Source organism: Oryctolagus cuniculus, chromosome 7, assembly GCF_964237555.1.
Source record: "Oryctolagus cuniculus chromosome 7, mOryCun1.1, whole genome shotgun sequence".
Taxonomy (NCBI): Eukaryota; Metazoa; Chordata; class Mammalia; order Lagomorpha; family Leporidae; genus Oryctolagus; species Oryctolagus cuniculus.
In genome coordinates, this window is record NC_091438.1 from 53780332 (window position 1) to 53921511 (window position 141180).

At 52.1% G+C, this 141180-nt stretch overlaps 1 protein-coding gene across 4 annotated transcripts; it reads left to right on the plus strand.

Annotated features, from left to right (window-relative positions):
- Window positions 1-23312: 23312 nt before the first annotated feature.
- On the plus strand, window positions 23313-117601 carry IGSF3 (immunoglobulin superfamily member 3). 4 transcript variants are annotated; one of them, XM_051856122.2, is made up of 12 exons: window positions 23345-23490; window positions 24124-24791; window positions 73991-74368; window positions 76189-76599; window positions 81490-81879; window positions 83135-83194; window positions 85988-86389; window positions 89754-90158; window positions 100945-101355; window positions 105023-105430; window positions 112245-112742; window positions 114611-117601. In XM_051856122.2, exons 2-12 carry the CDS (start codon window positions 24749-24751, stop codon window positions 114859-114861), a joined length of 3657 nt encoding a protein of 1218 aa, XP_051712082.2. In that variant the 5' UTR covers window positions 23345-23490; window positions 24124-24748; the 3' UTR covers window positions 114862-117601. The 4 variants fall into 4 exon arrangements, with proteins under 4 accessions (XP_051712086.2, XP_051712082.2, XP_069933916.1 ...); XM_051856125.2 differs by having other exon boundaries at window positions 23357-23490; window positions 83138-83194; XM_051856126.2 differs by lacking the exon at window positions 83135-83194 and having other exon boundaries at window positions 23313-23490.
- The last annotated feature ends 23579 nt before the right edge of the window (window positions 117602-141180 follow it).

Consider the following 141180-nt stretch of genomic DNA (forward strand, 5'->3'; position numbering starts at 1 on the left):
AATGCCTACCCTGGAACCCATATCTGTCACCCCAGCACTCTTCCCTCACAAGTGGTCCCTTTAAGGGAAGCACCTGCCTGTAGATTGACCCCGTGGCATACATGTAAGAGAGCACACCTTGTGATCAGGAGAGAGAGTAAGGGAACAGGTGGGTGAGCGTGCTCTGGGAGGGGCAGAGGTGATGGGCAGAGGAGAGCAGAGACAGGAGCAGAATGTACATGACCTAAAGGCACCAGGCTTCCTATGGCCGCGTGCATTTGCAATTGAGTGCTGTACTCAGGGTTGCTGTAGCCTCACCACCTTTCCCTTTTAAGCCACCCACACAGTTAAATATCATCTTAAAAATAGACCAGCCCACAAATTTTCATTAACCTCCCTGACACAAATATTGTCCAGATGGCAAAATAAATAAAAATCGATCTGCAGTTATGATGAGCCTCCCCAAAACAGTAGCTGGCCTCGGGCCCCTGGGGACTGGGGTTTGGGTAGCCTGCCTTTCGGATGAAGACGGGCGGTCCCTGCATCCAGCACAGCAGAGGTCGGCCCTCCCAGACACTGAGACACCTGGGTCTGTAAGCTCTTTTTTGTGAAACAAGGGGGTATGGCAGACGCTCGTCATCATAATAAAATAACAGCACCAGCTAATTTCCCGTGGCTTCACTCGCAGCAGGGAAGGGTATAATATTGCAAGCCGGCAGAAGCCAAGCAAGTGGTGATACAGTAGTTCTGTTTTACATTACATTAAATGTTACTATTTCTGAAGGGAATATCTGTGGAGCACTGGTGTAACCCATGGCAACCAGCTAATAAATTGTAACTTACACTGGCTCAGCTTATTGTAGGGGTGGAGAATAGTGAGGGAAAAAAAGATCAAGAATTTTTTTTTTAAAAAAAAAAGGCAAATGCTGGCAAAAATGTCACATTTTCCCCACCCGGACTGCCTCCCCTCATCCCCTCCCCCAACACACACACACACACAGACACAAACACCGGCTGCATCGGCAGAATTATTTAAGGTGAAGTGGGACAATTAGCAGTCAAGGTTTTGGAATTCTTGACCTATGCATTCATCTATGCCTCTCCTATGCTTGCACACTTTAAATGTTCCCCTGTTTGGGCCTTGCCCTCTCCAACAGTGACCCTGGGCATCATTTCACAGCCGCCCTGGAGGGTGACAGCGCTCAGCATCCAGCCCGCACACACCACGCGGAGCCACTTAGCGCACCTTCTTCCCTTCTGTCTGCAAATAGCTCCTGCCTAATTGCCCCTGTACTTCAAATCCACAGCAGGTCGGTGAGCCTTGCTCTTTGCTACACTGAGCCAACTCTCTGGCCTCAACCCCAATAGATTCCTTCCATCCATTAACTCCTGTTCCCGGAGCCATTCAGTCTTTTACACATTCAATCAGTGCCTCAAAACGTGGGCGTGGGGTCTGTATGTACAGGGAATTATTCATAGGGCAGTGTGTGGCCTGCAGCCAGTGAGCTCATTTGTTTGGGTTGATTAACTCTGCACACCCACTATCTTCTGTTCATCTTGATGCTGGAGTGCCCTGCCCCTCCCTCAGCCACCTGGGGAGAAGTGACAGGCACTCACAGCACAGGGCTGGGTGGCGCCCATTTCTGCTCTGCAGATAGGAGAGGAGAGTCAGGGAGAGCCCCCCAACGACTCTCAGACTGTAGGGGTGCTCCTGTTCTCTTCCTGTAGGTAACCAGCATAGTGAGGACTTGAAACCAAACATCCAGGTTAGGATCAAAAACCAGTTCAGGCACCTCACACGTGGAGCGTCTTTTGGCAAAATCGGTTCCCTTCTGGGAAATTAATTTCCTCATCCACGATGTGATGCCATTGACAGCATCCATTAAGATGCATTTGGCGGCAGGTAACAGCAAATCAACTCACAGTGCTTTTAAAAGAGGTGGCAGGGGCTGGTGCTGTGGCGCAGTGGGTTAATGGCCTGGCCTGAAGCGCAGGCATCCCCTATGGGCACTGGTTCTAGTCCCGGCTGCTCCTCTTCTGATCCAGCTCTCTGCTAAGGCCTGGGAAAGCAGTGGAAGATGGCCCAAGTCCTTGGGCCCCTGGACGTGCATAGGAAACCCGGAAGAAGCTCCTGACTCCTGGCTTTAGATCAGCACAGCTCTGGCTGGTGCGGCCAACTGGGGAGTGAACCAGCAGATGAAAGACCTCTCTCTCTCTTTGCCTCTCCTTCTCTCACTGTGTAACTCTGACTTTCAAATAATAAATCTTTAAAAAAAAAAAAAAGAGGTGGTAATGGATGGGGTGGTCTCACCCTCTGCTCCTCACGGTTGTCTTGTGGGTTGAAACCTTTCCTTACCAGCTCTCTACAGCAGAGCCTGCTTCTCCCCAGCATTGCTTGTTACATTGTTTCAGAAGAGCTGGCTCACTGGGCTCCTCCTCTACATCCGGCTCCTATCCCACTCACCCAGGCCCTCCATGCTTCTAGCCTGGTGGCTGCCATGTATTCAGGATGAATGGGCTGGTGAGTGAGTCCGTGAGTGATCCTAAGCAGTCTCACTTCTCAGACAATGAAAGGGAAATTGAGGGGAAACCAAAAGCTGCTATATGTGTGAAAATGCTCCATAAACTGTAAAATGCAAGGGAAGCATTAGTAAATGTTATGATTACTAATTATTGCAACCATGAATCTTCAAGCTATAGGAGCAGTGTCTTGGATGCTTCTGTGAGCTCCACAGACACTACATGGGTAGAGGGGCGAGACGATACAAGAAGGATGGTTTTCCTGGGAAAAGTAGATGACTTTTGCTTCCCATACCCACCAAAAGACTTGAAAGCCCACAGTGTTTCACTTTTTTTTTTTTTTTTTTTTTTTTTTTTGATAGGCAGAGTGGACAGTGAGAGAGAGAGACAGAGAGAAACAGAGAGAAAGGTCTTCCTTTGCCGTTGGTTCACCCTCCAATGGCCACCGCGGCCGGCGCGCTGCGGCCGGCGCACCGCACTGATCCGAAGGCAGGAGCCAGGTACTTATCCTGGTCTCCCATGGGGTGCAGGGCCCAAGTACTCGGGCCATACTCCACTGCACTCCCGGGCCACAGCAGAGAGCTGGCCTGGAAGAGGGGCAACTGGGACAGAATCCGGTGCCCCAACCGGGACTAGAACCCGGTGTGCCGGCAACGCAAGGCGGAGGATTAGCCTAGTGAGCCGCGGTGCCGGCCGACACAGTGTTTCAATGACTGGTGAAAGTCACAAGGATCTTTACAACCCAGAGATCTGACGGATAATCCCCCAACCAAATAATTTAACTCAGCCTCACCAGCTCAGGGAAAACCGAGGGTAGAGGCCTCCTTTCACAAGTGCAGTGGGGAGCACAAAGTATCACTTGTGTGGTATTTCTGCCTCAAATGTTTGGCTTGAATATAATATAGAGGAAGCAACCAGCAAACCCCAGGTCATGGGACATCCAACAAGACAACTAGTAATCTCTGTAATAATGCCTGGCGGGGAGGGGAGAGGGGGGAAAAGCGGGGGAAAGGAGTCAGAGAAGGAGGGAGAGAGGAAAGGAGGAAAGGAAGGTAGGGGTGAGCAGAGGGACTCTTCTAGGTTAAAAAAGACTAAGAAATTTAACAGCCAATTGCATAAAGTGAAGTTGATTGGATTCTGGATTATAAAAATGCTACAAAATACATTTTTTAAGATAGTGGGCAATATGTTGAAGGACACTATTGCATTAGTGTTAAATTTCTTAGGTGGGATGACATTTTAGGAGAGTGTCCTCATTCTAAGTAGTTACATAGTAAAATGTCTTGACTCCATAACTTTCTTTGAAGTGGTTTAGCAAAATATAATATACATATATATAAATACATACATACACACATATAAATGCTTGTATACAGACACACATGCACACACACAGAGAAAAAATAAACATTAAACTAAGGAGTCCTAGGACTGTACTTTATCTTCAGGTTTTCTGTAGTTGTGAATTTTTCACTATGAAAAGATTGTGGGGAAAGACTTCAGCAGAGAGCACAAAAGCCCATACTTGCACATTTGGACACAGTCCTGGCTAGATGTCTGTGTTGTGTCCATTTTTATTTGTCCATTCACTTCTACCTAGGCTGATCTGGGCCACCTAGGGCAGCGGTCAGAGCATCCTTCTTTCAGAAAGATTAACTGGACTCCTGCTGTGAGTTCCTCCTGTGCCTCCCTCCTCCCACTTCCCTTCCTCCTCCCCCTCCTCTCCCTCTCTCCTTCTCCAGCTCCCCCCCCTTGTCCCCCCCACCACTGATCTCAAAGGCCCCAGCTCTTAGATGACCATGGTCCCTGCCCTCCAGCCCTGCATATCCTACACAAGATGTCTTTGGAGGAGAAGCAAGAAGAGAAGGCGCTCTCCCCATCACCTACACACTGATCACACACACCTGGAGCCTGGACAGGAAACAACACTCAGATCAGCAGGTCCACCTTCGAAAGGCAGGATCTGGGGCAGGGTCCTGTCGGGGAAGGGCTCTGATTCATGGAAGCCTTGGTCTGGTCCTGGCTGATAAACTGCTGATCGAGCCAAGCCCAGGATGTTAGGCCATCTGGCCGTCTCAAGACAGGGCAGGCCCTTGCTGCGTCCAGTCCCTGGGTCCGGAAGTAGCCAGCACGCCCCACCAGCCTTTGGCAAGTGGCCCGCTGCCCCCTGCGGGGTCTGGTCCTGGCTGAGCTCCTCTCCAGGTTCACGGCCCTCTAAGAGATTGGCTGTTTTAGTAATTCAATCCTCTGCTACGCCCCTTGCTCCCCACATGGAGCCAGACTGCTCCAAAGCAGAACAGGGGCGGGGGCGGAGGTCCACAAAAATGCTTCAACTCTTCATGTCAGAAGAAAAATAATGACCATTTGGAGTGGGAGATTATATTCTTTAAACTGACACAGCCACAAAATAACAATTTTTCCTAACTCTTATGGGAGAAGGCTTGCCTATTCCCCCTCCCTCCAGGACATCATGCTTAGGGCTGCAGAAGGTCAGAGGTTCTGTCCCTGCAAGCCCGGCGTACCACAGAGTCTAAGCCCAGAAGTGAATGAGATCCCGGCGGCCCCAGGACTCCTGTCCGAGATCCTCTGCCCTGCTGTGGCACCTGCCCCAGCTTTTCTCTCCACAGAGGCCCTGGGGTTCATATCCTCACAAGTCTGCAGCACAAGGAGACAAGCAAGGACAATGTGATTTCTGCGCACAACTACATTACATATTTAATATTATTTTAATTTATTTGAGAGGCAGAGAGAGACAGAGACAGACAGAGATCTTCCATCCTCTGATTCACTCCCCAGAACATCCTGGGCTGGGCTAGGCCCAAGTGAGGAGACAGGAACCCAGCTCAGTTCTTCCACGTGGGTGGCAGGGACCCAACCACCGCAGCCATCACCTGCTGCCTCCCAGGGTGTCCATTAGCAGGAAACTGGAGCTGGGAGTGGATCCAGGCCATGAATCCAGGCACTCGGAGAAGACATGGTCACGCCAACCAGGCTCTTAATCACAAGGCTCAACACCCACTCCCACAAAGCTAAATTCATGCCAATTAAAGGATGGTTCTTCTTTTTTTTCTGAAATGAGGTCCTTCTTATTTCTTTCTCTTTTTCTTTTTTTGGTACCGTTGAATAAAATGTATAGGCAGCTACTGTTTTGGACTAAACTCCTGCACTCGGCCCCAGCAGACCAGGCTAAAAATAAAGATGGAGTCACTCATGCTAAAGTTCCACGTCACCAAAGCTAAGTTGCTGTCTGATCTTCCCAAAAGCAAGGGGAAAAAGAGAGAGAGAGAGAGAGAGAGAGAGAGAGAGTAGAATAGCCAAATTCCCTGCACAGGCTGGTTTCCGTTGGCATGATAAGGAATTCCCTCCGGGCTTTACAGGAATATAATATTGCAAGGACCACTCTACCCTTGGTCCTTGAGGTCTCCTTTCTTCAGCTCTTCTCTCTATAAAGCCAACCTCCTCTCTTCAGCACATCAGAGCACTTGTTCTATTTTTTGGAAGGAAGTGTTTCTGGACTCTAGGCTCAAAAATAAAACCAATTAAGATCTTTGGACTAAATCCATGGTAGCTCTGTCTTCTGACAGTACCAGAATGTCCTTTCTTCTGTCACATTGTGATAATGGCAGTTGATCTTTACTTCACTAAATGTAAATTTGATAACCTTGCGCTGGTCCTGGCCACCCCACCCCCAGTTCCATGAACAACTGGCTGCGCTATGAACCCCACAGCACTTCTGCTGTAACACTTGCTGCTGACTTGGTGGCTTCCCCTCTGCCTCTCTTGGACACCTTGTGGCAGGCAGGACTGCACCTCACTTCTTCACCTCTTCCCCTCTGGCACAGTGGCTGGCACATGGTAACTGCTCAATCAGTCTTTGAATAAAGAAATCTACTAATTCCCAGAAAAATCAAGTCAATGGATAGAATTCCTTCAGCTTTTTGGTTTTTTTCCTCGCTGTATTTTTACTAAATCTTTGGCACCTGCTACTGCTTGTCCACTGGCCAGTGCTAGCAAATGACAGAAAGAGTCAACAGGCAGCAAATGAATATTAATAGACCCAGGCATAGCCCACGGTGCTTAGTTTGACAGATTGTTTTTTTTTTTTTCCTATGGACAGGTGTTGGGGCTTATGGTTGTGATTTTCTATTGCATGTCAGTGTCTGTAAATTTAATTAAGTTTAACATTTTTAAGCAATTTAAACATAAAGGAGCTAAATATGTGATTCTGTGCTAATTCACAGGCTGGATTCTGGACTCACATCTACCGATACGTCATGGTGTTCCGAGACTGACAGCGGGAACTTCACTGGATAAAAACATTTGAGACTACAGGGTGGCAAAGCACTGTCCCAGTGCGAATTTGAGCTCTGGGGCAGATTTTAATTAGAATGAGAGCTCTCTGTGGTTATAAGAAGCAGAGCAAAGAGTCGGAGAGGTCTGGACAGGCAAATTCTCTGTCCTGTGGCTCCCCGTTGCCTGGACTGAGAATGCAATTCTTTCTTGTGTATTCTAGATGAGGCTTTAGGTGTGTCTGTGCAGACTGAGGCCATGGTGAATGACCAAAACAGTCAGTTATTATTGGGTAAGAAAGAAATGCCTCAGCATCCTTGCTTCAGATAAGACTTCCTGGGCTTAGTTCTGATCATGCCACTTTCCTATTAAAAAAAAAAAAATTCCAGAGGCCACCATTTCCAGCCTACAACAAACCCTGGTTGCTTGGCCTAGTATTTGGGGCCTTTACACTCCTGACCCACTGGAACTCTCCAGCATTGTGTCCACTATTCCCTTGCCCAGGGTGCACAGCCAGTCGAGCACTGGTCCGGCTTCTCCAGACCAGTGCATCTTCTTGCCTATCTTCTGCACCCTACCTCCCTGATTGAGACTCTCCCCATTTGCCCAAATGTTTGTTATTGCAATTTTTTTTTTGGCCTCCTAGATCTCCTTGAAGGCACATAACACATTTTGCTTTCTACAGTAGTACTTTCTATATTTTATTATCCCCAGTCCACAATACACACACACATACACACAAATATTTGTTACAGGATATTCATGGCAAGAGAGCTGCATTTATCTGTGTCTAAACATTGTGCCTGGCATGTGGTTCTCATTTGAATCTATGCTGCACTGAATTGGATTTGTGTCCTCAATAACGCCAAGCTGAATTCAGCATCTATTTTGCTAATATTCTGTGTATTGCAATTCTTCCAATTGCAAATCACAGATGAACCAACACAAAAGGGCAGAATCAACAGGGAAAATACATAACAATATCTCAAGCACTAAGAAGCCTGGAGGAAGGAAGGCACCACCCTGGCTCAGTGAAACCATGAAAGGTCTTCCTTCTCCAGCCTGTGACCAACCTACGTTCTGGCCTTGCTGGGGCTGCTGCAGACCCGGCTTCTGCCTGTAGGTACAACAATGGGGAGCAAAGGAAAGACAACAATTCCATGATTCCCCTGTAATCATAAAGGAAAATCTTTTCTGAGAAAAGATCTCTCTCACGTATTATTAGTCAGAATTGCAACACATGTTGTGTCTAAAATAATCACTGGCAAAGCAAAGTGAACTAACTTGACTGGCTCACACCAATCAAGATCAACAATCAAGATCTTGGTCAGAGAAAAGACTCAGATGCCCCAAAGCACATGACCACCGGACAACTGAACAAAACTGGGTTCTATGTTAAGAGGAAGTAAGACATGACTTGTTAAGCCATGACAGTGTCACCCCAAATCAATCCATATTCCAGGCTATCATCAAGCCACGCCCATCCTAACAAAAGTCTTCAGCTCAGAGCTTGGTACAGGTGAAGCCTTGCCTCCTGCAGGTAGATGAAAACAATGGATATTGTTGATGTCTAGATAAGAATTTCTATCTCCTTTCTCCTCCACCTCCCGGCACACCCTCACCCACCCTCCAGGGCAGCCTGTGACCTTGCTGACAAAACATATTCTTTTAACCACACCTACCACCGATTTACCCCCAGATTCTGCCTTTTCTCCTGCATTACATATGTTCTCTCCTTGCTCTCAGCTAAGGTCCACGCCTCCATGTGAACCAAAGTTTCCATTCTCATTCACCTACTCAAGGACTTCATCCAGCAAATCTCCTTTCAGCCTCTGAATCTCTTGATTTCCCTCTGTACCAGATCATTTGCATCCATGAACAACACCCTCCAACCCTTAAAAACGCTCAGCTGCACGTCCTTCCACTTCTATGGACCCGTTTCTCTGTTTTCCCCTACATCAGAATTCCTCAAAAGGGTTATCTATGGCTATGGCTCCAACTATTCTCCTCCCACTCTCTCTAATTCTTCATAAGTAGTTTCTACTCTTAACATTTTTATTTATTCTTTATTTATTTGAGGGAAAAAGAGACAGCGAGAGAGACCGAAAGGGAGTCAGAGAGGGCACTTCTGTCTACTACTCAGTCCCCAAATGCCTGCAATGGCTGGGGCTGGGCTAAGGTTGGAGCCCAGGAAGCTAGAACTTATCCATGACTCTCAGGGATCCAAGTACTAGAGCTATCACCAGTGCTTCCCAGGGTATGCATTAGCAAGAAGCTGGGGTCAGGAGCCAGAGCCAGAAAGCAAAACTAAATACTCTGATGTTAGACACAAGCATTGGAACCTCCAAGGGAAATACCCACTCTTGGTTTTCATTCTCATCACTGCACTAAAACTGCTTCTCTCAAGGTAACTAAACGCATTGATCGGCTAAATCCAATAGTCAATTCTCAGTCCCTACTTGATTAGTTAGCAGTATTCAACACAATCGATTCCGCCTTTGTCCCAGAAACACATTCTGAACGTGGTTTCTAGATCATCACACATGTCTGACTCTTCTATTGCACTGGTTGGTCCTTCTTCATTACATTTATGAGTTCTTCTTCCTTTCTAAATTATGGGTTCCATGGCTCATTCCTTGGACTTCTCTACCTATACTCACTTCCTGGGTGATGTTTCAGTCTCATGGTTTTAACCATGCTGAATGACTCCTAGTGTGTGTTTTCAGCCTGGACATCTTCCCTGGATTTTAGGCTCAGCCATCCACCTACTTGACACCCTCATTGGAATGTGCACATGGCATTTCAATGTTCATGCAATGGAACCATAATTGTGCATTGCTACATAACAACCTCTGAAGCTTAGTGGCAATTTGGGCTGGGCTCAGCTGGGTGGTTCTCCTAGTCCTACCTGGGTCACTTAGGCAATTGAATCCTCTGGGATTTTGCTGGGCCTGGATGTTGAAGGTGTCCTCACTTACATAGCTGACCTTAAGCTGAGGCAGTTGACCAGGACACCTTGGTTGCCTTCTGTATGGCTCTCTAGCAACATAACTTGGGTTTCTTCTAAGGTCAAGGCAGCATTGTAAGGGGGCAAGCCTCAGAGCATTCATATAAGCCCCAGTGTATGACTCATTGGAGGCCAATTAAAGTAATGATCTCTTTCAATTTCCAAAACAGAACTTCTCATAACATCTACCACCATTCCACCCCACTCCCAGCCCCGACATCGCTCCCCCTGTGGTCTTGATATCTCAGTAAGTGATCATTCCAGCCTTTCAGTTGCTCAGGTCAAAAACCTCAGACATCCTTGAACTCCTCTCCTGTTTTTACACTTCCCATTAAATCCATCAGCTCTTCCTAAACAGACAAATCCTGCATCCAACCCTTCTCACCATGGTCTTTTCTACCACCTGGTTAAGCCATCACCATCTCTTACCTGAACTATGGCACTGACATTTAACTGGCTTCCCTACTCCCATTCTTGCCCTCACAGGCTATTCTCAACACAGCAGCCTGAGCAGTCCTGCTGAAACAGCCATCAGCTTCCACCACTCCCCTTCTTAAAACTCCTCAAAGTTTTCCTGCAGGATTGCACTCCCTGCTGCCGCCCTCCCCTCCAGCACACACGCGCCATTCCCTCTCGGACCTCACTTCCCACTGTTCTGCTTACTGAGCTCCGGCCGCACCAGCCTCCTGAATGTTCCTGTTACACCTGGCACCCCCAGCTCAGGGCATTTGCAAATGCAGTCTCCTCTACTTAGAATACACTTCCTTCAAGACCCCCATGCTTCACTGCTTCACCTCCTTGAGATCGTCATTGGAACATCACACTTGCGAGGAGTCTATGACTGTTCTGTTTAAAATTGTAATCTGTCTTCCCTCAGCACATGTTCACCTCGTTCCTGGTTTTATTTTTCTCGCGGCCCTTTTCATCATCTGATGTGCTCTGTGTTTATTTATTTACTTGCCTATTGTGTGTCTCTCCTTCCTAGGATGTTAACTTCACGAGGATGGGATTTTCTCTTTGTCTCTTTTGTTCACTCAATTCCTGGAAGAGAGTGTGGCATGTAGTAGCTGTTTAATCAAATTTGTTAAATGACTGAATTTACCAAGCACTTACTATGGGCTACATTTCACCCAGTGTATTATCTCTGTATTCCTAGGCTAACCCTATGGGGAAAAGCACTACAGACAAAGCATATTCAGGTGAGGTTGGCTGATTAAAAACAAATGATCTGGGAACAGCTCTGTGGCATAGGGGGTTAAGTCATGACCTGCAGCACAGGCATCCCATATGGGTGCCAGTTCAAGTTCTGGCTGCTCCACTTCTGATTAGGCTCTCTGCTAATACACATGGAAAGCAGCGGAGGATGAACCAAGTGCTTGGGCCGCTGCAACCACAAGGGAGACTGGAAGAAGCTCCTGGCTCCTGGCTTCAGATCTCCCTAGCCCGGCTGTTGTGGCCATTTGGGGAGTGAACTATTGGATGGAAGATCTCACCCCCCTACCCCCATGTGTGTAACTCTGCCTTCTATGTAAATAAATACATTTTAAAAAGTGATCTGAGGTCACACAACCCTTGAAAGAGGAAGCACAGAACTGAAGCTCTTAGCTACCGAGCTAAAGAGTCGTTGGCTTTGCTAGTGTTCTCTTGTGCCCCAGAGGTAGTTCTGGGGCTCTATGGCCCTCTGGTCAGCATGTTTGTTTGGTGTGACCTTTGACCACCTTGCTGTGTCTCCTTTGCTCATCTAATCACCAGGTATGAGAGAGGAAAAGGAGAAAGGGATGGAGAAGGAAGAGGAGAAGCAGTTGGAAGACAGAGATGGAGGAGGTGGTAGAAGCCATGGGGTCAGGACCCATCCAGGACCAGCTGCCTCTGGTCTACAGTGGAGGAGAGGACCACACAGGGAGCATGTGAGGGAGGAGCACCCGGTGTGCTCCCTGAGGGCTCCCAGCTCATGGTGCTCCTTTCAAACCCTGGTGCTCTGTCTGTCCTGTTTCCCCTGCGTAAAGACTGCATCCCCAGGCTGAAGACAAGAACTCAATAGGCAGCTGCTGCTGAACTTTGGAACACTAACTCCACCCCAGCTCCACTCCCAGGTGGCTTTGCTCTTTCTCCTCCCCCACAGCTGGCCTCACTCAGATCTGGGGCTGACTCAGACACAGCTGTGAGCCACCCCACCACCCAGGCAGAAATGGCCCTGTGGAGCGTGAGGATGGAAGGGAGCCAAGAACCGCCTGACACCTGGTGGCCCGGACAGAGCTGGGAGAGTCTCTGCTGAGTTCCACAAATCGGCCACCATGGAAGGGGAGGCCACTTCCGTGCTGGGACTGATAAACATGTGTTTAAGGGAAAAACGGTTTTTAAACAGTCCAGGGCCAAGACTGACGGCTGGGGTTGATTGTGGAGAAAAGTAGCCACTCATGCATTTGGGTTATCATGTGATTGGTCACAAAGAGGGCTTTGTTCTGGAATTGGTCTCCCTGGGATCTGCCATGAGGTCCCTAACGTTGAAGTAGAAAAGCTTCAGTTACATTTCACAGACACACGTACTTAGTTTTAACTTTTCTCTTTATCCCTTTTCTTACCCTCTCCCCCCACCTCCTTTTTCTCTTTTTCCTTTTTCTCTCCTTCTCACCCTTCCACCCCACTTTCTCCTTTCTTTTCTCTCTTTTCTGTTCTCTCTAGCCCCCTTTTCCCTAAACGGAAAATCATAAGTGAGGGAAAATGAAGAGAGGGTCATGGAGTGCCATAGAAATTATAAGTGGGCCGGCGCCACGGCTCACTAAGCTAATCCTCCACCTAGTGGCACCAGCACACCGGGTTCTAGTCCCGGTCGGGTTGCCCCTCTTCCAGGCCAGCTCTCTGCTGTGGCCCGGGAGTGCAGTGGAGGATGGCCCAAGTGCTTGGGCCCTGCACCCCATGGGAGACCAGGAGAAGCACCTGGCTCCTGCCTTCGGATCAGCGCAGTGCGCCAGCCGCGGCGCACCAGCCGTGGCGGCCATTGGAGGGTGAACCAATGGCAAAAAGGAAGACCTTTCTCTCTGTCTCTCTCTCTCACTATCCACTGTGCCTGTCAAAAAAAAAAAAAAATTATAAGTGACCACAGAAGTCACATTCAACACCCATCCATGGCAATTTGTGCTATGAACTTAAGGCACCTGTGTGGGCTCCCAGTTGCTACCAGCACCCTCAAAGGCCTGCAGGAGCTGCTGCTCTGGGTAAGTCAGTCCATGCATTGGGCATGGGACCTGGGGGGTGCCAGGCAGATGGCCTTGCCTGGGGACTTTGTGGGTAGAACAAAGGAAGGGGATCAGTAACTGAGGTTCTTGGGTACAGGTAGAAGCAAAAACTTTGATCTCCTACTTTTTTGTTCAAATTATCCACCCAAAGCAGCTAAGGAGAGAGGCAGATATGGGGATAAATTCACCCCAAAGAAAGTTGATGAAATGCCTCCTCCCCTGGCTGTTACAGCCTCCCAGAGCCCACAGGAGGGAGGTCTGTTCATTCATAACCTCTCCTTCATTCATTCCACAAGGCTTTAGTTGACTGCCTACTCTATGCCAGGCACAGTGTGGGGAACACAAGGCACAATTATGTTAGGCAGCCTTGACCTCAAGAAACTCGCTAGGTGATACACACACACACACACACACACACACATTAGACAATAGCCTAGACTAGTGGGAGAACAGCAAGCAAGCGAGAGGTCTACACTCAACACAGAGCTTTCACAGAGGATTCATTCAGTTCCGGAAGGAGGGGTGGAAGGATGCTTCTTGGAGAAGCTTATGCCTGCTCTTCCTGCAAGGAGGCTGGGGCTGTGCCAAGGCAATGGGCAGGGGGAGCAAGTGCATCCAGCAGAATACCTAACACACACATGCAAAGAATAGCCAGGACACTGTAACTGCCTAAGACCAGACCCCAGAGGAATGGGAAATCGGAACAGGGTTGGGGGTCGGGAGTGGATATGGAGGTTAGGATATCCTTGTAACTCATTCTGAGGAGTGTGCCTGTTCTGTAAGCCATCGGCAGCTCCAGTTTAGAATGGTGTACACTTTAGAAGGACAAATGGACAGGGAGTGATTTGATCACCTGGGAGACCAGGTGGGAAGCCACGATGCAAGTCTAGAGACAAGTGAAGAAGGCCTGAGCCAGGGCAGAATCCTTGAAAACAGCGCGGAGCAGACAGCTTGGAAAGAAGCAAAGGAGGCAGCCCCAGCAGTCGCCTGGCATGCACAGGATGTGGACAGTGAGGGGTCCCGTGTTAACCCAAAGGCTCTGGCTCCTGTGTTGTACAGAAAGGGGCTCCATTCCCCAGGATAGGAAATTGAGGAGGGAAAATAGCTTAGAGGAAAGAACAAGCTGAGTTTGGGGCAGGTGCCGTGCAAGGCTCTGCGACTACCTGGTGGAACATTCAGAAGACAGGTGGCTCTACAGGCATGAAGCACGGGAGAAGGTCCTGGACTGAAAATGCCAACCAAGGAGCTGTCAGCTGACAGAGCGAATCAGAGACTGTGTCGGGTTAGGGAAGATTGGAGACACATAGCCAAGTACCCGGAGATGGGGAGCTTTCCACCTTCTCTCACCCTCGTGTCCGACCCAGTTCACAGTAAGAGTTTCAGTTCATCCTTGTCATCTGCTTAGCCTAAGCCTTCATCAGCTCTCATCTAGATCGCGCACCTGTCCACTAATCGGTCTGTTTGGTTTCAGTCTTGCTTCCTTACAGTCTCTTTGCTACACAAAGGCCAGACTGACTTTTTAAAAATAGAAAGTAAGTCATGCCACTTTACTGCCCCAAGGCATCCAAGGGTTTCTCTTGACACATAGAATAAGACCTGAATTCCCATAAGACCCCCAAGACCTGGCCTTTGCCACCCTTTCTAAACTCCCTTCCCCCTCTCCCTGGCAGCCACTCTGCTCCAACAAGCCCACCTCATTCCTGCCTCACGGCCTTGGCATTGCCTCTTAGCCTGGGATGTTCTTCCCCCAAATCCTCTTCTGGGTTTCTGCTAACATGTTGCAGTTTGAATTCTGTATTTCTTTGAAGACAGTAAACCCAATTGTTCTATTGGCTGTGTCAGATAATCCTAATATCTCAAAGTTTGGTGGGCCTGTTTCAGTTTTCTGGTGATCTCACTAATAGTGTCTAATTTTATGGTTCAATCTAACCGTATGTTGGAAATCTTATTTTGGAATCATTTGAGGCTCAGTGTGATAGATCATCCTTCTGAAAGCACCGCTGTTTGCTTCTGCCAGGTGCGTGGTGCTGCTCCTAGGCGGGAACCACTGTGACCCAAGTTCCAGCTCAAGGTCTGCTTTCCTATCCAGGTGACTTGAAGTCAGGCTGGCAAGTCTGAGTAGCAGCTGACTTTTTTCTGCGTCCCATTTATTTTGAAGATGTAGCTCTCTGGGCATCCCAGGTTCGAGTTCAGAGCCCCCACGATTTTTTCCTGGGCTTGGCTGTTTGTCCATCTGCCTTGTGAGGCCACAAAGCTCAGCCTCATTTTACAGTGATTTCTTCCACATCCACACATGGCCTAGGGGCAGCAGTAGCCTTGAGTGATGGTCTTCATCATCCTCTCGTTTTGCCCAGTACTTCCTCACCCCTCTAGTAACCATCCTTAGCATTATTTAAATGTTGTCCAAGGGTATAGGTTGACGTCACCGTGAACATTGGTTCAATGTCTTGGTCTGATTTACCCACAGCAGTCCTTCTTCCCCCAGATCTCCCATGGCTCTGCTCTTTTTTTTTTTTTTTTGACAGGCAGAGTGGACAGTGAGAGAGAGAGAGAGAGAGACAGAGAGAAAGGTCTTCCTTTGCTGTTGGTTCACCCTCCAATGGCCACACCGCACTGATCCGATGGCAGGAGCCAGGTGCTTCTCCTGGTCTCCCATGAGGGTGCAGGGCCCAAGCACTTGGGCCATCCTCCACTGCACTCCTTGGCCACAGCAGAGAGCTGGCCTGGAAGAGGGGCAACCGGGACAGAATCCGGCGCCCCGACCAGGACTAGAACCCGGTGTGCCGGCGCCGCAAGGCGGAGTATTAGCCTAGTGAGCTGCGGTGCCAGCCATGGCTCTGCTCTTCCTTCAGATCTCTGTGCAAATGTCATTCCTTCCGAGAAGACTTTCCCAAGCACCTCCCCCTAAACAACCACCTCCCCTGTGGGCTCTCTGCTTTGTTTCTCCCCATGGCTTCGTCACCAGCTGACACTTGATTGCATGTTTATTTCCTTACTTGTTTATTGTCTGCCTCCCCAACTAGAACCGATTTACTCATTCATCCCGCAAATATCTATGGAGCGCATGCTTTGCACTAGGCATTATTCTGCACATTGGACACCCTCTAGGGAAGCACACAGGCCAGGCTGCAGCCCATGGGGAGCTCAGACACTCCTGGGGAAGAAGACAATAAACAGAGAAAAACACACAGAATGCACTCCCTTGAGGACAGGGCTCTTCCCTGCTTTCTTTACCACCGCACAGCGTAAAATGGTACTTTACGTTCACTGGATATTTCTTCCCTTTCTTTTTAAGGGAGAAAATTCTTGTCCTACTGTTATTTTTCACTCTCGTTGACTGGCTGGCATTTGGACTATACGATTGGTTTACTGATTCTTAGCCTCTGACATATGTAGGATTTCGAGCATGTTAAGGGTTAAACACTCTTGCATGTCAGCCTGGAAATATAATCACCATTTATTACATCACTGTTATGGGAAAATATGTTCTGAGTTCCAAATCATTAACTTCCAAGTGAACTTTTAGAAACTGCCAGCCAGACTCATATATATTTGGTTGAGAACTGCCAATGCCTGCGCTCTGGGCAACAGGGCAGCCAGATCAGCGCGGCAGCCTTGGCCGTCAGTGGGTAACAGATGTCTCTGAGAGAGCACCCCACCCAGAAGGCTCTGTTCTGCTACAAGCTCATGGTTGTCTGCACCCTAGAATCTCAAGTCTATGGTGAAACACTTTTCTCTGTGCAAGGACAGATGCTGTGTGACCAAAGTAACATTTTTTTACCAGAGGGACCAAGCCAAGTTCTTAAGAGTCCTCCACTTGGGCTCCAGCATGGTTGAAAGTGGCAGTCAGCCTGGGCAGACGGCCGAGCTGCCCTGGGACATTGAGACAGAGAGAGAGAGAGAGAGAGACATTGGGGGGTCAGCCAATGTAACCCAGAGAAGTCACTCCAACGTGACATGTGCTGTGGCACTGAGCCCACCCACAGGCTTTGTTATTTCAATTCTTTAGCAAACAGAAGGATCCCATAGAGAGAAGAACACAGGCCATAAGCCAGAGCTGGTATAATAAGAATTGGTCCAAAGTTGTTGGCTTTAAAAAAAAAATAGAATTTACTGAGATTTTGGAAAAGAGCAACAAAGAACAATGAAATAATCATGGTTTGGGGCTGAAAAGGACCATAGACAGGACGACATTTGGAATGGAATATTGGTGGAAAAGATGAGCTCTTCTGGGGACAAGCTATGTGGCTGATTTGAGTTCTCGACTTTAGAAGTGGACTTGGAGCAAGGATAGGCTAGTGAATTTGTGAAGATCCTGTTTTAGCCCATGGTCTGTTTTCTGTTGCTATGACAGAAAACCTGAAGTTTTTTTAGCTCACAGTTCTGGAGGTCTAACAGCATGGTGCCAACATCTGCTTGGATTCTGGTGAGGGCCTTACACAGTGCCAACCCCCCGGCAGAAAAGTGGGAGAACAGCAGGTGCGTGTGGAAGAGCCTTCGTGCAAGAGACAGCAAGAAAATGAAGTGAGGATGCCAGACTGGCTTGATGATGGCTCACTGCTGGGAACAATGTTAATTCTCACGAGAGGCCAGGGCCCCCTCATCTACTTACCTCTTAAATTTCCCATCACCTCTCAACACCATTGCCATTGGCCACTAAATTCCAACACAGGGTTGGGAGGGACAAGGCACATCCAAACCCCAGCAGGTCCACGATAAACTCTTTTTTTTTTATTTAAAATTGTATTTATTTATTTGAGAGGTAGAGTTACAGACAGTGAGAGAGAGAGAGAGATGGAGAGAAAGGTCTTCCTTCCATTGTTTCATTCCACAAATGACTGCAATGGCCGGAGCTGCGCTGATCCAAAGCCAGGAGCCAGGAGCTTCTTCCTGGTCTCCCATGCAGGTGCAGGGGCCCAGGGACTTGGACCATCTTGTACTGCTTTCCCATGCCATAGCAGAGAGCTGGACTAGAAGAGGAGCAGCCAGGACTAGAAGAGGCGCCCACATGGGATGCCGGTGCCGCAGGTGGAGGGTCAACCTACTGTGCCACAGTGCCAGCCCCCATGATAAACTCTTGACCTAAGCAGCCTTTAAAAGTCATCGGAGTGCAGTCTCACACAGGTGCTCAGAAACAGAATCTGCTGGATGGGGTCTGGGAAGCTGCATTTCTCAGGAACTTCTGGAACGGTTCATGCACAGCCAGGATGGGACCTTCTAACTCATTACACAGAGAAACTTGGGTGTAGAGAGGTAAAAACATAGCCGGAGCAGTAGAGCCTGGACCGCATGCTAGAATTTCTGGCTCCTGGTCCCCTGCTCATGGGACTTTACTAGTACATAACTAGTAAAGAGAATGGCTGAAGAGTACTGAGAACCAAGTACCAGCATGCTGCTGGGTTCTTACCTTATATCCTTATGGCCTCCTTTTCAAGACGGGTGCTGTTGTTATCCTCTCCTTTGATCACCAGGAACCCAGTACTTGACCAGAGTTAGGCGTCAGTAAGTATAGGTCTGGGACCCAAACCCAGGCGGTCCTCTTCAGATCCATGGTCCTCTCTCAGCAGAGAAAATACGTGAGCACAGCTCCAGTATTCTGAGGAGGAAGCAGAGTATTAGTTGAATAGAATCTCCCCTGGTTATTCCCCTGGGATAAACCGGTTGTCCGATCTCCATTGGGGCTAGTCTAGAATTTTCTCTAATGCTAGATGGTGCATCTCAGGTTCCAAGCACAGCCCCTCCCAACACCCACCCCATGGGTAAAGCCTTTGGGGACCACCCCCTCGCCACCCTGTCTCAAGATATAATAGTCACCTCTTTTTTTCCCCCTAAAGACAGATGGTATCCTGTATAAGCTACTCCTGGTCTTCAGTTCTGGGGATCCTAGCCTGTGTTGGAGGGCAGTCACAGAGAAGGACACTGGCTCTCAGGAGAATTGGTGAGTGGCACACTTGTAGCTCTGACTTGGCTGTCCTGTGAGTCGTGGAGGCCTTGCTCTTATCACCTGGCATTTCTAAGTGCATTAAGAGCACCTGACATGGGTTGCTTGTGAACCCATAGGGTCTGCCTACCTTTAGACAAAATGCCTTGCCCTCGACCTTCTTCCAGTTGACAAAGCATTTGGCTGGCACCCTGGTTTTTTCCCCCTTTATACTATTTGTGGTTTTCACATTAGCCTTTGATTATAGCCAATATATGTATTGTCCCCACCCCAGTGCTTAATTTATTTTTATTTTTTAAAGAGTTATTATTCTTTAAAGATTTATTTATTTGTTTGAAAGTCAGAGTTACACAGAGAAGGAGAGGCAGGGAGAGAGAGAGAGGTCTTCCATCTGCTGGTTCACTCCTCAGATGGCCACAATGGTAGGAGCTGCATCGATCTGAAGCCAGGAGCCAGGAGCTTCCTCCAGGTCTCCCACGCAGGTGCAGGGGCCCAAAGACTTAGGCCATCTTCTACTGCTTTCCCAGGCCATAGCAGAGAGCTGGATCAGAAGTGGAGCAGCCAGGTCTCAAACCAGCGCCCATATGAGATGCCAGCACTGCAGGTGCGGTTTTACCTGCTATATCACAGTGCCGGCCCCTTAATTTATTTTTAAATGGTAGTTCCCAATAAACAAAATGAGCAAGCATTTCAAGAAAAATCAGGATTTCCAGGTTGTGTGGAGAAGTGGGAAACAGGGCAACGTTGGACCTTGGCTGTGGGTGGCATTGCCTTCCTGAGGGTGTGGGCGCGACAGCCTGGCTCCTGGGGGCTCTGAGAAATCCCTGGTGAAGAAGAGTGAGGAGTCCCCCCAGAATGTCCCAGACGTGCACCTGACTCCAGGCCTGTCCTGGAGGGGCTTCCAATGCAAACGTGAGCTGTGTGGGAGCTGGCTGCCAACGGTCCGCCCGGGGCCCCAGGCAAGTTTGCTGGGGAGCACTTGGCTGCCCTCCTCTCCTCCCATGCCTCTCCTTCTCATAAGTCTCTTTCCGGTTCAATTCTCTGCCTGCCGAGGAGCGCCTGGAGGGGCCCCACAGAGCCACTGTGTCATGGCTACTTCACCAGGTCGCATCCGTCTCTCTCCCCACCCAACGGTTGGCACCGTTCTCGGCTATCACAGATGTTCCCCACAAGTGGACATCTGCGCCGGAATCTGCTGAAACACAACTGGGTGGTGATGGAAGGCCAGGGCTGGAAAATGTTCTCGAGGATGCCCGGGGCCTGGGGGCGGGTTGAGGGGTAGGCTGAGAGAGAGAGTGAGCGAGCTGAGAAGCCAGAGCTGAGAGCAGGGGTTCAGGGACGGAGGCCCAGGCAGAGGCCACAGGAAGCGGGTGGTGTATTTGGAGGAGGGGTTGGGCATCGTGGTGGGGTCAGAGAGCTCCCATGCTGGCTGAAGTGATCCTGGGAGATTCCTTTAATCTCCTGTTCCACATTCAGTTCTTTGGAGAGTTTCATTGAGTCTCCTTTGTTTCAAAAATTTTTAAATTAATATATTTGAGAGGCACAACACACACACACACACATGCATACAGAGCAAGCTCCTATCCACCAATTCACTCTTCCAAGGCCCATACAACATCCAGGGTTGGGCCAGGACCCAAGCCAGGAAATCCAGGCCTCCAACCAGGCGGGGAGCCATTACTTGAGCCATCCCCGCCATTGCCCGGAGTGTGCACTGGCAGGAAACTGGAGTCGGGAGCCGCAGCAGGGCATCAACACAGGCACACTGAGGTTTAATCTTAACCACTAGACTAAATGCCTACTCCGAGTCTAGCTCCCATGTGCTTCCAGACTCCACTGACTTCTCACCACCTGCATCTTCAGGACCCTAGTCCAAGCCATATCATCTGACGCCTGCGAGAGCCTCCTGCTCTGTGCCCTCCTCCATTCTGACTCCAGATACTGTGCTCTGCTCTTCCCTGGCAGCTAGAGATACAAACTGCCCCCGGGCCTATGAAGACCCCACAGGACAGGACCCCCGCATTGTCTCCCATCGCATTCCTCCCTCTTTCTCTTCTATAATGCTTCAGACACATGAACTTGTTCTTTATCTTCGGAACATGGCTGGGGGCGGTACACATGCTGGCCTCTAATCGTGGAATGCTTTTCTTCTAGAACTCTCCAGGCCCCCTGTCCCCTGATAAGACACCTTCTGTGACTACGCTTCCAGGAACAGGATCTTCCCTCCACTGCCTCACACGGGCAAACATTTCCTCACCCCACACGTCTCTACTTGTTTTATTGACTGTGTTTCCCACTGGAAAATAAGTGCTCAATATACAAATGCAGGAGTTTGGCAGGCAAGAGCTGAGAGAGAGGGCAGGTGCAGTGGCGTAGTCCGTTTTGCTTCTGCGAAGCTCCTGGCTCCTGGGTTCAGATCAGCCCAGCTCTGGCCATTGTGGCCATTTGGGGAGTGAACCGGAGGATAGAAGACCTGCTTCTCTGTTTCTACCTCTCTGTCTGTAACTCTGCTTCTCAAAGAAATACATAAATCTTAAAAAAAAAAAAAAAAAAAAAAAAAGCTGAGAGATGCCAGAGTGCTGGTTATCTTGGGGGAAAGAGGTAATACAACACACAGAGGAGTTTTCCAACACAATAAGCACGTGATAAATATTCAGCTCGATTCCCTTGATGTATTTATAGTACAATTACTGTATGCAGATCAAATGCCAAGCATAGTTTGAGATAAATGACAATTAAACGGCAGACCCTGCCCCCTAGAAACTCATAGCCACAGGGAAAGGGAGAGGCCAAACCAAGAGCTACTTTGTGTCAGTCCTAGCATGATCTTCATTGCTCTGCACAAGGTGGGTTTTAAATATAAGCAATATGTATGCAAAATCAGTGAATTATAGGCATATTCCATACTAAATCCACTTGCCGTCAGCCCAATAAGGTGAAAATCACACACACCCATGGCTCCCTGCTGAGTTCTGAGCCCCCCTGAGCATCCCCCCCCCATGGCTTCTTGGGCACTGCCGCCCATCCACGCATCCAGTCTCCTCTGCATCCCGCCCCCAGTCGTTGGGGCTGGAACATTCTGCAGAGCTGCCTCCTGACACGGAGACCACCCACTCATTCCTCTCCCTCACTGTTGCTACCTTGGTGGTCCTGGTCACCGCCCTCTCCTGTCTGGCTTTTCGGCAGCGCCTGCCCCGGCCCCCCCCCCCCCCCTTACCCCCACCCTCACCAGCCTTCCACCCGCTGTCCATAGAGGTCTTTTTTCACACACCAGACAGACCACTCCAGGGCCCTGGGGTCGATTTATCCCCAGCTCACGGCTCCGCTTCTCTCTTGGATTTGGGTCCCACAGAGATTTCCGGGTCGTCTAGCCGTCTCCCCACTCTGGGCCTGCCAGGGAGCTGTCTCCAGGGCCCGTGACGTTATCACCTCCTCCGCCCCCTGCTCTGCCTCTGCGCCTTCAGATTCTACCCGCGTCTCCGTTTGAAACCCCTCAGCAGAACCTGGCCCGACCAAGTCCGCCCCTCCCCCACGACACAAGGCTGGGGCCAGGACAGTCTGCACTGCACGTCGCCCCTGTCGCACCGTGTCCCCCGCCTAGACTGCAGGCGCCTCGAGGGCAGGCCTGTCCTGTTGTGCTCTGGCCGCCTGGTGGCTGTGTTGGCCCTCTGTTCCGCACGTTCAGTGAATACTGAATGAATGAAAAAGCACTTGCTTGCATAGGACTGTCAGTCACGAAAGAACCGGAGCTGCGATTTCCTGAGTGCGGATGAGTAAGTGCCTTACGACGCTGTCACGCACGCCTCATACAACCCCATTAAGGAAGGCTGACTTTCCCTATATAACAGACGGGGAAACCGAGGCACGGGGCGGCTGAGGAGCTCGGCCCAGCGGCCACAGCCAGGAAACGCAGGAACCGGGGTTAGAACCCAGGCTGTTTCCAAACTCCAGACTCCATCCCAGAGCGCAGCGCCAAGCTGGGGCTCCACTCCGCGAGCAGACCCTAGTCTCCAGCAAAGGGCTTTGTTTTTGCTTCCCGGAGAGGGCACGCGCTCCCGCGCCGCCCGCCCTCTCCTCGGCTCGCGGCTCCAGGAAGGGCTTGGGAAGGGCCTGCGCATCTCGCCGGCAGCCAGGAGTCTGCGCGCGAGCCCCTGCTTAACTTCGCGCGCCGCCGCCGCCGGGTCTCCCGAGCCGGCCCAGCCCAGGTCCTCGGCGCCCCAGGCCGCCCGCGCGCCCCCGCTCGGCCCCGGGCCCCGGCCGCGCGGCTCGGGGGGCGGGGAGCGGGGGCCGGGGCGGGCCCGGGGGCGGGGCCGCGAGCCGAGGCCGCCGCCCTCGGCCCGCGCTCCGTCGCCCGGTGCTGCGGGCCTGGCTGGAGCCAGAGGGGCGGGGACTCGGGAGGGGCTGGAGCGCGGCTGCTGGTGCGGTTGCGGGCGGAGAGGAGGAAGCGGCGCGTCTCCCGAGGCGTGCACCGCACCGGCAGACCGACGGGCGCGCGGAAGGAGCGGGCCGGGGGCGAGGTCAGGCGTCGGCCGGGGGGCGCGGGCGGCGCTGGGGCGGGGGCGGCCGCGAGGGGGGCCTGGGCCCGGGGAGGGAGGCGTGGGGGACCGGCCGCGGCTGCTCGGGGTCGGGCCCCAGACCCCCTTCCCAGGCCGGTCGGGCACGAGGCGACCGCGCTCCGGCGGCGGAAAGCGGAGCCCTGGGCTCCCTTCTTCCCCGGCTCTTTTGCTTCCAATCAGCGTGAAATAAACACTCGGGAAGGTAAAACAATAGCGGGCCACCTGGGACGCTGCGCGCTCGGAGCTCCCACGGGCGGGGCGGGGGCCGGGGGTGGGACCGACAGCCGCGGCCGCCCCTCGGAGCGCCGTCCCGCTGTGCCCCCGCCGGGGGTGGGGCTGCCCGCGGCGCCGGGGCTTGGTAGGAGGCGACGGGTAATCCCAAGAGGGAAGCGTTTGGTCAAAGTATTTCAGGAACGATCGGGTTCCCCACGAAGGCTCTGCCCTGGATAGGCAAACTAAGGCGGAGGGCCAGGTAGCGATCTGCCCAAGGTCAGAACGCGGAGGCTACCTGTCCCAGCCCGGGAACGGGACCTAGGGGTCCGGCGCAGCTCGGTGGCGTCTGCCTTTGACAAATCTCTGCCGTGTTTGTTTCAGCAGTCTGCAGGCGTCGTGGGACCGCTGCCGGGCTGCCCCACGCCCGCCGGCCGGCTTCGTGCGTCTCGGGCAGGTGTCAGCTCCGTGGCCCACCACCATGGATGGAGACGGGCTGTTTGATGAAGAATCGCCAGCAGTGGATGCCAGCCAGGGTGCGTCGGCTGCCAGAGGTTTTGATCAAGCCTACCCTGCTCCTTTTGGGGAATCCGAATGAGGAAGATCGCAGGCACTGTCGCCCGCAAGCCAAGGACATTTCTGTATAATCAGTGGATGAAAGGATTTTCTCAGACTCTTTTATTTCCCCCTTTCTTGAGGATTCATCCAGCGCAATCTACAATTCCAGTGGAAACCGCAAGGCACACGATGTGGCAGAAGCCTGGAGCACCCTCAGAATTGTTCCGGACCCTTCTCTTGGCATAGGGGAGTTTTCCCACGTGCCACCACTGCTGCTCCCCACCCCCACCCCTCCTTCTAATCTGTTCCCTTTAATCCACTTGCGTGTTCCGAGTTAAGTTCAATTTCTAAAAACTGCCCTCCGGAGCTGTGAGTGGAGTGCAAGAAATGAGAGATTAGGTGCTGGGGGAAAGAGGAAGCGCCCGCGTCCGGGCTCCTGGCGGCTGCCGACATGAAGTGCTTCTTGCCCGTGCTGAGCTGTCTGGCTGTGCTGGGTAAGTGGCTCCGCTTATCTGGGCGATCGATGTGAAAGTTTAACCTGCTTTTGCTTCCTGTAATTCCTTGTGGTTCTTTCCCATCAGTGGGAGGCCTTGGGGACACCAGGAGGCGGCCGGTGGGTGTCACAGGTTGGAATACAGTGCCAGGAGGATGTGGGGGAATACTGCTGTCTTTAGAAGGGACCATTTGCCATCCTTGAAGTGCCTGCCCTGGGCCTTGGGGTGAGGTGCCCCATCTGCGCGCACATGCATCCACAGTTTAGGCACTCGGTGTGGCTTGTGGGCTGCTCCTTCCAGTATTAGAAACAGGATACCAAGGGTGTTCGCTCTTGCATTAATTCCGGTTTGGGAAGTGGCGCCCTCGATCTCCCTCTGTCTTGAGTCGGTCCAATGATCCTGATGACACTTTCATTGTGATGAGAAGTGGCAGTGAGTGGGGTGTGGCTGGAAGGATGCTTTGCCCTACCTTCTGTGGACTCTGGGCTGGTAACAGCATTTGAGGATGCCAGTCACATGTCTTACCAAGGAAGCACCACTCATACTTCTGCAAGGAAGCCGGGCTTGAGGAATTGAAACTGACTGGTAAGGCATGCATTAGGAATGGCTTTTGGGATCATCTGAGTGTTTACAGAGGGGAGAAAAAGCTGTGGCCCTAGAGATTCACCCGTCCCCCTTCCCAACACGGTCTGTTCCTCTCCTGCCCCTGAGCATGGCCTTAGGCATGGTTTCCTAAGAAGTGGCCAGCCTCTGGGATAAACTCTAGCCAGACCTCCCACAGGAGCACACGCCCTGCCCCCAGTGCTGCCCCACCCTCTGCCTCTGGTCTTTGCATTTCCAAATCTTGGAGTCTGGCACGTAGGGAGCTTATCTGTGATCTGTTGGCAGTGGAGAGGGCGCCCAGGCCCGAACCCTCACGGGAGGTCACTGGTGTATGCGAAGAGAATAGTGGACTTTGGAGTTAGAGGACGTGCATTGCAATCCTAGCGTCCGAATCACCATAAAACAGTGAAGGGCTGTTGTACCCTTAGAGGATAAAAGGTGTAAGGATATACGTGACTGCCTTGAGTCACGGCTGGAACTCAAGCTGGTTCTCAAACTTGGGTGCCTGCTGGCATCACTGGTGATGCTCAGGCCACAGCCCCAGACCCATGACACCAGGCTCCCTGGGGAGGGGATGGGACCCAGGCAGCAGTCTTTTAGCTCTCCCAGGTCATTGCACGGGTGAGTCTGAGGACTGGCGTGTGAGTTCCTGCCTGCCAGCCTCCACTGCCAACTCACGTGGAACCCCAGTCTACAGAGTGTCTCTGTGTCTCCTGGATGTTCAGGCAAAGTCAAGAAGGCAGGTAGCCCTCCATCTGCTAGTCCCTAACACTGGATCTGTGTGCGTGTTGTACTGTGCGTGTGTCATTCGCTTGGTGTCTGGGTTTAAATCAGCAATTAGTGATTCATGTGGATTGAATGGGACACAAACAAGGAAAGCCCTCAGGAGGTTTGGGCGTGGGGCGGGGGTGTGTAGCGAAGACTGGAAAGAGGCTTGAGTGCAAGGGTGGGGCCCAGAGGAGGCCCAGGAAGCACCAATGGGAAAGCAAGGCAATGTGACATTTGTGCCTTTTGTTTCTTCTGGCTGCTTAAGAAATGTAAGGCTGCCTGCTGGTCCCCCTGCTGTTTGCTCTCTCTGGGCTGCTCAGTGCCAGCACTGGACGGGCGCCGTCCTCCTCATCTTCCCTCCCCACTCTGCTTCCCATGTAAACAGATGCCAGGAGGAAAATGAGCAAGGTGGCCTTCAAGGGGGAATGGCGGTGGCTGGAGGCCAGGCGTGGGGCAGAGGGGCACGGTTCGGAACTGTGGGCACTGCATGCTTTGGAGTCCCTCCTCCTGGTGGAACCTCACAATGGCTGTTAGCACGGCCGGGGAGGGGGCCTTGCTGCTGTGTTCTTGCCCCCAGAGAAGCAGAAGGTGTTTGGGGAAGGAAGAAAACCCGTGCTGGGGTCTTGTTTCCTGCTTGCCGGCCGTCTGGTGTGGTCCGATGCACGCGTCAGCATTCTTACTGGGGCATGAGTTACTGTGGTGTGCAAATGTGAAACAGCAAAGAATCCCCTAGGTTGTAAGCCTGTGTGGGTCACACACCTGGAAAATAAATTGGCTTGCCAAAAGTTGGACAAGACTCTGCTCTGCACAGGAGGCAGCCTCTGGAGGTGGCGATTTGAGGAAGAAGATCTGGGACGGGGTCCATGGGAGGAAGTTCTGGGATACTTGGGAACTCCTTGACTATCATTAGACTTGGGTTTTTCTTGGCCAGTGTCTGGGATTTGGGTCAGGTCCCTCTTGTTCTGGCTGTTGGGATACTAATTTTGCCCTTGTCTTTATGCTACGGAAGCTACTGGGCTTGTCCTGTGGACCACTGTTTCCTTCTGTAGGAGTCCTGGGTGCCACACCCACTCAGCTGCCACCACAGCCCTTGTTCCAATGCCAAAGCCTCTGTGAGCCCACGTCTGGTTGAGCCATGAGAATAGAGAAGTCTCTGCTACTGAGAATGGGTGGCACCAGAGGGGCAGAAGAGGAGAGATGGACAGGAGGGACTGATGTGACTGTGGCATGAGTGTGCAACAGAGGGAATGGGGAGGGAGAGTGGGAAAGAGGTTGGGGAGCAGCCTGGGTGAGTGACAGTGACAGTGTTGGGGAGAGAGAATGGGGTTAAGTCTGCAACAACAGGAAAGGAATCACTGGGAGAGCTGATTGGAAGCCTGAGACACAGAAAGCACATTTCCATTTTGCATGGCCATGAAGAGTTTATACCCCCGACCAGTGCTGAAGTTGCGCATAAGGTGGACTGGATTTTAAAAGTGTGAACAGTGAGAAGTGTAGGTGATTGGGACCTCTCCGGATCATCGCGGCAGAGTCTGTAGACGGTCATGTTCATTGATGTTCTCCAAGTTCATTTGCGGAGTTTGGGGAGCCTCCGGTTCAAGGGGGACAGGGCTGAGGAAGTGATCACTTACTTCCCGGTTAGTTAGGGACAGCTTCTCAGGGGAGAGGCCAGAGGAAGCTTTTGAAAGAGATTGACAGGAACTTTGATGTAGTGATGGGCATGAGCTCAGAGGCGGGACTGGGGTGATCAAAGGCAGAAGAGCAGGAGGAAGTGGAGGAGAGGAGGGAGTGGTGTGGGGCAGGCGGGCAAAGGGATTTCAAGGGAAGGGACGAGGATGGTGATTTATGAATGAGGCAACACTGCCGTCCTGACACTTGTCCCAGAGATAGGGCTCTCTCCTTTCCTAGGACCTTGGCCAAGGGCTCTGAGGAAGCGCTAGGCAGGCTAGGGTGCCACTGAACTGTGAGGATCACTGAGCTAGCTACCTGTGGGCACCCAGAGTGCTCCTGCTGTGGCACTACGGCAAGACTCTTGCTATTATCTTAACAGTCGTCATACCAGCTCTGCTGGCTGCAGCCCTCACTAAGCCTAAGCAAGCCCTAGCTCATCCAGTCCTCAAAGCAGCCCTGCCAAATAGACTTCTCATGTGGTCACTGTGGAATAGATGGGGATGTTGAGGTCCCAGGAGTTGCCCTAGGGTAAATTACTGCCTAGGATGATACCGTGCTCCACAGGGCCTGGGACCCAGGCTCCTTCTGTCTCATTCCATGTCCAGGCCCTCCATTCCCAAGGTCATCTCAGGGTCCGAGACAGCTACTCCAGTCCCAGCCATCGGGAGGAAGATCTGCGAAAGGCAGGCCTCGGGCACCCATGGCCACTTCCTGGAAGTTATACCCACACCTGTGCTTTCAGCTCCATTGGCTAGGTCTAGGTCACGTGACCCTATGTAGCTGTAAGGGAGGCTGGGAAATATTAGCCTTACTCTGAGGATCTGTGTGCCCTGCTGGAAACTTGGGGTTCTGTTACTGCGAGGAAAGGAGAGAGCAAATTGGTGGGAGACAGCTGCTGGCTTGCCATAGTCCCAGAGCTAATAAGTGGCAGAGCAGGGTTTCAAAGCCAGAGTCGCTTGGTTCTGGGCCCTGTGTCCTTTCACTGCCCACTTCGGGAGTCTGAAACCCAGGCCCTGGCCTCTGGGAATCCTTGCTGGGAAGACCTGGGCTATGTGAGCCAAGAATTGTTGCCTAGGAAGCGTAAGTCAGCCTATAATTAAACACTACATGGTGTGGTTTTAGCAGTGAGTACTATAATGTTTATAGGGTGCTTGGGGCCTGTCACTGTATAAACACTTTCCTGAGCGTGCCCTTCTGAAGAAAGTGCAGAAGGATATCTCTGCTGTGGTTTGTGCTGTAGCCCCAGCACTCAGCCCTGTGCCAGGCGCCACCTAAGTAGCTGTTCAGTTAACTTCTGGATGAGTGAATGGTTTCACGAGGTAGTGGGTGCTGTGTCCTGGCCTCCTTGATCAGGGTGGGGAATTCAAGGCCCAGGGAGGTTGAATCATTTTGCTCAAGGAAAAGAACTGGAAGTTGGCAGAGCCTGAATTTGAATCTAAGTTTGTGTGATTGTAGAGCTGGCACCTTTACTTCACCAAACAGGGCTGCTTAACCTTTGGTTTTTTTTTTTTTTTTTTGTGCCATGGCTCCTTTTGCTGGCTGGAGAAGCCTTCTGGGCATAAGATTGAAAAATGCAGAGATAAAAATACATAGGCTAACAAAGAAAACCAATTCTATTGAAACATCGCCATCATCAAAATATTAAAACACAGATCTGTGGTCGAGCAATTTGCCTCTTTAACAACCTGTTAAATTAAATCACAGCCTCTGACTGCAGGTCTAGCAGTTATGCTACTTTTGGGGTAGTGACGAGGGTAAATGATATTTGGCGGTCCCTGCATCGACTGTGCCGTGATGGGAAGGTATGTGTGATGTCCATCGTGACAGATCCTAGGCACTAGGGAGTTGCTGTGTGGTCGTCTGCTTTGATAAGCAAAGGAATGATTACAGTTCACTTAGAGGCTAGTGGAAATTAAGATGTAATTTTTTTTTTCTCTATCCCAGCTCACATACCTCCTGAGTGCTGCGGACTCCTGCAGAGTTCAAAGTAACGTTCCATGCAGGTGGTGGTTGTTGGGGAAAGATACTGTGGAGAGGACCTGGGCTCAGCTTTCAGAATGGGCAGGATTTGCACCGGGAAGGGCATTCTGATAAGGCAGAGGCAGGGGAGTTAGCGGTCTCAATGGTGAGGGAGAGAGGCCTTAGAGACTGGCGAGGTGACTTTGGCAGTTTTAAGGACCAGTTCAGGTGGGAAGATGCAGGTTCGCAGAGAACTAGCCTCGATGACTAAGGGTTTAGGATGCGGGCTTAGACTGGATCCCAAGGACCCAGATCGCTTCCACTGGGCCCAGGACCAGAACCTAGAAGAAGTGGCTCCAGCCAGCTCCTGGCCTTGGTGCCTTGTGCGCCGTGAATTACGACTGCTTGATGAATGTTTTTAGGTTCATGTGAGAGTCCCTCATTGCCATGAGCAGACACCTGTTTGCTTGCTGCTTCAGAGTGAGCGTGGCTCTTCCTTGTAAAGGGTGGGTTTGTTAAGTGAAAGAAATGTAAGACACCTGTGTATGAATGCCCCCTGATTTTCAAAGCAATGAGTAGTTGCATCAAAATCAAGCTTGTCTTTGTGGAAGATCACATGGTGCCGAGTCCCCTCATCTAAGAACCCTTTATTACGTGGCTAAATCGTGGGCCACAGCGGCAGACACTTGGCAAAGACCCTGGCGATGGACCTCCCTTAACTGGAATCCGCTCCTAAGTGGGCTTTTGGTTTCAGTTTTTGAACGCCACCTTTGGAAGGGCAAAGAATGACAAACCGTAGTACAAGGATTTGTTCTGGAAATCGGCTTCCAAGCAGTCGTCCTGCTCGCCATGTCTTCCCCATCTGTAATTATAGCAGCAGAAAAGAATGATGAGCCCGGGGCAGTGCAAGATCCTAAATCAAAGATTAAATTATATGAACTCTACCCAGGCTGCAAAGTGGTCAGATGTGTTTTAAAATGCTCTCTAATAGGCTTTATGATAATGAGAGGTGAAGCAAAGCTTCTACCTAACCTTCGTTTAACCCTGTAGCAGAATGCACCGGGGTGCCCTGTTCCCCATCATCCAGGCCACTGTGGCTTTGCTGCGACACCGCCCTATCCTTCCCCTCCAGGTTGGAGAAGATGAGCTGAGGCCAGCAGTGGAACAAATGGCAAATCAATTTGCTGTGGCCCAGAAGACAGTGACCCAATGTGCTCTCTGAGGGTGAATGTCTGTTGGAGGGGTGGAGGCAAGGCGCGTTCTTGTCATCAGCTTCATGGAGAGGGAGGAGGAGGCTGCAGGAGCTGGGAGAAGTCAATCTGGAAAGGTTTTCTGGAAGAGGTGGAATTCTAGGCTTTTTTTTTTTAAAGTGGGAGCAGGGTGATGTTGTGCCAGAACTTTGGGGTGGAGGGGCCACTTTGAGAAGACCTCAGAAGGTGGAGAAGCCAAAAGTGGCTGTGGGTGGGGGTCCAAAAAAGGTGGATGGGGAAGAGGTAGAGCCCTTGGTTGGCATGAGGACTGGGGCCGGAGACAGGTGAGAGGTTCCAGGAAGCTGTGGGTGGGCCTCCTGGAGGGTCCCTACAAGGAGTGGCAGGATTGCATTGAGAGTGCCTGAAGGTGGGGGTTGGGAGGCGGAGCTGAAAGGTGGCCTCGTTCCAGACCAGAGCAAAGGGCTTGGGGCACTCATCCACTCTGTCAGAGGAGATGTTCTTGCCACAATGTATGTCCAGGAAAACAATGTCTTCTCATAGGGGCCCCACCCCATCAACTTTCAGGGCCCCAGGCCTCCCCTTTGTTAACACAACAGGGGCCAGCGCTGTGGTGGAACAGGTTAAGCCGGCATTTCCTACAGCAGAGCTGTTTCAAGTCCTGGCCACTCTGCTTCTGGTCCAGCTCCCTGCTAATGTGCCTGGGAAGGTAGCCCAAGTGCTTGGGCCTCTGCCACCCATGTGAGTGACCCAGATGGAGTTCCTGGCTCCCAACCTCAGCCTGGACCAGCCCCAGCCATTGCAACCACTTGGGGAGTGAACTGATGATGGAAGGTCTTGCTTTCTTTCTGTCTGTCTCTGTTGCTCTGCCTTTCAAGTAGATACATTTTAAAGAGAAAAAAAGAAAAAAATGATAATTACTTAAAAAAAAACCCAAAACAAAAAAGAAAATAGGATGCTGGTTGTGTATTGCTTCCCACGATGATTCTTTGATGTAGTGGAATTTACTGAGGCTTGCCATAAGTTGCTGTTCTTTTTGGGTGTTAATTCTCTTTTTGCCTGTGACACCCATTGTCCTCTATCGCACTGCCTCCCTTTTTATGGTGAGAGTACCATCTCCGCTCTGAGCCGGGCACTGGGCACCTGTGGCATCGCTGGTAATGGCTCTGTGGCATGAGGCAGGCTTCTGACTTCCACGTTTCAAGGACCCTTTTTATTAACTCCCTCTCCCCTAGGAGCCCCATATTTCGAAATCTGTTTTCCAGATAGACAGCATTTATTAAGGAGTAATTAATCTGCTTTCCCTAGATGATAGCCGGTGTGATTGTCACATTTCATGTAGTCCAGCTGTAAAGCAAAGAGCAGTGCGGTGCTGTGAGTGGCTGGTGACCAAAGCCTGCCTTTGCCTGGCTTGTTAGGTGCCCTCGCCCTGTGTCTCCACTGCTGGGTGTTTTTGGAATTTCTCAGGTAGCCATGTTCCCGATCCCAGCTGCTGATTTGGGTTTAGGGACCTTGGATAACCTAAGTGGTGTTTGCTCATTAATAGTTGTGTTGGTGACCTTGATTGACTTTGCTTGGAAGCACTTGAAGTAGCAAGAGGAAAAGAACATCTGGAGTTGAGCAGTCACCTTTCCCTGCAGGTCCAACCACACCTACCCTACCCTGGCCAGGCACAGTCTGCTTTTTTTTTTTAAAAAACTTCCCAGGAATAGAATTTTGCAACATCTTAGGAAATATTAATTTACACTGAAGATTTGATAAGTCATAATTTTTTAAAGACTTTTTTTTTTGTTTGAAAGGCAGAGATACAGAGATAGGAGAGACAACACAGAGAGAGAGAGAGACAGAGACAGAGAGATCTTTTCATCTCCTGATTCCTCCCCAAATGGCTGCAATGGCCTGGGCTAGGCCAGGCTGAAGCCAGGAGCCAGGAGCTTCTTCTGGGCCTCTCACATGGGTGCAGGGGTCCAGATATTTGGGCCATCTTCCTCTGGTTTCCCAGACACATTAGGAAGGAGCTGGATCAGAAGCGGAGCAGCCAGGTCTTGAACCAGCGCTCGTAAGGGATGCTGGCGTCACAGGCGGAGGCTTAACCTGCTATGCTACAGTACAGGCCCCTAAGTCATAATTTAAAACAGCAAAGAAAGTGCTTTGGGGCAGAGTGATACACAGAAGTAAGGGGATAGGGTACTGGCCTCAACTTCAGATGCTAGCTTCCGTTTGTTTGCTTTAGTTTTTGAGTTTCAATTCCTTCCTTCCTTCCTTCCTTCCTTCCTTCCTTCCTTCCTTCCTTCCTTCCTTCCTTCCTTCCTTCCTTCCTTCCTTCCTTCCTTCCTTCCTTCCTTCCTTCCTTCCTTCCTTCCTTCCTTCCTTCCTTCCTTCCTTCCTTCCTTCCTTCCTTCCTTCCTTCCTTCCTTCCTTCCTTCCTTCCTTCCTTCCTTCCTTCCTTCCTTCCTTCCTTCCTTCCTTCCTTCCTTCCTTCCTTCCTTCCTTCCTTCCTTCCTTCCTTCCTTCCTTCCTTCCTTCCTTCCTTCCTTCCTTCCTTCCTTCCTTCCTTCCTTCCTTCCTTCCTTCCTTCCTTCCTTCCTTCCTTCCTTCCTTCCTTCCTTCCTTCCGGCAGAGTAGACAGTGAGAGAGACAGACAGGGAGAAAGGTCTTCCTTTTGCCGTTGGTTCACCCTCCAATGGCCGCCGCGGCCAGCGCACTGCGCTGATCCGATGGCAGAAGCCAGGTGTTTCTCCTGGTCTCCCATGGGGTGCAGGGCCCAAGGACTTGGGCCATCCTCCACTGCACTCCCTGGCCACAGCAGAGAGCTGGCCTGGAAGAGGGGCAACCGGGACAGAATCCGGCGCCCCGACCGGGACTAGAACCCGGTGTGCCGGCGCCGCAAGGCGGAGGATTAGCCTAGTGAGCCGCGGCGCTGAGTTTCAATTTCTTGACCCAGGTAACAGTGAATGTAATTTTGTTGTAGGAAGTGCAGAAAGTAAATGTGACCCTTTCTTCCTCCCCTGCCTGTTACTGGATTTCATGCAGATTCTATACAGTTGGAGATACATCCTTTCACACTCTTCTCTATGAGCATACTCACACAAATATAGATTTTTTTTTCCTGACATAAATGGAGTCATACAGAGCATGTTGTTCAACGCCATGATTTTACAGGGGTGATTTACTTCACTATTTTTTCAGACTTAATTTCGTGGCCATATCAGAACTGATTTGGTTATTTTGTAGCTAGTTGAAGCTGTAATTTGTGAAGTCATCAGGGAGCAGTGAGACTCATTCAATAGCTATGTAACAGAATACTTTTGTCCTGCTGTATCAGGAGAGCAAGGGTCATAACAAAAACACTACTCAAATTTTAGCCTATTTAATGAGAATAATTCACTATTGTGAACGTTTTCTTTGAAAACCACATACATTGAACAAATTAGGCACATTCACGTTTGACTGACTGCCTATAATTTTGAAATTATGTTAAATTAAAATGAAGCCTTCATTAAAATGAAGACAGCCATAAATACTAGGGGAGGGGAGTTGTGTCTGATCACCCAAGTGTCCTTGTTTATTTATAGATTAGAACAAAATGAGATGTTTTCTTTCTTTTTTTTTTTTTTTTTTTTTTAAGATTTATTTATCTATTTGAAAGGCAGAGTTACAGAGAGAAAGGGAGAGAGATCTTTCTTCTACTGGTACACTCCCTAGATGACTGCAAAGGCTGGAACTGGGCCAGGCCAAAGTCAGGGGCCAGGAGCTTCCTTCGGGTGTTCCATTTGGGTGGCAGAGGCCCAAGCACTTGGGCCATCCTCCACGGCTTTCCCAGGCACATTAGCAGGGAGCTGGATTGGAAGTGGCGCAGCCAGGACTCAACCAGCAGGCCCTGGTGTTTTCAGTTCCCTACTGATTCCTCCTTCTGGAATGATCTGGACTGCAGCTCTAAGGTTGCTGGCGACCAGCTCAACATTTACGACTTTCACGCAGAGGAAGAGAACTTTTTTTTCCCTTTTAGCCTTGCAGAAGCTGTAGAAAGGTTATCATTTCAGAGTGTTGGGTTTCTTCTCACATGCACTTGTGTGACTTTCTTTAAAACCCCAGAGCAAAAGCAGGTTTCTGGCATGGTTCCCTTTGGGCCTGATTTTAAAATGGTTGCTCCTCTGGCAGGATGGGTGTTGGGTTCCCTTATCGCCTCTCCAGTCCTGCTCCTGAACCCAGAGTCTGACCTGCTGCTGCCCTCTCTGAGGCTGCCCGAGACCGCCCAAGGCTGCCCAAGGCTGCCTCAGTTCTCCTGGACTCAACTTACAATACTTTCCTGCAACGGCTTTTCATCAGTTCCTTCCACAAATATTTGAGTGCCTGCTGCAAGCACTCATTGTTCTGTTATCTCAAATGCCACAGAATTAAAAGCTGAAATCCTACGTTCTGAGGAGTCACCTGATACGTATTTCCAATCTTTAATAAACAGCACGGTTAATTAAAAACACTCTGATATCAGGGAACTCTTTTTTTATCCCTAAGGTAAGTCTTTTTTTTTTTTTTTTTTCTCCTCCTCCCCTATTATTCTTTAATGTCTTTTCTTCCTGTTTTGTTCTCAGCTCTTCCTCAGGAGCCAGACCCTGCTTTGGGAGCACTGATACAGGCCCCTTTAGGAATGAATAAGACGTTCTTGTGGGTGGGGTGAGGGTGGGGGTGGGTGGAGGGCAATCTTTTCCTCTTGAAAATAACCAAGTCCTGGATGCTGGAATGCGGAGGCTGTTGTCTGTCTGTGGGAATGGGGGGATTTCATGCTTAGCTCTGACTTTCTAGGAAGCCAGAACAAAAGAGAAGCAGAGAAGTGACATGCTTCTCATCAGACGTGCACAGCTCTCTCCTGAGGTCCCTGCGGGAGCCATGGGAGGGGAGGCTGTGGGGACCTGGCCCCAGGCCCTCACCTGAGCTGGGCCTGTTCACCAGCAGCCGCTGTGTCAGCCCAGCTCGTCCAGACTCGGGGTAACCCTAAGGAGGCACTCAGCTCTGCTTGTGTCAGAGGTCGCTGTTGACCTCCTGCAGGATAACTGGGGGCTTCTCTGGCCTGTGTGAGTCCCTAAGTCTGCAGGCCCTGGGGCGGAATTTGCCATGGCACCGAGCGGGCTGCTCCTGGGAATCCTTGCCAGCTGTGCTTCTGGGAGGCCTTTCTGGTTTTCCTCGTCCGTTTTGTTTGGCAGTGATGGTGTGTTGGCTTGAAGATGGCTGGTCTGTTGGGAATCCAGCCTCACACACGGACATGCCGGTTATTTTAGCAGAGGAGTGATTGTGCAGATAGATTGGTTCCGGGCTCACCGGAAAACTGGACGACCCTTGGTGCCACTGTTTAGAGTGGCGGATTCAGGATGCCTTCTGATGTCTCAGTACAAAAGGGAGCTTGCCGAGCAGTTTTGCAACTTGTCTTCTGCTATTTCACTACAAAAAAGGCAGCTCGGGCGGGGAGCACCTGCCTGGCTGGTTCCCCCCCTCTCGGTGGGAATAGGTGAGCGCCTCCAGCAGGGAGTCCTCCGAACAGGGAACTTGCAGAGGGGAGAAAGTAGATCAGGAGGTAATGCACCTCTGGATGTGGCTTTGTTCTGGAAGAATCTTCACAGATCCCAGGCCCAGCCCTGTGATTTTAAAGGTAAATTATTCTGCCAGGAGGAAAAGACTGTGGTGGCCTGGGCCTCAGGGGGAGGATTGGGGGGGAGGGGGACTGGAAATTGCCCCTGATGAGAAAGAGACTCCAGGACATGTGGTCGTCTTTGTTTTAATTAAAACATTACACAATACAAACATTTGCCTTCCCACTCTTACCCCACCGCGTGGAGGAGCTGTGATTTCCCTTATTTGGAGTCTGGGGAGAGCCAAGCCTCATTTGGGGATCAGGCCAGATGCATTCTCTGCCTTGGTGGAAAAGAAGGGAGTGTGCGCGCCTTGAGGGCTGCGGCGTGGTATTTATGGTGAGTTTGTGTGAACTGCACAGGATGAGCCTCCTCACCATCAGTTAATCAGCAGCCCCTGCCGTCCTGGGGCTGGTGCTGCACCCATCAGTAGTCTGACTCTTGTTTCCTTCTGCATATTTTGCCTTTTGCAAATGCATAGGCGTTCAGCTTTAATCAAGGCGGCTTTTACTCTGTGATCTGTAACGGGGATGACTGAAGTCATGTGGAGGATTTTAAGTAACTAATCTCTTAAGACATTCAGAGCATAATCTCCCCAGCCCCATGACCAGGCTGCCTGCATCTAAGAGATTTGCAAAGGAGGCTGGACAGGGACCTTGGCAACATTTGGAGGGACCTGGTGGCCTCCTTGCCGGCGACAGATTTTTGTTGGCTTTTGGCGTGGGGACAGGGCCTGCTGTTCCTTTGGCGTGTCAAGAGAGTTCAAGATGCTCCGTGAATGTGTCCACTGTGTTACTAAATCTCCATGCTGCTGTGCAGAGCACTGATGGGCCAGACACACAGGCAGAGTCTGTGCAAGCTCATTGATGTCTCTGCAGCGGCTGCCCAGGGCTGGCTGGCTGGCAGGCAGATGCTGCAGAACACAAGGGCATTTCAAAAAGTTCATGGCAAAGGGAATTAAAAGATAAGTTGATTCTGGTGCAAAAAATGTCAAAATCCATGCATTCAAGGGGTCTTTACAAAGTTCATGAAAAATACATATTATGAAAGAAATTATACATGGATTTCCATTTTTGACACCCAGATAAGCCTGTCCTTTGATTCCATTTTTCCATGAACTTTGTGAAGCATCCTCATGGATAATAGGCCTGCTGCTCAGTGGTATTCACTGACAGTTATTAAATCAGGTTAATCAAAAGATCAGGGGTTCTCGTGTGGTTTGCCCCGACTTTGAATGTGACTCCATCTGAGTGTTGTCTGTTGGACTACAGTTGAGCGGTAGAGTTGTAGGCAGTGAGAGGGAGAGACAGAGAGAGAGAGGTCTTCCATCCGCTGATTCACTCCCCAGATGGCCACAATGACTGGAGCTGAGCCGATCCGAAGCCAGGAGCCAGGAGCTTCTTCCAGGTCTCCCACATGGGTGCAGGGGCCCAAGCACTTGTGCCATCCTCTGCTCTTTTTTTTCCTTAAATATTTATTTTATTTACTTGAAAGACAGAGTTACAGAGAGAGGTCTTCCATCCACTGGTTCACTTCCCAGATGGCTGCAATGGCCAGAGCTGTGCCGATCTGAAGCCAGGAGCCAGGAGCTTCTTCCAGGTCTCCCACGTTTGCCATTTGGTTTCTATTTCCACCCTCCTCTCGACTTAGGTTCCTGCTAGCACAGTGTTCTGTGAAAGAATGTGGCGATTATTACTGTAAGTGCAGCCCTTGATACTGTCTCTTAATAGAATGAGAAAATTCTCAACAATGCAGACTAATGAGGAGGATTAGTTTAAATTAGTAAAATGTCTGAATTACCAAATATTTTTCCAGAATGTCACCGTTATTACTTCTGAGTAAACACTGTAACTCAAATGAGGCTAAGAGAGTGCCTGGTGAAGATCCTTGGGGGATCCTGCTTTCGGAGAGAAATAAGAATGATTTGCAATTAGCGTCCCAATTGTTTATGTAAATGCAGTTTCTGAAATACTAGATTGTGCTTGAGAAGCATTTGTTCTCTTAAGTATTCTAAATGGTCCCCTGAAACCCTCTCCCCACTGGGTGCCATAGTTTATATGCTGTATAAAGACCTGTTCTTGCTGAAGACCCAACGCACCTTGTCAGCAAAATCAGAAAGTCCGAATTAGGGAAGTCCTGATCCTTGCTTTTCAAGACTCTCAGATCTGTCTGCCCGATGCTTCTGCTGCACCTGCCTTTGAATGTTGTAACAGGTCGATAAATTCAACAGGTCTCTAATGTGTTTTTTCCTACGTGCTTGGCCATGTATGATAAGGAAGAGACACAGTCATCTTTGCTGGGCTGTGACCCGCGTGCTGGTATAGTAGGACGCCCACAAAGATGTCGTGTACAGGCTAGCAAAGCAGTCAAGGAGTAAACATGCAAATGTTTACAGGGTATATGGTTAATTACAGCTGTGAGGCTGGGCTCACGTGGCTTTCACAATCAGTGGTTTACTGCAGTAGACTGTAAGCTCCACCGGGACAGGGGTTGTGCCTCTGTGTTTGTCCAGCCTCTCCTTAGCTGTTGCCTGGCATCGAGTAAATATTAGGATAAACTATATGGCAGTGCCATTTTTGTTGGTCAAAACCAAATACCAGCAGTGCCCTATGGTTCATTCCTTTTTTTTTTTTTTTTTAAATTTATTTGACTTATTTAAGAGTTACAGAGAGAGGTAGAGACAGACAGGTCTTCCATCCGTTGGTTCACTCCCCAGATGGCCGCAATGGCCAGAGCTGTGCCGGTCCGAAGCCAGGAGCTAGGAGCCAGGAGCCAGGAGCCAGGAGCCAGGAGCCAGGAGCCAGGAGCTTCTTCTGGGTCTCCCACATGGATGCAGGGGCCCAAGGACTTGGGCCATCTTCTACTGCTTTCCCAGGCCATAGCAGAGAGCTGGATTGGAAGAGGAGTAGCCAGGACTCGAAGTGGTGTCCTTGAGGGATTCCGGTGCTTCAGGCCAGGCCTTTAACCCACTGCGCCACAGCGCCGGTCCCTGGTTCATTCTTCTAGTCATTCAGTCAATGTTGAGCGTTGGATGCATGTCATACTCAATGAGGTCTTGCGGTAGCCTGCACTTAACACACTTTTCTCTAGCGAAGGAAACGCCAGCTACGGTGTTTGAAACGGAAATGCAAAACTCCACAGGGCTAGAACTTGGGGACCTGTGATAGCGTCCCAGGGGCTGTGGCACTGGAGATGCTGTGTCCAGTAGATTTTGTATGTTCTTGGTACATTTCCCAGCCTCGGGTGGAGACAAGTGTCTTTGGGTGAGGAGTGCTGCCCAGGAGCCCAGAGAGCCTGGGAGAGTGGGCTGGGAAGCTGAGGTGGAAGGCAGGGACAAGAGCTGGTTGGCCTGCAGGGGAAGGCAGAGGCGCTGTAGGCACCCCTGTCTCAGCCCCAGTGAGGGGAGCACACACTCTCTGAGAGTCCCTGCGTTCCCATGTTTGGTTCTGTGATAGGCACTGATATCCCTCACCGTGAGCTTCCTGTGTGCTTGGGACTTCCGCCCGGTGGGCATCTCGGTGGAGCACATGCCCCAGTGGCGACAAGGGTTGCCTGAGGAGAAGGCCCAGGTGGCCCCTGCTGGGAGAAGCCCAGGACTCTGGCCTGCAAATCTGCTTCCTGTCTGTGCAACTGGGAGCTGGGCCCAGGCTAGGGCTTGGACCAGAGCTTCCCAAAGCTTCTCAACGATGGAGAACTTGCTTTGCATCCGGTTTCTATGCACAAATGTGCAATTGTGCCACCCTATTGTGATGCATGCTATTTCCTCTCCCCCACAGGATAATTTCTAGTTGAGCTCAATTTCACAGCTATTTGCTGGGTGTCCTTCTGTTCCAGCACAGGGTGGGGGTGGCGTGCGAGGGGAAAGGACGGGACCCTGCCCCTGCCGGTGGCAGACACAGTTGGTTGCCTCCACTGCAGCCGCTCTCTTCTCTTCCTGCTGGCAGAGCTCAGTTTGATTTGGATGCTACACTGCCCCTCACTGCGGACTCAAGGAAAAGTGGTCCTGCATCCAGCCCTAGGGTAAATGCTGATTGATCTAAGTCAGTCCGGGAAGCCCGTAGTGTAGACGTGGGCAGGAGACACATTTTTGGTCAATGCAATATTACAAGTCAGCTGGGGGATCCTGGGAGAGAGATCTTTCTTAAAACACAAGCGCTTGGGGCTGGCGCTGTGGCGTAGTGGGTAAAGCCGCTGCCTGTGGTGCTGGCATCCGATATAGGTGCCAGTTCGAGTCTCAGCTGCTCCACTTTTGATCTAGCTCTCTGCTATGGCCTGGGATAGCAGTAGAATATGGTCTAAGTCCTTGGGCCCCTGCACCCCCGTGGGAGACCTGGAAGAAGCTCCTGGCTCCTGGCTTTGGATCAGCACAGTTCCTGCATTTGCAGCCATTTGGGGAGTGAAACAGATGGAAGACTCTCTCTCTCTCTCTCTCTCTCTCTCTCTCTCTGCCTCCTTTCTGTAACTCTACCTTTCAAATAGTCAAAAAAATGAACAAAAACAAAAACAAAAAACAACAAAAAAAAAAACCATGCGCTCATGTACACACACACACACACACACACACACACACAGGCCAGCATTGTGGCACAGTGGGTTAAGCCATTGGCTGTGACACTGACATTCCCTATGAGTGCTGGTTCAAGACTCAGTGGCTCAGCTTCTGAGCCAGTTCCCTGCTAATGCACTTGGGAAATCAGTGGAGGATGACCCAAGTGCTTGGGCTCCTGCAACCATATGGGAGAATCAAATGGAGTTCCTGGCTCCTGATTTTGGTCTGGTCTAGCCCCAGCCATTGTGGCCATTTGGAGAGTGAACCAGCAGATGGAAGATCTCGATCTCTCTCTCTCCTCTGTCATTCTGTCTTTCAAATCAATCAATCAATCAATCTTAAGCACACAGAGAGAAGGAAAACTCCTGCTACTAGACTTGGAAATGGGCGGCTGTCTCGTCACCACGAGGAAAGCGAGTTTGTTGAGGTGAACAGGTGGGACAGGACAGGCTCCTTGATGACCGAGCCCCTGAAGGCTGAGCCTTCCAGTCACCCTACTTTTTTTGCCTTCCTGGTTGAAGGCAATTGAAATGACGTTTTCTGCTTGTCATTGAAGGCAGCCTGTACCAGACACTTGGTACAGTGTGAAATAGGTTTTTTTTTCCCCTATAAAAAACAGTACAATTCAGATCATCATAAAAAGCATACTGTTCAGAGCCAGTGCTCGGCCCTGTGCTAGGTAGGCTGGCAGAGATGCGTATGCTGGTGTTTGGAGTGGATTTTGATGCAGGGTGAGGATGTGGGTAAGAAGAGCGGAAAGGCATTGCAAGGAGGGGAGCGGCCCGTGTAGACCTGTGGAGTCGGAGAGCAGCCACATTCTGTACCCCTTTCCCCCGTGAGATTCTGTCCCCTCCCCCCCACGGGATTCTATTCCCCTCTCCCCGTGAGATTCTGTCCCCCCTCTCTGTGAGATTCTGTCTCCCCCCCGCACCGTGAGTGTCTGTCCCTTCCCCCCTACGGGATTCTATTCCCCCCTCCCCGTGAGATTCTGTCCCCCCTCTCTGTGAGATTCTGTCTCCCCCCCGCACCGTGAGTGTCTGTCCCTTCCCCCCCACGAGATAGATTCTGTCCCCACTGTAAGATTCTGTCCTTTCCCCTCTGCAAGATTCTGCCCCCCCCACCTGCCCTGTGAGAGTCTGTCCTCACTGATTCCACAATCAGATCCCAAAGCACCTCGGATCACAGAGTTAGAAACCAACCGGATTTACGCCCTGGAGCGGGGGAAGCAAGGGTGGGATTACGAACAAGAAGCTGTATACGAGGATGATTGGAAAGGGAGGACAGTGGCAGCCCAGGGAGCAGTGTAAGCCACGGGCGTGATCCTGTGGTGGGAGGTGAGGTTTGAGTCGAGTGCTGGTAGTGAAGATGGCAGAGCAGGATTATCAAGGAGTGAAATAACCGGTGGAAGAAGGGGGGAGACGTCGAGAAAGGGACAAGACTGGATGATGACTCCTAGGGTTTGAATGTCACTTGGAAAATGATGTAAATTGGAGATTGTTAGGAAGATACTGTTTGTTTTTGCCATTGGGGTTTTGAGATAATGATGGAAGAACTGAGGGAGGCCTTGAATTTGAGCATGTGCTCTGGACTTTGGGAATGAGAGGTCAGGGCTCTGGGCCAGCCCCCAGCGGTGACAGAGATGCTGGTGACTGCTGCTTGTGTAGGGTCCTGGTGGTGAGTGGCGTTCAGGTCAGTCTCCTTTTTCTCCTAACCTGGTGTGCCCAAGGCTGTGCAGGGATCGGAGGACTTTTCATGTCGCTTGTAGGACTCACGGTATGTTTAGGGAGTGGGTTTCCCTTCCGGCTGGGCTGCCTGGGGCCCTCCAGATTCCCGAGGGTGGGGACCCCTTGGCGAGCCATGGTGGTGAGGTGGCCGCCTGGCTGCTGTCTCCGTGGCCTTCCAGGCTGCCATGTGGCTTGCCGTGGAGAATGTCTTGGTGGCTGGTATCCTCTGTGAGTGTCTGTAAGCATGGAGCTTCAGGAAACTGCCCTGGGCCTCCAGATGGGACTCAGAATGAGGGCAGTGCCCATCTTTTTAGTCTTTCACACTCTCCAGAGGTTCAGAATGTGCCTTTCTCAGAGGCTCAGGAGTGTGGAGCCAGCAGGCCGAGTCTGTGCTCTTTGTTAGAGGCTGGTGCTCGTTCTGCCTGGCTGACTCACGATTTCCTTGAGGGCAAAGGGCCCCAGTGAGTGCTGGGAGGCATTGGCATCTGGTTTTCGTCAGGCCGCGAGTGAAAGTGCAGAGCTGGGTGTGCTCTTGCTTAGAACAAAGCAAGCCAGACTGTAAGGGAGAGGTGTTTGTGATGTGCCTCTGGCCTCTGCCGCTGGGAGTGGGATCCACCTGTCCCGCCTCTGCCACCTGGTATGGGACCCACCTGTCCTGATTCTCTTCCAGCTGAGCACCCAGGACAACACACTTCAGGCTGGGGGAGCTGGCACTGCCTGCCTGGGCTTTTCCTGTTGGAGTTTGAAAATGTAGACAGGGATGGCACTCTTGCCCCATCTAATGTCTTATTTTCCCTCCACTTCCAACAAAACCAGGGTATCCCAAGTGTTGGTCAGTGCCATTCCATTCATAGGCAGCTGCTCTTATTTCTCCCATTGTTCTCTAAGTTAAATCCCAGCTCAAGAGAATGACGCTGGAGCCTCCAGCGAGCCCAGCCTTTCATTGTCCATCTGTCTCTTCAGTTGCCCATCCATCCATCTGTCCAGCCAGCTCAGAGTCTATGAAGGTGTGTTAATTGAGCCTGCAGTATGATTTTGGGCAACTTACTTTTCTAGACTCCTGGTTCCTTATCTAGAAAATAATGGGAGATGCTCATTGGGATGATGGAGGAATTAAATGGTGTCATCCAAGGAAAGCACCTAACTCTCAACAACCAGTGTTGGTTGTCCTTATTGCTGCTAAGAGCCAGGTCAGCTGACTGGCCACAGGTTGTCTTGGACATGGTGTGGCTGCATGGAGATTGGATTCAGGCCACAGTACATGGGTGCTATCCATAAAGGCATGACCTTTGGACCATGTTGTTGCCTCCCTTGGGATATCTCGCTGTTCTTGTTTCAGTCTTGGTAAGGCCATTGTGACTGGGCTCCAGAAGTCTCCGAGTCACGAGCCGCATACTCTGGCCATTGAATGTCATGTCTTAGATCTTGAGAGTGTGGGCAGCTTCCAGCTGACTCTCAACTCCCCTTGTGTGGGCTTTACTGCCTGTCTCTCACCTACCCATCAGTTGCACCCCTCCCCCCTTTTTCTTTCTTGAGATTTATTTAGGGGCTGGTGCTGTGGCAAGGCCAAGCCTCTGCCTGCAGTGCCATCATCCCATATGGGTGCCAGTTCATGTCCCGGTTGCTCCGTTTTAGATCTAGCTCCATGCTAATGCACCTGGGAAAGCAGCAGAAGATGACCCAAGTGCTTGGGCCCCTGCACCCATGTGGGAGACCTGGAAGAAGCTTCTGCCTCCTGGTTTCGGAATGGCCCAGCTCTGGCCATTGTGGCCATTTGGGGAGTGAACCAGTGGAAGGAAGATCTCTCTTTCTCTGTCTCTCATTCTTTCTGTAACTCCACCTCTCAGATATTTAAATAAAAAATAAAAATTTAAAAAAAAAAGATTTATTTAGTTGAAAGAGTTACAGAGAGAAAGAGAGAGAGAGAGAGAGAGAAATCTTTCATTTGCTGGATCACCCCCCCCCCCTAGATAGCCACAATGACTGGGGCTGAGCCAGGCTGAAGCCAGGAGTGAGTTTCATCCCAGTCTCCCATGTGCGTGACAGGGTCTCCAGCACTTGGGCCATCTTCCACTCAGTTCCAAGGCAGGGAACTGGATTGGAAGTGGAGTAGCCAGGACACAAACTGGTGGCCACATGGGATGCTGGTGCTGCAGGATGCAGCTTAACCCACTGTGCTACACTGCCGGCCCCTAAGCTGCACCTGTTTTTGTCACCTGCCACCCTGTGAACTCTGAAGGCCCCTGCACACGTAGATGTTTTCATTTCACCCCTTTCTCAGCCTATCCACCTCCTGTTTCTGTCGGTCCTGCCATTCTCTGGTCATTCTCTCGGATTCCCTTTGTTTGGCTTTGTCCCTTGTACTTTCAGAGAGCAGTGCTGACATCACCAGGGCCCCGTGCGGTGTCTGAGGGAGATCCTGATTAGCCATTTGAGTGTAAGGTAATGGTAGCATATCTAATTAGAGGGATCCTGGGGCCAGTGAGTGATTGATCACTGGGTGGCCGGGCAGGGAGAGGGTCTGAGGAGGTGGCTGCACAGCCTGACTTCTGTCACTGCAGACACAGGCATTAACAAGCAGGAGCTCACTGGTCAGCTACCAAGCTGTCCTGGCGGTGGCAGTGGCTCAGGACCCCAGGGACCCAGCTGCCTTTGTTCACGCAGCTCAGCCCGCTGCCTTCCTCTGTATTTCACCCCTGACAACTCACTTGATTCTGCCTCTGGCAGTCTTGGTTTCCCATGAATACCCTTCAATGCCACCTGCTGCCCTGTTCCAGTTCTGCTTGAGAAAATTCTCCTCTTGGTTGTGAGCTACAACTGACACTGTCTTCGTTGTAAGTGTAATTTTTAAAGCAAAATTAGACACTCCAGGACTGGCACCGTGCACTTTCAGACCTTGTGAATTTCCTAGAAGCCTTGGCCCCATCGCTTGGAAGTCACTGTCTTCCTCCTAAAAATAACCATAGCAGCGTTTCGCCGGGATCTGAGCACAGGCGCTTTCTGTCTGTCCCAGCGCCTGTGGGAAGAGACAGAGCTGCTGTAACCTGCGATCCATGCCCAGGGCCCCAGGGGTCAAGCCGTGCTGGGAACACATCACAGTGTATCATAAAGGGGACTTTTGTCCCACTCCGGGTCAGCTCCGTGTCTGAGCCCACGTGTGCCGGATGCTGCCGCTGCCGCCGGGGAAGGCGCTTATGAGACGCCCTCATTAAGGTGGAAGCAGTGAGAGGCCTGGGGCCACAGCGGCTGGCCCTGAGCAGAATGGCCACGTCAGTGGCCGCCTCCCCCAGCCCCAGCTTTGTGCTGTCCCAGCCTCCTGCCATCTCCCTTCCCCTCCCCTGAGACAGCCACGTCCTTGGCTGGGCTGGGCTCTCCAGCCTCTTGTCTGAGTCCTCCGGCTAGTCCCCGGCCCTGCTGGTTTGAAGGTTTCCCACTCAGGAGGGGAAGCAGCAGGGGACATCTATGGACGCTCACGTGTACTCTGGCTCTGGGGGTTCACTTACATCCTCAGATTTCATCCATCACCAGCCAGACGAGTGTTAGGAGCTGAGGTCCGGCGAGATCATGGGATTTCTCCCAGTCACAGCGAGCACTGGCCCTTCTTTGAGCTCTAGATAAGGAGACGGAACCTAGTATTTGAAAATCCACTTTCTTGTGGTGTGATTTGCATATAAGGATGTTCACCAACTTCAAGTGTGCAGCTCTTTGAGTGTTGACCATTGTGAACAGTTATGCAGCATCAAATCTGGAACACTTTTGTCACCCCAGGTTTCCCTGTACCTCCTTGCTGCCTGCTCCTTCTGCCACCCCTGGGCCCCTGGCACTGGGGTAACCTAATGCCATCACCACGGTTTTACGCTGTCCGAGCATGTGATGCGTTGGGATCCTGTGGGGGTGGGGTTAGGAGTGGGAGACTTTTGAGTCTGGCTTTTCTCAACGCAGCTCTGGACTTCTGAGATTGAACCAAGTGCTGTGTGTGTGTGTCCAGTCGCTGCCTTTTTCGTGGGACTAAGTTCCCGTGGCGTGGCGACACCACACTTTGTCTTCCATTCATTCCCGGTGGACATTGGGGTTGCTTCCAGTTTGAGGCTATCAGGACTAAAGCAGCTGTGAGTGCCCAGGTCTCTGTGCGGATGTGGATTGTCCTTTCTGTTGGGTAAATGCCTGGGAGTGGGATTGCTGCGTTGTCTGGCTGCTGTGTATGATTTTGTTAAGAAGCTGCCAGACGGCCGGCGCCGCGGCTCACTAGGCTAATCCTCCACCTGAGGTGCCGGCACCCCGGGTTCTAGTCCCGGTCAGGGCGCCGGATTCTGTCCTGGTTGCCCCTCTTCCAGTCCAGCTCTCTGCTATGGCCCGGGAGTGCAGTGGAGGATGGCCCAGGTGCTTGGGCCCTGCACCCGCATGGAAGACCAGGAGAAGCACCTGGCTCCTGGCTTTGCATCAGCACAGAGTGCTGTAGCACAGAGTGCTGTAGCTGCCGTAGCAGCCATTGGAAGGTGAACCAATGGAAAAGGAAGACCTTTCTCTCTGTCTCTCTCTCTCACTGTCCACTCTGCCTGTCCAAAAAAAAAAAAAAAAAAAGCTGCCAGACTGTTGTCCAAAGTGGCTGCTCCATCTTGTTCCCCTCCCCCCAACCACGTAGAAAGGGGAACTGGCACTTGCACCTCAGTTGAGAGATTTCTGAATACCACAGAGCCACTGGCTGCTCAGGTGTGGCCGAGCCTGTCCTTTGAGGACGGGACATCCAGGAGTGTTTGGCTCTTGGGAGCCAGTGGGTGGTGGGGCTTCCTTGAGGAGGTCCCTTTGTCACCGGGGCTGCCTGCTCTGGTGGCTGCCCGCCACACGTCCTCCTCTGTCCGCTTTGCTCTCGGCCATCTCCGTGGCTCCCACTGAGACTCTCCGGTGGAATTCCCGCTGCTGGCAGCCCGTGCCACTGGCGCTCCTGGGTAGCCCGCTCATGGCTGCGGCTCTCCTAGGCTCTTCTCGTGCTGCTCCTGGTCCGAGCTGGAGATAGAGACGCCCTCTGCAGCTGAACCCAAGTGCGGAAGCCCCGGCTCCCGGGAGGGACGCCGTCTCAGCATCTGTGTGGTTGCCAGGCTGTGTGCGGGCGTGAGGGCCACTCGGGGCCATTGTGGTTTGAGGGTCCTGCATGGGTTTGGATCTTGCTGCTCAGCGTTGGCCCCTGCACTTTGCTGCCTTGCTTTCCAGGTAAGTCCCTGATGTTTTGAAAGAGCCCGTGGCAGAGGGTGCTACCAGGTTTCAGTTCTGCAGTGTCTGTGAAGTGCAGAGAAGGAATTGAGGACCAGTGAGTGCTTGGGTGCACTTTCGCCTTCGTCTGTGGCAGCATTGCCTGAGTGGGGACCACTGGTAATTAGGGCCCAGACGAAGGGGAGTGTGGGCCCCCTTTCCAAGGGCTGTTGTCATGGGGTAACTGAGCCCACAGTTTGTGCTGCCGCGTGCACTGGGCTGCAGCCTCACCGGATGGGTGTGCGTGTTTGGGCAGGGTTAGAGACGTGCTTTGTGAACCGGCAGAGGAGCGCCTGGCCTTGGCGTCTGGAGCTCTGGTTTCCTGTCCTTTCCCTGACTCCTGCTGGTTTGATGACCTTGGATGAATCACCTGACTTTTCTGGACTTGCGCTTCCTCACTGCAGAATAGAGACAGTGATCCCTTCTCACAGGGGTTGGTGAATCGGCCTCATGCCAAAGCGCATTTTGCACATGTGACAGTGTGACACCTGGCCGGGGCCACCTCCCTGGACGTGTGCTATGGCTGGGGAGGCACAGCTGACAGCCAGAAAGCCACCTGCTGTTCCCCTGCTTGTCCTGGCCATGGCTGTGTGGCATCCCCTGGAGGACCCCCTGTGGCTGGGAGCCACTGGTGCAGACTGGCATCTGGGCTCAGTGTCTCACTGTCCCGCTGACTCTCAGGCTATCAATGCACAAAGGATTCAGGCCAGGAGGGGCTGCTGGGGGAGTGAGCTGGGCCTCTCAAGGTCTTGCGATGAGAGTCCCGAGTGGGATTACTCAGAGACCCAGAGGCCCGAATGATGGAGAAGCTGGGATTCTGACACAGATCTGGGCGTTCAAAGAACTGCGCTTGCCAAGTTACTATCAGGAACTGGCGGTGTGACCTGGGGCAGGTTGACCTCGGTTTCCTGTTCTGTAAAGTGAGGGGGCAGGGACAGATCATCAACCCAGAGCAGTGGACAGACAGCTTTCCCGTTGCATTTTGTGATGGAGCTCACCACCCCCCGCTCCCTGCCACCTTCCACCCCAGCACCTGCCCTGTTCACACGGCACTTTTGGGAAGATCCAGCTCTGCAGCCTCTTTTGTTCCTCATGTTAAATCCCTGTGGTTGATGAGTAATTGCTCTAGGGGCAGAAGTGGGAGTGAGGACCACAAGGGAAGATGGGAGACAGACGGGTTCCCCATGGGCAGTGCCACGTGGAGGAACTTGAGGACGACTTTGCTGAGCAGTGTTCCTGATGGCTCACGGGCAGGTGGCCCTGCTGACCTCTGCCTCCGGAGCCCCAGGGCCCAGCATGGCGTGGTGACTGATAGCCCTGCAGTGGAACTGCTACTGTGGCTGCCACACCCCTGGGTCCAGGACACCAGCAGACTCCCAGGCTCCTGTTGCAAACCATTTACTTACAGTGTTGCATTTCCCCCTTTTCTGCCTTCTTATCCCATCGAGCATTGCAAAGGGTTATCAGCACATGAGTTGGATAAATATTGTTCCCAACTCCTCTGATTTCAGTCACAGCCGTAAGGAAGGAAGCTCTTTGCCTAGCCTCTTTTTCCTTTTCTTTTGTATCTCTTCTGTCAGCTCTACTACTCTCCATGTTCTTTTTTTTCTTTTTTAAAAATTTATTTATTTATTTGAAAGTTTGAGCTACAGAGAGAGGAACACACACACACACACACACACACAGATCTTTCATCTGCTGGTTCACTCCCCAAATGGCCACAGTGCCTAAGTCTGGGCCAGGCTGAAGCCAGGACCCAATAGCTTCTTTTAGGTCTCCCATGTGAGTGGCGGGGGCCCAGTAACCTGGTCCATCTTCCACTGCCTTTCCCTGGCCATTAGCGGGGAGCTGGATCCAAAGTGGAGCAGCTGGGACATGAACTGGCATCCATAGGGATGCTGGCATCACAGGCAGCAGCTTTACCTGCTATGCCACAGTGCCCCCCACACCCCTGAAAAATTTTTTTTGAGAAGTAGAGAGAAGGAGAGATATCATCCATCACCTAGGTTGCTCCCCATGTGCCCGCAATGTCCAAGGCTGGGCTGAGCTGAAGATCTCCCACGTGGGTGGCAGGAACCCAGTTAACCTGAGTCATCACCGCTGTATCCTAGGATCTCCATTAGCAGGAAGCGGGAGCTCCAGCCAGAAATCAAACCCTGGCACTGCGGTGTGGGACGTGAGTGTCTTAACGACCAGACCAGTTGCCTGCCCTGCTCTGCCACTCTGATTGGCTGCCTTCCACACTTCAGAGTGCTCTTCTTCATGGATCATTTTTTTTTGCTCTGCACATTTTGCTATTATTCCTTCTTTGAATTTCCTGTTATAAAATTTTTTCAATATATACTACAGTGGGGACAATAGTATGATGACGCTCCCCCCCTCCTCACCCCATTACGCAGTCCAACAGTGATGATTTTATCTTTGGCCCACTCGCTTTCCTACCCCTCCTGTATTATTTCCAAGACAATCCCAGGAACACTTAGTGTATTCCTATGTGTTCCTGAGAACGCATGCCTGTTAAGCTGCATTGATTATTACTTCATTTTCCTATTGAAAGTTAGTTTCCGGAATAACGAGGTGGTACTGTTTCTTCCCTGTCAAATTGGTGAAGTTGTCAAAGGCAGACATTACCAAGAGTTGATGAAGACAGGACGCAACAGAAATGCTTCAACACGGATCTTGGGAATATAAGTTGGCTCCTGATGTTGCAGAGTGATTGGGTATTGCCTAGTGTGATGGAAGATACCCTGCGTGAACATTTACAGGAATGGTTACCGTAGCAAAAAGTTGGAAACCACTTACAGGTTTATCAAGAGAAAAGTTGCAGTAAATTGCGCTGCAGATGCCAAATACTCAGACAATGGAATGTGATGTACAGAACTGAAATGAGTGCACCAGAGTGACACACGTCAACCTGGATTACTCTTGTCGAGGAGTAAAAGAGAAGTGCACACAGTGTGCTCTCATTTTAAACAGTTTTAAAACATACAGATACTCTCTGTATTACTAATGGCTATGTACATGTGCAGGAAAAATGTAGAAGTAGGTGTGAGTGATCAGTACTCCTATCAGTCATTTCTGGTGGGGGTGAGAGCATGGGGACTGGGTGAGACAGGGACTTGAGCAAAGCCTACAGCTTGCTTGCTTTCTTGAGAAAAAAGCAAGTGTGACAAAATGTTAAGATGTGACAAATCTTGAATGTGCATAGGTTTTTTTTTTTTGACAGGTAGAGTTATAGACAGTGAGAGAGAGAGAGAGACAGAGAGAAAGGTCTTCAATCCGTTGGTTCACTTCTCAAATGGCTGCTACGGCTGGCGCTGCACCGATCCGAAGCCAGGAACCAGGTGCCTCCTTTTGGTCTCCCATGGAGTGCAGGGCCCAAGCACTTGGGCCATCCTCCACTGCACTCCCGGGCCACAGCAGAGAGCTGGACTGGAAGAGGAGCAGCCGGGACTAGAACCTGGTGCCCATATGGGATGCTGGCGCCGCAGGCTGAGGATCAACGAAGTAAGCCACGGTGCGCCCCCCCACCCCCTTTTTTTTTAAAGATTTATTTATGTATTTGAAAGTGAGAGTTTCAGAGAGAGGGGGAGAGACAGAGATCTTCCATCTGCTGGTTCACTACCCAGATGATCACAACAGCCAGGGCTGAGCCAGGGCTGGACCAGGCCAAAGCTGGGAGCCAGGAGCTTCAATTGGACTCCTACATGGGTGCAGGGGCCCAAGCACTTGGGCTATCTTCTGCTGTTTTCCCAGGCATATTAGCAGGGTGCTGGATGGGAAGTGGAGCAGCCGGGACTTGAACTAGCACCCATGTGGGATGCAAGCACTGCAGGCGGTGGCTTTATCCACTATGCCACAGCATGAGCCTCATGTAGGTATTTTTTATGTATACTTTTCTGTATGTTTTAAGTGTTTCCTTATTCAAAAATCAAACTAAGAAATGGGTAATCATTCTTTATCTTCTGAAGAGCTTGAGGTAGCCACTGTTAACCAAGGCCAAGAAATCCAGCATTGTTTTTGTTTGTTTGTTTGTTTGTTTGTTTTTGACAGGCAGAGTGAACAGTGAGAGAGAGAGAGACAGAGAGAAAGGTCTTCCTTTTGCTGTTGGTTCACCCTCCAATGGCTGCCACGGCTGGTGCGCTGCGGCCAGTGCACCACACTGATGCAAAGGCAGGAGCCAGGTACTTATCCTGGTCTCCCATGGGGTGCAGGACCCAAGCACCTGGGCCATCCTCCACTGCCTTCCTGGGCCACAGCAGAGAGCTGGCTTGGAAGGGGGCAACCGGGAAAGAATCCGGCGCCCCGACCGGGACTAGAACCTGGTGTGCCGGTGCCGCTAGGCAGAGGATTAGCCTATTGAGCCGCAGCGCCGGCCTCCAGCATTGTTTTTTATCCAGTCCTAAGAAAATGCCTATTTTTCTTATCGCCAAATGACAATGGGTCATGGATCAGCCTGCTCTTAATGGATTCCTAGAGGCCCGGGACTCTAAGTGGCGTCCTGACACTTACATTAATAGCTGGAGAAAGCCAGGTAATGAAGCCCTAATGATTTGACGCAGCAAGCTTGGGCAAGAAGTGGTGGCCCTGCGCTTTCTTTTTCTCCTTTTGGGGAAGGTAAGGTCGGTGCACAGTGTGCAGGGAGAAGGCAGAGAGGGGTATGTTCCTGCTTGCCGCTGTGTGGGTGCAGCGTCCCTCCTGTCATCTGTGGTTGGTTAACACCTGTCTCCACACCTGTGGTTTGCACACGAATGAAAGGAGTGGTCGGGAGGAGACAAAGCTTGTGCTGAGCCAGGCGAGGAGCAGTAGAATTTAGACAATGACAAGGGGTGGCTGCAGAATTGAGAGCCCACAACCCCTCCCATCCATCCTTGTCTTAGCACCTTATCTGCCTGTGTCCCTCATTGTATTCCTGTCTCTCTACCGGTAACTTTTCCTGTGGGACAAAGCAGGTGGCGATGTTCAGGGTGCAGACCCTGAGCAGGTACCTCAGGCTCTCAGCGCCACACTCATCTGCAAGTGGATAAGAGAATGGTGCCCACTTGGTCCCGCTGCTGTGGGCTCAGATGTTGCCATGTGTATCAGGCACGCATGTCTGTGGAGGGGGTGCTGGTGAGACTTGGCTGGTGCTGGTATTGTGGTTCTCCCTGTTTCTTCCCTTCACCTCTCTCTCTCTCTCCTGTCCCCCCTTCCTCTTCTTCTTTCCTTCCTCCTGTTTTCAGCTCAGCAACTCAGAGCAGGTGGCATGCAGTGTAAGCAAAAATGTACAAGTGTGAGTGACCACTGGTGGACGTGGGGGACATGGCAGCAATTGCGCAGGCCACATGGGGGCTTTGGAGGACCTGGTGGCAGTCACGGTGATAAGCACCATGGGGCCAAAGTTGAGAAGCCTTGACTCCCAAGAGGATGCATGATGTGACTGGCAGAGGAGCCCCCAACCATTGTTCACCGGTGACAAACTGCTGTGAGGGACCTGCTGGCACTGGCTTACTGGATGGATTAGCAGAGGCGGAGAGCTGGAAGACTAGTTTTAAAATATGCCAGAGACCTTTGGGGTTGAAAAGCAGAGGGATTAGGCCAGTAGCAGTGGCAGTGAAACAGGAGAGAGTGGCGAGAGAGCAGCAAGCTCACCAGAGAAGGGACAGAGGAGGGAGTTGTCCCCGGGTGTGTTAGTCTGCTGGGGACCTCAGAAGTGAGGGTAGCAAGGGTCACCCACTTTGATTGTTCACCTTTAATATACATGGGGTGGCTTAAGGTTTGGCATCAAAATTGGCCTGTGGAATCCACCTGCCGTGGATGCCAGCCAGCAAGGACTGGGAGCTGGCGCACTCCCAGCAGGACAGGAGAAGTGCACCTGCATAGGCCAGGCAACACTGTGCCCAAGCATTGTCTTCAAAGTTCTCTGACTGCTCTGGGATGTTGCGGGATTCTGTCCTTGGCCTTTCTCTACCTTTTTTATTTTATTTTTTTAAAGCTGAATGTAATGAAGGCAGAGGTCATTCTCATCTGTCATTGAAAGTCATCTTTATGACTTTAAAGCAAGAAGGGACAGCAAGTGGATAGGTTGCAAGTAAGATCCAAACTGATCTTGATGAGATTGGCTGATGGCCTGGGTCCCGTTAGGACAGGGCAGGGATAAATACAAGGTTTGGAATCCAGCGGCACCAGCACAGGAGGGGGAGGCTGTGAGAAGTGTGGCGGCTTTTAGCTGGCAGGCATCAGCCGTGCGATGTGGCCACCAGGCAAAGCTGTCTTGTCTAGAATAGCCATGGAGATAGTGGTCTGCTTGCTATGTCCTGGTCAGACCAGTTTTGGGCAATACTCCCTGGGGCACAGAAACAAACTGCATCCTGTGTGAAGACACAAGGAAAGGAACTGAACACAGGGCGCAGGCTTCCCGAGTCTTGTTCCTGCGCAACTCTCTCTCATTTCTGTGCCTGCGTCAGCGACCTGCGCCGAGTATGTGACGTAAATAAGATCAATATGAAATTGGGCTTGTCCTGGGTCCAGGACCCGTGAGTCCAATTTCAGTTCAGAGTAAAGAAGTGCTTTCTAATAGTGCCACCCGCCTGGGCTGCCGTCAGCTCGTCTGCGGGGAGGTGTCTGCAGGTGCAGGAGAGACAAGCTTAGTGGCCCCAAGAATCCATCGTTTTCCGGATGGCCAGGACTTCTTGGTGGAGCACGGTAAGGGAGAGAGGGTAAAAATCTGTGATCAGTGAGCGTGGCCAGGAGCTAGTGGGTTTGTAAATGGACCTGCTGGCATCCTTACTCACCAGTGCGCCCCCATCCCAAACAATGCTTTCTATAATTTCTAGATAACATGCCCTAATTTGAAACAGCATCGAATAGGATTTAAGTTAATGGTGTGAATTGCAGTCCCATCTGCTCAGCTCCACGGCCCAGTAGATCTGGGGAGCCATTTGTCACAATTCGTTTTGAAGCCAGGAAGAAACATACTCCTGGCTGCTGTCCAGCACTTTTCGTGGAGGTGCCATCTCTGGAATGTGGAAGGCGCGGGCGGTGACGAAGCCCGGGTTGGACAGAAGGAGCGCCCTGTGCTGCGAGACAAAAGACAGGGCTTCCAGTCCCCCCTCCCTGGCTTGCTGGTGACCTTGGGTGAGGCCTGGGACCTTCAGGCCTCAGTGCCTGGTGTAGACGGAGCTTGGCAAAACTCAGCTCCTCCAAGTCAGGGGCTGGGCCAGTGACCATTCGCCTTCTCAACCGTTCATTCAGCGAATAATTTTGAGCTTCTTATTAGGTATCACACAGCATTCTAGGAGCTGGGGCTCCAGCAGAGCCAGGATTCTTTTTTAAGAGCTACGGTACAAGAATATCGTTTTCTATTTGATAATGTTATGGGCGAACAACACTTTTTTTTTTTTTTGAAGATTTATTTATTTATTTGAAAGAGTTACACAGGGAGAAGAAGAGACAGAGAGAGATCTTCCATCCTCTGGTTCACTCCCCAATTGGCCACAACAATTGGGGCTGGAATTCCATTGGGATCTCCCACATGGGTACAGGGGCATAAGCACTTGGGCCATCCTCCACTGCTTTCCCAGGCACATTAGCAGGGAGTTGGGTCAGAAGTGGAGCAGCCGGGACTTGAACCGGTGCCGACGTCACTGGTGGTGACTCTACCAGCTGTGCCACAGCACCAGCCTGAGTGCAGCAGTTCTTTCAGGCGTAAGGACCACACTCATCAAGGCTGTGCTGCATGGGCAGAGTCGTCACCAGCCCTCTTCTTGATGTGTTGAGTCCTAGAAGGGGAAAGAGAGAGGATTCAGCGGGACTGGAACCCAAACCATGGAGACTTGGGTAGCAGACAGGTGCTCATAGACACACCTCGGCTCACTGAAGGGAAGGCAGACATGGTGAGTCGGCGTGGTGGTGGGGCAAGGCACCTGTGAGCAGGAGCGTTGTTATCCTGGGAGAGGGGAGTCAGGGGAGGAGCTGGTTGAGTCATCGCACAAACATTTATTGGGCTCCTACTGTCTGAACTGCAGAGGGCCACACAAAGGCATGTGTGTGTTGGGGTGGGGGGAGTGGAGACAGTGCAGGCACACACACAGGAGAGAATGACTGCCCACCCAGGGTGCTGAGGAGGACTTCCCAGGCAGTATGACAAAGGACAGGCTGGCCTTGAAGTCTGGTGAGGCGTCTGCTGGGGAGGGCTTTGCTTGTCCCAGGGGTTGGCCTACCTATTGCAGGTGCAGGCCAGAGACCCTGGACCCAGCTGCTTATCTGACTCTTGGGATGCTGGGGGGCTGGAGACCCGAAAAAGATGATGACCCGAAAAAGACACCATCACGTTTGGGGATGAGACTTCTTTGTGCTTAAGCTGCCTCGAGTCTTTTCTGGAACATTGTGGGTGGGAAACAAAAAATAGTCCTTTCTGCTCTGTCGTGTGGGGAGTTGGCAGGGGCGAGGCGCTGGGAAGCAGCTGAGGCGGCCCCAGGTGCAAAGGCCTGGAGAAATGGACGAAGTGAGGCTGCAAGAGGGAGGCAGGGGACAGGGTCATGAGGTGCTGTGAGAACCAGGGACGAATCTGTGAGCGAGGGTGAGATGAAGAAATGGAGGAAGGAGAGGACCGAGGTTTGCTTTGGAGGAATAGGCCGGATGGCCTGACTGTGCCTTTATTTAAGCTAATATCTGAGATTGGAGACTCAAGGGCTTGGTCAGGCTCAGTGCCTTCAAAGCAGTGAGAAACAAGAATGTGGGGTGAGTTAGAGAGATGGGGCGCAGGCAGCTGGCAGCGCGCTGTTGAGAGACTAGCGCCGCGGTGAACTGAAGCTGCCTAACAAGTCAGCCCCGATCTGCATGGCTGAAAACAGAAGTCGTCTCGTTCTTGCTCGTGAATTCTGTAGGTGCAGAGATTCGGGGCTGGCTTGGTGGTCGTTCTGGCTCATGCAATCGCAGAGAGCATAGAGAGACACAAGGGGGTAGGACCCCAGGGAGCGCCAGTGCTGGGGACCTACACATCACCTCCTCACGTGGTCACTCCTGTGGGCCAGCTCGGGCTACTTCATGGTGCGGTGGCCTTTGAGCAATCGGCTGGCTCACCTGAGAGCTCAGGGCTCCAAGCCAGTCTCCCAGCAAGCCGGCAGCAGCCCTCTTGCCCTTTATGGCCTCACGGTCACAGAGTGTCACTTCTGCCAGAGCCACAGCACGCCCAGCACAAGAGGAGTGCCAGAGTCCTGGTAGGCACAGCGGGGGTGGGGCTAGACGGGTGGCTGTGGGTGGAGGAGAGTGGAGGGCACTGCCTCAGCCTGCGTGGGTCCCCTCTCCCCAAGAAATGGGCCGGAGGTGGGCAAGGAGGCTGCAGATGATGGAGGAGAGGCGTGCAGAGGTGGAGGAGGGAAGCCGGGAGGTGTTCCGGGCGTGATGCCAGGCCTGCTGTGGGTGCTCCGAGGCATATGTGAATGGGTGAGCTCAGGGCAGGGGCGGATTGGGCCAGGGACACCTGACTCTTGTTCTGCTCTTGTTTTTTCCACTCCCCAGCATTTCATTAGAAGAAACATACAATGGCCTGCTTTCATTGTCTTCCTGTTTAGTTTGGGTACAGCACGTATTTTCATTTGAATAGCGATTGCATGTATGTGTGTTTAATTGAAAAGGCCACCCAGGGGAGTAGACAGTGAAGTGACAGCAGCCGACAGTGGGTGCAGGTGCACCCGCAGACACTGCTCTCGCCCACCCCGCTGCGTCGATGCTGACGGTGCACTCTGGCAGGATGGATTTGCTCCTGCTCTTTTGACCCGTGGCTTCAGCCTCGGTGGCGTAGAACCCTTTCCATGTCCTGGTCAGTCCTCCCACCTTCACGAGAAGGCACAGCCTGCAGCTCCAGGGCTAACCTTGGCCCTGGATCCCGAGCAAGCCTTTCCTGAATCTGTAATTGTAAACCCTGTTTCTAATTCAAGCCAGATTCATTCCACAGTGCTTCTTGGTTCTTGCATTGTGTTATATTGTGCAATCTAAGTGTTCTCTTTAACCAAAGATCATGCTTCTGAACTTTTTATCACTAGCATGTACCTTTCCCTGGCATAGGGGAATGAATATAATATTCCCCCTGCTTTTTTTTTTTTTTTTTTTTTTTTTTTAAGATTTATTTACTTGAAAGGCAGAGTTGCAGAGAGAGAGGGAGAGACAGAGAGAGAGATCTTCCATCTGCTGGTTCGCTCTCCAAATGGCTGCAGTGGCTGGGGCTGAGCCAGGCTGAAGCCAGGAACCAGGAGCTTCTTCCATGTCTCCCACATGGGTGCAGGGGCCCAAGGACTTGGGCCATCCTCGGCTGCTTTCCCAGGCGCATTAGCAGGGAGCTGGATCAGAAGTGGAGCAGCTGGGACTTTACCGGTTCCCATTAGCGATGCTGGCACCACAGGCAGTGGTGTTGCCTGCTACGCCACAGCGGCGGCCCCTGTTTTCCCTCTTTTCTAAAAGATTTTTTGTGTGGAGGAAATGCAAAGATTATTCAAAGTCTCATCCAGCACCTCCAAAATCACCCCCAAACCAGAACCAACTCTGCTGTACTTTCTGGGGTGGATGGTGACCCGCCGAGACCCTGTCTCCTTGAAGCTGGAGGTGGGGAGCAGGAATGCCTAAACCCAGGCTACTCCCAGTGGGTGGAACGCGAGGCAGCAGTGCTTGCCCAGGCCCAGGGCTGATGCCTTCCTAGCTGGTGTTCAAAGGAACAGATTGCAGCTGAACTCCGTGTGGTACTCAGACATGGCTTGTACATCCCGGAGGCTGTGTCTCTGCAGCACGCGGCATCGATCAGAGGCGTTTGAAGCCATTTTTTTCGCTGTGAGTGTCCACAAAATTCACTACTTTGCAATGAGCCTGGCAGGGATGGCTGCAGCAAGGAGACTACCCACTCAGGTGCTAGTGTCTCTTACTTCTGAAGTTTTGTCTTTGCAAGTAAATCGGATGCTCGGTGAACACACTCATGTCGCCGTCCCTCGCCACCGGCACCGAGCACGCTTTCAAAGCCCCTTTCTGTCTGTTGCCTGCTTACTCCTTTTCTCTTTCTGGAGTTGGCGGTACGCAGTGGGCTGTACAGGTATGGCGAGTTAATCCTGCCGGACAAGGTCAGCTGCGAGTTAACGAGTACTGCAATCTCTCTTTTCCTCCCTGGAGCAGGGGTTTCCTTTCATGCCCTTCCTGAGTTTGGGGAGACAGAAATACACCGTCCTGCAAAAGGATGGCTGAGAACAATTACAAGCTAATCCCGCGGCGCCCACTGGCCGTTCCTTGCTTTCCTCCTTCCACCTTTGAGGGCCCCTCATTGCGTATGCTGTGCCCTGAGTTATTCCGCAGTTATCTTGAAAGTGGTCTCTGAGACGCCGCTGAAATCCTGGAGAGTGTGTCACCCTGGTGAGAGGCAGGCACGCCCCCGCCAGATGCGTATCTCATCTGTGGTACACAAAAGGCAGCTGATAACTGGATGGGGTGGGAGGCCTTTGGGGCTGCCCAAGCCTTTTCGAGGTTTGCTTGCTTTCTAAGTGTGTTCAGTGCGCAGCCCGAGCAGGGTGGTAACCTTCCCACCTGGTGTCAGGACCTGCTAGCTTGTTTTCTGATTCCGACCTCGTGTTGGTCCGGGCCCTTCCTCAGTAAACCCTGCACCCTCTTCCCTTTGCTGGTGGCACTGGGTAAGCTTAGAGTCTGTTACTTTCCAGGAATGGGCTCTGCTCTTGGTGACTTGTGCTGCATCTTGACCTTTGTGGTGAGTGAGGCTCATTGGGCATTATATGGGTCTGCAGCTGGTAGAGACGGAGGATTGAATGCCAGGTATTTTTGAGTGGCCTTGAATAATCCGTCTCCTGGCATCTTTCTCAGATCGATCGCTGGGTGATCCAGGTCAGTGCAGGCACCTCCCATCTGAATGCTTGCTGTGTGACTCTCAGTCTCTGTCCCTGCCTTCCCACCCCGCTGAGGTCCCCCCTCCCCCGATTCCTAGGGGAGCTGTCTAGGGAAATGTTTTTTTAGGATAGATTATCTGTCCAGTTATGACCTGATTAGCTTCTACCTGATGGTCGCCCAAGACCTGAGAATCATCCTGGACAGCTCTCTGACTTTGCCATGTGCTTGTGCCTCTTGATTGCATGGCTGTAACATCTGTCTTGCTAGAGAGCCGCCTCCATCCCCAAGGACCTGTTCCAATGGCAGCCCTCACCACCTGGATCACTGCAGGGTTTTCTGCCAGGGCCCCTTTCATGACATTCCTGCCAGAATTGTCTTCCCAAGACACACTCACACCCCATCAATGGCTCTGCACTGCCCAGGGGCTGAGCCCCTACTCTTTACATGGCACCTGAGCACCCCTGCATCTGGCCCCTGTCTACAGCCTCACCTTGGTCTTCTTTACCCCCGTGTGCACCTGCTACCCGTCAGTGTCTACGTTGAACACAGCAACACTCCTGTGGCGCTCCAGCCACCCCTGAGGCTCTGCATGTCCTCACCCTGCTTCCTGCTGAGGTCTTGTGCCCCGCCCACGGCAAGCAGAAGGGCTCACTCGTCATAACTAGAACCTGGCACAAGAGAGCTCTCTTCCGGGAAGCCTGACCTCACTCCCTGGCGGGAAGGGACCCCTTGTTCTGTGTCCTCTGTGTGGCACCACCATTGCACATCTACCTCCCCACCCCTGGGCTGTGAGAACAGGGGACTTGCAGCTCACCCGCCTAGCGCAGTGTCTAGCCAAGAACAGGCAGTGGATGTGTTTGTGGGATGAATGGAAAAGGAGCTTGGGGGTCAGAGACTGTGGACTGTGCGTCCCACTGTGCCATGTCTCTAAGCCTCAGGTTGCTCATCTCATCCAGGGCTGTGCACTTCTCTTGCTAGATGGTTGTGACGTTAGAGGAGATGCTGGCGGCAAAGCTAGTAGTATCGTGTAGGTTTGGATGGTTCCTGGCATCTAGCAGGTGTTCAGCCCTTATTTCCCTGTTCAGATGATAGCCAGGGAAAGCTACTTTAGGAGAGCGCATCTCCTGGTGTCTTTTGTTTGCTTCCTAAAAGGGCTTCCGAGTCTTGCCCCCTAATTAGGAGGGTGTGCCTGGAGAGCCTCTTAGAGCGCCTGGGCTGGGTTTGCCCCAGGAGGCAGAAGCTTTGAACCCAGCTGCTTTGTCAGACTAGGCAGCAGACGTTCAAAGCCCAGATCCTGAAATCCCTGTTCCTTCAGGGCCCTCGCTCTTGACGGGGATTTAGAAACGGCCCTGTGCTGCCTGTCACGTCCGTGGCCCTGCCTGAGTCAGCGGCAGCCTGCATGCTAATGCCTCAGCCTCTGCTTTCTCTGGATTCCTCAAACCGCCTGCCACTCAGGTGCCTTCCGTGTGTCTTTCCGAAGGGTGGCATTGGTCCAGGGGCGTGGTATCTGTCACTGCCCACTGAGGCATCCGCTTCCCAAGAGAGGTGCATCAGGGGGCTTGGAATGGATCCAATGTGGAACTGAAAGCTTAATAACAGCGGAAATATGAAGTGTTTAGGAGAGCAACTTAACAGCTTAGAAAACCGAGTGGACGAGGTCAAGCCTGTTCAGCCAGCCTCTGAGTAGCGAAGGATCCCGAAGGGAAGGTGGGGAAGGCGGTCGCCCCAGCCCTTCCTCGCCTGGCCCATGGGCTGCAGCCCACTGGGCCATCATTTGCTCCTCCCTATTTCACTCCCCCACCCGCTCTGCCTCAGGTCCAGCAGCCACCTCTCCTTGTCCCTGTTCACAACCTCAGAGTCACAGCATAGAAATATTCACCCCCTTTGGACCCGTTTTGTAGGTTCTGAGGCAGGCTGTCTGGGCGAAGCTTTTCCTTTTATTTTTTATTTTATTTTTTATTTTTTTTTTTGACAGGCAGAGTGGACAATGAGAGAGAGAGACAGAGAGAAAGGTCTTCCTTTGCTGTTGGTTCACCCTCCAATGGTCACCGCGGCCGGTGCACTGCGGCCGGCGCACCGCGCTGATCCGATGGCAGGAGCCAGGTACTTATCCTGGTCTCCCATGGGGTGCAGGGCCCAAGCACTTGGGCCATCCTCTACTGTACTCCCTGGCCACAGCAGAGAGCTGGCCCGGAAGAGGGGCAACCGGGACAGAATCCGGCGCACCGACTGGGACTAGAACCTGGTGTGCCGGTGCCACAAGGTGGAGGATTAACCTTGTGAGCTGCGGCGCCGGCCGCAAAGCTTTTCTGACCACTTGTCCTGAGTGCAGGCACTCCAGTGAGCGCACCACGGGCAGTGCAACTACCGTCCTCATCACCCAGCGCCCTTTAGGATTTTCGGACACATTAGCCAGTACTGTTCCCACGCACACGGAGAGCTCTGTGGGAGCCTGGAGGTGTTTTCTTTACAAAGATACTTCCAAATGCTTTTGTAGCCACTCCCCCCTTTTCCTTTGCACTTTCAGAATTTTAGGTGTTCACAAATATTTTTCTCTGTGATTTTTTTTAAGTTATTTTACTTGAAAGGCAGAGAGATAGATCTTCCAGCTGATGGTTCACTCTCCAAATGCCTGCAACTGCCAGGGCTGGGTCAGGCTGAAGCCAGGAACGCAAAACTCCATCTGGGTCTCCCACATGGGTGACAGGGACCCAAGCACGTGGACCATCTTCTGCTGCTCCCAGGGTACCCACTAGGAGGAAACAGGATCAGAAGCAGAGGAACTGGGACTCAAACCAAGTGCTCTGATTTGAGGTGCTGGCATCCCAAGCAGCAACTTAACTGCTGCACCAAATTCCCGTGCCTTCTTCGTGATTTTTAATGGCTGCATCAAATGTCACCACAGTTGGTTCCATGTAGATTCCTTACTGGTTTTGTGACCGCCCCACGATCTTCTCTGTCCTTTGGGAAGTCCCCTGTTCCCTACCCAAACACGGACCTACACATTGGTGTCGTGCTCCCCAGTTCTCTGGGTGCTGTGAATGGATCTCCACTTGCAGGGCTTTGCTTTGTGGATCTGTGATGCTGACTTTTGGGAATGAGCGGGGGCCCAGTGCTCACTTCCTGTTCACAGTCGTCATGCTGAAAGCATGCTCCTTGAATTCAGTTGGGAAATATGTAACCACAGACAAGGGCGAAGCACAAAGACGGAACCACCAACCACCAACAACGAAAGTCAAGCTGAGGGGAAAAGGAATGGCCATGCGTTAGCAGATGTGACAGGTGCGTGGGAAAATTCCCAGGAGCAGTGTCCATGCTTCCAGCTATTTGTTTTCAGCTGAGTGCAGGGATTCATGCTGCATGAGGGTGCTAGACATATTGCAGGGTGTCTGGCCACCCACGGTGGCTCCTGCAAGTCCCTGTTTCCCCCAGAGTCACTGTGTATTAGGTAATGCAATACAGATGCCCATCTGGCCCATTGCAGCTGGACCTGGCTGGGGTGAAATGCATATTACAAGCGCCCTCCCTTCCCAAGTCTTCAGTCCCGATGACATGGGTGAAAAAAAAAAAAGTTGCTCAGCCAATGGGATTGCTGTCTGGATCCTTTGCACTGGGAGCCGCAGGGGTGAGAGTAACAACAATAGGCATTTGTGAGCTGTGTGTTTGGAAGGCAGAAACTATGGCCACGTGAAGGAAGCGTGTCCCTGGACAGCTGCGGGAGCTGTGTGGAGGAGGGTGACGTCACCAGTTCTGGTCTTCAGAGACCTCGCTGTGTTGTGATGCGTCCCCCTGGCTGCCCTTCTACACTCTCCTGCTCGCCGCCGCGCATGCTGGTTGATGGGCTCTGCTTCCTGTGCTTATCCAGCCAGCACCTAACAGCACCTCCTACTGACTCAGCTCGGCAAGGGCGTCACAGCAGCGCCACCGGGAGGCGGGGAAGGCTCTGCCCTGGGGCGCCTCAGTGGCACTAGGAGAAGAAAGCTTTCTGGGGATGGTGGGAGTTGGAGGGGCCACCCTGTGAGTCGGAACCTGCCCTGAGGCTCCCCTGCAGACCCTGGGTCACAGCCCGTGTTCCTGGCAGCCCTTGCTTTCTCGCTTTGCTGTCCACGGCCTGGGTGTTGGGAGGTAGAATGCAGGGCCACTGTGTTGAGAGACACAGCAGACTCCTTGTGAGCTTCCTGTAGCTGTGGCCACCCCGTCATATCCAGGATAGTTCCAATGCCACGTGGGACACCCCTCGGGGCCCCCCGCCTCCCTCTGCTCCCTGGGTGAGCTGCCTGCAGGGGCCGCTCTGGTGTGTTTTCAGGAAGTCCTAGGGAGGACGTGGGAGCATTGAGGGGTGCACAGATGGAGCCCGCCAGCTTCCAGGAGGACCAAAGCTGAGCAGGAGTTATTCTGGGCTGTGGTGCAGTCCAGCATATGGCGAATCTGGGGTAGCCCAGCTCCAGAAGCGAAGCCTAAAGTAGTGGCAGCATTGGCCGTTAGGAACCGGGTGCCGTGAGGAGGAACAGCAGGCGGTGGCTGTGTCTGAGGTGCCAATCTTTTACTGGAACTCCTGGCTTGTGGTTCACGAAGTCACGGGACTGAGCCCAGGCCATGGTGCCACGAGGCTGCCCTCCTAAAAGGCGGCTTGCCGCTCAGCCCATTTCCGCTGTCTTTGAAGCCGGATGGAAAGGAAGAGTGGTGAGGGTAATTACAGGGAGAGCATTTACAGCAACTCAGTAATCTGAGCCCGTCTTTCCATTTTTTTTCCCCCTCTAGAAAATAGAAGACAAATATAGGACTCATATGCATTTTGATTGGGCATGGCCTTGTGGGCGTGGCTGGTGTGGGGCCTTCCCACCTTTCCTGCCACATGCTGCTGCCGTGTCACCCTCAGCATGGCAGTGAGGGAGAGTGTGCAGGGGAGGAGGAACACTGGGGTGGGAAGGACGCAGGTGCACTGTCCCAGGAAAGGAGGGGCAGAGAATGTCAGGAGCTGGGGTGTTGGGCCATCCTGGGGCCAGACAGCACGTGGGGTGAAATCTGGGGACATCCCGGAAGTGATGGCGCGAGAGAGACCTCCGCATTCGCCAGCTCTGAGCAATGCTCGTCTTACTGGGATTCACTCTCACCTCCTGGTGCACCAAGATATTTTTGTGTCTCTTCCCTGTGATGTAAATAGTCATGGAGAGAGATGCTGGAGAATTGTGTACATTTAGACGAGCAGAGGGCAAGAGGTAAGAGGGATGTACAAAGACATGGGCTTGCTATGGAAAACAGGTGGACATAGCTTAAATATCCATCAAGAGAGTGGAACGCCCTGGTGGAATACTCTACAGCTGTCTAAAATAAAGGCCTCCATTATATTCAGTTTCGAAAACACTGAGGGAGAAAACCAAGGCGTGTGAGTAGAAGGGATGATCAAGTTTATTTAAAGCGTGATGAGCAGTATGGCAGGTAAAGATAGTTACATGTATCTGTATGTAAAAGTCGTTAAGAAAAATGTCTGGAGAAATTCATCCCTGAGTCATAGCAGTGCCACTGGGCGCTGAGGTTTGAACGTGACTTAAGTGTAGTTGCCAATGCCTTACATTAATGGTGTTAGGAGGGTACCATCGCGTATAGAGGCAGGGCCTCTGGATTAGGTTAGATCATGATGCGGGTGGTGAGGGTTGGCTCCTGGTGGCTTCCTAGGGAGGGGAGAGACACACAGATGCTGGCAGACAGGCGGGCTCCTGTCTTCTTTTCCTTATGAACTTGAACTGTCTTCATTATCTTGTTAGAGTTCTCAAAAGCTGACAGACAACACGGGGTGAATGAGGTGGGGGTTGGGGTTAGTAGTACTGGCAGTCAGCGGAGCTGGAAGGCTGGTAGTATTTGACTTTTACAAAATTTTAAGTAGGGTTGGGCATCGGCACAGTGGTTAAGATGCCATTGGGGAAGCGTGCATTCCATATCAGAGTGCCTGGGTTCAAGACCCGGCTCTGCTCCTGATTCTAGCTTCCTGCTTATGTGCACCCTGGGAGGCAGCAGGTGATGGCTTAAGTGTTTGGGTCCCTGCCATCCACGTGGGAGACCTGGATGGAGTTCCAGGCTTCCTGACTAAGCTCGATATTCTTAACCTAAGTAAGCATTCTATGGTTTAAAATGTTTTTGAAGTCATGGTTCAATAGTGCAGAAAGGAGGCAGCTTCAGCATTGAGGAGCGAGGACATTGGGCACCAGCTCAGAGGCAGGGCCCTAGCCCTGGGGCACCGCAGCGACAGGCTTGGACCTTGGACAGCCTGGCTGGCTGGTGGCTCGGCCGCGCAGATGTCAGAGAGAACAGATCGGAGTGAAGTCGGTCTCAGGGGTGCATTCCTCTTGCCGGGTTCCGTTGCTGGCAGCCACACCTTGGAAATGGCATCAATCATTGAATATGTATTAATCATCTTTAGACTGGCTCTATTTTAGGTACCGCTGGGGGTTTCAGATGAAAGAGAATGAAAGAAGGATTCGATGATGCTCCTGCCCTTGCACATAAAGCCAGGCCCAACCCTCCCCTTGTCTCGCCGGACTGTTAATTGGGTCCCGAGTCTCCCTCTGCTCTGTCCTCCACCTGCCACCAGGGTCGTGACTCGAAAAAGAATCCTCCATGTCTTCTCATTCACGTCCCCCAGCCTCTGTCACTTTTCCCTGTCCCGGGGGAGGCGTCTGACTCTGTTCGTGTGGCCTTTCCCGCCAGGCCCCTGTGTGCCTTCTAGAACGCGGCAGAAGACACCCCAGCAGCCTCTTTGCTGACCCTGGCGCACGCTGCCGTGGTTCCGTGTGCAAAGGTCTTCCCCCACATCCCTGAAAACTCAGTGCAGATATCACTGCTCTTGGGAAAATCCACTTTCTCCTCCTGAGAGGGCTGCACCTTGCACCATGCGCCGGATCCCGTTGCATAATAGCAGTTACTTAGGCGTGTTTCTTCTGAGGGTTAGGGTTGGGGGCAAGGGGTGTGGGGGAGGTGCCGCCGCCGCCGCCGCTGCTGCTGCTGCTGCTGCTGACGGAGGTGTGGGCGAGGTCTCCGTCCTTGGGCGCTACCTGCGGAGAGTGACAAGGCTTGACAAGGCCGCGGGATAGGGCTGTGTTGTAGTCTCCCCTCCTTCACAGTCTCTGCCGTCTAACAAGCAGGCCCTGAGAAAATGCCGCTGCACGGTGTAGGGTGTGTACCGGCTAGCCTTGCTGTGTAACGAATTTCTCCAGAGCTCAGTGACTTAGGACAGCTGTTTTGCTGTGCCCACGCGATCTGTGGGTCAGGAATTTGGGTGGGGCACAGCAGGCGTGGCTGGGGCCTCTGCTGGGAGGCTCCCAAGGTGGGGAGGTGGCTCCCAGTGGAGGCTCGTTCACAGCAAGCTCTGCTGTGGACAGGGACACCTGCCGTGGTCTCCCCATCTTACTGTGGGTGCTCTCCCAGCAGGGCAGCCCCTGCACTGTTGCACTTCTTACATGGGGCCTCGGCGCCCTCCCCACCCCTCAGCAAAACAGAGGCCGCATTGCTTTTCATGACCTATGACCTCGCCTTGGACACATTTTAAGCTTCCCAGACCCAAAAAGCAGTGCATTAACTCTAGCTCCTGAAGGGCGGGTGGATTGGTCACATTGCAGAAGAGATTGCGGGTTGGGAGATAAGCTTACTGCCACATTTGGAAAATGCAGCCTGGCACGGTGTGTGGGAGAAGTTAGTTCCACAGCTGGAGCTAGCTTCACTTACTACCATGCTACTACTGCAGCTAATGGCTTACCGTTTATTGAGCACTTACTGTGCACCAGGAGGTAAGTTCTATTTTTTTTTTTTTTAAAGATTTATTTATTTATTTGAAAGAGTTACAGAGAGAGGTAGAGACAGAGGTCTTCCATCTGATGGTTCACTCCTCAGATGGCTGCAATGGCCGGAGCTGTACCAATCCAAAACCAGGAGCCAAGAGCTTCTTCCAGGTCTTCCACATGGGTGCAGGGGCCCAAGGACTTGGGCCATCTTCTACTGCTTTCCCAGGCCATGACGGAGAGCTGGATCAGAAGTGGAGCAGCTGGGACTTGAACCAGCACCCATATGGGATGCCAGCGCTTCAGGCCAGGGCTTTAACCCACTGTGCCACAGTGCTGGCCCCATGGAAGTAAGTAACAATGTAAGTAGTAATGTAGCAAATAGGGGTCAGCATTGTGGCATAGCAGGTAAAACTGTCACCTTTGATGCTGCCATCCTATACTGGTGTCAGTGCTTCCTTAAAGAATGGGAAAATATAGAACAGTGGCTACTGTAGCAGGAGAAGGGGAGCTGCCCAGGTTCCTACCACTCAGCACTTCACCCCAACATCATTAGTGCTTTGGACACTTTTCTAGGTACAGGATTTAACTTTTTTTTTTTTTTTTTTTTTTTTGACAGGCAGAGTGGACAGTGAGAGAGAGAGACAGAGAGAAAGGTCTTCCTTTTGCCATTGGTTCACCCTCCAATGGCTGCCGTGGCTGGTGCTCTGCGGCCAGCGCATCGCGCTGATTCGAAGCCAGGAGCCAGGTGCTTCTCCTGGTCTCCCATGCAGGTGCAGGGCCCAAGCACTTGGGCCATCCTCCACTGCGCTCCCAGGCCATAGCAGAGAGCTGGCCTGGAAGAGGGGCAACCAGGACAGAATCCGGCGCCCTGACCGGGACGAGAACCCGGTGTGCCGGCACCGCAAGGCGGAGAATTAGCCCATTGAGCCATGGCGCCGGCCTTAACTTTTTTTTGAAAGGCAGAGATACAGAGAGAGAAGGAGAGAGAGAAAAAGCGAGAGAGAGAGAGAATCTTCCATCTGCTGGTTCACTCTCTAGATGGTTGCAACAGTTGGGGGTGGGCCAGGCCAAAGCTGGGAGCCAGGAGCTTCATCTGGGTCTCCCACATGGGTGCAGGGGCCCAAGCACTTGGATCATCTTCTGCTGCTTTCCCAGGCACATTAGCAGGATGCTGGATAGGGAGTGGAGTGGCCAGGACCCGAACCAGCGCCCATATGGGATGCTGGCATGGCAGGCGGAGGCTTAACTACATATGACTGTGGCACTACAGTGCCAGCCCCAGGTACAGGATTTAAAAACTTGATTTTATTAAATATTTTTTTTAAAAAGCTATTTATTTATATGAGAGACATAAATATTTATATGAGAGACATATAGGGAGACAAAGATCTCCCATTAGCTGGTTCCCTTCCCAGATGCCTGTAAGAGCCATAGGTAGACAGGCATAAGCTGGGAGCTGGAACTCAATCCATGTCTGCCACGTGGGTGGCAGGGACCCAGCTGCTTGAGCCGTCACTGCCCTCCCAGAATCTGCATTAACAAGAGGCTAGGATTCATTATCTTTGTTTTTGGGTAAAATATTTTTTTTCTTAAAGATTTATTTATTTATCTGAGAGGTAGAGTTACAGACAGAGAGAGGGAGAGACAAAGAGATCTTCCATCCACTGGTTCATACTCCAAATGGCTGCAACAGCTGGAGATAGGTCAATCTGAAGCCAGGAGCCAGGAGTTTCTTCCGGGTCTCCCATGTGGGTGCAGGGGCGCAAGCTCTTGGGCCATTTTCCACTGCTTTCCCAAGCCATAAGCAGAGATCTGGATCTGAAGAGGAGCAGCCAGGACACCAACCAGCACCCAAATGGGATGGCAGCGCCGCAGGCGGAGACTTAGCCTACTGTGCTCAGCACCGGCCATTGGTGAAATATTTTTCAAGTTGTAAAACTAGAACCTGCTCACTGGGAGAGAGAGTAAAATACAAAGAATCACTCACCATCCCTTCAGTGTTTTCTTCCGGGTCCTTTGTACACAGTCATATGTAACACTTGGACCTTTCTTTTCTCGTGACAGAAGTGACATGTGCTTATTGCAAAGTAGTCCAAAGAGATCAGAATGCATGAAGTTATTTTTGAAGTGTTCATTGCGTGGGGGGAGCCTTCTGTTGTGGGCCGAGTGGGAGATGCCTGGGCCGGGGAGGTCAGAGGCTGCGGACCTGGGTTTGTGTGAAGGCAGCGGAGCCTGCACAGCAAGGGCAGGAGGAGACCGGGAGGGTCCGGCGTGGAAGGGGAGCTCAGCTGCCGGCAAGAGAAGGTCATTCCTCCTTCTCTGTTAAGATCCTCTGCCTGGGAGAAGCCTTATTTCCAGGAGTCAAAGGCCCTTTGTGAAGGGGCTGGAGGGAAACTCAGGTGCTATTTAATAAGCAGGTGCAGCTGATTGTGTGTGGTTAAAGTACAATCCTGCATTTATTTTTTTGTCAGTGCTGTTTATAACCTGCTTCCGGCCTGGACAAGTTGTTTTGACCCTGCCGCCCTGGCTCATTGAGGCCACTTAACATTGTTTACCTTTTGTGGGTAGGGGAGACTCAGGATCTGCTGATCAAGTGCTTTTGGAAGCTCTGTAAATAGAATGCACTCCAGTGAAACCTACGCCTGCACACAGCGGCCAGCCCAGCCCTGTCGATGGGTCTCAGCTGCTGGCTCTGGCAAAGACCCGAGGAGAGCGGAACTGCAGGAGGGAGGGGCTTACAGCTGCTGAGGCCCCCTATATCAGGGCACCACGGGCGTGGTGACACCTCCAAGCAGCAGCTCCTGGCCCTGGCTCACCTGGCTGGACTGCGGAGATGCCCCCTGCCACCCACATGGCAGACCCGAGTGAAGCTCCTGGCCCCTGGCTTTGGCCTGGCCCAGTCCTGGCTATAGTGCACATTTAAGGAGTGAACCCACGGATGGAAGAGCTCCCTCTCTCTCTGCCTCTCTCTGTTGCTCTGTCTTTCAAATAAATAAATGTTTGTTTTTAAAGAAAAAGAGTTATCTGGGAATATTCTAAAAATTTTTTTTCTTGAAGATTTATTTATTTGCAAGGCAGAGTTATAGAGAGAAGCAGAGAGAGATTTTTCATCTGCTGGTTCACTCCCCAAATGACCACAGGACTGGGGCTGGACCAGGCTGAAGCTAGAAGCCAGGAGCTTCACTTGGGTCTCCCAGGTGGGTGCAGGGGCCCAAGTACTTGGGCCATTTTCCACTGCTTCCCCAGGCTTATTAGCAGGGAGCTGGATAGGAAATAGAGAGGCCAGCACTTGAACTGGTGCTCATATGGGACACCAGCATCCGCAGGCGGTGGCTTAACCCACTGTGCCACAGCACTGGCCCTAGGGGCAGATTAAAAAAAAAGTCTAATGCCAGACTGCAACCCAGAGCAGTTACGCTGGGTGGGGTCTGACACTGTTAGTTTTTAAAGCTCCCCAGGAGACCCCACGTGAGCTGAGGATTGAGAGGTTATTTATTTATTTATTTATTTTGACAGGCAGAGTGGACAGTGAGAGAGAGAGACAGAGAGAAAGGTCTTCCTTTTGCCGTTGGTTCACCCTCCAATGGCTGCCGCGGCTGTTGCGCTGCGGCCGGCGCACTGCGCTGATCCAAAGGCAGGAGCCAGGTGCTTTTCCTGGTCTCCCATGGGGTGCAGGGCCCAAGCACTTGAGCCATCCTCCACTGCACTCCCTGGCCACAGCAGAGGGCTGGCCTGGAAGAGGGGCAACTAGGACAGAATCCGGTGCCCCGACCGGGACTAGAACCCGGTGTGCTGGCGCCGCAGACGGAGGACTAGCCTATTGAGCCACGGCGCCAGCTGAGAGGTTATTCTTAAAGGGAGATGCTGGCATGCTCTGAGCCACCTGCAGCCTTGTGTGCCCCTGGGGAATAGCTGTCACTCTTCTGTGGCAGAACTGCAAGATGCCAAGGAGTCCTGAATGCGGTGAGCGCACCTCAGCTGTTCTCAGAGTCCTGTGTTCTAGTGCTGCATGCACTTGACCATGTGTCACCGTGTATGTGTGTGTGTGTGTGGTGGGGGGTTGTGCACTGTAGGTTGTGTATTATGGTCTGCTGTATGCCAGAATGTAACGTCCTGGAAATAACTAACAAGGGTCATCTCGGAGACTTTAAACCTAGGAGTGAAGGTCACCAACCAGAGTGTATCGGGGTCACGCACCACGTTGTCCTGTGCACTTATCTCCTCCCCAGTCCATGTGTAATTTTTCCAGCGTCCACTGAAGCTACCATGGGGTTCTTCATAGGGTTTGGTTTGGGAGGAGTTGTGTACGATGCACCTGCGTGTGGGTAGCCTTTCTCAGGTCTGTTCTCCCATGGGTTGCGTTAGCAGTCTTTGAGGCACTCCTCCTCGGGGGGTGGGCTGCGAGCTGCGTCCCCCCGTACTTGAGCTGTTCAGGCCGTTCCCCAGCTGGGTCCACTGCAGACGTGTGCTTGTGGGTGCAGCTGCCATTCCCATTTTGGGGTGGGGAAGCGGTCATGGGAGTGGGCGGCTTGGATGTTGTCATTGTCGAGAGGACATTGAAGTGTCCTTGAGCCCTCAGCAGTCATGACCGGCTCTCCATGGTTCCAGAGCGGCAGAATATTCTGGTTGAAGGAGTCTTGGCAATGGCACTGTGGGGTGGGCCTTTTGACTGTGGCTCCGGCCCTTAGACAGCCTCTTCAGCAACTCTGTGAGCACACGCTTTTGTGCCCATCTTACAGATAAAGAAACTGAGGCTTGGAGAGGTGACAGCCCATCAGTGACCAAGCCAGCATGGTACACTTGCTGCTTCTCCCCCAAGCCTTCTTGGAAATGATTTTATAGACGAGGAAGTGGAGGTCTGATGAGAGGACAAGCAGCCTGCCCCAGATGATGACCTGGCCTCTAATGCAGACATAGCTGTGGCGGGAACTTGCGTGCTCCTTCTGCTGCACTGTCTGCCATGCCTGGCTGCCGTGGAGGCGGGCCCGGAGGGACGCGCCCCCTGCCACCTGCCATGTGGTTCAGGCACCCTCAGTGTTGCTTTGGCATGGAAGGAGGAACCAAGCTCTTTACATTTTTTTTTTTAAAGGATTTATTTATTTATCTGAAAGTCAGATTTACAGAGTGAGAGGGAAAGATGGAGACAGAGATCTTCGATCTGCTGGTTTATTCCTCAGATGGCCTCAATGGCCAGATCTGGGCCGGTCTGAAGCCTGGAGCCAGGAGTTTCTTCTGCATCTCCCCTGTGGGTGCAGGGGCCCAAGCACTTGGGTCATCTTTCACTGCTTTCCCAGGAGCATCAGCAGGGAGCTGGGTGGGAAATAGAGCAGCCGGGACTCAAACCGGCGCCCAGACATCAGCTTTACCCACTCCACCACAGTGCCGGCCCCTAGTTCTTTACACTTGGCCTCTCCTGCCAGGCGGCGCCACTTTAAGAAGAACATGGCAGCAGAAGAGGTGACTTGGAGAGCCACATCTCAGGCAGAAGGCAGGGGTCCGTGGGTGCATCAGAGCTGAGAATGTTCGGGCAGCCTCCCTGTTCCTCCCATGATGGTTGGAGGAATCTGGCTGCACCTCCCGTACACTCCCACTTGGGTCTGCTCAGGCTACCCAGCAGCCGCCTGCTGCTCAGCTCTGCCTCCATTTATGGAGGGAAAGGGCCTCAGGAATGTGCCTTGGGATGTGTCAGGGAGTCCGCTACACTTGAAATAGAAGAGCACAGCCCCCAAAGAGGGCCCCAGTCCGCTCCCCGCCAGCTCTCTCCTCAAGGAGGGAACGTTTAATTTGAGCAGGATTGCGCTTCGGTTGCTTTTATTTGTTTTTGTCTGAGTCGGTGCCAAGGATTCAACTTCTCCTGCTCATTTTATTAAAAACTTTATAAACAACATTAATAAATAGATATAAACCCGCCACATAGATGACAAACAGAGGGGCTTGCTGAAATTCACAAGGGCCAGCCGTTGAGCAGATACCAAAAAAAGCCATGTCCTTGCAGGATCCAATTGCCATATATGCAAATTAGGGACAGTGCTTTACCGCAGAGTGTTTTAATTAATATTTATAAATCACAGAGCACCCCTGGAAGGGTCGGTACGCTATGTCTATTTTTATCATGTCACACGTTAAAAGAAACCCTTTGGAGATTGCTGCCTGTTTTGCATTTTGGTCTGAGAAGTAAGCGGACGTGTTGTGTGTGTCTCTGTCCTCTGTAGGTGTGGTGGCTGCACAGCGCCAGGTCACCGTCCAGGAGGGGCCCCTGTACCGCACGGAGGGCTCCCACATCACCATCTGGTGCAACGTGAGTGGCTACCAGGGACCTGCTGAGCAGAATTTCCAGTGGTCCATTTACCTGCCCTCCGCCCCAGAGCGAGAGGTGCAGATCGTCAGCACCGTGGACTCCTCCTTCCCTTACGCCATCTACACCCAGCGCGTCCGGGGCGGGAAGATCTACGTGGAGCGAGTCCAGGGCAACGCGGCTTTATTGCACATCACGGATCTCCAGGCCCGGGATGCCGGGGAGTACGAGTGCCACACGCCCAACACGGATGAGCGGTACTTTGGGAGTTACAGCGCGAAGATGAACCTCGTGGGTAAGCGGACACTGTCTTCACGTGGCTGCTGGCTGGCCCGTGCTGCTGCTTTGACAGCGCAGCTTGGTTTTATATCATGCATTTGACTTATTAAAAAAAAAAATCACCAAACGCCCCGAACATTTTAGGGATGAGCAGCAGAAGCAAGTAAAATGTCTGTGCACTCGTGCACAATAGAAGTTGGAGGCTGAAACATTACCAAGATCTAGTGCAGATGTCTGCTTTCAGAGGGCTAAGTTGCCCCCTCACTGGGGGAGACGGATGTGAAGGTACAAGGCCAGGAGAACTTGAGGTCGACCGGAAGTGATGACAGGGAGGACAAAGTGTATGACCTCGTCCCCAGAAGAGGGGTTTCTCAGTCCGTGCCCTGGGAAGATTTGCTGGGACAAAGGGACAGGCGACAGAGTAGTAGGGGAAAAGATAACACATGGTTATCAGCAGCAGGCACAGTCTCAGGGGACCCCGTGAGTCCAGATGCTCATGGACTCTGTTCGCAGGGGTCGGGGACAGGAGGAGTGAGGCAGTTTTGAAGGAATTGTAAGTGAATGTATAGGCCCAGCCCTAAGACAACAGTGAGTGAATGATTCCCTTCGGGAGTGGAGTGGGTGTAGCAGCAGGACAATAGCTTGTGACAGTCTGACGAGGTGTGGCCTTTCTACAGATAGGAGTCTGGTAAATGCAAACTCCGGGGAGGGCCAAAGGGCACTGTTTTCTTCTCTGGCCTCTGGTCTTGGGGCAGGTCAAGGAGCATCAGGCATTTGCTGCTGTCCATGGGCATTTGACTTGAAATAGCACGCCACGGCTCCATGTTTCCCTCCCTCGCCCTGAGGACTGATGAGCTTTGCATCAGGCTTTGAGACACATGGGCGCTGCTGAGTCGGCAAGTGAATGTGGCCGTGGGTCCTTGCTCAGAGCTTGAGTTGGGTGCCCTGCAGGTCCTCTAGCTCCAAGAGAAGAAGCGGCACACTGGCTGTCTCGGTGCCCCTCGAACGATGGAGGGGTGGGCAGGTCTCGGTGTGGACAGCACTGGCCGCGGAGCTAACAACTGCCAATTCTTTTATTAACCCTCCCAAGCTGTCCTCTGTTTCGCTTTCCTAAGTTGTGTCCCCGTGGGAGGTCTTTAAGACCCAATCCTGGGATGGCAACAGAAGACACATACTTGTTGGGGTGGGGGTGCCCTCACCAGAAAGGGAGCTGGGGATGTGCAGTCCTCAGCAGGATGTGAAGGTCAGGGTCAGAGTCTCACCCAGGAAGCACAGGGGAAAGCGATAGATTTGCCCAAGTCATGCCCATGCTGTGGTCCCCTTCTGTGTGGACCACTTGGATCCATGCATGATGCGAAAATTGAACTTCCCGAAAGGAGAGGGTGACGATGGATTTCTCCACCAATTCTGTTTTATAAGGAGCCTTGCAAGGGCTATGCCTTGCTGTAGTAGGGGTGAGGAATGGTTGGGGTGGGGGAGTGCAGGGAGAAAGTGAGCAAGTCCTGGGGAGCTGTAGAACGCAGACTCCAGGAGCCTTTTCCATCCAACGTGAGTCAGATGTGCACGGAATCTCTCAGAGCAGTACCTGGTTCGACAGCTCATCGCTGTATTTTCAGGGGGTTCATTTCATATGCAAAATGAAATACTCTTACAACCCAGGTTTTATCTCAAATGGGTGAGTAGCAGTACCCCCAAAATGCATTCCATTTCCAAGCCAAAGCTGTGTCACTGCCAGGGAAGGGGGAGCTCAGCCCCGCCCCCGTCCCCCCTCCCTGTGGGGTCTGAGAGTCTGTGGCTCTGTGGTCTGACGCTCCGGGGCCTTTCTGTGTGTTGCAGTGATCCCCGACTCCCTGCAGGCCACCGCCGTGCCCCAGACCCTGCACAAGGTGGAGCAGGACCCGCTGGAGCTCAGCTGTGAGGTGGCCACGGACACGTTCCAGCACAGCCACTTGTCTGTGGCCTGGCTCCGGCAGCGAGGCGGCGAGAAGCCCGTGGAGGTCATCGCGCTGAGCCGGGACTTCGTGCTGCACTCCAGCAGCGAGTACGCCCAGCGGCAGAGCCTGGGCGAGGTGCGCCTGGACAAGCTGGGCCCGGCCACCTTCCGCCTCACCATCTTCCACCTGCAGCCTTCCGACCAGGGCGAGTTCTACTGCGAGGCTGCCGAGTGGATCCAGGATCCGGACGGGTCGTGGTATGCCATGACCCGGAAGCGCTCCGAGGGCGCCGTGGTCAACGTCCAGCCCACTGGTCAGTCTCCCTGAGCCGCTTGTCCCTGTTCTTGGCCTGATGGGGAGGGTTGTCAGACACGGGGACACCTTCTTTGGTGACAGAACAACAGGTTTTCACGTGACATTGGGAAGGGGCTGCCCGTGGCCGGAGGATGAGGCGGGAAGTCCAGGACCCAGGTCTTGCCCAGACTGAATCGCGCTTAGTATTTGGTGTGTGTTTGATCCTTGTGGTGGTGCGGTTTCTGGAATTGGGAATTCATTGTAAAAATCGGGAGATCTCACAGAAACTGTTTGGCTCTCTGGGTTCCTGTTCCCGTGGGTCACAGTTGCCTTCTTAGGTACCAATAGGTTTGCTTCAGAGCAGACAATTTTTTTTTAAAGATTTGTTTATTTATTTGGAAGGCAGAGTTAGAGAGAGGGAAAGACACACACACACACACACACAGAGAGAGAGAGAGAGAGAGAGAGAGAGAGAGAGGTCTTTCATCCACTGGTTCACTCCCCAAATGGCTGCAATGGTCGGAGCTGTGCCGATCCGAAGCCAGGAGCCAGGAGCTTCCTCTGGGTCTCTCACACGGGTGCAGGCGCCCAAGCACTTGGGCCATCTTCTACTGCTTTCCCAGGCCACAACAGAGAGCTGGATTGGAAGTGGAGCAGCCGGGTTTCGAACCGGCGCCCATATTGCGTTACAGCGCCAGCCCCATTTTATAGGTGAAGGTGCTGAGTGCAAAGAGCTTCGTGTTGGGGCCCCAGTAAGGGTCATGGAACGTGTTGATGAGGATGGTCTAGGGGCCGCTGTGTCCACCACAGCTGTTTTCTCTGGAAGAGCTGGAAGGGGTCCCGGAGAAGGCTGAGTGTTTAGCGCTGGGGCAGCTAATGGTGGCAGGATGAGCTGAACTCCTCCCTGGCGCTCCCAGTGTGGCCCTGCGTCACAGACCCCACCCTCCAGGCTGCCGAGCCCACCAGACACTGGGTCAGAACCCAGACTCCAGCTGGGAGCTGACAACTGTGTGGGCTGCTCTGGCAGGTGAGGGCGGGCTCTCAGCTAGCCTTCTTGCCCCCAGCTCTGGCTGGGGCTGCCGTCACTGGGTTGTGGTGGGTGGGCTGTGGTCTTCCCTTGTGTTGATGCTCACGTCAGGTGAGGGCTGGGGGGGTCCTGTTGGGGGGGTGGAAGTGAGTTTGTAGTGGTGCAGGTGGAGTCCCCCGTGGATCCCTATGCACTGTTGCCTACAGTCAGCTGTCGTGGGCTTAGTTCTGTCACGCTAGACCAGTGAGTGCTTCGGCCTCACCTAACAATACTCACCCCTGAGCCTTATCCCAGAGGTCACAAAGCCCAGGCCCCGGGGTGGATCGGGAAGCTGTGTTCCCAGTGCAGTGCCCAGGTGACCCTTTTGCTGTCTATACTTCACCCCCATGGTTATAGAGGGACTGGGGCAGAGAGATTCTCTGGGTATCTGATAGACGTGAGGGCTGTAGCCAGAGGGTGCCCCTGATCTGCCCTGTAGGACCCAGAGCGTTCCATGGCCTCTGGATCTGCCAACGTTAAGGATTCTGTCAAAGGGCCTGTCTTATTTATCCTTTCCCTTCCCTAAGATCAGCTTCCAACGTCTGGACCAAGTTTTGAGTCTTCACACTTTTAGATTAGGCTGCATCAGTTAATCTTCTTTATTTTAATCTTACCAATTTGGAATTAGGACTTTTGGAATTTGCCCGGCAAATGTATGCAGACTAAGCCGACCAGGGGAAAACTAAAGGAAAAACAAAATGTCCATGACGTCACTCTGTGAGGCTCTGTGAGTTCTTCAGGCTCAGTGACTGCAGCTCCAACTCTGCCCTTCTCCCAGTCTGCACCAATAAATGCTCCGCCATCTCCCCTAGCATCGTGGCCATAGGCATTAGGGGCTCCGCAGGTGAATGCTGGTCCTGCCTTCGGGATACTTACAGACCTGAGAACCAGGGCCCAGCAGAATGTGCCACGTGCTGTGACAGTGTCTGTGGAGAGCCTTCTGGAAACACAGGAAGTGTGACGTGTTCTTGCAGCTAGTGTTCAGTGTCCACTGGATGAAGCTGCGAAGGCACACCCAGGAAAAGCAGGGCATTTGGTGACTTGGGCTGGGTCTTGATGCTTAAGGGAGCCCGCAGGAGGAAAAGCACAAAGGACAGAGTGGTGAGTAGAGAAAGTCCGGTGGCACGCTGATGGGTCTGACAGGAAGTGAGGCGAGGAGGGAGGAGAGGTAGCCCGAAGCCTCAAATGCTCTGACACGGAGCTTGGACTTGACTCTGGACTCACAGCTTTCAAGTTCTTCTGGTTGGAACTTTGGGAATTTCTTGGAGGGGCCCAAAAAGTGCACACAGGTGTGTGTGTGTGTGTGTGTGTGTGCATGTTCATACACACACTTGTGTGGTAAGGGTGTGTGCGAAGGCCGGTGGGGGCTTGAGTGTTCCCCTCTTACTTACTTCAGCTGAATGTTTCCTACGTGAAGCAGCTGAGGATTTTGTAAGAAGAGGGGATGACCTCCTCCTCCTCCTCCTCCTCCATTTCCCAGTGAATTTTGAAAACCCTTGCTGCAGACAAGGTGGGGATGGGAGAAGTGGGCTAGGGACTGTCAAGCGGGGGTCACACAATCAGATCAGCGTTTTAGAAGGAAAAAGCCAGGGAGGCCACCTGGAGGTTGAGTCAGCAGGTTGTGTGTGAAGTCGAGAGACAAGGTTGGCAGGAGCAGGGCCGGGGCAGCGCCCTGGGAGGAGGCAGTGAAGGGATGGACGGAGGGAGGTACATCGGCTGGAAGCCCTGGGCCCAGGGCTCCCATGGCTCCTTGAACGGTCCTAAGGACATGCCGAGCCCTGCTTGGAAGTCTCTGCCTCTCCACTGGAACCCGTGCCTACCATCTTTTCTTTGGTTTTTGTGATTGTGAGTCAAGGGCTACATCTTGCAAGCCAGCTTACAGAGATGCTCAGGTGGGAAACACCCAGTGGGCAGTCGGACTTCTGGAAACAGAGCTGGGCTACACACTGATCGTGGAGTGATGAAGGCCCAGGAAAGCCCCTGGGGTAGAAATAGGAATGGTTCCAGGGCAGCAGCAGCAGTAAGACGTGGTCAGGGGAGCAGAGGGAGGGGCAGTACGGCCAGGCAAGCCCAAGGAGAGGAGGGAACGCACGGTTGGGCGATGGAGGGGTCCAGAGGCTGAAGCCTGCTTGAGAGGAGCCCTCGGCTGTGGGGGAGGCAGCGTGGACCACTGGTGGCATTCCTTGGCTCTGTGGTGGGTGTTTGGGAAGGGCAGGAAGCCACATTTCAGGGAGCTAGCGAGTGAAGCATATTGGAAAAAGCCTAAATCAATTTCTAGAGAATTAATTGACTGGGCATATCCAAAAGCAGATTGCTCTGCAGAAAGGGGATTGGTGGGCTGTAAATCTTGTGCCTTCAACCTGGGAGTGCCGAGCCTTCACCAAAGCCACTGGGGAGATGCCAGAAGGGGTAAGAAGAGCCTAACACTGCCAAAAGAAGCAACCTGCCCGCAGGTGCGCAGCCTCACCCGGAGCCCGTGGAAAACTCCGAGGTCCCTCGTCCACCTCGCACAACCTCGGTGGCATTCAGGCACAAGGAGTACTTTTCTGGCATTGAGGTCTGCTCATGACTGACTTTGCTTGACCACATGGCCGGTGTCCGGCAGATGCCACGGGGTACGGTTGCCTATAAGGAGGGCATTGGGCTGAAACCTGTATCTTCCAGTCCCATCTCCTGGGACTGGGGTCTTGGAGGGGGGAAGCCGCTGCAGCAGGTGACACTTGGGAGGTGAGCCTTGGAGGGGTCGAGTGTGGTTTGCAGGATGCAGGAAGGAGCTGGGATGTTGGAGAACCAGGGGTCGCACAGCCCAGCTGGCAGGGAGGAGGAGTGCGAGGGCAGCCTCTCGTGGTCCCCGGTTTTCTCAGGGCAGCAGTGTCGGCTCTCATCTGTGAGGTGGGAAGGCAGTGCCACGCTGGGAAGGCAGCCGAGGCTGGAGCTAATGCGTCTACAAGGCCCTCCTTGTACTGTGAATTTCCTCTCAATGTTCTCTGGAGGGGAATGCAGGGAGAGCAGGGGTTTGGGCAGCGGCCACAGCCGCAGCCTCCGCTGGCTGGGGTGCTGTGATTCTGCTTCCTGGGACCTAGGGTTTCTTCCAACTCGGACTCCTTTTTCTCGGCCCCTGTTTCTGCAGTGGGTGCCTGGGAGATCTGAGAACTGTCTCAGGGGATTGATGGCCACTGGTGCTGTACACGGCGTGCTGTGATGCTGTCCGTGGCGACAAGCCCTTCTCTGATCACCCATGGTGCCAGGTTAAACAGCCAGCTCTTTGAAGGGTGCTCCGGCACTTGACGGTGTCAGTGGTGGTCTGGCTTTCAGTGGCAGTGGGTACCTTCCCACTCCTTCTGCCTAAAGATTTGGTGTGACAAAGCTAGGGAACAGACGTTAGTTTCCCTGTCTCTTGTGTAGTATTTCCAGGATTCACATGAGGGCGAGTAGACCATTTCCACGTGTTCATCTTTCTGCATTTAGCAGGATTAGCATCAGTATATGGACTGCCCTGTAATTTTGTCTCACAGACCTCAGTGGGCTAGGTCCTACAGGCTTAAGTGGGGTCCTGGGTGTGTATTTGAAGGCTACACCTGCCCCCTGGGCACCCAGCCTGGGGCAGAGTGAGCTTCAGCAGAGCCCTGTTGGTCTCCACTGGGATTGAAAGTTGCCCAGACTTGGGGGCTGGTGAGATGCTCTTGGGTACCCCCAAGGTGTCTGTGGGGCTGGGTTGGGTGAAGCTGCGTGCGCTTAGCCATGGGAGGGCGGGGGAGGGCAGCCACGATTGGCTGGCACGGTCTAGCTCGCCTGGGTCCTTCTTCACCCAGAACACATGTGCCACGGTGTTTGTTTTCTCAGACAAAGATTTCACCGTCCGCCTGGAAACGGACAAGCGGCTGCACACGGTGGGCGAGCCCGTGGAGTTCAGGTGCATCCTGGAGGCCCAGAACATCCCAGACCGGTACTTTGCTGTCTCCTGGGCCTTCAACAGCTCACTCATCGCCAGCATGGGGCCCAACGCCGTGCCGGTCCTCAACAGCGAGTTCGCCCACCGGGAAGCCAGGGGACAGCTGAAGGTGGCCAAAGAGAGTGACAGTGTGTTTGTGCTGAAGATCTACCACCTGCGGCAGGAGGACAGCGGGAAGTACAACTGTCGGGTGACCGAGCGGGAGAAGACCGTCACTGGGGAGTTCATCGACAAGGAGAGCAAGCGCCCCAAGAACATACCCATCATCGTCCTCCCCCTCAGTAAGTAGGTCGCCGTGCCCCTCGCGCCTCCTCCCGCGGGCCCTGGTCAGTAGCCAGCCTAGAATGGCTGCGGTGGGTGACGAGCAGAGCCTGGCTGCCTCACCCCCCACCCCAGGTAGGCAGACTCCACTCTTCCCCCACCCTGGGGCTAGGGGGATGGGCATCGGCTGCTCCTAGCTCCAGGAACTCTGTTAGGGCCCAGAGAGCCAGCTCAGCATGGAGGGAAACCAGGCACCCAGCAAGGCTGTTTGCTCCTGTGTGGGGACTGAGCCCCGGGAGAGGTGGGTACATGCCAGTCGTGAAATCCCACTTGAGCAGAGCGGCTCTCTTTCGGAAGGGTTATCTTCAAGAAGAAGGATTCGCCGTCAGTTTTCCCGGGTGCGAAGGTGGGCCTGTCCCCAGTTTTCTCTTCCCTGCCGCAATTTGGGTTTTCGAAAGTCGGTGGTGGGGTTCCTCACGTCTCCCCGCAGGAGGCGTGGCCGGTGTCCCAGGCTGCATCGGTGGGCTCCCCGCCACCACAGAAGGAGCGCTGGCAGGGTGGGTTGTGCCCATGGCTGGGGGTTCCTCGTGTCGTGTTTAAGCATCCGTAGAAATCAGGGTGTTCTTACTAATCTCCTTTCTCTCCTGGTTCTGTTCTTAGTGAAGAGAATAGCAACTTACTCTGATTTTAAGCAAGACGATGAAAGTTTGAAAACTAACCGTTCACTTCCTCTCAGCTGCTCTTACTGTTCTTCCTTTTAGCCTTGGAATGACTTCCTTCACTTCACTCACACTTGGACGTATTTGCAAAATTTTTCTTCCAGTGTGAAATCAAAAGTAGACACAGAGATCATGCCCGCTCTTTTCCTCTTCATCAACAGGATTATTTTCTGTCCCGCTTATTATTATTAATTTTGAAAACCACAGACACTCGCACACCTAATTACCTCGAAGTTCTTTTGTTCCCTAGACCTTTTTTATTCTCCTGCACTGCCTAGCATGGTGCCTTGCATAGAATAGGTGCTTGCTGAGTATTTGTGCGATCAATAGCATTGAATGGAATGCCACTCTGTACTGTCTCCCTGTTGGCCTGCGCTTGCCTCCATCACGGACTGTCTCCTTTCAAATCTGCCACTAATTCCTCCGTGTTGTGTCAGGATGCCGCGAAGGGCAGCCACACTGTGACTTTCTGTGTCGTGTGTACTAAGAGATAGCATCCCCAGCCCCTGCCAAGAATGTGTTTGATGATTTGTGGCCTGCTGTATTGCTTTTCCAGCAGATAACTGGGTAGTTAAAGTCCCCCAGCACCACCAGATCCTGCCCCAAGGCCACGTGGGTAAGTCTGCCAGAGAACACCGACAATGACAATGACATTGGGAATGGTGATGATGCCTTGAATTGGAGTGGCGCTTATCCTCCCGAGAGCCCAAGGTGCTTCTGCAGATGTCATCTCCTTTTCTGCTCCCGCCTCCCCAGTCCCTGCAGAGGACACTCTATGCCCAGCCTGGGGATAAGGAAGGCAGAGCCTCCGCCAGGGAGGGGGCCCAGCCGGCTGTTCGTTCAGTTAGTGGCATAGCTTACACTGCATCAGAAATGTTTGCTTCTAACTCCAGACCCCACTGCTCTGCGCTTAGCCTGTGCTACGCCGTCCACCTCCTGATGGGAAATTCCATTTCTGAACATGCGTTCAGATTCTCATTAGTTCTGTCCTGGTTTTCACTTAATCCTGAGAGTTTTTTCAATGGCGGGCAGCCTTTTCTCAGGCCCGGAAACCCTTGTCACGTAGTCTCAGTGGGCGCTGCAGCAGGTCTGTGTTTGTCTTTGCCTTGGCTGCCACGTTGGCTTTTCTTCTCGTAGCTCCACATTCTAACTGTGGGGTTTTTCCAGGCTTGCTCAAGCAACAGGGCCCCAAACAGCAGCCCTTATAGCCAGCAAGCCAGGGCTTGTGTTCGAGCCTGCTGGGGTGCCAGTAAGGACTAGCAGGAACTCACTATAAGTCATTTTTCTGCCTAAGATAAGCCAAAGGGTTTTCTCCCTTGATGTCCGAGTGGCCCTTTTAATCTCTTACCTTGAGTTGGTTTCAGTGGGGATGAATCTTTACCAAACTAAAGAGGAATATTGCTGTCATTCATGTGGATGAAAAATAATTGCCTCATTTAATCCTTGCAGTGTCCTGACTACTAAGCAGGAGACGCTGCTTGTGTCTTCCCCTGTGCCCTGGAGAAAGTGGAGGTGGGGTGGGTTAGGGCACAAGCACAGGTCGCAGAGCTAGGGATAGGCAGGCGGGGCCCTGGAGCCCAGGTCTACGCCTCTCCAGATCCTGGCTTTTGAGCAGTAGTGCTGTAGGAGATGGCTGCTCAGGACACAGGTAGCGCTTCTCGGGGAGCGGCTTCTGGACCAGTGCTGTCTTCCCCCCTCACCCAGTCCAGGCCTTTTTAAATTAAATTTTATTTTAATGTGAAGTAAAGCAGCTCCAGAATGGGCAGCTGGCGTCCTCACTGTGACAGAGCTTAAAGCTGAGGCCCCCGTGTTCATCTTCCTCTGTGTCGCCTGTGGGGGAAATAAAAGGGGAGGCAAGCTGATTGGAACGCTTTGTCGTGCATATGGGGGTTCCCTTTGGTAATCAGGTGTGCCTGTTAATCTGGGGTTTGATTTAATTGATTGGCTTGAGATTATTGTATGTGTTTCATGTGGGTGGTGCCCAGAGAATTGGGGTCAAATTTGTTATGGTGCTTTGTGTTCTTAAATGTTTACAGGCCTTTTGAACTCCACACAGGTAATTCAGAATAGTATATGCATAATGAAGGTAGATCGGGCTGTGTAGTGTGTTTATAGAAATGCAGCCTGGGAATAGGAAAATGCATCATGATCCTGCTGCTCGGTTCTTGAAAACCTACTTAGTGTTAGGCAGTCTGTCTATGTTGCCTTGTTTATTTCTCAGTTTTTTCTTTTTTTAAAAAAAGATTTATTTATTTATTTGAGAGGCAGAGTTACAGAGACAGAGAGAGGTCTTCCATCTGCTGGTTCACTCCCCAAATGGCCACAATGCCGAAGCCGAGCCTTCTGAAGCCAGAAGCCAGGAGCTTCTTCTGGGTCTCCCACATGAGTGCAGGGGCCCAAGCATTTGGGCCATCTTCTATTGCTTTCCCAGACCATTAGCAGGGATCAGAAGAGGAGCAGCCAGGACACGAACCAGCGCCCATATGGGATGCCGGCACTGCAGGCAGAGGCTAAACCTACTGTGCCACAGTGCCAGCCCGTACTCTTCAGTCTTTAAAATACTAAGCATGTAAAGAAGGTAGCACTCTACCTATCTTATAGAAGAAGAAACTGAGGCAGGTACAGTTTAAATAATTGGATCGAGTGAGTTCAGCTAGCTGAGTAGCAAAGGCTGGACTGAGGCAGGGACGGGAGCAAAAGCCTTACCCCAGCTTTGATTGGCAGAAAGTCTCAAGGTAGAGGGCAAAGGAACCCCAGGGCTGAATGTGGACGGGCCGGAGACTGGTGAGTGCCAAACCACACTGGCTTTGGTCTATTGCTCTGTTACTGAAGGCAGGAATGTTCCTCCCCCAAGCACTCTGACACTACACCACCGTGCTCCATTGTCACCCACATTCCAGCACCTGTGATCTTCCAAATTCTCCCTGGCCTTTGTCCTCCCTCCTGCTGTTGTCCTGGAGGACAAGGATGGCATGCTGCGGCTGTGCAGCTTTGCTGGACGGCTGCAGCCTTGGATGGTGGGAAAAGACAGAGGTGAAGTAGGATTTTGGAGTTAAATGTCTTGCTGAACATCCAAGCAGAAAGGCCCTGAGCAGGTTAACCTAATCAGTTGCTTCATGCCCTAAGTGTCATGTCCTTGTGTTATGTTTCTTTGGTTCTGATTTGGTCTCAGGTCTTAGAACCTCTGCACACAGGAAAGAGCAGCCTAGGTCAGCAGATCTAAAATCCCAGGTGGCAATGTCCAGAACCAGCCAGGGCTTGCAGCTGCAAGCGTCAGGGTGTTCTTGATCCTCTGAGGCTCGCTGTACCTGGACACACTCCATTTACACCCATCCTCCTGTGCACCTGTGAGGCAGGCGCCATGGAGACCAGAAAGCCCGCAACATGGCCCTCTCTCCCTCCCCCGCAGAGAGCAGCATCTCCGTGGAGGTGGCCAGCAATGCCAGCGTCATCCTCGAGGGCGAGGACCTGCGCTTCCTCTGCAGCATCCGCACAGCGGGCAGGCCGCAGGGCCGCTTCTCCGTCATCTGGCAGCTCGTGGACAGGCAGAACCGGCGCAGCAACATCATGTGGCTAGACCGGGACGGCACCGTGCAGCCGGGCGCATCCTACTGGGAGCGCAGCAGCTTCGGGGGCGTCCAGATGGAGCAGGTGCAGCCCAACTCGTTCAGCTTGGGCATCTTCGACAGCAGGAAGGAGGACGAGGGCCAGTACGAGTGCCACGTGACTGAGTGGGTGCGGGCGGTGGACGGCGAGTGGCAGATCGTGGGGGAGCGCCGGGCCAGCACCCTGGTCTCCATCACGGCACTTGGTAAGTGACAGGTGGAACCTCCGTGGGCTCTGCTCCTGTGTCAGGCACCTTGCCCTGACTTTCAGCAAGCAGCCAGAGGTCTGGCCAGAAATGGGTGGACCTTCTGATGGGTGGAAGGGACTAGCAGTTGTTTGGGGGATGGAAGGTGAGGTGAAACCCGGGCCAACGACAGCTGGAACTGTTACTACACCCACCCGGCAGGGACATGTTGACTGCCTTGAAGACTGTCCCTGAAGACAAGCTATGGCTTGTCTCTTGCCCAGGGCCCCAGCCCTCCTCAAATGGGCAGAACAGGGCGGAGAGGGTAGGAAACCACCCCCCCCATTTTTTTTTTTTTTTTTAAGATTTTCTTATTTATTTGAAAGACAAAGTTACAGAAGAAGGAGAGACAGAAGAGAGAGATCTTCCACCCACTGTCTCACTCCCCAAATGACCACAATAGTCAGGGCTGAGCCAGGCCAAAGGCAGGAGCCTGGAACTCCATCCAGGTCTTCCCTGTGGGTGAAGGGGTCCAAGCACTTGGGCCATCTTCCGCTGCTGTCTTAGGCACACTAGCAGGAAGCTGGACCCAAAGAGGAGCAGCCGAGACTCAGTCCAGTGCTCATATGGCATTGTTGGCATCTCAGGCAAGGGCCCAGGAAACCCCCTTTGCCGTTTGCATAGCATGTACTATGTTCCTGGCTCAGTCTAACCATTTAAACTGAATTGTCCCATTGCATCCTCACCTGCTGGGGGTGACAGAGTGAAACAGGCTAAATAATTTGCCCGAGGCTACAGCTTTTCAGTGACCAAGCCTCAGGAAGCCGGCACTCTATCTTAGTTTTTTTCTCCTCCTCTCTAAGGCCCCTACTTAAGAAAGCCACTTCCTCATTAGCATGAAATTGAGATTTGCTAAGACTAAAGAATATTCGATTTGTTTCTCATGAGGTAGTTCAACAGGCTTCTGTCGACTTTTATCTGCCTAATAGAATCAGTCTGCTCCATTTAAAAGGCCGGGCAGCTACTTGGCTGGGAAGGGAGCTCACCCAGTCGGCTCTCCCTGCTTATCAGCAGACATGGCCTCCAGGGAGCTGCGTTTCCTGGTGATGGTCCTTAGCAGCTTCACATCCTGCTCCCAGAACGTGCCCCCCCTTCCTCACAGGTGTGAGTGGGTGGGCAGGGGGACTTCCTGCAGGGATGGGGTTTCTCCTGGAGCTGAGCTCCAGTGTGGCCCCGGAGAGAAGGAATGGGTGGAGAGGTCTGGGCGGCCAGTGTGAGTAGCTAGAGCTAGGCAGGGGTGTTTCTCCACAAGCAGTTTGGCAGGTGATGGGTGACTCTCTGTGTCTGGCAGTTCCTGCAGCCAGGGTGCGCTGCTCTGGGGTCTTGTGCCGCCTCCCAGCCTGGAGCACAAGCTAAAGCTGCAATCAGAGAGTGGACCAGGGGAGAGTTGGGGTGGGGCTGGGGTGGCATCCTGTACTAAGCCTGGCTTTTCAGTTTAAATGCGTTTTCATGTTGGTGCAGTTAAGTGCAGATCCCGTCTCAGGGAGGTGACAGTGACAAGGTGTGAGACACTGAGCAGGAACGTTGAGGCGGGGCAGCTCATGTGCCCCTGCCAGGCCCAGGCAGGGTCGTCTTTGTGGAGCAGCCCCCTCCCCATCAGCGGTGAGGCAGAGATGCCTGGCACAAATCCTATCCCCCGAGGTCTCCTGGCGACACACACTGCACACAAGCGCCCAGTGCCCGTCACGGCCACCTCATGTTTATGCATGGGCCTCTGTGTCTTAGAAGACTTCAAAACAGTCTTTTTGACTTAAGGCATCCTTTCTGAAGGCTGCATAAAGATAGCTTAAGAAATCCAAGTCAAAGAGCTAGAGGTTTCAGCAAACCGTGCCTACCTGTTCAACATCCGCCTCCCCATAGAAAGATTCATTCTGGGCCCTGCCTTTTCCCTACGGAGTCTAAAGTGCTTTCCTTTGTGTCTGCTCGGTTTCATGTGCCCAGGGACTCTTGCAAGTGTGCTACAAATACGAATTCATTTAATCTTCAGGAGTACCCATTCTGTAGTTGGATAACTTGCTTCTCTCACAGCTAGGAAGTGGCCGAGCTGGGCAGCCGTCTCGAGTCTTTGCCGTCCTCACTGCCGCGCTGGTGAAGTTCCAGCCGCTGGCATCGGGTCCCTGGAGGTTTGCAGCCTGCCTGCCATTCCCTAGCAGCTTGACACTGAGTCCTTCATTTAACCTCTCTGTGCCTCAGTTTACCCATCTGTGAAGAGGGCTGAGCACACGATTGTTTTTCCATGCATGCTTGCTGAGAACAAAGCAGTTGGCACCACGCCTGGCAGCTTCAATCGTGGTCAATCCCACAGGCTGCCGCTTTGTGATTGTAATCGACGTGTTGGTGTGGAGTGGTCTCTGCCGGCTGGCGGAGCTCCCAGGTGTTCCTCCTGAGCGCTTAGGATTAGCACGCCAGTCAGTGGCAAGGCTCAGCCCACTAGCACTGCAGAGCCCTGGGCTCAGAGCCATTGCCCCCACCTGCTAGAGAGCAGTCCCTCCCGCTGTGGTCCCCTGGTTGCCTCTGTGCCCTGGATTTCCTGAAGGAAGTGAAGGACTTGGAGGCTCCTCCCCCTGCTGCCCCCTGGAGCTAGCGACCAAAGCTGGGGCTGCATCCACCTGTATGCAGTCAAGGACGTTGGCTTCAGGGCTTGCTTCTCCAGTTTTTGGAATCATCTTTAAAAAAAAAAAAAAATTTTATTTACTTGAAAGGCAAAGTGTCAGAGGGAGAAAGACACAGAGAGATCTTCCATCTGCTGGTCCACTTCCCAAATGGCTGCAATGGCCAGGGTGAAGCCAGGAGCCTAGAACTCCATCAGGGTCTCCCATATGGGCAGCAGGGGCCCAGCGACTTGGGCCATCTTAGGTTGCTTTCGCAGGCGCGTTAGCAGGGAGCTGGATAGGAAGGCGAGCAGCTGGGCCTGGAACTGGTGCTTCGATGTGGGATGTGGTTGTCGTCAGTGGTGGCTTAACTGGCTGTACCACAGCGTTGGTGCCTGTGTGAAATTCTGAGTCCTAGGCACGGCCTTAGCCCCTGAGAGGGCAGTGATGTCTAATTCCAGAGGCGGATCGAACACAAAGGTCCACACGAGCATCTCATTGGAAAGGAATAGGGCTCGTGCTGCCCGGCAGGATGGCCATGGGCTGTTGGGACTGTGCCCGGGCGTGGTACCTAAAGAAACATGAGCCTGAGTGTGAGGTGTGAGGGCTCACGAGAGAGGCCCACAAGCCTCCGCTGTGTGCCACTGCCCTTGCCAGTAGCGCTCTTGCTGGCGTCGAGCTGCCCCGAGAGAGCCAAGTTCCCCTTTCGTTGAATCTCTCTGTTCTCTCTCCAGAGATGGGCTTTGCGGTCACAGCCATCTCCCGTACCCCGGGGGTGACCTACAGCGACTCCTTTGACTTGCAATGCATCATCAAACCCCACTACCCGGCCCGGGTGCCCGTGTCGGTGACTTGGCGCTTCCAGCCCGTGGGTACCGTTGAGTTCCACGACCTGGTGACCTTCACACGGGACGGAGGGGTCCAGTGGGGGGACAGGTCCTCCAGCTTCCGCACTCGGACTGCCATCGAGAAGGCCGAATCCAGCAACAACGTCCGGCTGAGCATCAGCAGGGCCAGTGACACGGAGGCGGGCAAGTACCAGTGCGTGGCAGAGCTGTGGCGGAGGAACTACAACAACACGTGGACGCGGCTGGCGGAGAGGACCTCCAACCTGCTGGAGATCCGGGTGCTGCAGCCAGGTGAGTGCTGCCGGCTCGAGGACCCCGTGTTGTACCATCGCAGCGCTGTGTGCAAGGCTGTGCGTTCACAGGAGGAGGAGGAGGAGGAGGAGGGAAGGAGATGTGTCTCAGTGCCGCGGCATGGCTTCTTCATTTCCCAGACCCTCGAGTTGGAGACGGTTCCAGTGATACAGAGATGCGTGCCAGGTTCCCTTTCCTTGATGGGACTTGTTGCTTTTGAATCATCTGAGAGTGAGTTTTGAGCATCAGGGTGCTTCTCCCTAAATATTTGAGGATGCTGTCCTAAGAGACCAGGGTACCATCATCATAGTCTGGACATTTAACATCTGTGTGGGTCTGTTACCAGCATCTCTCCAGTTGTCCTCATAATGCCTTTTATATATGTGTGTTTGTATATATATACACATATAAAATATACATGTGTGCATATATACATATATAAATTATACATGTGTATATATACATATATAAATATACATGTATAAAATATGTGTGTGTGTATGTATATGTGTATATATATATATATATATATTTTTTTTTTTTTTCCCCTCCATACAAGCCAGTATCTGGTCAGGGACCTCCCATCACACTTAGTGGTCCAGTCTCGCTAGACTCCTGTAGGCTGCAGAAGCGCCCCGGGCTGTGTGTGTGTGTGTGAAGACGCTGACATTTACAAAGTGTGCAGAGAGCTCTGTCTTTTCACGGAAGCTCCTCGCTCTAGTCCTTGCGGCAGCTACATGGGAGAGGGATCCCACTGTGCGCTGTGTGCAGACCAGGAAGCTCGGGCAGCGCGGGGGCGGAGGGCAGAGGGAGACAAGGTCGCCTGCCGAACGCCTGCTCTGGGAGCTCCTGGGACGGCGCAGCCAGGACCTGACGCCCTGATCCGCTCCCACACGGTTTCCTCCACCTGGGCCCCGTCCCGCGGTGCCGAGCGCGAGTGCCTCTCCTGTAGAGGCCAGGGCTCTCTAAGTACTGAGCAGGGTGCGTGCATCTGGGGAGTGGTAGTCGGTGGGGCTCCCTGCAGATGGTACCCTTCAGGCTTCGCTCTGCATCTGTCCCTGTGAGCGGCTCCCGAGGTTGGAAGCTGGTAGAGGCGGGAGCGTGTTCTGTAGGCCCCTGCACCTCTCAGGTATGGGACGGATCAGTCACCCACAGGCTACGTGGTGAGGGTGGGGCCTGGCCAATATGTCTCTGTTTGACCTAGCTGCTTGGTGAAGCCAGTTTGAACACCCAGACAAAAGGGGGCTGTCTGCTCACCGCTGTGATTAGTGCCCAACCTGGGCCGCAGTGCTGTCAGTGACGTGAGATTGAGTAATGATAATGGCTGAGTTTATCCTTCACCTCTGCTGACCCCACAACCGAGTCCCAGGCTGTGCCCGATTTGGAACAAACAAGTGGTATGAAGGAAGAGACCATTCCGTGGCCAATTAGAGCCTCGGCACAGCCTGACACGGTGCGGGCAGAAGGCTGTTCTGCTTAAGTGGATTTTCAGGTTAATGGCGGGTTAAGCAGAGAGCCCATTTTACGTGAACCCTTGTGGTGGAAAATGCTGGGGTACCCACTTGGCTGCCTTACTGAGTGGGACATTAGGATCCTAATTGGCCCTTTTGTCAGCTCCTGTGCCCCTCAGGGTCAGTGTTCTGAGCGACAGCGCCCGTCCCGTGGTTCTTTCTGCAAGCTGTAGAGAGTGGAGGGGCTGCTGACCCGAGGCCTTCCCTGCGTTGCTCCTGTGAATCCGTCCCTAATCTCCGCTTCTGCTACAACTTGGAATCCCAGACTGGAGTGCCCCGGGGAAGCAACTGGAGTTAGTTCATGGAAGGGTCTGACTCTTTGGATTCTGATTCATTTGTGGTGGGATGAAGACATGAGAAGGACCTCTTCTGTGCCAGGCTTTGCAGCTTATTTATGTTCTCTTTTAAAAAGTCATTCGACAACCTAATGATGGAGTTGCTCGGGTCCCAGTTTTGCTCATGAGAAAACCAAGGCTCACCGTCGTTGGGGGCCTTGCTGTAGGCAGACCATCTGGTTTCATGACAAAACAGAGATTTTTTTTTTTTGACAGGCAGAGCGGACAGTGAGAGAGAGAGACAGAGAGAAAGGTCTTCCTTTTGCCGTTGGTTCACCCTCCAATGGCTGCCGCGGCCAGTGCGCTGCGGCTGGCGCACCGCGCTGATCCGATGGCAGGAGCCAGGTACTTATCCTGGTCTCCCATGGGGTGCAGGGCCCAAGTACTTGGGCCATCCTCCACTGCACTCCCTGGCCACAGCAGAGAGCTGGCCTGGAAGAGGGGCAACCGGGACAGAATCCGGCGCCCTGACCGGGACTAGAACCCAGGGTGTTGGCACCACAAGGCGGAGGATTAGCCTAGTGAGCCGCGGCGCCGGCCCAAAACAGAGATTTGAACGGCATGTGGAGCTCGCACCTCTCTGTGCTCCATATGTGTGCATTTCCGTTGCAGGTATTATTGTTTTCTGGGTAGAAGAAGTCACTGGAGAGTAACAAGACCCTGCACCTGCTCTGGGGGTCGGCTTAGGTCTTGTGTCATGTGCACTTTGAGTTGGTTTTGGTTGATGTTTTCACCATAAAGGGTGAGTGCATGGTGGCCAGCCTGGGAGACTTAGAAGCATCGTTGTACTTGGGCTGGGAGGAGGGCTCTGTTTAAGACGCTCGGTGATGTGCTTTCATGGCCCCTGGGAGGCTGCAAAGAGCAGAGGTGGGTGCTCGAGGCCATGGGTGACTCCCAGAAGCTGGCCGAGGCCTCAGAGAAAGTGCATCCCCTTAAGTGTTACTGCCTGCCTGCCATTAAATATTTATGCCTTTGGCACTTAATACTTTCCAGAGAGCCTCGTGTTTGCCCTCGTCTTACCCCTCCCGCACACTCTGGTTGGGGAAACAGAAGTGGGAACATCCAGGAGGACTGATCACGTGCTAGCGACGGTGTTGGACTTGGCTGTGTGTGTATTAGGTCACTGCATCTCCGCTGCAGCCCTGGGAGGAAGCTATTGCTTTTCCATTTGCTAAATGAAGTCACAGAGGCCCGGAGAGGTTCTCACTGGTCCGAGTCAGACAGCGCGTGGGGAACCCAGGTGTGCCTGATTAAAAAGTAGTTGGGATGGGAAGAGGTTGCCTTTTATTTATTTATTTTTTTTTAGGGTGCCATAATCAGCAGTTACCCTTTCTGGATTCGGTTAGATTGTCGCTTGAGGAAGAGGCTTCCGGCAGGTCACGGATATAGAGCAAGCTCTAGGGTAGCTGCTGATGTTCACCGAGCACCATCCGAGTGCTTGGCATGTGCTTACTTAGTTCTTCCTCACATCACCCACGCAGTAGCGCCAGGGGTACTGTCTCTCCCATTTCACAGATGAGGCTGCTGACACATGGCTGAGATGGATTGCCGATGGGTCCAGAATCAGTGCAGAGCCAGCATTCAGATCCAGGCAGGCCATCTTATTCTGGAGCACGAGCTCTCGGATTTGTGATGTTGCAGTATTTGGCAGCCCCTGGTTGGTTTTTCCCGGGAGTCCTTTGGTACCATGCACTTTTATCGGCTGTGCCCCGTCTCTGTGGTTTACCTTCCCTGATTTCCTGATCCCTTTTACTGAATCCTTAGATTTGTTTTCTAGAAGTCAGGATCACAAGACACAGTTTGCTAATGGCGTTGAAGTTTAATTTCTCCCACATTAAACTCCCCCGTTTCTTCTGACTTCTGCCACAAGGTGGCGACACCAGCATCAGGCTCCTTTCCTGATTCTCCCTGCCTCCCTTGTCCCTCAAAACATGGATTCCTCCCCTGCTCTTTCCTAGGAGTGTCCCCTGCCACTCCCTTTGAGAGACTGTTTTGTCATAGTCTAGCAGAATCAAGTAGAAAGCTGGGGACTGCGACTGACTCACACTGGTGCATTTAGCACCAGCTGTCTACTGCAGTGACGTCATCTCCCCCAGCAAGGCTGTGTGTGGTCTGTGCCACGGGCTCTCCCTGCCAGAGCCATCGGCAGATCCTGACCACGCCATGGGCATTGCACTCATCGGCATCTCTGGTTGGACGGCACGGTCTCCTCCTTGGGGCTCCGTGGTTGGCCCTCCCCCACACACGCTTCCGCTCCCATCCACAGTCCCCGAGCAGATCTTCTGGGAATGCCAGCACTCCCATTTGCTCATAGATTTAGCTGCATCTTACTCCTCATTGATCACACAGGGCGGCCCCCAGCTGGGGCGGACGGGCGAGACTTGTAGCCGGTGCAAGGACCTGTAGCCCAGTTCTTCGTTCCTCACCGTTCTTGTAGTCGCGAGGCATCCCCTTGCCTCCTCCTGCTTTTCTTAAGCTCCAAGAACACCCACTGATTACACATTCCTAAATACAGAAGCAATAAGGGAAATGTCAGCACTCGTTTTCCAAATGTTTACGGCCGTATCTTGGGCAGGCTATTAAATATTGCACATTAACATCGACAGGGCAATAAACAAGCTTCCAAGAGGACAGCCCGCAGTGGTGGAAAGCCGGCTCGTCGCCGACCCGCTCTGCGGGGACTGCTGATGGGCAGTCGGGATGAATATTTAATACCCTCGATGTTGCCAAATCCGTTTTCTTCTATTTCTTGTTGCTGACCTGGCAGACTGGGATAGCTGAGCGCTTCTTCTTGGACTTTATGAGTCCGGGGCACGTGCACACTGGCTGTACTTGTCACAGTCTGGCAGAGGCCTGGCCGTCCCATCCCACAGAGGAGTGGCCTTGGCTTCCTTTCTGGGGAGCCTGGGGTTCTCCTTCTTCCATCCCACGTGGCTTCTGCCTGTTGTCTGTGCCGAGATGGCGTGAGGATGAGTACCGGAGCCCTAAGGAGAGTCGTCCCCAGCCCTCCCTCTGTGCCCCACACCTCAGTGTCCTGGTGACACCAGGGGCACCTGTTCCTGGAGTTGGTGAGCAAGGTCCCTGCTCCTTTGCAGGCAGGTGAGGCAGGGAGGGCGTGCCCGGCTTACGCCTGATCAGCAGTTTGCACCTCCAGTCTCTTGCTGCCTTCCCCTGGGAACCCCCCACCCCCAGTATCCCTCTGCAAGCACACTTGAACACCTGCTGTGTGCCAGTAGCCTCGCCTAGCTGGCGAGGCTGCGGAGATGGACACGTCGCAGCCCCTGTCCAGGGGAGGCGGCAGGGAACAGAGAAGTGGGATGAAACGATGCAGGTGTGGAGGCAGAGTCAGCACGGGGGATGCGGTGAGGGTGGGAGGGGGCAGAAGGTGTCAGGCCCAGACAAGAGAGAGAATGGGGGGACCGCTGGGGAGAAGCAGCCAGCTCGTTTGTGACTGAACATGGGCTCTGGGAGGGTTTCAGCCCCAGGCCAGGCTGGCAGGAAGCAGGGGACCCTCTTCTGCACAGCAGAGTGGAGCGTCCCAACTTGTGCTTTAAGCATAGCCTGGGTCTGCATTCCAGTGCTGCCACTTAACTGCCTGTGTGACCTTGAGCGAGTGTCTGTGTGCACTAGGGGGTAAGACTGTCTCAGGACGCTGAGGGCCACATAGCTGATGTTTTAAAGCGCCTGGATTAGTACAGAGCACAGAGAAAGGACCGCAGGAAAGTTTGTTAAATAAATAAAGGCATTCTTCTAAAGTGATGTGTTAGCACTAATGATCCTACTCATACATCCTTCCTCTTACGCCCTGAAGTTCACGAACCGCCCTGATCTTTCCACATCGTTAGAGTGTCCCCACCGTGGGGTAGAGGAGGAGTTGTTTTAGCTGACAGTAAAATAACGTGCTTCATCACGTCACTGCTTCTGGACAGTGACAGCAGGAGGCACAGAAGCCGACAGCGGCCCCTGCCAGGGGCTTCCACCCCAAGCAGCCCTGCCCTCCGGGACCAGGTTTCTGAAGTCCCAAGCAACTCCGGCTACAATTCTGAACGGAACAAAGGAGAACCCTGTTTTGATTAAGCTGGTCCCAAAGCCTGCCCCGCAAAAGGTCTTGTAGCAAAGTGACAGTGGGTTCTAGGTTCAGAGTTGGAAAGTCCATGCCTGTGAAAGTCGTTGAAGGTCACATAGGACCCAAGGCAGAGGCTGCGTGAAGTTGTCCCAGATGTGGTTTTATATCTATTATTGGCTTTAGCCCATTGAATAGACCCCCCCTACAAACACACACCAACGTCAGTGTGGCAAGCAAATACCTGCCTGCACTTTTCCGCGGCTGCCTTGTTAAGGACTGTGTCATGGGCTGTGTGGCGGGGAGTGGAGGGCCGAACTGGGGAGCGACATGTTCCCACCTGCCATTTAGGAAGATCTCCCTGGCTGTGGCCAGGGCTGGAGGCGGGGAGACTCACACACAGGGCCCCTACAACCATCTGAGAAAGAGATAATCAGGGGCACGGCTGTGGGGAGAGAGAAGAGCGGGGAGCCAAGGGGTGTTGGGGACATAGGCAGTCCACAATGACCACTGTGACTGGCAGGTGCCTTCGCTGCCTGCTCCCCCAACAATGGGGCCAGCATCCCCAGAAGCTCCCTCTTATTCTCCCCCAGTCTAGAGTCTTAAGTGCTTCTTTCCATTCAAAAAATCTCTCCTTTGGCAGCCCCTGGCTGACCCTGGTATCACTGGCAGGTGTATGAAGAACAGCCGTCTCTCCTTACTTGCCACCCTCTGGCTTCTGCTCATTCACGGCCATCCCCAGGCTCACCTGTGGTTTCTCAAGCTGGGGTGTGCACCAGTCACCTGGAGGGCTCAGGAAACCGCAGGCTGCTACACCCTGCCTGTAGCGTTTCTAACTCACTAGCTTCTGATGAGTTCCCAGGTGGGGCTGCAGGGCCATGGAGAGCCACAGGTGGTCAGGGTCAAGTACAAGCTCCTGGTCCCTGGCGGTCTGTGCACAGAGAGGTCGTCATCTTTGCTCTCCGTCCCCACTTTCCAGGGTGCCCTTTCGCCTGCCCCTCTGCATTCATCTCTCAGGGCCTAGCTCAGAAGATGGGTGCTTTGTTTGAAAGGTACCCTTCCTCCATCACAATCAGAATGAGTGGCCCTTCCTTTAAAAGATTAATCACCTGTTTATTCAAGTAGCCCTTTATGGATTTGTTTTGCAATGACTGAGTCAGATGCATAGAATTTTGTAGCTAAGAGAAGAGCTTTAAAAGTTAACCTCTTTTTTTTTTTCTTCTTTGATTTAAAAAAAAAAATAAAAAAAAGAATCTGAGAGGCAGAACGACACGGTCAATGCCAGGCAGCCTGTGGCAGAGCAGTAGTGGAGTTCAAGGGAATCCCTTCTGGATGAACTCAGTGGGGGCTGCGAACCCGCAGGGTGGGCGGGTCGGCTGCTGGGGCAGCTGCTGCCGCTCTGGCTGCCAAGTCCCTCTCCTTGCTGACGTCTGTCCCGCACCGCCACCCTGCCCTGGCGGGTAGCGCCACAGCCTCTTCTATAACAGACTCTCCAAGGTTCAATCTGGGGCCTGGGAAGGAAGCGGTTGGGGTTGCAGACTGGGAGCTGGCATGGAGGTGCGGAGTGCACTGGACTCTGCTCTCATGGGCGGGGCTCTCACCTCCTTCCTGCCTCCTCTGGGATCCTTCGCTTGCTCCTGCTGATTCACCATGGGGGATTAATCAGAACTCAGTCTTCTGCATTCTTCCTTTCTCCTCTGCATTTATTGCCTCTAAGTTTCTTTCACCTGCAAGCCACACCCAGGGCTTCCTGGGCTCTGGGGCCCTTCTGAGTCACCTGAGGATCTTGGGAAAATGCAGATTCTGGTTCGTTGAGTCCAGGTGGGGCCTGAGAGTCTGCATTCCTCACAGCTCCCAGGTGATGCCCATGCTGCTGGTCCACTCGTGTCAGTTTCTAACCTCCTATGGAGCTCCGGACTCGGGCCCAGGCGGGCCCACTGGCCCAGTCGGAATGGGAATAGTGAACATTCACTGAGTGTTTAGTACATACCAGGCTCTGTGCTAAGCTCTTTCTGTAGACTATGGCTTTAATCTGCACCGTGCTCCTATTTCTCGCTTTGCAGGCAGAGGCATCCTTGTTCCTGAAGGGGGCTAGGCTGTCCTAACTGGAGGAAGGGGGGCTGTGCAGGTGACACCGGCCTCCCACCCTAGGGCAGTGCTGAGGCAGGACAAGGGGGTGCTTGCTAATTAGATGTGGAGCCTCCGGTCTCTCCTGGGCTTCAGCAGAGTCCTCTGTGCCCTTGAGAAGTGGCAGGAAATCCACAGCTGACCCTTTGTGCACCTGTCAGGCAGGCACCGAATCTCAAAATGCCGCTCTTTCAAGCTTCTCAACACTTCACAATATTTTGACATGGGGAAGGAGAAAAAAAATCGAAATGCTTTGAAACCCTTCTCTTCCTTGGGTGCTCGTCCTCAGGCCATGTGACCAGATTGAAGTTTAGTCATAGGACTCCAGTTTAACATATGCAGTTACTATAGCAATTGAGGTTTCCTTAGTAACAGTTGCAAAAATAATCCGGCCCCAATTAATAATACATTTTAAAGCTCTTTCTACTCTACATTGAACAACCCGGTTTTTTTGGCCAAGAACCAGATAATTCAGGTGGTGTCATTTGTACTGATAGAGATATCATTTGCATGCGGTGAATTGGATTGGAAAGGAATGAAAAGGGAGCCGGTTGTTTCCGGTATGGTAGGGATCCATTCTGAAAAGTACACTGGCCAGCAAGCTAATAGGAATCCAGTCTCCTCCACCCAGGAGCTTAATGGTAAACCCTGCCCTGAGTTCCTCGGGTGCCCTGGAGGACTGTCCGTGTTTGAAGAAGGGAGAAGGCAGAAGACTGAGCTTGTTAGCAGAAAAGAAGCCAGAGTGGGGGCAGGGGAGATGGGGTTTCTCTCACGCTGGTGCTTGCTGTGTTCTGGCTGGCCTGAGAAGTCTGGGGGTGTGCAAAGGTGTAGGCGCAGCAGCCCCTGGGGCACGTGCTGGCGTACCGCTGGGAGCTGTGGCCTCGGGGTTGCTTTGGCAGTAATGGTGTTGGGTGTGGGCTGCTGCCACCCCTCAGCTTGCTGAATCCAGGGGCTCCAGTGCAGGCTGTGGTTTCCGAAAGTTGCCGTTCCTTGATGTGTGGGACTCCTCCTTGGTGCTGTCTTGCATGCCAATCTGAGTGAGCTGACCGGCCAAGGCCAGCAGCAACACCAGGGTCGTGACCGCCTGCCCTGCAGGGCGCTGGGCACCAGCAGGGGCAAAGCTGCCTCGCTGCCACCCAATTACAGGAAGCCCTGCTGGCTCTCCCTGTCAGGCGCGCGCGTGTGTGTGTGTGTGTGTGTGTGTGCTGTGCCAGGTCTCTTGCTTAGCTGGCAGGTGAAATGTAAGTGCAGAGAGAGGAGTGGGAGTGCAATGATGTTTTTACTATGCACAGTTCCTAAGAGGAACTTAAGAATCAGAATCGTTGCTCTCTCCTGTGCTGCTTTGTAGTAGCAGGGAGGAGGGAAAGTAGGAGAAGGCAGAGCCAGGTGAATCGACAAGGGGGTGGGGAAGAACTCAGGTTACCGCCACCTTGGCTTCCTGCCGCCGTGGAGGTGAACATCTGCGACCTTCACAGCCAGGGCCGCACTCTGGGGCCTGCCCTCCCTTGCTGTTTTGGGAGCAGGAGAGTGGGGGAAGGGTATCTTGAGTTGGTTCCCTTTGTCCTGTTGCTCAGCCCTCTGCCTTTCTCCCTGCCTGGGAGGAGCTGCCCCAGCACCCTCTCCTCCCCTGCTGCAGATTTCTCCATCGCACTCCTTCTCTCTCCCACTCATGCACGCATTTCAGCAAAGACTGACGGGTGCTTGGTGATGCCCAGGCCCTGGGCTGAGTGCAGTCGGCTCTGTCTTCCGCCCCAGGGCAGCATGTAGGGGACAGAGTGGGCACTTGTGAATACTGGCTGATTGAACGGGAAGAGCTCGAGCCCCACTCCTGGGAGCTACAGGCTAGGTGGGAGACAGATGCAAGGGAAAGAGCCTGGAGGTAAACAGGGTGCTGAGGACGGGCACCGGGCCCCGAGGATGAGAGGGGACTGGAGAGTGGGTGGAGAGAAGGGTGGGGATGGGAGGAGGCGAGGAGACAGGCAGAAGGCACAGCAGGGCAAAGAGCAGAGTCGGGGAGAGACAGCCTGGCAGGGATGGGGGTCCTGGGGGTGCGTAATGGCAGACGAGGCAGCACCGATCCTGGAGGGACCCTGTGCTGGAAAAAGGAAGTTTTATCGTCCTGTGGGCTGTTGGGAACCACTACACTTTTAAATAGGGATGTGTTAGGGGCAGGTTTTAGTTTTCTAAAAAGCTTTATTTATTTATTTGAAAGAATAAGAGACGGAGATCTACCATCTGGGGGTTTGCTCCCCAAATGCCTGCAGCAGCCAGAGCTGGGTCTGGCCGAAGCCAGGAGTCTAGAGCGCAGGCTGGATCTCCCATGTGGGTGAGAGGGCTCCAATGACTGGCGCCATCACCTGCTGTCTCCTGGGTGTGCATTGGGAGGAGGGCCAGGGCTTGAACCCAGGCGCTCCAGGGTGGAGTGCGGGCATCTCAAGCGAGGTCTTAACTGCTGTGCCAGAGGCTTGCCTTGTGCTTTGTGTCTTTGCTGGATCAGGATCACCCTGGATGGCAGGGACCGTGGGCAGGGCACGCGTAGCGAGTCGGTGAGGGCCCCAGCCCAGGGGCGTGGCAGGCAGGGAGCGCACGGAGGGGTGTCTGAGGGTAGCACCTGCCCCGTGCTGCTTTGTCACACTGAGCTGTCTTGGAGGAAGCAGGTCAGTGGTGGGGCCTCCAGGCACCGTGTGAGCTTGGCCGTGTTCCCTGGAGTAGGAGGCGATCGTTCTGAACTGTGCCCCTTCCCTCCGCAGTGACGAAGCTGCAGGTGAGCAAATCCAAGAGGACCCTCACCCTGGTGGAGAACAGGCCCATTCAGCTGAACTGCTCGGTGAAGTCTCAGACAAGCCAGAACTCCCACTTCGCCGTGCTTTGGTACGTGCACAAGCCCTCGGACGCTGATGGCAAGCTCATCCTCAAAACCACCCACAGCTCTGCCTTCGAGTACGGCACCTACGCCGAGGAGGAGGGCCTGCGGCCCAGGCTGCAGTTCGAGAGGCATGCATCGGGTGGCCTGTTCAGCCTCACTGTCCAGAGGGCAGAGGTCAGCGACAGCGGCAGCTACTACTGCCACGTGGAGGAGTGGCTGCTGAGCCCCAACTATGCGTGGTACAAGCTGGCGGAGGAGGTTTCAGGGCGCACCGAAGTCACCGTGAAGCAGCCAGGTAAGGGTGCAGCGGGGTCGCATGCAGAGGGGTGGGTGGGGCTCCATAGGGCGCAGGTGCTGAGGCTGTCGGCAGGTGCACACTGGGTGTGGGTGCAGCACACACGGCATTAGCCCAGCGCACTTGACCTGCAGCCGGGCCAGACGCCAATGCCAACCAATGAAAAGGTCCTGGACGCTCCGTCTTCACCCAGGCACTGCTGAGAAGGCAGCTGTGCCGGCCAGTTAGTTGCCAGGTGGAGTCTGTGGCGGCTCTGGGAGCTGTTTTTGGGTTTGGGGTTCACAGCCTGGATCCCATGGCCGGGATTCCTCCCTGGAAGGTGTTTTCCAGGTTTCCTCTGCTTTGCCTTCTTCCTTACCCCCCAGCCCAGCCACACAAGCCCTTCAAACTGAACTGCCCCTTCCTCGGCCCCCGCCCAGCCCTCTCTGAGACCCCATGGGTGTGGTCCTCGGTCTGCTCTGGGACAGCTGGGTGTCCAGCCTGTGCTGACCGCCTCTGCCAGCCTCAGCTCTGCTCTGGGGGGCAGCACAAATCGCTGACCAGTCCACCTTGCCACCTTCCTCCTGAGGTTTTAGGTCTGCCTCTGGGACAGCCCTCAGCAAGTCTGGGTGATTTCAAATCTTCCCTGTGTGCAGGCCATGCCTTGCAGGCTCCTATCTCTTCGTTGAACCTCTCTGGTTTAAGGCGTGGCCTTAAATGCTGTCCCTGTCTCCCCATCCACTTGCCTGTCCTTCCTGGGGGCCGTGCAAGTGTTGCCTCCCGAGTCCCACCTCCATGCCTTTGCTTCTGCCGCCCTGTCTGCCTGCAATGTACTTCTGCTTCTTCTGTCTTCACCTCCATAGCTAAGACTTCACTCAGCACCACCATCAGGAAGCCTACTCTGATTTCTCCTGTGTCAGGAGGCTCCCATGGAAAACACATAATGTAATGATCATGGAATTTCATCTGCATTTCTCTGTGAGCACTTTGAGGATAAGGCGGTGTCTTTGTATTTTCAGCCACTGCCATGGCATCCCTAGGAAATAATGGCTGCATTGAGCGGTTGTTGTCCTTGGGCACCCCAGGGCCTTTGCACTGGCTGTTCTCTCAGCCTACACTATGTTGGCCATAGGTATGTGTTTGTCTTGCTCTGCCTCTGAGAGGCGTCCCCAGCTCCTTCTTACCTTAGGCAGCACCCTAGTCCCCCATCCCCACACAGCACATCCCACCACCCAGCGTTCTGTTCAGTTATCTGATCGTATATAAGTTGAAATGGAGCACTTATTCATGCTGATATCTAAAACCCTCTTGCCAGCTACTGTGTATTACCTGTAGACATATTCCATTGTTCAGGCACATTTGTGCCTACGCATGTATTGGCTGTCCGCCTCTCCCAAGAGAACAGGAGCTCCCGTAGTGAGCGGGCACGTGGTTTTCTCCCCATTGCTTGTCTCCCGGGAGAGCTCAGTGAATGTTTCTGGTGACCCAGACACAGAGCTGCACGCCCCACTGTGGTGAGCACAGGAGGCCGCTGCCCCCTCCTCTGTGATGGCACCCTGTTTCCAGGACTCTCTCTGGCCCCACAGTGACATGTTCTGCTGCTTCTCACTGGGAAGCTGTGTCCTGAAGTGGTTCCTGTGGGCATGGCCAGGCGCCCCATGTCCTGACCACAGGCCCTTCTGGAGCATTCTGAAGACCGGAGGTGGTCAGGAAAAGCGGCGCTCTCGGGGCCCCTGTCCCCGCTCCCGCCTGTTCTCAGTGGCAGAAGCTGGGCCCGCCGCTGAGCTGCTTCTCCAGGCAGCACCGTCCCTTCCCTTTCCTCGTTTGGTTCTGGGGGAGCCTCAGTGTACCGGGGGGATGTCCCCTCTGAGCCCACACAGCTGTGCTGGCCGACACAGTGCTAGGGCCTGCTGACAGGTGCATGGACATCGCTGGGACAGTGGGACTTCACACGACCCACACAAGACTCATGGGCCACGTGTGGCTGCCGGCCCCCTGCGGTGCTGAGTCTGGGCTTCTGTCTTTTGCTGTTCTCTCTGTCCTGTCTCTAGTTCCTTCCTTTCTTCTCGTTTCTTCCTAATGCGAAAGCGTGTACTTAGAGAGCCTTAGCAAAATATGAAAACAAAAGCCCACAATAAAGAAGCTCATCTTTCCATGTTGAGACAATCGAGTTCACGTGTTCTGTGCGTATTCCGGGGAGCTGGGCCGTTTACATCATGTGTCCTGCAATCTCTGGCCCTGTGACCCTGTGATTCCAGAAGCCATGATGAGCACCACAGGACTTGTAGACAGTGCTGAAGGGCAGAGGTCCCCAACCCCCTGCCCCACCCCAGCGGTCACGCAAGAGCTGCTATGCATTGGCATCTCCATAGCTCTCGGTTCTCCCTGCTGCAGAGGGCGTGGGGGCTCTCGCTGAGGTTCTGGGCTCACCAGTGAGCATATTTTTCCCTGTAGGAAGATCTTGCTGGCTGAATTGCAGACCGCCTGGGTACGTTGGTGGCTCCTTTGTGTCTGCTGAGGTCAGAGCAGTTGTCAGGGCCAACACGGAAACACATTATGCTGAGTTTCCTCTCAGTTCTTTTGTGGTTGACAGCCCAGCACATTCTAGCTGTCAGGGTGAGTGTTCAAGGTTGACTGTTGGCCGGCGCCGCGGCTCACTAGGCTAATCCTCCGCCTAGCGGCGCCGGCACACCGGGTTCTAGTCCCGGTTGGGGTGCCAGATTCTGTCCCGGTTGCCCCTCTTCCAGGCCAGCCCTCTGCTGTGGCCAGGGAGTGCAGTGGAGGATGGCCCAGGTGCTTGGGCCCTGCACCCCGTGGGAGACCAGGAAAAACACCTGGCTCCTGGCTCCTGCCATTGGATCAGCGTGGTGCGCCGGCCGCAGCGCGCCGGCCACGGCGGCCATTGGAGGGTGAACCAACGGCAAAAGGAAGACCCTTCTCTCTGTCTCTCTCTCTCACTGTCCACTCTGCCTGTCAAAAAAATAAAAAAATTTAAAAAAAAAAAAGGTTGACTGTTGATCAGCATTTGGTGCAGTGGTTAAGGCACCCGCACCCCTTATCAGAGTCCCTGAGTTCGAGTCCTGTCTCTGCTCCCAATTTTATACTGATGCACACGCCAGGAGGAAGCAGGTGACAGCTAAGTGCTTGGGTCCTTGCCACACACACACACGGGAGGCCTGCACTGAGTCCTGGGCTCCAGGCTTTGGCCTTGCCCAGCCCCAGCTGTTGCAGACATTTGGAGAATGAAGCAGCAGATGGAAGATATATCTGTCGGTCTGTCTTTGTCTTGCAAATAAAATTTAAAAAAAAAAAAAAAAAAAAAAAACAGTTGCTGGTTGCTCTGCCCCTCCCTGCCCTTTCACTGCCACTCCATCAGTTGTCCCCAGGCTCTGCAACTGCTGTCCTTGTGTGCATAGCCTTCTACAGCTGCGTCATCCCTCCCCCAAGCACCTGACTCCATGCGGGTTGTGTGCAGAGGGTTGCTGTTCCTGCGACATTGAACTCCCTGGCACTCAGGACACACGATCAGGGAACTCGTGCTCTCTGGGCTGCCATCTCTGAAATGTGTTTGCTGGGTTGGTGCTGCTGTCCTGTGTCTGGAAGGCACCTTCTCACCTACTGTTGGGAAGGGTGCCTGTGGATTGCTTCTGGTGTCCTGGCGCTGACTTCCCTGTCTTCTCTGTTCCAGACAGCCGCCTGAAGCTCAGCCAAGCCCAGGGGAACCTGTCCATTCTGGAGACCCGGCAGGTGCAGCTGGAGTGTGTGGTCTTGAACCGCACCAGCGCGGCCTCCCAACTCGTGGTGGAGTGGTTTGTGTGGAAGCCCAACCACCCGGAGCGGGAGACCGTGGCCCGCCTGAGCCGCGAGGCCACCTTCCACTACGGCGAGCAGGCGGCCAAGAACCAGCTGCAGGGCCGGCTACATCTGGAGAGTCCGTCCTCCGGCGTGTACCGGCTCTTCATCCAGAACGTGGCTGTGCAGGACAGCGGGACATACAGTTGCCGCGTGGAGGAGTGGCTGCCCAGTCCCAGCGGCATGTGGTATAAACGGGCCGAGGATACTGCTGGGCAGACAACAGTCACAGTCATGCGACCAGGTGAGGGCTCATCTCCCCGGCCTCCACGCGCCGAGGCTCCCCTCTAAGTGCCATGTTTTATGCCCTGGATACAAGTTGCTTATTCGTCACATAAATACTGGTGGTTAACTCTATGTGTGTTTACAATATGCATTTGCAAAGTTGTCTTAATTTTTTTTCTTTGGAATGGAAAATTGCACATCTGGCTGTGGCCTGAGGTGATTTGATTTCTTAATTAGAATAAAAGATGGCAATTAGTTATTCCTGCTAATAGAATGCTTTCATAGAATGCACTCAGATTTGGACAAGTGTGGATATGACAGAAATCTTGAAATAAGGGCTGTGGTTGAAAAAAAATGAGACTTCTGGGTTTTCAGCGGAAAAGAATTGATTCACGTGCTCTAAATAGCAAGCCACGTAGGGTCTGCAGTCTGTGCTCTCACTGCCTAATAGCTTTCTTGGTAGGCATGTCTGTTCTGGTGGCCTTTGGCTTTTCTTGGCTTTATTGCTATTTCTGAAGTACCTGAGGGCATGTAATCGCAAGGTGTAATTGTTGCTCCACATTCTAGCACATGTGATGAGCGGTAGGATGTGCAGGATCGCCTGCGTCCTTTGCCACGTCACGTCCCCCTCCCAGATGACAGTAAGAAGTCCACAGTCCTTGTCAGGACATAGGCAGAGACGAGCTTGTGACTTCTGTCTTGCTGCTGTTCTCAGCACACGGACCTCCATGTCTGTGGTCTTTGGCGCCACTGGTAGTTCGTGTCGTGTTTTCACATCTGCCTGGAGCATCTTGTTTTGTCCGTGGGACACAGGAACTTCAGGGTTGTGCTGGGCCCTGTACGTCACGGAGCACATGTTGGCGTGCCGAATGCACCCATTGTACGGGAAAAGGACGCTGTCTCACGCCCGCCTGTGTCTTGCCCGAGCTGGGGGGAAAATCACCTCCACTCTGAGTTACTCCTATTTTCCTGTGAGCTTTGACTTATTTATGTATTTTCTGCTTTCTACTCTGCCTAGAAACTGCTGCCTATCTTTTCTTGAAGGGGAACTGCAGTGAGGGGCAGCTGATTGCCCTCCTCTCACAGCTCCCACCATTTGCTGCAGATCAGCGCAGTGAGGTCCCCGGGGTGGGGTGGGGAGAGACAGACACTGACGGAGCTCCAGCTGCCCCTGCCACCGTTAGATTTGCCTTCTGGCTTCCCAGCCACCCTGCGTGGTAGATTTTATGAACGAGGCTAACAATGCCACAGAGGATTGTGAGGCCGTGAGGACGAGCAGGTGGAGGAGTCACTCCAGTGTCCCTCCTGCCACTCTGTGTGCTCCCAACATGGCCCCAGGAACCTGTGTCTGTCTCCCGTTCCACTGGGAGAGTTGGCGCGACCTTTCTCGCTCCTCTCCATCTGTTTGTTCCTGATTAAGTTGTGCTGATTACAAAGCACTGGGAAGAAAAGTATGACTCTGAAAAGAAAGGTTATGCATATTCCCGCTGCCCACATATCTACTGTTGTGTGGCATAGGCTCTTTGGTCTTGCCTTGTGTCTTCATATTCCTTTTTTTTTTTTTTTAAAGATTTTATTTATTTATTCGAGTGGTAGAGTTACAGACAGTGAGAGGAAGAGACAGAGAAAGGTCTTCCTTCTGTTGGTTCACTCCCCAGATGGTCGCAACGGCCAGAGCTGTGCTGATGCAGCCAGGAGCCAGGTGCTTCCTCCTAGTCTCCCAAGCACTTGGGCCATCTTCTACTGCTTTCCCAGGCCATAGCAGAGAGCTGGATTGGAAGAGGAACAGCCAGGACTAGAACTGGTGCCCATATGGGATGCTGGTGCCTCAGGCAGAGGATTAACCTACTGCGCCATGGTGCTGGCCCCATCTTTTTTTTTTTTTTTTTAAGATTTATTTTTTTATTTGAAAGTCAGAGTTACACAGAAAGAGAAGGAGAGGCAGAGAGAAAGAGAGGTCTTCCATCCACTGGTTCACTCCCCAAATGGCTGCAACAGCTGGAGCTGTGCCAATCCAAAGCCTGGAGCCAGGAGGAGGTTCTTCCAGGTCTCCCACATGGGTGCAGGAGCCAAGGACTTGGGCCATCTTCCATTGCTTTTCCAGGCCATATCAGAGAGCTGAATTGAAAGTGGAGCAGCGGGGACTCGAACCGATGCCCATATGGGATGTCAGCACTGCAGGCCGCAGCTTTACCTACTACGCCACAGTGCTGGCCCCTTCATATTCTCTTGCCTCTCTCTATAAACACAGTGAGCATCTCACTGTCTTAGTTGTATTCCCCCACTCACCCTTATACGTGATTCTTTCTGTGTGTCATCGAGAGCATTTCATCATCATGGTCTTTACTGGTTGTGTAATGTTTGTTGTGAGGATGTATTTAAAAAACTTACTTCTGAGATATAATCGAACATAATATGAGTAGAAAACTCAAAATAATCGACATTTTTAAAAATGATTTATTTGTTTGAAAGTCAGAGTTACAGAGAGGGGGGAGAGACAGAGAAATATCCTCCATGTGCTGGTTGACTCCCGATGGCTGCAATAGCTGGAACCGAGCCAGGCCGAAGCCAGGAGCTGGGTCTCCCACATGAGTAGCAGGGGCCCAAGCACAGTGGAACCCATCTTCCACTGCGTTTCCCAAGCCATTAGCAGGGAGCTGGATCGGAAGTAGAACAGCTGGGACATGAGCCAGTGCCCATGTGGGATGCTAGCACTGCAGGAGGAGGCTTTATCCACTGTGCCACAACACCGGCCCCATAGCATAACTCTTTAAGAGTAGTGTTAGATAATAATCATTAGTGTGGGTGTTGTAGTACACTGCTTGGGACACCTGTACCCAGTGTCGGAGTGTGAGTTCCAGTCCCAGATCCTCTGCTTCCTACTGAGCATCCTGCTCATGCACCTGGCAAGGCAGCGGACAATGGCCCAAGCACCTGGGTTCCTGTCACCCATGCAAGAGGCTCAGATGGAGCTGCGGCTCCCGGCTTTGGTCTGGCCCAGCATCAGCTGTTGCAGCCATCTGGGCAGTGAACCAGTGGATAGAAGATCTTGCCCTCTGTCTCTTCCTCTCTGTCACTCTGCCTTTCAAATAAATAAAAACCTTAAAAAAAAAAAATCAGCTTCTAGTGCTTAGAGTTGGCTGTGCACTACAGCATAAAACACGCAATGAAGGGTTTGTACCCTCAGTCAGGTTGTGCTGAAGCAAATGAGTATGGTGTGTGGCTCACAGAGCAGGGAGAGAGAACCAAGTTCATCAGAGAGTGACCAGGAAGCAGCCGTCAGACTAACAGCCACAGGACACTAACCTGCACGGAGGGCGGCATCCACTTTCTTGGCCTGTTTTACAAGGCGATGCACACTGGGAACCAACCTGGTGGTAGAGAAACATATCAAGGGCAGGGAGGTGGAAATGAATTCCATTCACAAAACTGGAGTCCTGGATGCAGTCAAGGCACTGGAAGTGGCCAAGAAACACAGCAGGCAGTTAGAAGGGAAGGAAGCCAAGGGAGAGCAGACAGAGGGGCACCTTCTAGAGGAATTGAGTGCCTGATTCTCTCTGTGTGGCCACGTGACACACGTGATGGATTCCACTGGGCATCACCCAGCACCGCCTGACACCCAGCACCACCTAGATACGCTGGCCAGTCACTAGGGACTTTGGGATGGAGAAGAAGTACTATGGTCCCCAAAGCCCCCTGTTGGTCTGGGGGCAGGGGTGGGGGACCTTTTTCTGCCAAGGGCCATTTGGTTATTTATATAACATCATTTGTGGCCCATACAATTGTCAACTTAAAAATCAGCCTGCTATAGACTGCCTGAATTTTGAGTTCTGCCTGCAGTTGTCTTGGAAGGGCCAGACGACGTCAGAGGCTGACCGTTCCCCACCCCTGGTGTGGGGTACAGCTCTCCCATGGCTTTGGGGTAGCATGTCAGTGTGTTCTCTGGCAGGATCAGCAGAGGAGTCTGGGAGCTGACTGAACATTCTCCATCCTGCCATTCTGTGCCCTCGGGCATCTCCTGCCCGTGAGAGCTGAGCTCAGGCCCTGTGCCCACCTCCTGTGACCAGTTACCAAACCTTCACCAGCCAGCAGTGTGAGGGCTGGGAGTGATGTGGCCAGGGGGAAGGGGCTGCCAGACCCACAGAAGCAGTAGGAACCCATTTGTTTTCACCTGCGAGCAACATTAAGCCAATTCATTCAAACCCAGGGCAATACCTGGGAAATAGCTCCTACTTGATCTTCCTCCAGCTGGAATCTGATTTGGTCTCTCTACTTTTATTGATGTTACCCTGGTATCTTTCATGAACATTTCATAAACAGAGCTTAAGGGAGGGCGTTTAGGAGCTAGGGAGTGAATGATTAGTTCAGAACCAACTACAATGAGCCAGAAAAAGAAAAGAAGGCAACAAAAGAAACAGCTTGGAGCCTGTCTGGCGGTGTCTGTGCTGTGACTCACCTGCCTCGGTACCTCTCTCTGGCTTGTCTGGGCCTCCCTAGGTTGGTGAGCACACTTAGTCTGTGTGTATTCTCCCAAAAGGCCGCTGTGCAGAGGGAGAGGCCCCCTCAGCTCTGCCGGCTGTCTGAGGCGTCAATGCTTGGAGAGAATATTTACTGTGTTGGGCTCACTATGGCTTCAGCAGTCAGCTACCTACACACAGTTGAAACCCAAAAATTACTGAATAGACGTGTTGGTTTCCTAGGGCTGCCAACTCGACAGCTCTTACTCTCTCACAGTTCTGGAGGCCAGAAGTTCAAATGCCAGGTGTCCCTGCAGCCACGCTCCCTGTGACGGACAGGTCCAGGGAGGAACCCTTCCTGCCTCGTCCAGCTGCCCGGAGCTCCCAGTGCCCTTGGCTGGTGGCTGCATCAGTGCAGCCCACGCTGTGTGTCCTGTGGCTTTCCCCTCCCCCGCGTACCCCCTCTCGTTCCTACAAGGACACCCGTTGTCCTGGTCGGCTTGGCTGCCAGACACAGTGCTACAGGGTGGTGGCTAATGCAGCAGAAGTTTTTTTTTTTCCTCACAGTCTGGACTCTGAGGTTGGATGCTGGGTTATGGTAAGGGAGTTCTTTTTGGCTTGCAAAGTGTCCTCAGGTAGGCTTCCCTTGGTGTGTACACACCCAAAGAGAGACAGACAGATTATTTCTCTTCCTCTTCTTCTAAAGTAACCAGTCCGATTGGATCTAGGGCCCACCCTTATAACCGCTTAAAGGCTCTGTCTAAATAGTCACACTGGGGTCAGGATATCACCATATGACGTTTGAGGGGATTTCAGTCCATAGCACTAGTTATTTGCTTAACGGTCTACCCTAATTCAGTATCTCATCTTAGCCAGCTACATCTGCAAAGGACCTGTTTCCAAAGGACCTATTTCTCAATAAGGTCACATTCCTTTTGTCTTGTTTTGTTTTCATATTTGTTTACTTATTTGCAAGGCAGAATGGAGGGAGGGGCTGGCATTGTGGTGGAGCAGGTAAAGTTGCTGCCTGCAATGCCAGCATTCCGTGTTGGTGCTGGTTCAGGTCCTGGCTGCTCTGCTTGAGGTCCAGCTCCCTGCTGATGCACCTGGGAAAAGAGCAGCAGAAGATGGCCCAGATGTTTGGACCCCTGCTACCCAAGTGGGAAACCCAGAAGAAGCTCCTAGCTCCTGGCTTCAGTCTGGCCCAGTGCTGGCTGTTGAAGCTATCTGGAAGTGAACCAGTGGATGGAAGATCTCCCCCCTCTCTGTTTCTGTCTCTTTCTGTGTAACTCCAGCTTTCTAAATAAATAAATCTTAAAAAAAAAAAAAAAAAAAAAAGAGAAAAGAAAAGAAAAAAAGAACGGCAGAGAGAGAATGCTTCCATCCACTGTTTCACTCCCTCAAAGTACCTAACAATAGCTGGGGCTTGGGCCAGGCCAAAGCTAAGAGCCAGGAACTTCATCCATGACTTCCCACGTGGGTGGCAGGAACCCAAGTACTTGGGTCATTTTCTGTTGCCTCCTAGGCACATTAGCATATTAGCTGGATCGGAAGCACTCCAGTATGGGCTGTGGGCATCCTGAGCTGCAACCTAACCTGCTGTGACACAACACCTGCTGCCCCTAAGGTCACATTGTGAGATTCCAGGTAGACATGAATTCTGGGAGGACACTGTTCAACCACTGCAAGGGGTTACAGTGGCAATAAGTGTCCCTCCCTGCCTGGAGTCCACAGCAGCCACATCACCAGCCTGTTGTGAATTCTTCCACAGATACTTTATACAAATATAAATAATATGTCAAAAAAGTTTTTTTGGCCGGTGCTGCGGCTCAATAGGCTAATCCTCCGCCTTGCGGCGCTAGCACACCGGGTTCTAGTCCCAGTCGGGGCGCCGGATTCTGTCCCGGTTGCCCCTCTTCCAGGCCAGCTCTCTGCTGTGGCCAGGGAGTGCAGTGGAGGATGGCCCAAGTGCTTGGGCCCTGCACCCCATGGGAGACCAGGAGAAGCATCTGGCTCCTGGCTTTGGATCAGCGCAATGCACCGGCCGCGGCAGCCACTGGAGGGTGAACCAATGGTAAAGGAAGACCTTTCTCTCTGTCTCTCTCTCTCTCACTGTCCACTGTGCCTGTCAAAAAAAAAAAAAAAAAAGTTTTTTTTCTGCACAAGTTCATATACAGAGTTCATGGTGCTTTGTAGCAGTTTGTCTTGGGTCTGCTTCCACATTCCTGACTGTAGCACCACCTGGATGTCTTTTCAATAGGTGCAAAGCATTCTATGGCATGGATATTATTACAGTAGTCATGGACATTGAGTTTGTTTTAAACAAATAAATTAAAGCAGCCTGTTCTCCCTTCCTTGTCCCTTGTGTGCCCCCAGATGCCGCCCTGCAGGTGGACACAGTGGTGCCCAACGCCACGGTGTCTGAGAAGGCCGCCTTCCAGCTGGACTGTAGCATCGTGTCCCGCTCCAGCCAGGACTCCCGCTTTGCTGTGGCCTGGTATTCCCTAAGGACTAAAGCTGCCGGGAAAAAGGGAAGCCCAGGTCTGGAAGAAGAGGAGGAGGAAAAAGAAGAGGAGGAGGACGACGATGAGGACGTCGACGAGGAAAACGAGGAGAGCCCGACAGAGCGCGTAGTCCTGCTGAGTGTGGGCCCAGATGCCGTCTTTGGCCCAGAGGGCGGCCCCTGGGAGGGCAGGCTTCGCTTCCAGAGGCTCTCTCCACTGCTCTACCGGCTCACGGTGCTGCAGGCCAGCCCCCACGACACGGGCAACTACTCCTGCCACGTGGAGGAGTGGCTGCCCAGCCCCCAGAAGGAATGGTATCGGCTGACAGAGGAGGAGTCCGCCCCCATCGGCATCCGTGTTCTGGATACAGGTAAGTTCCCCTGAGACTGAGGAAAGATATCCCTGTTGGCTCCAACTCTGCTGGGAAGATAAATTTGGAGTTTGTTCATGGGTTAATAAGCAGTTTTTCTTTCTTTCTTGTGTGTGTGTGGTTTTTTTTTTTTTTTTAAAGATTTATTTATTTTATTTGAGAAGCAGAATTACAAGGAGAGTGAGAGACAGAGAGAGAGAAAGATTTTCCATCCACTTGTTCATTCCCCAAATGGCCACAATGGCTGGGGCTGGGTCTCCCACATGGGTGCAGAGACCAATTTCTGCTGCTTCTGCAGGCACACTGCAGGGAGCTAGATCAAAAATAGAGCAACCAGGACTCAAACTGGTGCCCATGTGGGATGCTGGCATCACAGGAGGCCATTCAACTTGCTGTGCCACAACACTGGCCCCAATATGCATTCTCAACTGCCGTGGGCATTTATTAGTAAGGTTTGAGATATGGTAGGATTTGATGTATGAGGGTACCTCAAAAAGTTTGTAGGGAAAATGGAATTAAAAGATGAGTTTTTTATGATGATGCAAAGAAATTTGTACAAAAAAATTTGAGCTCCATGCATGCAAGAGGTCTTTAAAAAGTTCATGGAAATTGTGTATTATGAAGAAAACCACGCATAATTTCAAAACCTTTTTGCATCAAGATAAACTTATCTTCTAAGTCCATTTTCCATGAACTTTTTAAAGTTCTCTGTACCTGTGTCCTGAATTATATGTCTCAACAAGGCGCTCTTTTGATTGGCCTTCTGCCAAAATGTGGATTTTTTTCAGACTGAAAATGGTGTTTCTTACAGTAGCATTAGCCTATCATGCAGAAAAAGCTGTTTGCTAGAATTTTCAACTTCTTTTCAGTCAAAATTTTGACCACATCATCTTAAATTTGTTTTTGAGTTTTGTCAGCTATTTCTTTTCCTCAACCCTGTTAACCAGACATTAGATAGGGTCACATGCAAGTGAGCTTTTGTGGGTCAATGTGACTATCAGCCATTCTGTATGTCTTGGACATTATTAAGTGTAAGTAAATGTTATGTGTTAACACTGCTGAGCAATGACTGCAGTGGAAGGAAAAGCAGAAAAAACCCTAACTTGTACCTAGACCACCTGATGATCTGCAGAATACGCCTGTCTGGACGTAAAAGGAATCTGCTCAGGCTGCAGTTTGCTGGCCTGTGTGCACATCCGTAGTTAGCAAGCGTCAAGGGGCAGAGGCCACCCGGCAGCCTTACTTTAAAGGAAAGCAGGGGCTTCCAGAGGCCAGGCTCCTGCCGAGGCCGGACAAGTGGCAGAGCAGCCCTGGACCTGGGTCACAGGCTGCCTGGCTTCATCCTCTTCCGTAGCCAGCAATTACTAACGCTGTGTTCTGAGCAGTCCTGGACACACTGTGGCTGGCTGTAGATGGCCCACGGTGACATTCTAATCGATGGTATTAATCAAGCAGGCATCATTTCTGCTCTCAGAAGCTCGAAGGAGGAGAGTGTGTTAGGTTCCCAAAGGAAGGGGTTGGGGTGGGGTGGGTTTGCAGCAGAACTACATGCCAGGGGACACAGGAACTAGAACCACATAGGAGGTTCAGACGGAACTGGAGACGGCTTCCGTAGTGTCCTAGATGCAGCCGAGTTCACAGTCAGTAAGCTATGTGATAGTCTTTGGCCTTCCAAGCAGAAATAATGGATCTCCACGGACAATGGGAGCATTCCTTTGACGGTGCAGCCAAGAACTGGAAGAGGCATTGCTGTGGGAAAGCAAACACAAGGGTGGTCTCCCCATCTGTGGTGGGGGCAGGGTGGGCACGGCGCCGGCAGTCCAGGCTCACTGCCCTCACTGTCTCGTCTCCCTCACCATCCTCTTCAGGTTCCACCCTCCAGTCTCTCATCTGCTCCAACGACGCACTCTTTTACTTCGTCTTCTTCTACCCCTTCCCCATCTTCGGAATCCTCATCATCACCATCCTGCTGGTGCGCTTCAAAAGCCGCCACTCGAGCAAGAACTCCGAAGGCAAGAACGGGGTGCCCCTGCTGTGGATCAAAGAGCCGCACCTCAACTACTCCCCTACGTGCCTGGAGCCCCCCGTGCTCAGCATCCACCCGGGAGCCATAGACTAAAGGGGGCCGGCCCAGCGGACGTCAGCCGTGGAGGAACTGAGCCTCTGCCTCACCACCTCTCGCTCTGTGATGGTTCAGTCGACAGCACCCACACTCCAGTGCCGGGGCAGAAGATCCTTAGACTTGACAAGTGTTCACAGGGACAGACCGCCTCCAGGGGGCAGTCTTGGTTGGTTAGCTACTTGCACCTACATATTGTGACCCTGCCATCGTCTCGGGTTTCTTGTTTCTGTCTTCGGTAATGTAGTGAGTAGCTCCAGGTGCCACATCTACTCACTGATTTATCTCGTATTCTCAGATAGATATGGGGGTTGTTCTGTTTCGTCATGTACTCTTTTTAAATCCCTTCCCTCCACCCCTTTTGGACTCATAAGGGTTTGAACAAATTTCTCACTGACGGCAAAAGAAGGCCGACGTGACGGTGGCAAGGAGTATCTTCCAAGACTTCCTGTTTTTATGCATTTAAAAATGCCACCCATGGACCAAAATATACGCCAACATTTTTTTTCCCTTTCTTACCAAGACTTGAAAATTGTGTGTAGTGTGGGCCCAATTTGTATCTTATCTTTCCCCTCAGCTGGGGTGGTTGAACCACTTTGCAGTGAAGATGAAAGCATTGCATTTTGCTTCAAAGAACTGTGGACATACACGAGGAGTCCTGCATAAGTCCGTTAGGAGTAGACGGTGCCCAGCCAGCCTGGCTGTTACGCAGCACAATGGCTTCACCCCATCACTGCCAGAGTCAGAAAGCCATCCTGGAGGAAGAATGGGTCAGAAGCCCCCTGCAGTGCAGACTTTTTGAGCTACAGAGGGCAGAGGGCTGCTGCCAGCAGTGACTGACTTTGAGCTTGACCAAAGCCGATGCTTAGAGAAGGAAGAGAAAACAGGGCTGGTTGCTGGCTTGATCTGTTCTGTGCAAGGGCGGTCTCTGACTGACAGCTGGGAGCTGGTGGCTTTTGTCTGCGGGTGCTTTACCAGACTCTGCAGGGGGGAAGTGTTGGGTAAGGCTGGAAGGGGGTCAGCCCCGAGCCGAGCACAGGGGCCAATGCAGCCACCGTAGGAACATGTGGTGGGCACCAGGCCAGGGACACAAGAGCAAGTCGTGGGGATGAGAGCAGGCATTCTGGGACCTGGCGTTGGAGGACACAGAAGAAGGCAGAGATGTGAAGATGAGACCTCTCCTCTGCCTCAGACACTGATGTCTTCCTCCTGTGCCATTTGCCGCTTGCTGCTTCTCATTGCATTAGAGCATCAGCCCCAGGGGAGACCAGCCCGGCCCGTGCAGCTCTCCAGTGCACCTGTCTCAGCAGACAGGGGCGACTGGCGCTGTCTATGGCAGTTTCTCCCTTCCCTTGGTTCTTTCTGTGTGGCTTTAGGTTACTTGGTTGTTCATTGTTACAATTGTTTTTAATTCAACACCCGGGATTCTGGGCCAGTGTCCCACTGTTGTTTACACTGCTGGGCCAGGTGCTGGGCTTCCTACCCCCATTTGTTCACTCCGTGAAGATGTCTTGTACTCATGCTTCCCCATATTCAGCTCTCTTCCTCCAGGATCTTGCGTCTTGAATCCCAAGAGGGCAAAGCTACCAGGGATTCTAGAACTAAAAGGCAACAAGAAGTTCCTGTGGAGCTCGAATGTTCCAAACATGAACAGACGCCAGGGCAGGTGGCCATGACCATGAGGGTGCGAGTCCTCAGCAGGAGTCTGCAGGGAGTGCGGGCTGGCCCATGGATGATGTGTCAAGCTGTGGCTAAGGGGAAGCGGGTGACGGACAGGCTGGTGCTGGCCTGCCTGTCCCTCAGATAGACCTTCCTAGGAGACCGCAGGTAGGCAGTGCCACCTGCATCCCATGTTTGCTAACCAAACTGATGCTTGTTTACAATGCTGCATCCACGCCTTGGAGGTACAGAATGGGCCCCAACATGAGCAAAGAAGGTCTTCGGGCCCATTTCTTCATCAAAAGGTGTGGGCTTTCAGTGGAAAAGTGCTGACTCCTACTTTACAGGCTGAGTCACGCGGGAAGAGGACTGACTTCCCCTCTGAGTGGAAGGGTGCCAGAGGGCCGGCTGGGACCGACCCAGCTTTCAGTTGGAATTGCTTCGTAGCAGTAGAAAAGTAGGTGCTGCACGTAGTTAAATAGGTGAAGCAGTTGCAGGAAATGTGAAAGGAAGAGAGAAACCGAAGCCAGTATTCTAAGAATTGCTTTTTCTATTTTCTAACGGGCCGGGGATACCATCAAGGCTTGAACTTTGGGAGCTTTCTATGAAAAACCCCGGGACCTTCTTTCTTTGACCATTTCTATGGAAATGTGATGTCGGATGAATGGTGATGGTGCCCTCCAGTGGCTGCAAGACCTCATTGCACATTGTCTACCGAAGCTTTAGTCTTGTCAGGAGAGGAACGCTTGGGCATCTCTCTTGCCTCACCTGCGTCTACAATGTTGCATTTATGGAAAACTACACTGTGCTAGGCGCATTCCAAGACATGGATATGACCACACCCTCTTTGACCCAGGGTGTTTCTGTAGCAAGTTTTCATATTCTTTTCAAACAATAGTTTCTCTGCGTTAATTGTTGAAGGAAAAAAAAAAAGATGGGGTAAGAAAACTACCCTTGCATGATGTAGAGAGCTGTTGAATTGTTTTGTTTTGTTTTTTTAAAGGAAAAACTCTTTGTAAGATGTTGCACTAAAACGTTTTATATACACTTCAGAGACCTGTAGTAAATTATGTTGAAAATACGGCTGTTTACATTTCTTGGAGTCTGGTGTTCCTTTCCCGTCCCATCATCAGCTCTTTCTGGAGTGGAACTGTGCTGGAGGTGCCTGGAGTTCTGTCCTTGGCGTTGGCCTGCCAGGCTCCAGGTTCACGAGTTGCAGCCTTTGTGATCATGCCCCGCCCACAGCCCAAATGGTGGTGACTTTGAACACGTGATGCATGTCCATCTTCATGACACTCTATGCCATGTGTACTGGGCAGGCTCAGACAGTAGATCTTCTGATCTGTGTCTATCCAGGTTTCTTTGATGGGGAGAGGCACAGGATGAGATGAGAGAATGATGAGAAGGGGAGTAGGAGCAGGGTAGAAACTTCTCCCTGGCCACAAGGGCCTCTGCAGCAAGACCACACCTTCCTTCTCAGACCACATAGCGCTGCCCTGAGTGCGAAGTGTCCAACAAGCGTTGTCCAGGATAGAGGCAAGAGTGGGCGCTGGACTGGCTTGTTCAGTGAGGTGACACAGCACACCATTGCCTGCACTGCTCAAATGCGTGGGGCTTTTCCCCACCTGTGCACTGAGAACAACCTTAGAATGATTAAAACCATGGCAAATGTGCATTTAGTCCAAACCCATCTGTAATTCTTTAAAATTCATAGAAGAACTTGCAAAAAGAACCAGAAGGAGGGTAAAAAGCAGAGGGCAGTCCTTCCTTTTCTTGTTCTTCCTTGTTCAAGTCCAAGACTCGGAGGCTTTCATGTGTGCTCCCCTCTGCTCCCCAGCCCCGTCTGCTGCATCCTTATCAACTTCTTGCAGCTGTTGGCTTGGCCAGGAGCTGAAAATGTGACTGTTTATCCCTTGGGTACCCACAATGGTTCCATGGGAAGTCTTACATATTATTTTTGCCCAGTTTTTCCAAATGCTCTTTCTCTGCCAGGAAACATTTTCAACAGGGACACAGAATATTATGGAACAAGATTACCCCCTCTACCCGCTTTGTGCAAGTATGCTCATTGTTTATGTAAATGAAGTATGCTTCCCCATGAGGTGTACAATGAAAATGACTCTTTGCATTTATGCACGATTAGGGACAGTGTTTTGCTTGCTACATTCTGGGTTGCCTAAACGTCACGGGAGTGTAGTATAGGGTTTGGCACAAAGTGCAGCGAGAGCACTGGAGAGCGACACTCGGGAAGAGCAGCCCAGCCTGCTGCACAGACTCATGGGTGCCCTCCTCTCAGCTTCTCGCCCGTGGTTATCTACACCGACAAGAAGGTGAGCTGGGCCTTGCCACACTGGCCAGAGGGTGCAGAATACATCCAGCCCTCCTTTTGGGGGTGTGTTGTCAGGAGTTAAGGGAGCCTCTCTGAGCCGCTGATTGTGAAGTCTGCTAGACCAGGCGTGGAAGCCCTTCTCCAAATGCTGGACGGAAGCAGGGCGTCTTTCGTGATCAAAGAGCAGACACTGCTGATTGATCAGAGCAAAGTCCAACGAAGAAAGGGCTCGTGAATCATTCCTCGCCCAGTGCGTGGAGACCATGACCTGGGGGTACTCACCCAGCTCTGCTCCTGAGAAGGCACTAGCCAGTCCAAAAGTCCCTTTATTGTATTCTGTTCCCTGTATGAAAGGGGAAGAGTAGAAGCTTTGAACTTGGCCAGGATTAGACTGTGGTTCTGCTCATTGCTCTGTGTCCTTAGACAGGCTTACCTTCTCTGAGCCTCAGTTTCCTCATTTGCAAAAACAGGGATGGCAGTAAGATTAAATTGACCTAGGCGGGGCTGGCGCTGTGGCTCACTTGGTTAATCCTCTGCCTGCAGTGCCAGCATCCCATGTGGGCCCCAGATTCTGTCCCGGTTGCTCCTCTTCCAGTCCAGCTCTCTGCTGCACCCAGAGGGCAGTGGAGGATGGCCCAAGTGCTTGGGCCCTGCACCCGCATGGGAGACCAAGAGGGAGCATCTGGCTCCTGGCTTTGGATCGGCACAGCTCCGGCTGTAGCGGCCATTTGGGGAGTGAACCAATGGAAGGAAGACCTTTCTCTCTGTCTCTCCCTCTCACTGTCTATATCTCTTACCTGTCAAATAAATTAAAAAATTGACCCAGGCAATGCCCCTAATACAGGGTGTGGCTCATAGTGAGTGCGCTCCACGGGTCTGCTGTTCATCAGAGCTCAAAACTTGCTTTTGGCTGCTCACAGTCTGAACACCTGACCCCATCTTACCCTTACAAGTTGGCCCAAGCTCCTACCAGCCTAGGGCAGAGAGGAAACTTGATTGGCTCCCATTTTGTGCTACCCTCGGCACCTGCCTTGTGTTCCCAATAGCTCAGGGCAGTATCAGATGTCTTTTAAGATAGTGGGCTTTTGGGCCGGTGCTGTGGCGTAGTAGGTAAAGCCACCGCCTGCAGCGCCATATCCCATATGGACACCGGTTTGTGTCCCGGCTGCTCCACCTTCCATCCAGCTCCCTGCTGTGGCCTGGGAAGGCATTGGAGGATGGCCTGAGTGCTTGGGCCCCTGCACCCACGTGGGAGACCCGGAGGAGCTGCTGGCTCCTGGCTTCAGATCGGTGCAGCTCCAGCCATTGTGGCCATTTGGGGAGTGAACCAGCGGATGGAAGACTTCTCTGTCTCCCTCTGCCTTTCCTCTCACTGTAACTTTCAAATAAATAAATAAATCTTTAAAAAGCAAAAAAAGCAGGCTTCATAGTACAGGACATTGGCCCCAGAAATTTCATTGACAGACTTTTAAAGATTGTTTGGCTAACTCAAGGGAGAATTCCTGAATGCTTGCAGTTTGTCTTGAGTGACTTTGGGGTCCCCAGCCAAGGATGATGGAGATGAAGGCACATCTCGCATCGGTGTTGAGCAGGGGACTGGGCTCCTCTCCTGCCGGTGGGAACAGGTCCTGCTTGCACAACAGTATGAGTTCTCAGTGCCTCAGTAGGGCGGGGCTCCTCTCTGCCAGGAGAGGACAGCCAGGGAGGCTGACGCGAGCTGCTGCAGATGGGAGCAGAGCAGTCTGAGCTGGGATCTGACGGACCCGCCGCGAGTCGGGGTCCCACAGCTTTGGGGAGGCCAAGTCCTGAAGGAGGTCATGGATCTGATCCCCGGGCCGCCCGAGCGAGAGCCCACAGCGGGTACGGAGGTTGGAGGAAGCAAAGGCTGGAAATCGCTCCCGCGCTATGGACGAGGGAAAAAGGGGCTGGGGGCCGGCATCCGGGGACGCACACATGCCAACACGGCGTGTTGCCTGTGGCCTCTTGCATTCTGATGTTGAAGGAAAGTGTGGTTCCGATGCTTGTCCTTCGTGCCCGGCTCAGTCACGGCCGGGAAGGCGGGCCTCGCGCTGCTGCGGCGGCTCCCAGCCTCCAGGACGGCGACCTGTCCCCAGGCCACCTCAGGGCCGGATCTGTAGGGCCGGCTCCATCGCGTCCACAGCGCTAAGGGAACGGGAGGACATCCCTCAGCCGCTCGCAAGCAGAGAGAGAGAGCTACCTGGGTGAGGGGGAAGAGAGCGGGAACGCGGGAAGGAGGAGCCGCGCGTGGGGGGCGGGGCTCCGCCGGGGCGGGGCGGGCGCGCATGGGGGCGGGGCTTCTTCGGGACGGGGCGGGGCCGCGGAGGCTGAGGTCGGGAGTGGACGCCGCGCCTGATGGGCGAAGGCGGCAGGTAGCGGCTTGGGACGGTTCCTCGGTGTCCTCAGCGCCGCCTGCCTGAGGCTTGGGTTCGGTGGAGGCCGCGCCTGGGCTGTCCGGCGCCCCTGGGCTCAGGGGCCTTGTGGACCCGCCGGGGCTGAGGCGGCTGCAGGTCGGGGAGCGGACAGTGAATGAGTGGGGGGAGGGAACGTGAGCCCGCGAGAGCCTTTCCAGGGGTGTCCCTGTCTAGGCAGTTGGATTGCAGCGCCTGAGGCCTGCTCTGCTCGGCTAGGAAAGACTGACCTCACGGGTGCTCCCTGAGATCCTTTGGTGGCCGCCCCTCCCTTCTCCACTGACCACGCCCCTTCTCCGAGAACTTCAGGGGGTGACCGAGAACTTCAGAGGGTCCATTACACCTCCCTGGCCTGGGTCCTCACCCCTACAGGGTCTGGGCATTCGGTTCCACCTCTCAGCTGGTACCGTCTGCTGCGCTGGAGGGAGACCTGGCCAGTTCTCCCCAAGGCGCCTCTCAGAATTGGGGTGAAGCGGGCCGGCGCCGGGTTCTATTCCCGGTCGGGACGCCGGATTCTTTCCCGGTTGCCCTTCTTCCAGGCCAGGTCTCTGCTGTGGCCCGGGAGTGCAGTGGAGGGTGGGCCGAGTCCTTGGGCCCTGCACCCACAGGGGAGACCAGGATAAGTACCTGGCTCCCTGCCATCGGATCAGCGCGGTGCTCTGGCTGCGGTGGCCATTGGAGGGTGAACCAACGGCAAAGGAAGACCCTTTCTCTCTGTCTCTCTCTCTCACTGTCCACTCTGCCTGTCAAAAAAAAAAAAAAAAAAAAAGAATTGGGGTGAAGCGCAAGGGGAGATACTCCGGAGGTGTGTCTGTGCAGGCCAGGGCCTCCGCTTCCCTTAGGGGCTGCTCCTTTCCTCTCTTCAAAACATGAAAGAAGAACGAGTGGTGTCCACAACTGGGTCCATCAGTTGTTCATTGTTCCACACTGATTGCACGGGCACGGGGTGCAGCTACTCCTGGAAGACAGCCTGTAGGAGAGGACCTAGGGCTGCTATCAAGTGCCTGCATTGTGAAGAGGGCAGCGCTTTGTGAGAGGCTAAAAATGAAGAGCCGTGGGAGGACAGGGGGAAGAAAGCCTTACCTTCTGTGAGGTCAGGTCATTCCACCTGGCCTTCGAGGAGAGCGGGTGATGTGGGAAGAGATTCCAAGAGCAGGAGACCAGGTAAGAACGGGGAGCCGGAGTGTGCAGGAGTTACTTGTGTGACTGGCGGATACTTGAGGCCCCTTGGGGTGCCCTGCAGGTCCCCCTTGGAGCCTGGATTTGCTTCTGCAAGCAACGCAGGGCCGTTTGTGGCCTGAGAGGTGCAGAGGAGGGCTTGCGGTCAGGAGGCACCAGAGAGGAGGGGGTGGGCCAGGGCAGAGTGCCATCCCAGACCTGGTAAGCTGTGGTTTTGTGTGCAATGACTGTGGGAAGGGTGTAGTGCATGAGACTGGTCACCTTGCTCACCACCGCCAGGGCCTCTGTTCTCTCTCCCACTGCAAACCCGGTTTGCCCACTGAGCCTTGCCTCCTTTAGAAGATTGTTCCAGCAGTCCCTGGGGTGGGGGTGGGGGTGGGGGGTTCATGCAGAAATCATGTCACTGGGCAAGCATGCATTTTTAACCTGCTTAGAATCGGCCTTAAACCGAGGACAAGAGTGAGTGCCATCACCCTGTGTAAGGTGGGCCCTTTGAAGGCCAAGGCCGCCTCCTTCGGGAGGCCTCAGCTCAAGAATCAGGTGGCTGGGTTTGGATCCTGGCTGTTGTCTCACCTGAGTTTGGAACCTGGACAAGTTGCCTCAGTATCTTCATCTTTGAAGAGAGCACCGCCCACTGGAGACAAAGAATAAGAAGACCCGTGTAGCTGCTTCATAGAAGAATTGTCAGCAGCGGTCATGGCATGAATATTCATTGTCAGCTTTTCGTCAGGCACTGTTTGTGGGACTGGGGATACAAAAGCCACAGACAGCTCCCTGCCCTTGCGAGGCTTACGTTATTTTGGGGAAGACAGACAGTGTGCATAGGTGTTAGATGGTGGTGAACTTTTACGAGTAGGAAGATTCATAGAGCAAAGAAAAGAGAAGTTAAGCTGGAGAATTATTTTTTGTTCATTTTGGGGCATTTAAAATCTTTAGAACAGTTACAAAAAAATGAACATGAGCATACTTTTCTCCTTGAATCACCCGTTAAGATGTCATTTGTTCTCTCTCTCTCTCTCTCCACATACACATTATTTTTTGCTGAACCGTTTGAGAGTTGTAAACTCCATGACTCCTCACCGCTAAATACTTCAACATGTGTCTCCTGAGAAAATGAGCATTCTCCAGCAGGCCACAGAATCGTACTCAGTCAGAAAGCTGTAAGAGGGAGGCCAGCGCTGTGTTGCTGGGCTAAACTGTTGAAGTCTGCATTGCCGGCATCCCATATGGGCCAGGCTGCAGTGAGGAGCCCGGCACTCCATCCAGGTTTCCCACGTGGGTGGCAGAGGCCCAAGCACTCAGACCATCTTCTGCTTTCCCAAGCACATTAGCAGGGAGCTGGATCAGAAAGAGAGCAGCCTAGACTTGAACAGTGCTCCAGTATGGATACTGGTGTCGTCATAGGCAGTGACTTAACCTGCTGGACCAAGGAGGCTCTTTTCAATAAGGGGGATAGTTGATCATAGACTTAAGGAAGAGCAGGCCACATGGTTACCCAGGGGAGTACTGCTGGAGGTAGAGGGGATGACTGGGACAAAGACCCTGACGTGGGCTTCAAGCATTTAAGGAACTTTTGGGAGATCCATGTGGTGGAGAGGAGTAGGAAACCAAAGTTGTTAGGGTTGAATCCTATCGCTGAGGCTTCGTTGACCACTTGCAGTCAACTGGGGAGGTCTGGGGGTTTTGAATAAGAGTGAGATTATGACAACTTGAGTATTTAAAGCAATTATTCTGGTTGCTGAGTGGACAGCAGCCTGTGGAGGGGAGCGAAGCAGAAGCAGGGAGCCCAGTGAGGAGGCTGCAGGAGCAACACAGGTAGGAAATGACTGGGGGTGGAGAGGAGAAGTGGGAGATACCTGGATGTGTCTGGGAGGTGGAGCAGGACTTGACACGGGCTTGTGTAAGTGGAGCGGTGTGGCAGGGCTTGGGTAGTGCTGACCAAGTAGCCAGAGCTCAAAAATAGGAGCTGTTTATTACTTAGATCTTTCAATATAAGAGTCTGCTTTGTTCTGTCATTACTAACCTTCTTTAGTTTCTTTATTGGACCTAAACCTTTCAAATTTCTATCGTTGATTTGTTTTAGTGATTTTAACAGTACAAACTGTTAGGTCTAGACTTTAGATTATAATAATATTTGTCAAGCATTTCTCCATTTGAAGTAATCTCACATTGTTTGAGACTTGTTCATACACTTCGCTGCAATCAAGATTCAGAAAATATGTGTTCTTGTTAGACATAATTCAAGTTTAAACAGGATTGCATTTTTTAAAATATTGGTTATTTATTTGAAAGGCAGAGTTTCACAGAGAGGAGAGTCAGGGAGAGAGAGAGAGAGAGAGAGAGAGAGAGAGAGAGAGAGAGGTCTTCCATCCACTGGTTCACTCCCCAGGTGGCCACAATGACCGGAGCTGTGCTGATGCAAAGCCAGGAACCAGGAGCCAGGAGCTTCTTCCAGGTCTCCCATGCGGGTGCAGGAGCCTAAGGACTTGGGCCATCTTCCACTGCTTTCCCAGGCCACAACAGAGAGCTGGAACTCAAACGGCTCCCATATGGGAAGCCGGCACTGTAGGCGGCGACTTTACCTGCTACGCCACAGTGCCAGCCGCAGAACTACTTTTTTTTTTTTTTCAATTAACACTCCTTTTTTTAGGTTTATTTATTTATTTGAAAGTCAGAGTTAACAGAGAAAGAGAGGCAGAGAGAGAAAGAGAGAAGTCTTCCATCTGCTGATTCACTTTCCAATTGGCCGCAATGGCTGGAGCTGCACCAATCTGAAGCCAGGAGCCAGGAGCTTCTTCTGGGTATCCCACATGGGTGCAGGAGCCCAAGGACTTGTGCCATCCTCTACTGCTTTCCCAGGCCATAGCAGAGAGCTCTGGTGAAAACCACAAAGTTACAGACAAGGAAACTGGGGTTTGGAGAGGCTCAGAAGCTGACGGCCACCACCCAGCTAGCCAAGGCCAGAGCTGACATCCAGAGCCTATACTGCTGACTACAGCAGCAGACATTTTGGCTGGGGCCATCCCGCACCTTCTCACGTCAAGTCCACCCTTGGAGTGGGGTAGCTGGGACTTGAACTGGCACCCATATGGGATGCCAGCACTGCAGGCAGTGGCTTTACCCTCCCATCCCCACCCCCAGAACTACTTTTTAAAACTACTTTTTTAAAAACTAAATCTTGGAAATTGTTTTATTGGCCTTCTTGTCACGTTAGGATTTCTTTAGTAAACACAGGCTTTGATGGTAGCTGTTGGCTTCTCTGTCTAAAAGCAGAGAGTTTGCATAAATCAGCCCTTCTTTGCAGAGTTTTCTGCCTCTTGATTTCATCTCAGGTTGTTTTTAAGTACAGAGGCTTTTTGAAGTCTTTACTTAAGGGGGACCAGAAGCTTCTACTTGAAGTTGTAACCCCTTAGATTCTGCAGTCGCAAATCAAAGCATCCATCCCAGAGCTCTAAGTGAAATTTTCCTCCCTCAGACAAGGTTAGGTGTGACTAGTAGTGTGACTGTAAGATAACAAAATGTCACTAGCAAAGCACAGCAAAATGTTTTAGCAGTTTGTTGTTGGAGGTAGCCTTAAGTGCCTGCCTGCCTGCCAGCCTCGGAAGAGCATGCCTTTTCATTACTTTAGGGCCACAGGATCCTCTTCTTTGGCTTCTCCTTTTTTTTTTTTTTTTTTTTTTTTTTTTTTTTTTTTTTTTTGGACAGTGAGAGAGAAAGGTCTTCCTTTGCCATTGGTTCACCCTCCAATGGCCACCGTGGCTGGCGCACTGCAGCCAGTGCACCACGCTGATCCCATGGCAGGAGCCAGGTGCTTCTCCTGGTCTCCCATGGGGTGCAGGGCCCAAGCACTTGGGCCATCCTCCACTGCCTTCCTGGGCCACAGCAGAGAGCTGGCCTGGAAGAGGGGCAACCGGGACAGAATCCGGCACCCCGACTGGGACTAGAACCCGGTGTGCCGGTGCTGCAAGGTGGAGGATTAGCCTAGTGAGCCGCGGCACTGGCCGGTTTCTCCTTTTTTTAAAATCCTTTCCTTTGTGCCCCATTTTCTCTCTTTAAACATTTTATTTATTATTGTTATTTATTTTACTTTAAAGGCAGAGCGACAGAGAAAGAGACACAGAGATCTTCCATCTGCTGGTTCACTCCCCAAATGTTCACAACAGCCAGAGCTGGGCCAGACCGAAGCCAGGAGCTTGGAACTCTATCCAATCCTCCCACCTGGGTGGCAGGAGCCCAAACACTTGAGCTGTCAGTGCTGCTTTCCAGGCTGCACCTTAGCGGGAAGCTGAAATAGAAGCAGAGCCAGGACTAAAACCCAAGCACTCTGCTATTGATGGGGGTGTCCCGAGTTGCATGTTCACAGCTATGCCGAATGGCTGTCCCACTTTTGTGCCTTTTGACCTTCCCCTTCTCAGCTGCTGCTGCTTCCTGGGCTACTGAATTCTTAGTGGCACTGGTGCTCAAACCATATCCAGGACACATCAGGGAGCCTCTTGCCTAGAATCACCAAAATAAGTTCGTGTCCATTCCTGGCCTCATGTGGGGGCCATTTGTTTGAAAGTCTATCTTTTGTGACCTTGATCTGTTCCATCAACCAGATACCACTGGAGGGTTCTGAATTATTTTGGTAGTGTTAGTCTCGGAACCTTCTCTTCCATTTCATAATGTTCCCCACAGTGTTGAGATTAGTGCCTGAGTTTTCACTCTCACTGGCCTGTAGTTTCTTGAACATTTTCCTCGTATAACAGTTAAAAGCTAGAAGAAAAATTTAGTGTACACATTCAAAAATTAATAAGTCCAGATTAACAAGAAACTAATGAAGCTGTCTTCTGATAAATTAGTCACAATAGACTTTCCCAATTGAGTTTCTCAGCTATGAACTGAATACCTAGAAAATAACAGAGATTTAAAAGGAAGTTTAATGGAATGATCAATAATCTATTGAAATACCTTGAATTAGACTTTGGAGAATAGATTTAAAAAGTCTCAGAGAGCTGTGAGTAGCTCTAGTAAGAACCTCATTCCATTACACATGCTGTAGACCTTGGCTATGTCTGCTCAAAGATGGGAAGAGCCCAGCGGCACGTGGATGTCTTGAAAGGACAAGCTGGAATGGTGCTGTCAAATAGAAATGTAGTATGGGACAGGAGACATGACATTTAATAATGTACTTTACTTAACCTACTGTGCCCACAATATTTTCATTTCAACATGTAGTGAATATAAAAGACATTAACAAGACTTTATATTCCACCTTTCCATTCTAAGTCTTCAAAGTCAGGTGTGTGTTTTACACTTAGAACACATCTCAGTTCACACGAATCACACTTCTTGTGCTCACTACCCACGTGTGGCTAGTGGCTCCTGCATCAGACTGCACAGATCCAGCAGGAACTATCTCGGGAAAATGGAAGGACTTTAAGAACAAGAAATAGAAAGGGATTTATCTGAATGAGGTGGAAGACAGGAAAATACAAAAGGAAGTTGCTGTAGAGAACAGCAGTCGAATTCCAGATGGGCATTCCAGGAGGCCCATTTACCACTGCGAGTGGATGTACGGAGGGCACATTGTGGGAGTTCTGGGCCTTGGAGAACAGGGCCTCGTAGCCTGGTAGGAGAAAGCTGGACGAACTTGCAGGGAAATAGATGGGGACAGGGAGCTATGATGGTGTGACTGAAACCAGTAGATTTGTGCCTCAGCAGTCATGGAAACAGAGGAGGTGCCAACTGGGGCTGGCTAAGGGTGGACTTGACGTGAGAAGGTGCGGGATGGCCCCAGCCCAAACGTCTGCTGCTGTAGTCAGCAGTATAGGCTCTGGACGTCAGCTCTGGCCTTGGCTACTGGGTGGTGGCAGTCAGCTTCTGAGCCTCTCCAAACCCCAGTTTCCTTGTCTGTAACTTTGTGGTTTTCACCAGAGATTCCCAGGCTCGCTCTCTGACTTGTTCTGGGCTCTGCTCAGATGCTAACTTATGACCATCTGATACAATCGCAGCCCCCTCCTCATAAGTACTCACCATCCCCCATGCTCTTGATTTATTCTTCTCAATAGTATGCTCTACGCACCATGGATGATACTTCTTGTAGATTGTGTTCCTCTCCCACCATAACATAGACTCTGAGAGGGCAAGAATTTTGTTTATTTAGTTCACTGTTGTATCCTGTATGTTACAGTACCTGACACATAGGAAGGGCTCCATGGTGTTTGGTGAATGAATAAGTGAATAATAAGAACTACATCACGGCCGGCGCCGCGGCTCATTAGGCTAATCCTCCGCCGGCACACGGGGTTCTAGTCCCAGTCAGGGCGCCAGATTCTGTCCCGGTTGCCCCTCTTCCAGGCCAGCTCTCTGCTGTGGCCAGGGAGTGCAGTGGAGGATGGCCCAAGTGCTTGGGCCCTGCACCCCATGGGAGACCAGGCTCCTGCCATGGGATCAGCGTGGTGCGCCGGCCGCAGCGTACTGGCCGCGGTGGCCCTTGGAGGGTGAACCAATGGCAAAGGAAGACCTTTCTCTCTTTCTCTCTCTCTCACTGTCCACTCTGCCGGTCAAAAAATAAATAAATAAATAAATAAATAAATAAAAAGAACTACATCACAGAGTTGAGATGAGGATCAAAGGGATATATATATCCCTTGGAACAAGTGCTTGGCACATAGGAAACCCTCAGTAAATGCTTATTTCGACATGCTGTTCAATATTATGAGGCTGAGCTGGCCTAAGACACTTTGGATGGGGCTTACTAAAAGCTAGAGTAAGGAAACAAGTGGCATTAAACGTGCTTGAGTAAAAAGGCTGTGTTCCTCTTCATTATTGATAGATACTGGCAAGCATATTCCTACCCCTCAACATGGGACTGATGAATATAAGGACATGTATGGATTTAATATGGTAGATGATTTCATACGGTAGTGGCCTAGACGTGTCAGGAGCCTGGCCGCTCCTCTGTCCTATCGCTGTGTCTGTGTACAGATGGAGACTTTGTATCCCAATTGCCTCACATTCTGGTACTCCAGGTGGACATCAATTGCAAGGGTGCTGTGATGCAAATATGGTAAGGGGAGGACTGAGAGGAGCAGCCATGTGGTCACAAACCCATATCCTGGGGGAAGAAACCCATTTGCTTACTTGGGAACAAAAATGTCCCAAGACCATGCTGTCACAGGGCTTGGCTGTAAATCACTGTGATGACATGCATTCAGAGGGAAATACCCAGACTTAGAAATTTGGGTACTGAAACTTTTAGGGGACATTTTTTCCTCTTCACCAAAAGATATGTTACCTGCCAAAAATAAGCAGGCAATGTGGAACCTGAAAATACATATATAGAGTGTTTTTTAAATATTGTTCTTTCCTAAGAAAAAACTCAAGATAAACCTTTCCTCCAGTCTCAAAAGAGTGATTAGCTTGACTCTATGAAGCAGCACCCATGAACAAGTTGTATCTCCACCTTAGGCTGTTTACTTTGGTTAGTGGGTGCAAGCAGATCTGGTATGGTGCCCTGCATCCTTCAACTCTTGGTAGGTGGAACTGTTGTGGGAGAGGTGGGATCTAGATTCCTATTTCAGGTCTTTGTCTTCTACCTAGAGAAGCTTCTAAGTATTGGCACATATATGGCGCATGAAATGTGGCAGAGTTCAAGAATAGAGGTGACCAGGAAGGGAAAGGGTAAGGAGGGAAGTAGAGAGATGTCTTAGCCCCCAGCTCATCCTCTGCAGAGAGAGAGAGAGCGAGAGCAAGAAAGAAAGAGGCAAGCAAGTGCCAGCCAGGAGTGCAAGAGCCCCTCCCCGTTGCTGGCCTCTCTTGTGAGGTTGGAATGGGAGTGGTTACATGGTACCTCCCTTAGGTCCCAGGTGAAGGGAGATACATCCCCAGGAAGGGGTTATTTGACTGACAGGTGGATAGGATAGCTACTGGTCTTATCGCATATCAGAACCACAGGTTATCTGCTGGTATATTTCCTTGCAGGCTCTTTGGGAACATAATAAAAAAATAAATTGACTGTGTGTGTGTGTGTGTATTTTTAAGATTTATTTTATTTATTTGAAATTCAGAGTTACACAGAGAGAGAGAGAGAGGTCTTCCATCCGATGGTTCACTCTCCAGTTATGTGCAACAGCTGGAGCTGCACTGATCCCAAGCCAGAAGCCAGGCGCTTCTTCTAGGTCTCCCATGAGGGTGCAGGAGCCCAAGGACTTGGGCCATCTTCTACTGCTTTCCCAGGCCATAGCAGAGAGCTGGATTGGAAGTGGAGCAGCTGGGTCTTGAAGCTGGGTCTCGAACCGGTACCCATATGGGTTGCTGGGATTGCAGGCAGCAGCTTTATTCACTACTTCACAGTGCTCCCTCCCCCCTCTCCCCGTGTGTGTGTGTGTGTGTGTGTGTGTGTGTATGTGTGTATTTAATCTTGCTTACATTTGGATTTCTCCTTACTTTTTCCTGTTATCTGAGTAATGTTGCTGCTTCAGTCAAATCTCCACGTGGTGTTTCTTTTCTTGGAGTCATGATGTCATCCCCTCCTAGTGTTCTTACTTCCTGCATTCTCCCTAGGTGATCATGGTCCTCATGGCCTCATTAGAATAACTGCAAATGAGATGATTCTCAGATCAGCCCCCTCCCCTGAGCCCAGCCTGCGTCCCCAGCAGCCACTGGACATGGCCATTGGATGCCCCACACTGAAAGCATGGTCTTCCAGCTCAGACCTGGACACTCCCACTGTGCTCCCTCTCTTAGAGGATGACACTCCCACCACCGGGAGGAAGCAGTGCTTAAAGAGCCACCTGGTGCCTGCCCCCTCTCCTTACATGCTGTCACTAGTCTTGTCCTGCTAGTTCCACCTCCCAGATGTCTCTGGAACTGCTGTCTTGGGCACCATGCCACCACATCTTGTCCAGGCTACCATCTGGGCCACTGAGTGGCCTCCTGACTGCTCTCTGAGTCCGATCTTACCCCTCCCATCAGTCTTCCACACCACAGCCAGGAAAAATAAATATTTTGATTCTGCAAAAATTTAGAGCCTTGGTATGGAAGAGATCCATTTAATAAAGTAAATAGGCAAGGGTTGGAGCTGGCGCTGTGGCATAGCGAGTTACGCTGCTGTCTGCAGTGCCAGCCTCCTATATGGGTGCTGGTTCGAGTCCCAGCTGCTCTGCTTCTGGTCCAGCTCCATGCTAATACATCTGGGAAAGCACCAGAAAATGTCCCAGGTCCTTGGCTCCCTGCACCCACATGAGAGACCTGGAAGGAACTCTTAGCTCCCAGCTTTGGCCTGGTTCAGCTCTGGCCTCTGTGACCATTTGGTAGTGAATCATTGGATGTAAGATCTATCTCTCTCTATCCCCTCCCTCACTCTCTCTGTAACTCCGCCTTTCAAATAAAAAAAAAATAAATCGGCCGGTGCCGCGGCTCAGTAGGCTAATCCTCCGCCTTGCGGCGCTGGCACACCGGGTTCTAGTCCCGGTCGGGGCGCCGGATTCTGTCCCGGTTGCCCCTCTTCCAGGCCAGCTCTCTGCTGTGGCCCGGGAAGGCAGTGGAGGATGGCCCAAGTGCTTGGGCCTTGCACCCACATGGGAGACCAGGATAAGCACCTGGCTCCTGCCATCGGATCAGCGTGGTGCGCTGGCTGCAGCGCGCAGGCCGCGGCAGCCATTGGAGGGTGAACCAACGGAAAAAAGGAAGACCTTTCTCTCTGTCTCTCTCTCTCACTGTCCACTCTGCCTGTCAAAAAAAAAAAAAAAACAAAAAAAACACACCTTTTTTTAAAAATAGGCAAGTGTTGGATTTGAAAAAAATTATAATACTGTTAAAAATATGTCTGTTATGTATATGTATCTTAAACTTTGACAAGTAAAAGATGAGAAACCTAATAGAAAAAGTGGCAAAGGATATGAAAAGATAGTTTTCAGGAAAGGAAATCCAAATCAACAAACAGAATAGGTACTTAAGTTTCTAAAGGTCAGGAAAATACAAACTTAAATAACAATGCAATGTCACTTTATATCCAGTAGTTAAATTCAGAAAAATCACCTCATGCTAGTAGGAGTACAAGAAAAAGGCCACTCATATATTTCCAGTGGAAATGCAAATTACAAAAGCTTTTTTTTATAAGCAATGTGGCAGCTTCTATTAAAATAAAAAATCATTTACCCTTTGATTTAGCAACCCCCCGCCTGGGATACTCTCCCATAAATAGGGAAGCATAAATACACAGGATGGTTATTGTAACAGAAGAGTTAAGAACAAGAGAGGTATTCACCAGTGGGGGATAGTGGATTAATTATGGTTTGTTCATACCATGAAATGTTATGTAGCCATTAAAAAGAATAGAGTATAGCGGTTAGAGTTGAGGTGGTGGAATTTTTATGAGATACTATTGACGAGAAAGCCAGAATGCAGAGAAGTAGGTATGAGATCATTTTTACTCAACAATGGCAAATCCCTTACATACTTGCATGATATGTGAGATCCATGTATCTATTTGACTATGTGATCAGGGATAAAAGTATAGAAGATGTATTCTGAGTTCAGCATAGACTGCAGAACTGAAGGTTGTTATGAGGGTTGGGGAAAATTGTAAGGCATCCAAGCCAAAACAAGCTCAGATAAGAAGGCTATGCAAAACCCATATATGATCATTTTGCACTTATGTACAATTATATGTATGTGTCTATAAATAATTTATATTTTAAAATGCTTTTACAGTTTTTTTTTAACTTTTATTTTACTTGAGACAGAGACAGTGAGAAATATTCCATCCTCTGATTCATTCCCCAAATGCCTGCAACAGCTGGGGTTGGGCCAGGCCAAAGCCAGAAGCCTGAAATTCAGTCTGTGTCTCCCATGTGAGTGACAGGGACCCAAGTACTTGAGCAATCATCTGCTGTTTCCCAGTGTGTGCATTAGCAGGGAGCTGGATTGGAATCAACAGAGACAGAATTCAAACCAAGCACTCTGAGACACTATGATACAGGGGTCCTGTATCATACACTATATGCTACACTATATGCCCACTCCTAAATGTTTTTTTTTTTTAAAGATTTATTTATTTATTTGAAAGGCAGAGTTACAGAGAGGCAGAGGCAGAGAGAGAGAGAGAGGTCTTCCATCCACTGGTTCATTCCTCAAATGGCCACAACAACTGGAGCTGGGCCTATCTGAAGCAAGGAGACAGGAGCTTCTTCCAAGTCTCCCACATGGGTGCAGGGGCCCAAGCACTTGGGCCATCTTCTACTGCTTTTTCAAGCCATAGCAGAGAGCTGCATCAGAAGTGGAGCAACTGGGTCTCTAACCTGTGCCCATATGGGATGCTGGCACTGCAGGCAGTGGCTTTACCTGCTACGCCACAGTACTGGCCCCCTAAATGTTTTTTTTTTAAAGAGAGTTAATTTTACTTTTGTCACTTCTTCAGTGTCTCTGTTTTTCTCGTTCTCTCTTTATAAAACATTTATTTATTTATTTATTTGAAAGGCTGAGTTGCAGAGAGAAGGAGAGATGGGGAGAGACAGAGAGACATCAATCAATCTTCTATCCACTGGCTCACTCTCCACAGTGCCCTGGGCTGGGTCCAGCTTGAGCCAAGAACCAGGAACTCCATCCAGGTTTCCCACATGGGTGGCCGGAGTCCATACACGGGGCCATCTTCCCATTGCTTTCCCAGGCACATTAGCAAGGAGCTGGATGGGAAGTGGAGCAGCCGGCACTGCAGCCTGCACTCATATGGGGATGCAGTGTCACAGACAGCTGCTTAACCCAGTGTGCCACAATGCTGGTCCCTTCAGTGGCTTTCTTATCTCAAAGACCAGAATTTCATTTGTCTTGCAGAGGTGGGGAATATCTGGCCTGCGGACCATATAAAGACCACGAAATCATTTGGTGTGGCCCTGCCCAGGCAACCACAGAGGAGACTTGATATTTGATAAATCTATAGCGGGATAATATTGAAGCTGATAATATTGCAGGGTCCGTGAATGATGTTCTAAATATCCAAATGGCCCTTGCAATAAAAAAGGGTCCTCACCCCTGGGACTCTTGGGCCTTGCAAGTGTGGGTCCTGCCAGTGTGTCTAGCCTAGCTCACAGACTTTTTCGCTTGTCTCAATGTCTTCGTAGTTCTGTTGACAGGGGCCTGCCCCAGCTTATTGGTAGGGCTAACTGCTACTTACTCTGAACTCAGGGAAGCCTTCCCTAGCCCCTTCTTGGTTCCCTAAGAGTATGCTCTTTTTGATACCCCATGCTTTCACTTAGTGGCCCTTAACACAGCTGCAACTGGATGAGTGTCCAATTATTTGTATAAAGTCCGACTCCCCTAGCAGAGTAAGTGCCAAGAAGGCAGAGACTGGATCTTGTCTTGTTCTCAAGGGTCCTGCGTGGAACAGATGCCTGATGACTATTTCCTGAATGAATGATGAGACCGTGCTGTTCTGAAAGGCGCACTGACCAACGAATTGGAAAAACATGCATTCTGCTCCCTGTGCTTTCGTAAGCCTGTGAGAGGCGTTAAGCAAGTTGATATGCCTCTCAGAACCTGTTTCCTCGCCTGCGAAGTAACAACACCTGCACATAGAGGAGAAGAGTGTTCAAAAGAGGTGGAAAAGGACTCTACAGCAGGGAGTAGGCATTTGATAAAATTGTCTTTCATTTTCCTTCATGCTTTATCACTTCACCAGTGAAACCAGAATAATCTAATTTTTAGGACTTCCTCCAGCTCAGAATTACTATGATTTTTTTTTTTGGAGCTGCAGTCTCCCCTTTGTCTACTCTTGTCTCTCTGTGCTACCAACTCTGTTCCTGTCGTCTTACTTCTTATTGATCCCAAGCCCAGGAAATATGGCTTCTCCCTGGCAAAGATAGAGCCATCTCTATGCAGTCAGCGTGTGACAGGTCTCCTACCTATTCTCACCACCTCCTTACCCATATCATGCATCCATTCTGGATCATGTAAACATTTTTGAGTGTCCATTATTTGTGGGTAGGCTCTCCTCCATTCAATGCTATTTTTCAGTTGCCTTCTCCTGTACCCCATTGGGGTTGTGCATGATCAGCAGAGCAGCAGAAGGCTGCAGGTGCATTTTGGAGGGCAGGCTCCCTAACGCAGGGAGACGAGTTCTGAAAATCCTTGCAGAAGTATATATGGACTCCAGAATCTTTGCGCTAAAATAAACTTATCTTTTAATTCCCTTTACCATGAACTTTTTGAAGTACCCTTGTAGACAAGAAGGGGATATTTGCTGCTTATTTGAAATTACTGAACACTTGGTCTTTTTAATGTTCTTGATTTCTCCCATGCTCTTTCAATTACCCTGATTACAACTAGGCAAAAACTTCAATCATGTCTTAATTTATCTTTAATTTTAACCATAAATAGCTGCCTTTCTGTTCTTAAGAAAGTCACATATGCAGCAAGAGGCATTTAGAATTGCTGGAGAGTATCAAAAATATCCCGATCTCATGATACTAGTAAGTGTTTAACAGCTGGATTGGAGTGAAGGGGTCAGGCGAGCTGTGGTCTGAAGCCCTCATCAGTTCCAGTGTAGTTGACATTTCCGATGTGGATTACAGGCTGTCCGCCAGACTGCCCTGAGTGGAGCTGAGCAGAGATGCTAACAGGCAGCTTGTGAGACCGGGTTGGAGCGAGCTCCAAGGCACCACTCTGCCACATCCTGAGTCCTTGCTCTTCATCTCACCCCCTCCCTGGCTTCCCAGATACTGATTCTGGGCTCAGTATGTGACACTGCTCAGTCAGCAAGAAAGAAACCCATCAGTCACCATCAGCTCCTCCCTCTCCCCAACTCCCAGCCACAGAATCCTACTGATTTCACCTCTGGGACGTCCCCTGAGCCTGGCCACTTGGTGGTCTCCTCCACCCACGTGCTGCTCCGCTCTGTCTGGGCCAGGGTGCGCTGACCGCTGGCTTCTCCACCTCCATGCCTGCCACTGTCGGCCGCACTCCACCCTGAAGACAGAACCAGCCTACCGAAAGTTCAACTTCGCCCTCCAGTCTTTTGTTAAAAACCTTTCCGTGGCTTCCCCTTGCCGCTGGGTGAGTTCAAACCCTCGGCACACCTACCCTGCCCCTCAGCCTAGCCCACACATCTCATGCTGCCTGCCCCACACACACCCCTCCACACCCCTTGGTCTCCTCTCTGGAGCCCTGGAGTCCTGCTTTGTTTCCTTAAACACCTTGCAGCTGCTGTTTCCTTTTCCTACAGAATCATCTCTCCTCCCCTCCCCACCCACTCACCTGCTCCCACCTGGCCAGCTCCTCCTCCAGAGACTGTGTGACATTCTGTCAGATCAACAGGACTTCCTGGGGGCAGGGCACCACTTGCTAAGCCCCCCACTCCCACCCCATGGTGTAGAGCCTGCTCAGTGTCTTCAGAAGACCCTCCTGGAGGGTTTGCCTGGAGCTGTGGCTCTGTTGTCTGCTGCATGAGGCACAGTACATGGCGCACAGCACACGCGCCACACAGTCGGTGGGCGCTCCACGGAGGTCGCACCCATTTCTTGCATCTGTGCCCTCCAGTTCCCTGTTACAGAGTAAGCTCTACCTGGTCATGTTCCTCCATGCTCTACTGTCTTAGTCATTTATCAGCACAAAAACTTATGAGTAATTTCTGCCAGATATTTTAACTTTTTTTTTTCCAAAGAGCATCTTGGAAGATGGTTTTTTGTTGTTGATAAAATGCTGTTGCTTTTCTAACCAATTGTTTCCTTTGTTCCCTCCTCTTAGGTTTCATAGACGGTGATGGCCAACTGGTCTTTGGGGCTGTGAACAAGAACGTAACCTTCCACGCACCAAAGCCTTTGCTCTTTAAAGAAATGTGTGGGGAAACCCAAAAAGAGAAAGTTGAGGGCTGGGGAGGAAACTTTAAGGCCGAAGCTTTCCCACCTTTTGTAAACGGGGGTCATCAGGCTGCCTCACTGTCTTCAACATCAGGTGAAGGTGAGTGTGAAACTGAATCTCCAGGGTTACAGAGACCACTGGGCTCTCTCTGCGTGTGATTGGTGAGTACTCTGCAAATTGGTGTGCTTTAAATTTTCAATTCCCAGTTATCTTCAGAGACTAATACAAATTAATAGTTTATGAGAAACAAAATAATTAGATATCGCATGTCAGGGTTTTCCTCTTTTGGGGTTGGTTCCTAGGTTTTATTCAAGAACTCACTGGGTCCGGTGTTGTGGGACAGCCTGTAAAGCCACTGTCTGTGATATTGGCATCCCATATAGGTGCCGGTTCAACTCCTGGCCATCCACTTTGGATGCAGCAGCAGATGGCTCAAGTGTTTGGGCCCCTGACACTCATGTGGGAGACCCAGAAGAAGCTTCTGGTTTCTGACTTCAGCCTGATTCTGTGCTAGCCATTGTGGCTTTCTGGGGAATGAACCAGTGAAAGGCTGATTTCTGTCTCTCTGTCTCTCTGTCTCTCTCTCTAACTCTAACTTTCAAATAAATAAATAATCTTAAAAACAACAACAAAAAAAACTCATACAAAGTATTCTAGAAAATGAGTTTTAATCCTTCTCATCCCATTCTTCACCATCCTTGTTAATTTTTTTTAATCTTAAGATTTGTTTATTTGAAAGACTTACACATGGGACCAGCGCTGTGGTACAGTGGGTTAAAGCCCTGGCCTGAAGCGCCAGCATCCCATATGAGTGTTGGTTCTAGTCCCAGCTGCTCCTCTTCCAATCCAGCTCCCTGCAATGGCCTGGGAAAGCAGTAGAAGATGGCCCAGGTCCTTGGGCCCTTGCACCCACGTGGGACACCCGGAATAAGCTCCTGGATCTTGATTTCAGATTGGCTCAGCTCTTGCTGTTGTGACCATCTGGTGAGCGAACTAGTGGATGGAAGACCTCTCTCTCTGTCTCTACCTCTCTCTGTAACTCTATCTTTCAAATAAATAAAATAAATCTTTAAAAAAATAAAAAGAGTTATACAGAGGAAGAAACAGAAAGAGAGAGAGAGCTTCCAACTGCTGGTTCACTCCCCAAATGGCTGCAACGGCAGAGGCTGAGCCAGGAGCTTCTTCCTGGTCTCCTATGTGGGTGCAGGGGCCCAAGCACTTGGGCCATCTTCTGCTGGTTTCTCAGGCACATTAGCTGGGAGCTGGATTGGAAGTGGAGCAGCTGAGTCTTGAACCTGTGCCCATATAGGATGCCCACACTGCGGGTACCACTTAACCCACTGTGCCACAGCACTGGCCCTCCACATGCCCCTTGTAAAAAGGCACCTAAGAAGTTCCCATGACCCTGCTCGAGCTCCGTTGTGCAGCTATGGCCCTCCCCAGACTCCCAGCCTTTCCATTCCCTTTGATTCTCTCTTGGAGAAGCTGCTCGAGATTGGCAGCCCCATTGTTGTGTCCTCTCCCAGGTGGGTGGATGGGTGCAGTCAAGGGTGAACTTGAAGCTGCCCCCTTTTCCTGACTCTCCTTCCCCTCCTCCCTCCCCCTCCCTCCCTCTCCCTCTCCCATCCCCCATAAGCTGTCAGGGATGCCAGGGAGGCAGCAGAGGCAGGAAGGCCCTCTCCGGTACACAGGAGCTCACTACTCCGGTTCTCTTGCCGGACTGAGGTGGGGAGAACAGCATCAGCTGGCTTGCTAGGAATGTTCTAGAAGGCGATGTAGGCAGCAGTTAGCTCAGAACTCAGTTCTCCTGATAGATGCTACTTCACAAATTGGAGTTCCCGCTTCCCCACACAGGTGGTAGATGATTTTTTCTCCTGTGGTGTTTTAAACTAGAACTGAAGATAGGGCCCAGGTTCTTCCTCACTTCTCAGAGATACTTCTGGCTTAGTCTCCTGTTGCCTCATCTACAAATCCCCTTCCTTGCTGTATTCATACCCATTTTTTTAAAAAAAAGTTAAAAAATTATTAGAGAAGGAGTGCTCCAGTTCTCTGTTTCACTCCCCAAATGCCCACAATGGCCAAAACCAGGAGCTGGAACTCAAACCAAGTCTCCCACATGGGTGGCAGGAACCCAGCTACTTAAGCCATCACCCCTGTCTCCCATGGTCTGCATTAGCAGTAAGCTAGAGATAGGTTTCCCAGCCAGTACTATGTATCAGACCTATCTAATGCGGGATGCAGGAGTCCCAACCAGAGTCTTAAGCGCTGGAACAAACACCTGCCCCCAGTGTTTCCTGATCATTTTAGTGCCTGGCTCATTTTCACTGTTTCAGACATCCCTGCTGTCATAATTCTTGGTGGTTGCAATATTTAAATAAAAATTCAGGCCAGTGCCGTGGCTCACTAGGCTAATGCTCCTCCTGTGGCAGCGGCACACCGGGTTCTAGTCCCAGTCGGGGTGCTGGATTCTGTCCCGGTTGCCTCTCTTCCAGGCCAGCTCTCTGCTGTGGCCCGGGAGTGCAGTGGAGGATGGCCCAGGTCCTTGGGCCTTGCACCCACATGGGAGACCAGGAGAAGCACCTGGCTCCTGGCTTCAGATCGGTGCAATGCGCCAGCCGCAGTGCGCCGGCTGCGGCATCCATTGGAGGGTGAGCCAACGGCAAAGGAAGACCTTTCTCTCTGTCTCTCTCACTGTCCACTCTGCCTGTCAAAAATAAATAAATAAATAAAAATTCCGTTTGGTGTCCTGACTTCTGAGTCTTTGGTCTCCTCTCCTATGTGGTGGCAGAAGAACGTATCTGCCTGCAGAGTCCTGCACTGTTAACTCTTAACCACTTGCCTCACCTCAGTCTGGTGTTTCTCTGGTTTGTTTACCCACCGTTCTCCTAGTAGTTGTTTTTCCTCTCATCAGCCCTCGAACTCCTTTCTCCAGACTCCTTCCTCAGCTGAAGGCTTTGCTTCTTGTTCCTCTGAGGAGAAGAAGCGGTCAAGAGAATGTGCACACGCTCTCACCATCTGTCTCCCTGCCCACCTACACCTGAGCCAGTGTGTCCTGTCTTCTCTACCATCACAGTGAGTGACATTTCTAAGTTCTCGTTTATGGGCAAACCCCCCACTTGTCCCCTGCCTCCTGCCTCTCGCCATGCTCAGGAATAGCACTCCAGTGATTCCACTCACTGTCTCCTTAAAATAATTCCCTCCATTCTCTGCAACACGCAAGGAGGGTGTTGTTTATGCCCTCATGAAAATCCTGGTGACCTCTTTCTCTCCTGCCACCACCTCTCGCTTTTCGTCCCCACTCTGTAGAAAATCTCCTTGAGGAAGGTGTCTGTATCTACTCTTTCTGACCCATCTTCTATTACCCACAAAGCTCCTCTGGACCTCCTGGTTAATCAGTCCAGTGGTCTGTGCTCAGTCTATGTCTTTCCCAGCCTCTCGGCAGCTTTTGACCCAACAGATCTTGAAATGTTGCCTTCACTTTGCATTCAGGACACCTTATTCTGGTTCTTTCTAACTTCCTGTCCATTCCTTCTCCATTTCTTCTCTAGTTCCTTCTCTAGTTTCCTTGTCTCTACAACCTGTTATGGAGACTGGAGACTTCGAGACTTTGAGGCTTCAGCTTTGGGCTCTTCCCTCATCTGCCTGCATTCACAGTCAGGTGGGTGACACATCTGCACCAGGGATTTAAATGTCTTGATGTTGGTGTGGGAAAGGCTACAGCTGTAGCCCAGAGCCCCACCCAGCTCCTTTTGTGTGTTTCTTTTTTTCTTTCTTTCTTTTCTTTCTTTTTTTTTTTTTTTTTTTGACAGGCAGAGTGGACAGTGTGAGAGAGAGAAGAGACAGATAGAAAGGTCTTCCTTTGCCGTTGGTTCACCCTCCAATGGC

What these genes read in the sequence shown, in the direction of transcription:
- IGSF3 (XM_051856122.2), top strand. Translation starts at nt 24,749, where the DNA reads ATGAAGTGCTTCTTGCCCGTGCTGAGCTGTCTGGCTGTGCTGG. An exon ending in GGTCTCCATCACGGCACTTG is followed by an intron (nt 86,390 to 89,753) that starts GTAAGTGACAGG and finishes TTCTCTCTCCAG; the next exon opens with AGATGGGCTTTGCGGTCACA. An exon ending in CATCCGTGTTCTGGATACAG is followed by an intron (nt 112,743 to 114,610) that starts GTAAGTTCCCCT and finishes CATCCTCTTCAG; the next exon opens with GTTCCACCCTCCAGTCTCTC.